At 44.4% G+C, this 139,403-nt stretch overlaps 2 protein-coding genes across 3 annotated transcripts in view; both read left to right on the top strand.

The window, feature by feature from the left end:
• The first annotated feature begins 22,506 nt into the window (after positions 1 to 22,506).
• On the top strand, positions 22,507 to 86,288 carry LOC110506447 (immunoglobulin superfamily DCC subclass member 4-like). 2 transcript variants are annotated; one of them, XM_036963662.1, is made up of 20 exons: positions 22,507 to 22,866; positions 44,605 to 44,925; positions 51,361 to 51,502; positions 56,153 to 56,286; positions 59,087 to 59,224; positions 59,839 to 59,991; positions 64,311 to 64,721; positions 64,943 to 65,107; positions 65,544 to 65,681; positions 65,997 to 66,170; positions 67,775 to 68,011; positions 68,200 to 68,301; positions 70,039 to 70,222; positions 76,598 to 76,725; positions 77,739 to 77,909; positions 78,030 to 78,164; positions 79,158 to 79,260; positions 83,412 to 83,649; positions 83,757 to 83,885; positions 84,543 to 86,288. In XM_036963662.1, the coding sequence occupies exons 1-20, from the start codon at positions 22,791 to 22,793 to the stop codon at positions 85,185 to 85,187; spliced, it is 3,924 nt and encodes a 1,307-aa protein (XP_036819557.1). In that variant the 5' UTR covers positions 22,507 to 22,790; the 3' UTR covers positions 85,188 to 86,288. The 2 variants fall into 2 exon arrangements, with proteins under 2 accessions (XP_036819557.1, XP_036819558.1); XM_036963663.1 differs by lacking the exon at positions 44,605 to 44,925.
• Positions 86,289 to 99,242: 12,954 nt separating this feature from the next.
• The window catches only part of LOC110506445 (immunoglobulin superfamily DCC subclass member 3), a 126,377-nt gene continuing 86,216 nt past the window's right edge, over positions 99,243 to 139,403 (top strand). The window contains exons 1-2 of the mRNA XM_021586057.2: positions 99,243 to 99,562; positions 111,307 to 111,612. Of these exons, the coding sequence (XP_021441732.2) occupies positions 99,499 to 99,562; positions 111,307 to 111,612 (370 nt within the window). The 5' untranslated portion in view covers positions 99,243 to 99,498. The remainder of the gene's footprint in view (positions 99,563 to 111,306; positions 111,613 to 139,403) is intronic.

Here is a 139,403-nt window from a genome sequence, read left to right as displayed (position 1 = left end):
GTTGTAGAGATGGGGTTTTCTTCTGGGGAGGATAGCGAGAGTGAGTCATCTGACGCGTCACAACAATATAGTGAGATAGATGGGGTGGAAGGGAGGTATGGGATCGAGAAGATACGTCAATTTCTGAAGTTGACAAAAGGGAAGAAATATATGCAGGATTACAATGTAACTGATTTTTTCCCTGAACGTGAATTGTTTATTGAATCAGCAAAGTTTCTGATGTCAAAAATTACAGGGGGAGGTTTGAATAGCCCTGAAATTGCTAGACTCAAGAAAGTGGTCACGAGAGTAATAAGTGATGTAAATTCTAAAGAAAATGAAAGAGTTCAGTTGCAGTTTTAACTCTGTAAAGAGATGTGGTGGCTGTATCTTCCTCTGTATTTTTTTTCTTATCCATGAGCAGTTTTAAGATCTCTTCTTTAAACTTAAATGGGGCAAGAGATATTTAAAAAAGAGCCATGGTGTATGAGTTAATGAGGGGAAAGGGAAGTGACATAATTTTTCTGCAAGAAACGCATAGTAATTTGGAAAATTAAGTTATGTGGCAACAGGAGTGGGGGGGGCAGTGGTGTGTAGTCATAAAAACTCAAAAAGTGGGGGTGTGGTTATCTTGTTCTCAAAAGGGTTTTTGCCTTTGTCATACGAGGTTGAAGAGGTAGTTGAGGGGAGGTTATTAAAAGTTAGAGCAAGGTATGAAAATATCAATATGTGTCTGATAAATGTATATGCCCCAGTGGTGACAGTTGAGACGGTATGTTTTTTAGAGACATTATCAAATACCATTGAGAAATGTAACAAAGAAGATTATTTGTTTATTGCTAGGGATTTTAACTGCACAGTTAGCAATTTAGATAGAAATCACCAAGAACCTCATATAGCCTCAAGGACGTTTTTAAAATGCCTTATTGTAACAAATGAACTGTGTGATATTTGGCAGAGTCAACATGAAGGAACAAGGCAGTACACCTGGGCGCATGTGAGAGAGAACATCATCTCTATGGCCAGGTTAGATAGGTTTTATGTTTTTGAGCATCAATCTCAGGTCTGTAAATCAAGTGTGATAACTTCAGTGGGATTTTCTGATCATTGTTTAATAACAGAGGTGGTGTTCATTAACGATGTAAAACCTAAAAGCGCATATTGGCATTTTAATATAACTTTATTGAGTGATGCTCACTTCAGGAACTGTTTCAGTTTTTTTTTGGAGAGGTGGAGGTCTCAAAAGGCCAGTTTTGTATCCCTTCAACAATGGTGGGATATAGGGAAAATCCAGATTCAACAATTTTGTAATCAATACACGAGGAATGTCACCAAGGATATCACCAGATCAATGAAAGCCCTAGAGATTGAAATAGTGGAACTCATGACGTTGGTTGAGACCACAGGAGATCGAGGCCATACTCAGGCCCTCAAGAGGAGAAAAGCTGCATTGGCAGATCTGCTGGGTATCAGAGCACAGGGGGCACTGGTGAGAAGTAAATTTCAGGGCATATCTGAAATGGATGCCTCATCCAAATTTTTCTTTGGTTTAGAGAAAAAGAATGGACAAAGAAAAATGATTCATTGTCTCAAATCAGCTGTTGGACAAGAGCTCACTAGCCCTAGTGAAATTAGAAAGAGGGCAGTAGAGTTCTATGCTGAGCTCTACAAGTGTGAGTACAAAGAGGACAAAACAGTGACACAGCAGTTCTTTGATGGGCTCCCAAAGGTGCCTGCAGAAGCTCAGGTTGAGCTTGAGCAACCATTGTCTTTGCAGGATTTATACACTGCATTAAAAGGCATGGAAAATGGAAGGGCACCAGGCATTGATGGGCTTCCCGTTGACTTTTTTAAGTCTTTTTGGGCTATGTTGAGGGAGGATTGGTTAGAAGTAGCTAATGATAGTTTAACCGGAGGGTTACTACCAATAAGCTGCAGAAGGGCTGTCCTCACCCTACTGCCCAAAAAGGGTGACCCGAGGGAGGTGAAGAACTGGAGGCCGTTGGCTTTATTGTGTACTGATTATAAGATATTGTCAAAGGCTTTGTCCAACAGGCTGAGGGAGGTGATGGGGCAAATCATACATACGGATCAGTCCTACTGTGTTCCTTCCTAACATTTCTCTGATTCGTGATTTTTTGGACGTCTCTAGGGCTATTGGGTTGGATGCTGGTCTAATTTCAATTGATCAGGAAAAGGCATTTGACCGAGTTGAACATCAATATTTATGGCACACGTTTGAGGCGTTTGGGTTCAGCTCTGGTTTTATTGCCATGATAAAGGTGATATATGGTGACATTGAAAGTGTATTGAAAGTTAACGGTGGTTTGAGTGCTCCTTTTAAAGTGTGTAGAGGTATTAGGCAGGGATGTTCTATGTCTGGGATGTTATATGCTATTGCTATAGAGCCACTACTAAATAGCATTAGAAGTCGCATTGCAGGGGTGTGCCTTTCAGAGGATATTCCTCCTATTCGTCTTTCAGCCTATGCTGATGATGTAGTTGTGCTAGTGAAAAATCAAGCGGAGGTGGATAGCTTGAGTCTAATGGTTGATCGTTTTAGGGGAATATCCTCTGCAAAGGTAAATTGGGAAAAGAGTTGTGCTTTACAGATTGGAGAATGGTCTGGAGGGATCATGGCTTTGCCAGGGGGGCTAGAATGGTGTAAGGGAGGTTTTCAGTATCTTGGAGTGTATCTAGGAGATGAGGGGACTATGGAAAAAAATTGGAGTGGGGTGGTTGAAATGGTGGAAGGGAGGATGAGGAGATGGCGTTGGTTACTATCTCGTATGTCATATAGAGGGCGCACTATTATAGTTAACAATGTGATTGCCTCTGCACTGTGGCATCGGTTGTCAGTTTTAGAACCACCATCTGGCCTTCTGGCTAAGATACAGGCAATTATTGTGGATTTCTTTTGGGATAAATATCACTGGGTTCCACAAAGTGTTTTGTATTTGTCAAAAGAGGAGGGGGGACAAGGTATTGTACATCTTGCTAGTAGGGCTGCTGCTTTCCGGTTTCAGTTTATTCAAAGGCTGCTTTATGGACCGGAAAATGTGGTGTGGAGAGGGGTGGCAGGTCTTATATTACAGCGGGTTGGAGGATTAGGTTTAAAGAAGGCTTTATTTCTGGTTGATAGTAGCCAGATTTCTAGGGAGGGAGTACCTCCGTTTTATAGAGGCCTTCTCAGAGTGTGGAGCATAATGAAGGTGTCCAGAAGAACTTCAGCGGAGTCAGTGCATTGGCTGTTGGAGGAACCTCTGGTGTATGGGGCAAGACTGGATTGTACAACTGCAGCTGTTCCACATTTCTCCAAGATTCTGGTGAAGGGGAAAATCATCACCTTAAGACAGTTAATGGCCATGGCTGGGCCCGCCTTAATGGATGGAAGAAGGCTGGCAGAACATTTGGGGATGAGGTCGGAAAGGATTGTCGGACAAATGCTGGGGAGCTGTAGGAAGGCTCTGTCAGCGGAAGAATGGGATATGCTTAGTAGCCACAAGAAGAAGGTGCAAGATGAAGACGTCTCATTTCCAAAACTAGGGATTACACCAAATATCCCAGAGTCAGAAAGAAAGGCGTTATTGCTGGATTTGAGAGGGTTGGAGGAGGTGGGTTTGGATGAGGTGAATGGGAAGGAATTGTATAGGGGGGGTGTCAAGGTGTTGAATAAAGATAAATTGAAAAATAGAAAAGATACTCCATGGAGGGTAAAATTGGGCATTGATGACAAGGTAAAGCCAGCATGGAGAGCACTGTACAAGCCACCGTTACAAAAGGGTACTGGTGATATGCAATGGAGGGTTTTACATGGCATCATTGCAGTTAATGCTTTTGTATCTGTTATTAACTCAGATGTTAGAGATGGATGTCCTTTTTGTAATATAAGAGAAACCATTTTTCACTGTTTTATGGAGTGTGAGAGGATAAAACCGCTATTGGAAATGTTGGAATCTTTGTTTAAAGCTGTAGGGGAGTTTTTCAATAACACTGTTTTTATTTTGGGGTTTCAATATAGTAAACAACAGAAAAGAAAATGTAAAATGTTAAATTTTATTTTGGGACAAGCTAAGATGTCAATTTTTCTGAGTAGGAAACATAAGATAGAAACGGGATATGGGCAGGATGTAAGATGTGTTTTTAAAGGTTTAGTGAAAGCAAGAATAAAAGTAGATTTTGAGTTCTTTTCAGCTGTAAAAGATCTCCTATTTTTTGAGGAGAAGTGGGCCTACGAAGGAGCGCTTTGTTTTGTAGAGGAGGGGAAAATATTTTTTGCTGCTGAAATAAGTTGAATGTATATGTTATGTATTTATTTTTGTTTAGGAATTACATTTGTTATTTCATTTCTGAAAAGGCAGTGTGTCATTATTTATGTTAACACTTGAGTAAAAAATAAAGGTTTTATAAAAACTCAACTCTCTCTCTCCCCCCTCTCCCTCTCTCCCTCTCTCTCTCCCCCCCCCCCCCCTCTCTCTCTCTCTCACACACAGACACACACGCACACACACACAGACACAGACACACACACACACACACACACACACACACACACACACACACACACACACTCACACTCTCTCTCTCTCTCTCTCTCCCCCCTCTCCCTCTCCCTCTCTCTCTCTCCCCCCTCTCTCTCTCTCTCTCTCTCTCACACACACACAGACACACACACACACACACACAGACACAGACACACACACACACACACACACACACACACACACACACACACACACACACACACACACACACACACACACACACACACACACACACTCACACTCTCTCTCTCTCAATCTCTCTCTCTCTCAATCTCTCTCTCTCTCTCACTCTCTCTCTATCACTCTCTCACTCACACACACACACACACACACACACACACTCTCTCTCTCAATCTCTCTCTCACCCTCACACACACACACAGCTTCAGGGAGAGGAAGGCTTGGTCTGCATAGTTTTCTCTACCAGAAGGCCATTTGGCAGCCCACCTCCTCTCCCTCTCTCCCCCTCTCCCTCTCTCTCTCTCACACACACACACACACAGCTTCAGGGAGAGGAAGGCTTGGCCTGCATAGTTTTCTCTACCAGAAGGCCATTTGGCAGCCCACCTCATCTCCCTCTCTCTCAATTCAATTCAATTCAATTCAAGGGCTTTATTGGCATGGGAAACATGTGTTAACATTGCCAAAGCAAGTGAGGTAGATAATATATAAAGTGAATATATAAAGTGAAAAACAATACAAATTAACAGTAAACATTACACATACAGAAGTTTCAAAACAATAAAGACATTACAAATGTAATATTACATATATACAGTGTTTTAACAATGTACAAATGGTTAAAGGACACAAGATAAAATAAATAAGTATAAATATGGCTTGTATTTACAATGGTGTTTGTTCTTCACTGGTTGCCCTTTTCTCGTGGCAACAGGTCACAAATCTTTCTGCTGTGATGGCACACTGTGGAATTTTACCCAGTAGATTTGGGAGTTTTTCAAAATTGGATTTGTTTTTCGAATTCTTTGTGGATCTGTGTAATCTGAGGGACATACAGTGCCTTGCGAAAGTTTTCGGCCCCCTTGAACTTTGCGACCTTTTGCCACATTTCAGGCTTCAAACATAAAGATATAAAACTGTATTTTTTTGTGAAGAACAACAAGTGGGACACAATCATGAAGTGGAAAGACATTTATTGGATATTTCAAACTTTTTTAACAAATCAAAAACTGAAAAATTGGGCGTGCAAAATTATTCAGCCCCTTTACTTTCAGTGCAGCAAACTCTCTCCAGAAGTTCAGTGAGGATCTCTGAATGATCCAATGTTGACCTAAATGACTAATGATGATAAATACAATCCACCTGTGTGTAATCAAGTCTCCGTATAAATGCACCTGCACTGTGATAGTCTCAGAGTTCCGTTAAAAGCACAGAGAGCATCATGAAGAACAAGGAACAAACCAGGCAGGTCCGAGATACTGTTGTGAAGAAGTTTAAAGCCGGATTTGGATACAAAAAGATTTCCCAAGCTTTAAACATCCCAAGGAGCACTGTGCAAGCGATAATATTGAAATGGAAGGAGTATCAGACCACTGCAAATCTACCAAGACCTGGCCGTCCCTCTAAACTTTCAGCTCATACAAGGAGAAGACTGATCAGAGATGCAGCCAAGAGGCCCATGATCACTCTGGATGAACTGCAGAGATCTACAGCTGAGGTGGGAGACTCTGTCCATAGGACAACACTCAGTCGTATATTGCACAAATCTGGCCTTTATGGAAGAGTGGCAAGAAGAAAGCCATTTCTTAAAGATATCCATAAAAAGTGGCGTTTAAAGTTTGCCACAAGCCACCTGGGAGACACACCAAACATGTGGAAGAAGGTGCTCTGGTCAGATGAAACCAAAATTGAACTTTTTGGCAACAATGCAAAACGTTATGTTTGGCGTAAAAGCAACACAGCTGAACACACCATCCCCACTGTCAAACATGGTGGTGGCAGCATCATGGTTTGGGCCTGCTTTTCTTCAGCAGGGACAAGGAAGATGGTTAAAATTGATGGGAAGATGGATGGAGCCAAATACAGGACCATTCTGGAAGAAAACCTGATGGAGTCTGCAAAAGACCTGAGACTGGGACGGAGATTTGTCTTCCAACAAGACAATGATCCAAAACATAAAGCAAAATCTACAATGGAATGGTTCAAAAATAAACATATCCAGGTGTTAGAATGGCCAAGTCAAAGTCCAGACCTGAATCTGTGGAAAGAACTGAAAACTGCTGTTCACAAATGCTCTCCATCCAACCTCACTGAGCTCGAGCTGTTTTGCAAGGAGGAATGGGAAAACATTTCAGTCTCTCGATGTGCAAAACTGATAGAGACATACCCCAAGCGACTTACAGCTGTAATCGCAGCAAAAGGTGGCGCTACAAAGTATTAACTTAAGGGGGCTGAATAATTTTGCACGCCCAATTTTTCAGTTTTTGATTTGTTAAAAAAGTTTGAAATATCCAATAAATGTCGTTCCACTTCATGATTGTGTCCCACTTGTTGTTGATTCTTCACAAAAAAATACAGTTTTATATCTTTATGTTTGAAGCCTGAAATGTGGCAAAAGGTCGCAAAGTTCAAGGGGGCCGAATACTTTCGCAAGGCACTGTATGTCTCTCTAATATGGTCATACATTGGGCAGGAGGTTAGGAAGTGCAGCTCAGTTTCCACCTCATTTTGTGGGCAGTGAGCACATAGCCTGTCTTCTCTTGAGAGCCATGTCTGCCTATGGCGGCCTTTCTCAATAGCAAGGCTATGCTCACTGAGTCTGTACATAGTCAAAGCTTTCCTTAATTTTGGGTCAGTCACAGTGGTCAGGTATTCCGCCGCTGTGTTCTCTCTGTGTAGGGCCAAATAGCATTCTAGTTTGCTCTGTGTTTTTGTTAATTCTTTCCAATCTGTCAAGTAATTATCTTTTTGTTTTCTCATGATTTGGTTGAGTCTAATTGTGCTGTTGTCCTGGGGCTCTATAGGGTGTGTTTGTGTTTGTGAAGAGAGCCCCAGGACCAGCTTGCTTAGGGGACTCTTCTCCAGGTTCATCTCTCTGTAGGTGATGGCTTTGTTATTGAAGGTTTGGGAATCGCTTCCTTTTAGGTGGTTATAGAATTTAACGGCTCTTTTCTGGATTTTGATAATTAGTGGGTATCGGCCTAATTCTGCTCTGCATGCATTATTTGGTGTTCTACGTTGTACACGGAGGATATTTTTGCAGAATTCTGCATGCAGTCTCAATTTGGTGTTTGTCCCATTTTGTGAAGTCTTGGTTGGTGAGCGGATCCCAGACCTCACAACCATAAAGGGCAATGGGCTCTGACTGATTCAAGTATTTTTAGCCAAATCCTAATCGGTATGTTGAAATTTATGTTCCTGTTGATGGCATAGACTGCCCTTCTTGCCTTGTCTCTCAGATCGTTCACAGCTTTGTGGAAGGTACCTGTGGCGCTGATGTTTAGGCCAAGGTATGTATAGTTTTTTGTGTGCTCTAGGGCAACAGTGTCTAGATGGAATTTGTATTTGTGGTCCTGGTGACTGGACCTTTTTTGGAACACCATTATTTTGGTCTTACTGAGATTTACTGTCAGGGCTCAGGTCTGACAGAATCTGTGCATAAGATCTAGGTGCTGCTGTAGGCCCTCCTTGGTTGGTGACAGAAGCACCAGATCATCAGCAAACAGCAGACATTTTACTTTGGATTCTAGCAGGGGGAGGCCGGGTGCTGCAGACTTTTCTAGTGCCCGTGCCAATTCGTTGATATATATGTTGAAGAGGGTGGGGCTTAAGCTGCATCCCTGTCTAACCCCACGACCCTGTGTGAAGAAATGTATGTGTTTTTTGCCAATTTTAACCGCACACTTGTTGTTTGTGTACATGGATTTTATAATGTCGTATGTTTTACCCCCAACACCACTTTCCATCAGTTTGTATAGCAGACCCTCATGCCAAATTGAGTCGAAGGCTTTTTTGAAATCAACAAAGCATGAGAAGACTTTGCCTTTGTTTTGGTTTGTTTGGTTGTCAATTAGGGTGTGCAGGGTGAATACATGGTCTGTTGTACGGTAATTTGGTAAAAAGCCAATTTGACATTTGCTCAGGGCATTGTTTTCATTGAGGACATGTACGAGTCTCCTGTTAATGATAATGCAGAGGATTTTCCCGAGGTTACTGTTGACACATATTCCACAGTAGTTATTGGGGTCAAATTTGTCTCCACTTTTGTGGATTGGGGTGATCAGTCCTTGGTTCCAAATATTGGGGAAGATGCCAGAGCTAAGTATGATGTTAAAGAGTTTTAGTATAGCCAATTGGAATTTGTTGTCTGTATATTTGATCATTTCGTTGAGGATACCATCAACACCACAGGCCTTTTTGGGTTGGAGGGTTTTTATTTTGTCCTGTAACTCATTCAATGTAATTGGAGAATCCAGTGGGTTCTGGTAATCTTTAATAGTTGATTCTAAGATCTGTATTTGATCATGTATATGTTTTTGCTATTTATTCTATGTTATAGAGCCAAAAAGATTGGAGAAGTGGTTTACCCATACATCTCCATTTTGGATAGATAATTATTTGTGTTGTTGTTTGTTTAATGTTTTCCAATTTTCCCAGAAGTGGTTAGAGTCTATGGATTCTTCAATTGCATTGAGCTGATTTCTGACATGCTGTTCCTTCTTTTTCCGTAATGTATTTCTGTATTGTTTTAGTGATTCACCATAGTGAAGGCGTAGACTCAGGTTTTCCGGGTCTCTATGTTTTTGGTTGGACAGGTTTCTCAATTTCTATCTTAGATTTTTGCATTCTTCATCAAACCATTTGTCATTATTGTTAATTTTCTTCCATTTTCTATTTGAGATTTTTAGATTTGATAGGGAAGCTGAGAGGTCAAATATACTGTTAAGATTTTCTACTGCCAAGTTTACACCTTCACTATTACAGTGGAACGTTTTACCCAGGAAATTGTCTAAAAGGGATTGAATTTGTTGTTGCCTAATTGTTTTTTGGTAGGTTTCCAAACTGCATTCCTTCCATCTACAGCATGTCTTAATGTTACTCAGTTCCTTTGGCTTTGATGCCTCATGATTGAGTATTGCTCTGTTTAAGTAGACTGTGATTTTGCTGTGGTCTGATAGGGGTGTCAGTGGGCTGACTGTGAACGCTCTGAGAGACTCTGGGTTGAGGTCAGTGATAAAGTAGTCTACAGTACTACTGCCAAGAGATGAGCTATAGGTGTACCTACCATAGGAGTCCCCTCGAAGCCTACCGTTGACTATGTACATACCCAGCGTGCGACAGAGCTGCAGGAGTTGTGACCCGTTTTTGTTGGTTATGTTGTCATAGTTGTGCCTAGGGGGGCATATGTTGTCACCTCCAGGCAGGTGTTTGTCCCCCTGTGTGCTGAGGGTGTCAGGTTCTTGTCCGGTTCTGGCATTTAGGTCGCCACAGACTAGTACATGTCCCTGGGCCTGGGACATGAATGATTGGTTTCCCCCTCCAGGATGGAGAAGCTGTCTTCATTAAAATATGGGGATTCTAGTGGGGGGGATATACAGTAGGTAGCACACAGGAGGACATTTTTCTCTGTTAGGATAATTTCCTTTTGAATTTCTAGCCAAATGTTGAATGTTCCTGTTTTGATTAATTTAATGGAGTGAGTTAGGTCTGCTCTATACCAAATTAGCATACCCCCTGAGTCCCTTCCCTGTTTCACACCTGGTAGTTTGGTGGATGGGACTACCAGCTCTCTGTAACCTAGAGGGCAACCAGTGGGTCCATCACCTCTATACCAGGTTTCTTGCAGGATGACAATGTCTGTATTACCGATTTCTTTGGTGAAGTCCGGGTTTCTGCTCTTTAGGCCAAAGGCAGATGCCCTCAGGCCTTGGATATTCCAGGATGATATAGTGAAGGCTTTTTATTCCATAGAGTGTCCAATGTTGTTGGTCGTGGTTTGGCCTCAGGCCAGTAAGTGTGAGCAGAGCCTGCTGAGCATCTGGTACATGCCATTGGCTTGGGCGAGTGTGAGAGTGGAGGTTGGGACTGTTTGCCCGCTCACTACCTGGGCGTATGTGTGGCTTCCATGTTGAGGCCCTCTTTGCGGGGGTGGGGTGCATGGGGTGGGCAGGAGTGGCATAGGTCTGATCTGAGGGGGCCTAAATGGGGTGTGGGCATGGTTGACGTGGGGGGGTGTTGATTGGTTGGGGTGGGGGTGTGGATGTGTCTGGGTGTACTGTGGTCTGGATGTAATTCCTCTTGGCGTGGGTCCTCTATGTGTAGGTCCAGGGGGGGGGGGGGGGGGGGGTCCTGCAGGTCTGGGAGGGTGTCTCGCTGGTCTGGGTGGGGTGTCTATTGATCTGTTGCTCCTGTGTGGAGTGTTGGGGATACGTTTGAGAGCGATGTCCTTTAGAGTCCGGGCAAAGGTGGGCACTGCTGCCTTGTAGAGGTGGACCTGGTCATAGAGGCTGTTCAAGTCCAGGGTGGAGTGGTGGGCCAGGAAAACATTTGGTTTTGAGGCACAGTCACGGGAAATACTTGCTTTTACCCGCTGTATTGTGACAGGGTGGAAGTCTTTTCGTGGTAGCAGGGTGGAGATAACCACTTGTGCGTTGGGGAAAGTAGAAGAAGCCTTTTCAATCACTCCCTTCAGTGCTGTGGCCACCCTTTCCTGCTGTGCTCTCAGGTCGTTTGTGCCTGTGTGTATTATTATGTGGCTGGGTGAACCTAGTTGGTCCTCAGATAGAAGGTCGAGGGCACGCTGGGTGTTTGGACACCAGAGTTTGGACACACTGTGTTTGGGAAAAAGTGTTTTTTCTTCTATATATTTCCCATTTGAGTCCATAAGTAGTACAATCTGTGTCTTGTGTTTGTCCTCAGTGGGTGTGAGGGGGTTGTCAGAAGGGCTATCAGGGTGGCTGACAGGGGGGTTGCTCAGAGGGGGTGAGAGCCGCTGGGCTTGTGGTTCTTCATTTGTCTGTTCTGCTGTGATGTCGACTCTATGGTCAGGGTCTGGTGTGGACTGTTCTGCTGTGGTGTCGAAACTTTTGTCAGGTGCTGAGGTGGGCTGTTCTGCTGGCTTCTCTGTGTGGGTGGCCACCTCTCTAATGGGTTGTTTGTTCTCTGTCACACGCCGTCCCCCTCAACCTCTCCTCCGTCCCCCTCACCCTCTCCTCCATCCCCCTCAACCTCTCCTCCACCAGCAGTCTGATCCTCTCCTCTAATGCTCTGTTCTTCTCCTGATTCTGCTCTTTCTCCTGTTGAAGTTGTCTCACCACAGTCCAGAGTGCAGATATGTCTCTGTCCACCTCCAGCTCTCCGGGTCTGGTTAAGGGGGTGTTGTTGTGCTGGACTGTTGTCTGGGTCTGTGCTGACTGAAGTGTAATCACCTGCTGTTCCAGCTCCACCTGTCTTACCTCCAGCTGGGTGAATTGGTCCTTCATTTCAATGAAGGAGTGGTAATCTGTGCTGGAAGGTTGACTCTCCGCTGGGGGTTGCTCGTCTGTGGGGTTACATAATGAAGAGGTCTGGTCTGACCCGCTCGGGGTGGGGGTATCTTTATCAAGGGAGAGCTTCTCCTGCTGGGCTAATTCTTTGATTAGGTGAAAGTCCAGATGAAACTGTTTGGGGTTACCCTGTACCATTACTGTTCCGGACTTATAGATATTTATATTACCTGACTGAGAGTCCTCGTTATCAAGTATTCTGAGTTTCCACCCCTCGTTAACCCCCCCTCTCTTAACAAAGGGGTAGTGTGCTTATATAGCACTGTGCCATGCCAGGGGATGGTTTGTGTGGAAGATAAGGTTGCTGATGTTCCCATTTTTGTAATAGTCAGCAAAAAGTGTTTCTTGATTTTCCATAAGGAGCTTCATTTTGTAATCTTTTCTTGCCTTATCATTCTTTACATGCACAGGGTACTGTATTTTAATTACCTCTGAACAGCGGGAGGGAGCTTCTAAGGCCTCTCCATTTGGTTGGGGTAGACTGTGTGACTCTCCTGCCATTGTTGGGCTAATGGGCTTTGACACCTCTCACTTGACACGTCAGTGCTAGTTGAAGCTGTATCAAGCTTGGCAGAATTATGTTAGAATTCAGTCCTTATAAAGTAATGTTGTTGTCACGTTCTGACCATCGTTCATGTGTGTTTTCCTTGTTTTAGTGTTGGTCAGGACGTGAGCTGGGTGGGCATTCTATGTTGTGTGTCTGGTTTGTATATTTCTATGTTTGGCCTGATGTGGTTCTCAATCAGAGGCAGGTGTTAGTCATTGTCTCTGATTGGGAACCATATTTAGGTAGCCTGTTTTGTGTTGGGTTTTTGTGGGTGATTGTTCCTGTCTCTGTGTTTGCACCAGATAGGACTGTTTAGGTTTTCACACATTTATTGTTTTGTTAGTTATTTCATGTGTAGTTCCTTAATTAAAGAACATGAATAACCACCACGCTGCATTTTGGTCCACCTCTGCTTCACCACAGGAAAACCCTTACAGAATCACCCACCAACCAAGGACCAAACGGCGTGGTAAACAGAGGCAGCAGCAGCAATTTGCTGTACAGGGTAATAAATCCTTGGTAGTTGTGAACGTTCCAGGTGATTCCGTAAATCCGTCCAAAATCAGGTTGTAGGTTTTAAGTTTTGATTTGAAGTAGGGGTTATGTTGTAGAGGGTAGAATCCAGTATGTGTTCCTGACAAAAAAAATCCAAATTTATCTAACTCCTATTCTATCTTTTTTAAAGAAAATGCTGAAAAATGCAGGGGCTCATCTGATCCTGACCTCTCTCTCTCACACACACACACACACACACACACACAGCTTCAGGGAGAGGAAGGCTTGGCCTGCATAGTTTCTCTACCAGAAGGCCATTTGGCAGCCCACCTCTCCCTCTCACACACACACACACACACACACACAGCTTCAGGGAGAGGAAGGCTTGGCCTGCATAGTTTTCTCTACCAGAAGGCCATTTGGCAGCCCATCTCCTCTCTCTCTCTCACACACACACACACAGCTTCAGGGAGAGGAAGGCTTGGCCTGCATAGTTTTCTCTACCAGAAGGCCATTTGGCAGCCCACCTCCTCTCTCTCTCTCTCTCTCTCTCTCTCTCTCTCTCTCTCTCTCTCTCACACACACACAGAGCTTCAGGGAGAGGAAGGCTTGGCCTGCATAGTTTTCTCTACCAGAAGGCCATTTGGCAGCCCACCTCCTCTCTCTCTCTCTCTCTCTCACACACACACACACACACACACACACACACACACACACACACACAGCTTCAGGGAGAGGAAGGCTTGGCCTGCATAGTTTTCTCTACCAGAAGGCCATTTGGCAGCCCACCTCCTCTCCAATAAGATAAGTATTTTGAGGGCAATTGACACAACAACAAAAAAAGCTGATAAAACTCATATTATAAAACTACAATAATTATTTAATCTGCCTGACGTCTCACATTGAGAAGTAATGGCAATAACTCTCAGTGGTGAAATCCTTAAAAATAGCACAGCTGTCATCTGCTTGCCCAAGGAGACACAATGCAGTTATTGTCTAGTCTCCTCTTCTCAAAAGGTAGGCATCTGTCCACTTGTAGTCACTAGAGACAGGGGTGAGACGGGAGATAGTGGCCTGCGAGAGAAAGAGGCACCGCTGGGCATTACAAACCTCCCCCTGAACACCCTGGCCCCTCAGCTCATCACTGCTCATCACTGCCTCTTATTGATCTGCAGTAGACTACTAAATGAACAATATATTTCTCTCCTCTCTGGAATAGTCTGCCTTCATGAAACAGGGTATTTCCCTCGACAATTATCATATTTTCCTGAAGCATTCTTTTCACACTGACATTATCTGTCCAACACCAACTAACGCAGTGGATGAATACGCTTTGGAGCGTTGAGGATAAACAGGCCGTTTTTAGAAAAGCCACATGGTATTTGGAAATGTCACCATAATTAAGATTAGCTACTACACTCCTAGAAACGAAGGTGCTATCTAAACCTAAAAGGTTCTTCAGCTGTCCCCATAGGGGAACCCATTCCACAGAGGGTTCTACATGAAATCAAAAAGGGTTCTACCTGGAACCAAAAAGGGTTCTACCTGGAACCAAAAGGGTTCTCCTATGAGGACAGCCGAACAACCCTTTTGGAGCCCTTTTTTCTAAGAGTGTATAGTTCCAAATGGGTGATGTCGTTTGAATCATTACCCCAATTCTTCCCAGCCAGAGGAAATGTCTGTTTCCAGTTTATAAGATATTTATGTTGGAATGGCTCTGAAGCTTTTTAGATGTAACAGGGGCCAACTAGAGGTCAGCACATCTCTGGGAGAGATCCTTCTTGCCTCCCTGACACCAGAGAATGTACAGACATAAGCTCCATTCTCTTTATGTCTGTGTAGCATGAAATATGTTCATGCTACACAAAATCTCCATCAGAGACTCAAAGATGGAAATGTGAATGTCTTTGAAACATTCTGAACAGGCTTTCAGGAGCTCCCTGATTCTTCTTAAGACTCCTGCAACTCTTACACTTTTCTCTCCCCCTCCTTCCCTCCACCGCCCTCTCCCCATCTCCCCCATCCTTACTCCTTCCTATATGACCCTCTCTCTATACTCCATGAATATTCACCAGCGGCAGGCCCAGTCTCAACAGTGCTTATTAAAACCATCTCTAATCACATGCACCTTCAATAGAAAGCCAAAACACAGATAAGAGTTGGCTGGTGGTGGGGGTTCTCTCTCCCACAGCTAACAAGGCCCCCATTGATGGGGCACTTGAGATGACGACATGTTAGTAGAGCAGGACTGAGCTTTCCTTCCCAGAGCCAGACCGAGCCACACAGCCTTTTACTGAGATTTAAAGTCTACTTTTAAGCTAATTACGTTTTTTTGAAACTGTATGTTCAACAGCCCAGAAAAGAAGATAGAGGACAGAGTTCATGTTTTCTCTCCTCCCTTCTCTCCTCCCTCCCTCTCTTCACCCCTCACCTCTCCCTCTGTAGGCAGATTGGTAGGAGTGGGCAGAAGGCTGGGCTTTTGTGCCTTTGCCCATGAGATCATAACCCAGGATGTGCTCAGAATAATGAAAAGAGGGAGGCATTACATCATGAACACACACACACACTGGTCCCTCATTGAATAGTTGTGTGTGTGTGTGTGTGTGTGTGTGTGTGTGTGTGTGTGTGTGTGTGTGTGTGTGTGTGTGTGTGCGCATGTGTGAGTGTCTCTGTGTGTGAGGTTAGTACATGTTTGCCTTGTTAAACTCTGAATATGAATGTCCTCCTCCCACCCTGTTCCCCCCTCAGTGCTCCAGGGTTGGGCATGCTGCCAGTGCACCCTGGTGGTATTGTACTACTAAAGTAAACCATTTGCCCAGTCACCCTAAGTCTTGGTTTCTATGGAGACCCCTTACCTCTCGCCAAGCATGCACTCGGCACCCCTCCAGCGGAAGGGGGTGGGATAACACCAAGCCGGGCCAATCACACACACTAACCTAATTTACATATGCAAACATGGACCATGAACTTCACCATAGTGCACAGTTTGCTCCCCAAATGATTCTACTCGTGTTAGTTGAATGGCTGTTCTGAGAAGAAAAAGACATAGTAAAAAGCAATTTCACCCAAACCACTTTTGTTGTTTAAATTGCGCACAAATTGCATCATCTGACATGTAAATGAAAAAAGAAGTACATAAGATACTTATTTTGGTCTTTTGTCTTTTCTCGTCCCCTGTAGCATGTTCTTTGTTGACGTAACTCATGGTATGTTTGTCTGATGTAACATCCCCTCATCTTTTCCACCAGGGGGCAGTGTTCTGTCTGTGTCCTCTTCTCTCCTTGGTGTAGAGCAGCCCTGCTGCTGCCTATCAGACAGATAGACCTGACCTTGGGGGGACGAAACTCAGCCACTGTGGAGGCTACTGCAGTCAGCACGACCAAAATGCAAACACCTCGGCACTTCAAGAACACTGTGACCTCTACAGAGCACAAAGGCCAGGGCAGGAACCACAGCCAGAGACAGAGGCCAGGAGAGATATGGGACCGTACAGGTGGCTGGGAGGGGAGGCAAGAGAAGAAAATGGATGCTTATCTCAACTACTTTGCAAGGCCTTTTTGACAACCATTAAAAGTGTACAGCGAGACAGGACAGGGTTTGGGTCTATTTGGTTTTACAATCGCTCTGCCTCAGCCTCTCCTCTGAGCATAGTAATCCTGTCTACTACTGCCATTCATTGTCCAAGATGTAAAGACCCACACACAACCAATTAAGTTTTAAAAGGCCCTAGGAGAAGAAGGAAAAATCTGATTTGTTCACACACAGGAAAAACACAAACGTTGGGTTCATTGCCTAAAGAAAAACTACTTTCCCTGTTCACTGAAGCCTGACAACTTTACTATCCTAATTGGCCTCATTAAGTGGAACCTCAACGTGTGCAAATAATTTGTCTGCAATAAGCTTGCCCTATCTTTATCTCTCTTGGCTCGCTCTCACTGACTTGTTTTCAATGTGAAGAGAAAGGAGTTAAAATAGCAACCCATAGTTCCTGGGGCAGATGTAGAATCTTAATTTGATCACCCTGTTGAAAGAGGACTTTCCAGCAATTTAAAACAGGTTGTGTATTTTAGTTTTAAAAAGGCGTCTGAAGTTTGTATTTTCCACTTTGAAATTTCAGACTGGATTTTCCCTTACAAAAAAATGTATCAACTCCTACAAAATGTCCATTGATTATAATCTACATAATAATTCACATATCCTGTTGTGGCAGGATTATTTTCTTGCTGTAGCCACCTGGCTCAAATTAAGATCCTACATCTGTATTGTGTTGTCCTGTGACAAAAATAACCTGTGATGTGGTAATGAGAGAGACCAGTGTAGAATCACAGCGCCACAGATCTCAAAATGTGTTCCATCTGAACATGGTTTATTACGAGGCTTGTTTCTGTAGTGTTAGCAAATCACAGATGGGGTACTCTTGTTGTTGTTCTGGCAGGTTCTGTCGGTTTGTGGTTTGGGGGGAATAGAGTGAATTAAGATCAGAGCAGAGTTGCTCAGGACCACGTCTCTCCTGCTGTTAACTAGCTCTGTGGCACTAGTAGGACAAATCACGTCTCATCACTTTGTAAAAAAAATATATCACTAGCCACTTTAAACAATGCTACTTAATATAATGTTTACATACCCTACATTATTCATCTCATATGTCTACGTATATACTGTACTCTATATCATCTACTGCATCTTTATGTAATACATGTATCACTAGCCACTTTAAACTATGCCACTTTGTTTACATACTCATCTCATATGTATATACTGTACTCGATACCATCTACTGCATCTTGCCAATGCCGTTCTGTACCATCACTCATTCATATATCTTTATGTACATATTCTTTATCCCTTTACACTTGTGTGTATAAGGTAGTAGTTTTGGAATTGTTAGTTAGATTACTCGTTGGTTATTACTGCATTGTCGGAACTAGAAGCACAAGCATTTCGCTACACTCGCATTAACATCTGCTAACCATGTGTATGTGACAAATCAAATTTGATTTGATTTGATTTTAAATATGCACGTCTGGAGCGCTGCGACTTTGTTTCTATCATGGGCAAGCTAACATTCATGTAGTGTAGGGATGGGCAACTGGCGGCCTGCGCCCCCCCCCCCCCCCCCTTTTGTAGGCCCTGCGGATCAACAATAATTTACAAATAATAATTTAGAAAAATAATGTATGAACTTGCTCGTGGTCTTAACTTACTGGAATAGTCAAATGCATAAGGAGCAATTTCCACAAAAAAATTGTGCATCAGCAGTTTGTCACTTTTTATGTCAGTCACTGACAGTCACCCATGTCAGCTAACATTTTTTAGATTGTTGAATTATTCTAGCCAGCTATCTAAGCTTGTAGTAATCGTGGTTGATTTACCGACCTGGGGCCCCCATTGATCTTGTTAGTCACTCTCACTCAAATATCATATTAAAAACTGCAAACATTTCTCTTCACCATATGGCAAACTGTGTAGAATGGCAGGGATTAGCTGTAAAACGGCGAATAGAATGAAACATGTCATAAAATTGCAAAATCATCTCTTCGCCACATGGCAGACTGTGTAGAATTGCAGCAAACTTGCTTTAAAACTGCAACATTGCAGCCTCTGCTCCTGTCATGTTGCATGTCACATGTCACATGTCACATGTCACACACATAGAAGTTGTCCTCCTCTTTCTCTTTCTCAGTACTGTTTGAGATCACACCTTTAACAAGCAACTTTAAAAGCATTTCTAAAGTCTTCATAAGCACCACATAGCTTATAAAGGGTTTATAAAGGCTTCATTCATTTAGGTTTTGGTTAAAGTAGGAACATATTTCTCTTGGGTTAGTAATCACTTTCAGAATGCAACCTACTACACTTTGCATGTTGGTGGAGAGTTTTAATTGCAGGGGTCATATACTGCACTACCTCTTACGGACAGCTGTTCCTGTATTGAAGTAACCAATGCACTCAGTATTTTATGACGGCTGGTGAAAGGAGAGAAAGCGTTGTCAGACCACAAACACTCAAGTCCCAACCACATCTGGTACTACACTCAAAAGGAACTTTTCTAATCCAAGAGAAAATTATCCAAATAACAACACAATCACAGGATCTGTGTCCGCACATGGTATTGAAATTCATCCCACCTGGCCAAAAACACCAACCTCTCTGAATGTGGCCATAATCCAATCACACGGGACGCATTTCAACACCAGGCATAGACAGAGTGCATTGTACATTGGCGAGGCATTGAACAAGAGATGGGAGTTCTTCTTACCTATTCACCACAATAACAGGATGGACTCAGATCGACCCGTCAGATCCCTGGAAACGAGGGGCTGCAATGCAAAGTGTCTGTGCAGGCACTAATCCCTCAGCCACATTTCTCCAACCCATCTCCTCCTGTAGGCATACTATTCCCCTGGCTGCAGAGCGGAAACGGCACATGGGGCTGCTGGGTATGCCACAGCATGTTATTGTCTCCTCTCTCTCTCAGAGGGCTGGGGTCCAGCTGGCTCCTGCTGTGTGTTTGCATGTGAAAACCAACGGTGGGTCCCTTAACACATGGTGCAGGGCAGGGCAGGGCAGAGCAGGGCAGGGCAGGGCAGGGCAGGCCAGGCCAGGCCAGGCCAGGCCAGGCGGCGACTAGATGGGTAATTGGGATGCAATCAGAGCCCTTCACTAGTGAGCACATGTTCAATCCCTGGTCCTCATCTTTACCCTTTCTCTACCTCCCTCTCTCTTCTCTCCCTCTCTCTCTCTCTCAGCCCTCTAGATAGGGGAGAGGGTGAGGCTGCCTACCCTGAGAGTTGAGATAAAAATTACCTGCCAATTCAACTGATTTAAGGGTACTGGTTAAACCATATAGCAACTAGGGAGCATGTATTATGTTGGCTATCGTAATGATGTGTGATATGAATAGTTATCTGGGAGAAAGCTTGTGTTTCTGTAGGCTGTATGAGTGCCACATGTGCATCTTGAACACATGGCAGGTGCACCCAACCTTGGACACCACAAGTGGCGACCCGTCATTCAGGGCAGGTGGGGCAGCCTAGCTCAGTGCTTTCTGTGGTGGTGGGGCAGCCAGCGGAAAATACGGAGCATAGGGGTTGGTAATGTTCTCTAGTTGTGCCGTGATTGGCTCAGTGTTCTGTCACTCATAGGGACACTAGGTCACTGCTAAATCTAAGGGTAGAGCTTGAAAATTCAAGCTCCTTGGGTGCTGCCATAGAGTTACATTAGAAGTGTCCATCCAAGAAGGCTCACAGATAAATATAATGTCAAATCACGTTACATCTACAGTAGCTTTGATAGGACTGATCATGTCAACATCATCCTTTTAAAATCTTAGCTAGCAGTCATGAATCAAGTCGACAATCTACTGGCAAACCCTTTTAATCTTTGTCAAATGAATATACATTATAGATAAAACGTATAAGTGCTCATCGGCCATTAGACATAAATATAACACAACAAGTTGGCTATTGCAAATTCAACAATGAGTGGTTTAGAAGGAATCAGTGGCTAACTGCAAGCATTGCAATCTATCATTAGCCTGCTATTCAGTGGAGTGGGTGTGTGGTCCCAATTCTGGGTTTAAGGGTCTCTTTTCACATTAAAATGATAAACATTCAACATTGGCCATGCTGTCAATCCAGTATGATTTCTGGAGCGCTCAAAACAACTGTTAACTCTGACTTCAGTGAGGTCAATCAACTGGGAACTCAGAAACAAACGAGCTCCGACTGGGAAAATAAGTTTTGAACCTTGTTTTTTTTTCAGTGCCCAGTTGTCTTGAAAGCACTATAAATCCAGAGAGTGTCAGACAAAATTTTCCCCCAAAGGCCCGCAGCGCCACCTTTCTGTTCAAATGAGCACAGCACAACACAGTGAGTCCAAAAATGTATTGTATGCTGCTGCATAAGTGATGTAATATGCCAGGGAGATATGTATCCCTTAGCTAAGTAAGTATGCATCCCTTAGCTAGGTAATACTAAGTGTATGTTAAGCTGTAACTAGCTGTTACTAGCCCATGTGCCTCACCCTAATAATGTGGTCTATTTTCCCCTCTTAATTTTGCCTACTGTTCTGATTTGGTGGTGCACATGTGTAACTGTATAGCTTTTATCCGTCCCTCACCCCGACCCGGGCTCGAACCATGGACCCTCTGCACACATCAACTACAGTCACCCACGAAGCATCGTTACCCATCGCTTCACAAAAGCTGCGGCCCTTGCATTGCAAGGGGAACAACTACTTCAGGTCTCAGAGTGAGTGACGTCACAGATTGAAACGCTATTAGCGCGCACCACCGCTAATTAGCTAGCCATTTCACATCGGTTACACATGTAGCCTATAACCTGTTTTAGAGAAATGTAATCATTGAATATTGTAAGAGCTTTCATTGTCTGCTTATATGCAGCCTTTATTTATCCTACTGTTCTGACTTGGTGTACTGGGAGAACACTGTAAGAACGGCCCATGTTCTGAATTCTTTCGCTGTACATTTCAAAAGTTCTGAACAAATAGATATATTGACTATGTCAATCCCATTAATGTCTTAACCGAAATTACGGATTGCTTCTTATCCGCATGTCGTCCCCTTATGCCATAGTTTGTACATCTCAATTGTCAGTGGAAACCACATTTGTTTAAGCAAGTCAGCCAAATCAGCTATGTTTTTTAAAGTCAGTAAATGAGGCTGAATGAACTGTTTCACTGCCAGACAAGACTCAGCTGATATCCAGGTGTAGCAGTGGTAAAGGTGTTGGCTCTGCTGTTGGGACAGCTTTATGTAGGACCCTAACAGTTTGTGGGCACCGTTTGTCACTGTTATAGTGCAATTAATGTATTGTTTAGTGCTGTGTTGTGTAGTGGCTTTGCTGGCATGCATTCCCAATTATACATTTTTTGTTTCCCCCACCAAGATGTACATGCTAAAATCACCACTGGACAGCACTTCTGTTTTAAACATCAGTTGACCAAGCTGTGTCTCCTTATGAAACTGCAGAATTCTATTTGTATTATTTATTTTACCTTTATTTAACTAGGAAAGTCAGTGAAGAACAATTTATTATTTACAGTGAAGGCCTACCCTGACCAAACGTGATTTATGCTGGGCCAATAGTGCTCCGCCCTATGGGTCTCCCAATCACGACCGGATGTGATACAGCCTGGATTCGAACCAGGGACTGTAGTGACGCCTCTTGCACTGAGATGCAGTGCATTCGACCGCTGCGCCACTCGGGAGCCCAATACAGCGAGTTTGATTCTAGGTCTTTTCTGGCTATATTGGCACGGCTGCGGCGCACATCAGTCTATTCACGAGCGTAGAGCTCAAAAACGACGAAAGGGGGTGTGTGAAATTATTGGCAGCGTTTCAGGTGGCTCCAATAGACACCTAAAGCGTGACTTGCCCGTGTGTTTGAGGGAGAGTGTGTGTATATGCGCATACGTCCGTGCGTGTGTGCCACACACACTTGCATTCGCTCACAACATGGCGATGAAGCGCCGAGAGACACGACGGCTCTCTCCCAACTAAATGCGACCCTGTTCTGAGTGAAAGCAGGGGACTATGTCAAAGGGATATACATGAACTAATAGCCAACTAATAGCCTACTTCAGAGAGGGGATTATTGCGGATTGTATTAGATATATATATATATATATATATATATTGCTAGCGGTATAGCTGGCTGTAGAGACCCACACGCTGCTTCACCCCTCTGCTGGAAATCAATGCTTTACATGGCGGTGGAGACTATCTGGGTTTTCTATGTACTTTCGTTGGGCTTCTGTGGACCATCCGCTCAAGGTAAGTCGCTTAGCTTAATAGAAATGTTATTGACTTGCGCACGCCTTTCAAGTTAGTAATGTATTCAATTATAGTTATCTTTCAGAACATTTGCAGGTGCGATAACAAGAGATTGGTTAGTGAACACATTTTGCACCTTGCTCGTTGCAGTGTTTGTATCTAACTGTTGAGTCTAGGTATCAGGACTATCAAAGGCTGTAACGTGCTTATTTTTGTTCAATAGCCTATTCGTCTTCCAGCACACGCTGTCTGTCTGGTTTCTCTTTATACCCAATGCTGGACTGCCGGTTACAAAGTTAGTTGCACATCTGCAACTATGTAACCATTATCTGCCCAAAACGTATTTAATGTTACTGCGGAGTCATGCGTTCGTTCTTTGAAGACATGTGTTGTGGAGTTGAGTTTGAGGAATGTGGGTTGCGTTTCAATGAGCGTTAAACATGTGCCCGTGGGTTTTCTGCACAAATATAATTTTTCACAATTAAAATAGCGTTGCCGGTGGGACAAAATCGTTTTTCAGATGTCACTATTTTATAAATCGAACGCAATACCCCATATTACGACAGTTGTTTGCCTCTAGTAAGGTGTATGCCAAAATAACACTGTTATTACAATTATTTATGAGCTGCTCATACCTGACACACGATCTGGATTTTTAAAAATGCCTAAAACAATAACGTTTTTTTATTTTTATTTTTTTAATCTATTGTCACAATTGTATTTATGTTGTGCTCTTGTCTCAAAACAAATGCAGGCTTATTATGTTTGGGTGGTGTTTGAATCGTCATATCAAACATGTGCTTTGTGTTTTTGGGGGCTTGGGAGAGGATGCACTTGGTCGCTGCCTTTCAGGCATTGCGGTGGCCTTCAGATAGAGAAGGGAAGCTGTGATTTGAGAGCCAGGGAGCCACCGATAGGCGGCGAGGGAGCGAGGCAGGCGCTGAGCGAGAGAGACCAGCCACAGCATTAACATGACAAAGAAAAGTGCAGGAGCACGGGAGGAGAAACATGAAATAGGCCGATGGGATTTTGTTCTGCATTAGCCTATTTGACGTAGGTCACTTTAGAGGAAAGGCAAACATATTGGATCATTGCTTTGAAAAACCTGGAGGAATAGTGGTATCAGGGCTGACAATGCTTTCCTGTTAATCAAGATGCATGGAGGAGCATCCCTGTTCTACCTGACTATGTACAAGTGAGACTTCAAGTATGGCTTGCAAACCTATAGGATCGGAAAATTAGTTGTTGATCATGTCATTTGGACTAATGCATTTTCAATGCTTGAGAGCACAAACTGTGTACCTTGATAATGCATTTTCTACCCATTCTATCCATCATGTTGTCTCAATGTGGTTTAAGATGGAGATACAAACTACAGTACATTATCTTGAGGGGTTGCTTGTGTGTGTGTTTGGAGCAGGCAACAGTGGCATGTGCTCATCACAAGGCCCACAGTAGTGTGTTTGAGCATCTCCCTCAGCCCTCATACACCCTGGGGTGTGTTCCCACAGTGGAGCACTGTAGAGCCTTCGCTGGACTGGTGGGAGCTTTCGTGTGAGTGTGGCATGTTTGGAGAGAGAAAGAGGAATGTTATGGGTGGTGGGTTGGTTGGGAGGGTATTGTGGGAACTGGAGCTGGCGAATGGAGGTTACTGGGTGGGAGTAGGGGGTGATAGTGGGGCAGGGATGAATTGACGGGTGCATGGGACTTCGCTACATCAGATCCACAAACAAAGAGCTTTTTTTTTTCCATTCAAAAGATCAAATGAAAATATGTCAACTCTGCTGAACTCATCAGGAACAAATGAATGCTGTGGGTGAGTGTGTGTGTAGACAAGCTCTCTCTCTCTCTCTCTCTTTCACTCTCACTCTCACTCTCACCCAGTACTCCTGCTAGGAGTGTCACATGCACACCGACCAAATTATTGGGGTTTTACTGAACCCTCATCACTACTTCACTCAAAAGAGGCCTCCTCTCTATGGTTCCCAGCATTGTCTCCCATTCTCCTTTTATTCTCTAATCCTGACTCGCTCTAGTCATCCTATCTCACCCATGGTCAATGATTTAATGCTCAGTGTTAATCAGCCCACTGACCCCTGCTTCAATTTGACTCCTCCTCACTCTTCCTGCCTCTGTCTGAAACTCAACTGACCTCTGCCCCTCCGAGTCCTTCGTCATTGACTCTGTTCAATGCCTCCCTCCCCTTCATTCCCCCTTCTTTATGTAATCACATATATTAACTGGTTGTGATTGGTGAAAGAAGTAGGTTGGTAGGTAACCTTAGTTACCCACAGGGCCTATATACACCTAATCCATCTCTATTACATGCCACTAGTCTGCAGCACCCCACCTCAGCCCCTGTCTGCAGCTACCACAGCACCCTACCTCAGCCCCTGTCTGCAGCTACCTCAGCACCCTACCTCAGCCCCTGTCTGCAGCTACCACAGCACCCTACCTCAGCCCCTGTCTGCAGCCACCCCAGCACCCTACCTCAGCCCCTGTCTGCAGCCACCTCAGCACCCTACCCCAACCCTTGCCTACAGCACCCTACCTCAGCCCCTGTCTGCAGCTACCTCAGCACCCTACCTCAGCCCCTGTCTGCAGCCACCTCAGCACCCTACCTCAGCCCCTGTCTGCAGCCACCTCAGCACCCTACCCCAACCCTTGCCTACAGCACCCTACCTCAGCCCCTGTCTGCAGCCACCTCAGCACCCTACCTCAGCCCCTGTCTGCAGCTACCTCAGCACTCTACCTCAGTCTCTGTGTGCAGCTACCTCAGCACCCTACCTCAGTCTCTGTCTGCAGCACCGTACCTCAGCCCCTGTCTGCAGCTACCTCAGCACCCTACCTCAGCCCCTGTCTGCAGCTACCCCAGCACCCTACCTCAGCCCCTGTCTGCAGCTACCACAGCACCCTACCTCAGCCCCTGTCTGCAGCTACCTCAGCACCCTACCTCAGCCCCTGTCTGCAGCTACCTCAGCACCCTACCTCAGCCCCTGTCTGCAGCCACCTCAGCACCCTACCCCAACCCTTGCCTACAGCACCCTACCTCAGCCCCTGTCTGCAGCCACCTCAGCACCCTACCTCAGCCCCTGTCTGCAGCTACCTCAGCCCCCTGCCTCAGCCCCTGTCTGCAGCACCCCACCTCAGCCCCTATCTGCAGCTACCTCAGCACCCTACCTCAGCCGCTGTCTGCAGCTACCTCAGCACCCTACCTCAGCCCCTGTCTGCAGCTACCTCAGCACTCTACCTCAGTCTCTGTCTGCAGCTACCTCAGCACCCTACCTCAGTCTCTGTCTGCAGCACTGTACCTCAGCCCCTGTCTGCAGCTACCTCAGCACCCTACCTCAGCCCCTGTCTGCAGCTACCCCAGCACCCTACCTCAGCCCCTGTCTGCAGCTACCTCAGCACCCTACCTCAGCCCCTGTCTGCAGCTACCTCAGCACCCTACCTCAGCCCCTGTCTGCAGCTACCTCAGCACCCTACCTCAGCCCCTGTCTGCAGCTACCTCAGCACCCTACCTCAACCCTTGCCTACAGCACCCTACCTCAGCCCCTGTCTGCAGCCACCTCAGCACCCTACCTCAGCCCCTGTCTACAGCACCGTACCTCAGCCCCTGTCTGCAGCTACCTCAGCACCCTACCTCAACCCTTGCCTACAGCACCCTACCTCAGCCCCTGTCTGCAGCCACCTCAGCACCCTACCTCAACCCTTGTCTACAGCACCGTACCTCAGCCCCTGTCTGCAGCTACCTCAGCACCCTACCACAACCCTTGTCTACAGCACCGTACCTCAGCCCCTGTCTGCAGCTACCTCAGCACCGTACCTCAGCCCCTGTCTGCAGCTACCTCAGCACCCTACCTCAGCCCCTGTCTGCAGCTACCTCAGCACCCTACCTCAGTCTCTGTGCTCTTGGCTAAAGTTATTTGAACTTTGTCTGTCAAAAATCCGCTTGTAATAAAAGCTGTCTTATTTTATTTATTGTACCCATATCTCAATCCCTTGGTCCTTGAGGTGTGATTGCTGTGTTTCTGACAGCCCAATGGGGTGGAAATGGCATGTTTATAAGCATGATGAGTGTAGTGTGTGTCTGACTGTGCCTACTAGGGCTGAGAGTTATCCAGAATTTCAGTCCTGTCAAACCGTACATTTTTTTACCGCACAAAACCATTTACGTATCAGCGATCTTGATCCAGAAGAGAATTGAATGTCTCTGCTGTAACCAAGAAGTTTGATCTTGACATCTAGACACTTAGCTAGCAGGTCAGCAAGCCAAATGCACAGCTGGAGCCCTGAGCCAGATCTGATTTATTTGACACAACTTAGATGTCTTGTTATAAGCAGTGGCATAGGACGCCCCCGCAATGGCAGTGAAAATCATACCGTTGGTATTTCGAAATACCCCGGTATATGGTATAAGCAGTATATCGCCCAAGCCTAGTGCTCTCTCTATTTGTATGTGAGTGCATCTTGATCCCCCTGGAGATACACAGCTAAATTAGGGTGCATATTATTTAAAGAGGCCCCAGGCTGAATTTGAGCTGCATATCTTTGTCCGGTGAAGATGTTGGTTTGTATGGCTGTCCGCGTGTGTCTGTTCATGTTTGGTAGTGTCAGAGGAGGACCAATCCTAGTCCCAGGGGCGGCAGGGTAGCCTAGTAGTTAGAGCATTGGACTAGTAACCGGAAGGTTGCAAGTTCAAATCCCCGAGCTGACGAGGTACAAATCTGTCGTTCTGCCCCTGAACAGGCAGTTAACCCACTGTTCCTAGGCCGTCATTGAAAATAAGAATTTGTTCTTAACTGACTTGCCTAGTTAAATAAAGGTCAAAAAAATAAATAAAGGACTGTTCAGAGGGAAGTAGCTTGAATGAGACAGGGAGACTTTCACTTTTACTGTATGTCTACTGGGCTCTTTATTGTGGTGGCCTTGAGGTTCAGGGTTTCTGTGGTTGCCTGTATGTGATTCAGAGAGCTTCCCTTTAACCAGAATACTGTCAAACCTCAGACGAGTAGTCAGGAAGCAGAGGTCGTCATGTTAGTAGAACCCGTCTTTGTTGTGGATTACAATGCCAGTCAAAACGTTATTCACCCAATTTTACGTTAAAGTTCAGTGATTTATTTCACTCAATACATTTCAGTATCTGGAAATATTTGACTGGTTACACTTCATGCTATTGTGTGTGTGTGTGTGTGTAGTAACACTGTAATTGCCCCCTAGTAACAATATTGTATGTAATGGAGCGGAATGTTTTTGTTGTTGTTATTACCAGTGCACCAATTCAACTTTTCTGTGGTAGACTTTTGATCTGCACCGAAACGCTTTACGTGTAACGTACGTCATGATGTTGAGATCCGTCCACCTGTGAATGTAAGACGTCCATCCTCCTGCACTGTTGGAGATGTCTGGTCTCTAAAGCCTCTTTCCCTGCTCTGATGGCTGCCAGCTGGGATAAGAGCAGAGCTCATTCTGCTCAATTAGACGGCACCTAAATCTCTGTAGGCTGACGTCTAGGATTCCTCTAAGTTTCTCAAAACAACCTTTACACTTCAGCCAACTCCGCACTAAAAAAAGGCTTATTGGTTTTTAAGTGATGCTACTTATTTGACTTATCTCTGCAATCGGTTTTGGGATGATTATTTAGTGAACACAATCATCCCAACATCACAACACACAGGCCTACTCCTTTTACATAGTCACGGACGACTGCTACACTGCATGACCCTCAAGTCCATTTCCCAGTACTGGCTGTGGGGAGTTCCCACTGGCTGTGGGGAGTTTTGATGTTCTCTAGAAATACATATCAGTGCCAAAGGGACTTCAGAGAGAGCGTTGTGAGTATTGATGCCCGCCCTCCCCCCACCCCCCCGGCTATAAACAGCCCAGGATCAATAGTGCTGGATCAATATGCTGTGTGATGTGTTTGTCACAGGCTCAGGGATGGGTCCAGTCAGGTGATCCCCAGAGTATTCCACTACAGCTAGGGCGCTGAATGTTAAAACACTCAGGTGCTGCTGCTGTGTGGCCACTGCCTACTGTCGGCTAGTTTTAACAGGACGATACTGCTATCTTGAAGAAAAGTAGTTGATTTGATGGATTCATTTTTGTATTGTATAATGCCACACGTTAGCTTCATCAATATATTTATTTTAGATTGTTCTTATTTATTATGTCTGGCTCATTATGGTTTGTGAGCTGTGAAATCTAAGGGATAATAATTTAGCCGTTAAAAGACGTGTCTGTGTGGCAAACGAGTCACAAGCTACAGGCTATATGTTTTTGTTCTGTTGTGTGTGTGCTTTAGGCAGTGATGGTGATTTGTGTGTGTGAGAGCAGGGTCTCTTCCTCACGGCGCTGGTTGGGTAAACAGTCATGCGATCACATTCCATCCATTCCGCACTGCTGTCCACTCAGTCACATGACCAAGGAGGAGTAGCATGGGGCTTGTAGTGGGGAGGGGGACTGAGGAGGGGAGAGAACCCTGATTGAGTAGGCATGGTGCAGAGTAGGTCCCAGTCCCAAATAAATCCCTTGCCCCTACCTCTAAATACTTTTTGCATATCTGAAAAGATAAGAAGGGTATAAACAATATGTTATAGATCTACTTATAACTGCTCTAATTACGTTGGTAACCAGTTTATAATAGCAATAATGCACCTCTGCGGTTTGTGGTATATGGTCAATATACCATGGCTAAGGGCTGTATCCAGGCACTCCGCGTTGCGTCGTGCTTAAGAACAGCCCTTAGCCGTGGTAAATTGTCCATATTCCACAAACCCCAGAGGTGCATTATTGCTTAATTAACCCTCTTTTATGCTAGGTGGGTTTTTCACCATATTGCTTAATCCAATCAATGACTGTATATATGAATGGACAAAGCCCTTGATCATGTGACACCATTCATATGTGAAGACTCAATAATAGCGCATTGAAGCCCAATGAAGTCGCTTAAGATGTGGTCTCATGGAGACATAATATGCACAGTTTTAGCTGCTCCAGGAAGAGACGTTGCAGGCTAGCTCAGTGCTGCCCCTTCTTATTGAGTAACTCAAGTTGAAGGCCGACCGGGGTACGGTATGCTGCCGTTAGCAACTAAATTGTTCTTATAGCTTCTTTTGGGTGCGATTTGGTGTGATTTGGTGTATTAGAAGCAATTATTGGTAACGTAATTGTTGAGTATTTTTATTTTATTTACATGAAGACAGCCATTTTTCCATTCACTGTAATGAGGGATCCTGTTTTCTGCTAACAATGCCTGCAGTACCGTGTTTGGCCTCGAACTTCCGTGGCTTCAATAAGAGGGGGCAGTCGTTCTATGCTGCATCCAATTTAAGAGACTGGAAGGGTTCAGTAGGAGCAGGAGCTAGGGGTTTATATTGGGCTCGGCGTAAGAGGTTGTACAGAGTACACACACACACAAAACTCTGTAGCATGTGACACAAATCCAACCAGATGACCTGGCCGCCAGAGTGAAGGAAAAGCAGCCAACAAGTGCTCAGCATATGTGGGAGCTCCTTCAAGACTGTTGGAAAAGCATTCCAGGTGAAGCTGGTTGAGAGAATGCCACGAGTGTGCAAAGCTGTCATCAATGCAAAGGGAGGCTACTTTGAAGAATGTCAAATATAAAATATATTTTGTATAATGTATAATTGTGGTCAAATATATTGTCCACCTTGCACCATTCACTATTTATTCTATAATTAATTGAAATTGAGAACTTTTGGTGTTTACAAGTATTTGTTTGATTTACAACCGCACAGAATCCCCCCAAAATTATATATTTCACTTAAAAGTCAAAAAATGACCTGGACTAAGTTGGTCAAAAATTCAAAATAATTTGGTTGGAGGCAAGTGAGTTGTTCATTGTGTAGTTTATCTCACCTGTGGTAAGTTGCAGGGTAGAAATAGCAATTTAACCCGAGAAAACAGAACATTCTTACAAGTATATGACCAATATATCATCTTAATTCATAACACACCACCACTCGGTTTCTATCAGTGCTGTTGATCACTGCCTCGTGATACTATCAAGTGTCTCCCTCCGAAACCACTTGGTTGAATTGATCAAATCAAATCTCAGACACAATAATAAAACGTCAAAGGGGGAGTTCTGGTTTTTTAATAGTCTGTGTCCCTCTCTCTCCAACCCTGCAGCTACAATATATGACCTTGTGGTTGCCCTGGAAGGGCTTTCCCATCCTGCAGCCTCCCGTCCGTCCCATGTTAGTTTTGTTGCTGGCGTTGTTGACCCATTGATGTAGCCGTGGCCGCACCGAGGCCCCTAGCCCCATGCTGCTCTGAGGCCCTTTGTAAAGCCTATAGGAGCACAGGGCTGTGATTGAAGCAGCCCAGGATTTGCATGGATGAGTACTGTACATAGAGTGAGCACACCAGCAGTCCTGAAGCACCGGAGGGGAACAAATGCTAGCTCAGGCCATGTTTCTCTTCTCTGTTGTTTCTCTCTGTCTGTCTCTGTCTCTGTTTCTGTCTCTGTCTCTGTCGCTGTATCTGTCTATCTGTCTGCCTCCTATTGTTAATGTTGCAGACTGTCCTTTTGAGTATAAATGTAAACATGAGAGGGAAAGAGTCTAGCTCCCTGGGCCTCTGCTATCTCTCCAGAACCGCATTATGATTGGTCACTTTACTGTACGCCTGGCCTATATGATAAACAGTATAAATGTGATAAAGAGTATAAATCCAGTTTGTGCCAACTTGAGAGCGGTGTGAAAAGTCATGTGGGTGACTGTGAGAATCGTGCTGTAGCTGAACCGCTGGAACGGCCAGCACCTGACACTGCAGCTGCTGCTGGGGTGGCGTGCCTTTCCCCACTCAGTGTGTGACTCAAACTCTACGTAGCCTGTCCTGGATGGAATTACAGCATGTGGATATTACTCTTGAGTCCAACTGAAAATCACCACCAAGGCAATGTACTGTTTAGTGTTTCCCAACTTCTCCATTGTTGTCGTTTGGTCTAGACCAAGACAAGGTACATAGACGGAGCAGAACGAATATGACCCCCACTGCGTGAAATTTAAGGCAATATGCAGTATATTCCATGTCGTATCCCAGAAATGGACTTGCCATAGGGCAGTTTTGGCAAATGCCAGACTGGCTGGTCCATCTTCAGTCCAGTGGGCCTTTCTAGATGCGTAGAATGATCATTATTTGGTTAATAATGCGAGCCTAGAGGAAAAAGGGGGACTTAAACAAGAGCCAGAGAGAGATATTAATGTGTGTGCTTTACCTCTTCGCCCTACTCTAGAGAGTGGCGACAGTGATTCCGTTTTTCTCCGGGAAGGATCTGATAACATTATACCCCACTTCAGCAGGCTGTCGGTGTCGCAGATAAAGCTATCAGGTTAAATGTGTAGACAATTGTGAGATATGTTTGGTTGTATAAAATTGTCGGCATGTCAATGTTATTGTACGTGGAGCTCCCTAGTGCGTGGTGAAACTGGAGAGTCCCTCCCTGTCCACCTTGGTTTATGGCTGCCTGGGACTTTCCTCCTTGTTGCTGCAATGTTTGAAAACTGATTTTAATGACCATTAATCCTATGCATACCTGTTATGATAAATGTCTTTATTGTACAGTTATTCATTTATATACAATATTGGGAATTTGTGTAATAATTATGAGATTTGAATATTAGCAGGTACCTTTTCCAAAGCCACACAGTTGATATAGATGTTTTCAACTACTGTAGTTACGCCACTTGGACCACAAATTGTTTTAAAAAACATGATTTGATATTCCTGTGAGTGGGTGGGTAGGCAGGCGTAAACCCTTTGTCTTCATGCACATAAAGTATTTTAATTTTAATTACATTTTATGCTGACACACACACACACACACACACACACAGGGGCAAACGCATGTTCCAACGTCCTGCTGATCGTCAGACTATTTGCACAGTGCTATCAATCAGCCCATCTGTCTCTGTCCACCCATTCTGTGGGGCTGGCGCAGTGCACATAATGTTCCCTGCTCCTGTGGGTACATACACATGTTCACACTAGAGGTCGACTGATTCATCGGAATGGCCGATTTAATTAGGGCCAATTTAAAGTTTTCATAACAATCGGAAATCGGTATTTTTGGACACTGACTTGGCCAATTTAAAAAATATATATTATTATTATAAAAACATTTTCTTACACCTTTATTTAAAACTTCTTATGGCTGCAGGGGCAGTATTGAGTAGCTTGGATGAAAGGTGCCCAGAATAAACGGCCTGCTCCTCAGTCCCAGTTGCTAATATATGCATATCATTAGTAGTATTGGATAGAAAACACTCTGAAGTTTCAAAAACTGTTTGAATGATGCCTGTGAGTATAACAGAACTCATATGGCAGGCAAAAACCTGAAGAAATCCAAACAGGAAGTGGAAAATCTGAGGTTGGTCGATTTTCAACCCTGCCCCTATTGAATACACAGTAGGGCTTCCACTAGATGTGAACTGTCTTTAGAAACTTGAATGAGGCTTCTACTGTGTTTTGGAGCTGGATGGGAGCTCTTTGAGTCAGTGGTCTGGCAGAGAGCCAGGTCCTGGTCACCCGCATTTCACATGATAGCGACCTGCGTTCCATGGCTTCTCTACAGACATAGGAATTCTCCGGTTGGAACTTTATTGAAGATTCATGATAACAACATCCTAAAGATTGATTCTATACTTAGTTTGACAAGATTCTTCGACCTGTAATATAACTTTTTGAAGTTTTCGTCCCGACTTTCGGCTGGACCTGCATGAGCGTTTGGACTTGTTAAACCGGGTGAAAAGCAGGGCCCACTTAAATGTCGCCTACAAAACAAGGACACGACCGTGAAGCTTACTTTGGCTATAGTGCCACTAACAAAGAAAACTACCCCCAAATACCAAAGGAAAAAGGCTGCCTAAGTATTATTCCCAATCAGAGACAACGATAGACAGTTGTCCCTGATTGAGAACCATACCTGGCCAAAACATAGAAATAAAGAACATAGAGTTTCCCACCCGAGTCACACCCTGACCAACCAAACAGAGAATAAAAAGATCTCTATGGTCAGGGCGTGACAGACTGGTTGTGTTTGACACACATAAAAGGTTATACATTTTAAAAGTTAAATTACAAATATGTAGGCTATATTAAGGTGTTAAATTATAGGTGTTTGAGGAATAGCCGCCCGGATTGGAGAGGAGGAAGAGTGCATGTTAAACTTGTCGGGAGCATGTGGTCACACAACTGTATGACGATTTGGGTGAATGATGATGCGCAACAAACACAGCCTCTCAGTATCAGAAGTAAAAACACAGCAAGACGGACCTGCTACTGTGCCTTTCTAGACCTTATAAAGTGCCGAGTAGACCCACAACTAATCCAAATGGAATGAAACGTTCAAATCACAGGGCTTTTGCGCCATTATTCAAATTACATTTTTTACTGAAGCCTAGATTTGAATTTTGTACTCGCTTGAAAACAATAGTGCAATTATTCAATACATTGTGGTGTTGTAGGCTAGTCTAGGATAATTGTGTTGTCCCAAAACAAGAACGCAGCTTTTTGAGCTGCGTGTCTCATGTCTGCTGTTCTTTCATGCTCATTGATGCACCTGGCCTCTCCGCTGCCTATCAACTATTCCTATTTCTGCTTGTTTATTCACATTGAAAATGTATGCAGCTTTGAATGCCTGGGATGATTGCTAGTTAGCCTATTGCAGATCTGGACAAACGATCCACCTACCACTATTGTCACTATGAATGATGGATAGAGGGCAGGATAGACAGACTGGTAGACTATACTGACCTTTGGTATCGTACAAAATAGCATGTGGATAAGCATAGTGCATAAGTGAAGTACCAATGCACCTTGATATAGGGGAGGAGCAAGCAGATGAGAGAATGTGGCTAGGATGGAATTGATATGCAGTATATAGTAAAACCTGCAAAAGACCAATGTTAACCAGGGAAAGAAACACACTACCCTCCTACCCTGTGCCCAATAAAAAAAAAGTCACAACCCTCCCAAAGCAAAAAAAAAACATTTTGGGGGGTAAATATTTGTGGAATTTTTTTAAATGAGTATTTGTGCATAGAGTTGTATAGTTTGTGAAGGAGCTCCATGCCATGTTGTCCATTCACCATGGCTCAGTATGAATGCCCAGCAGGGGTCTTCTGGAGTGGACCCCAGGCCCCTTAGCCCCGACTCTACTGCACATGCTCAGATGGATACCTCATAGCCCCCCTACTCACCATCCGTACTGGACAGGCAAAACATCTCTGAGTGATGATAACTGTGTGTGTGTGTGTGTCTCAGTGCAGTAATATGTTGCGGTTGTGGTTTGTCTCTCTTCACAGGGTGGTTGGTGTGATTAATGTAGCCAGAGGTGGTAGTGTGGGTCATTGTGTGTATGTGGGGTAATGGCTTCCACACAGAATGATCCAGTAAAACCTCTGGCAGTGAGCAGGGAAATGGCAGCAAATGGTTTAATGACTTAATAAGACATAATTAGTGTAAATGGAGGAGAAGAGAGCGGAGCAGTGGAGGTGAGTTGGGGTGACTGAGTGCCTTGGCTACAGCAGCCAGACATACAGCAGGCAGCCCTCTTTTATTAGCTGATGAAAAGTAGGCCAACTCCTCTGTGTTTATTCATCCCAGGATCACCTCTGGATAACAGCACACTGCTGCTTTCAGGTGCTATCTCTTTCTCTCTCTCACACACACACACACAACAAAAAACATATCCCACAAATAGGGACAATGGAGCTTTGTGTGTGTTGTGTTTGTGTGGCAGATGTATGCCAATCGCCAGTAGTGGAGGCTTTGAGAGCATTACACTGCTCTGAGACCGGGGTGGAGTGTCAGCCCCCATTTAATCAAGGAAACAATTCCATCTCCCATTAAGTTAATTAATCCAAGGCCTCGCTCAAAACAGAACCAGAGGGAAACCCACCCGGAACACTACTGGGTGTGTGGGTGTGTGTGTGGGGGGTGTACAATGCTACGAGACAGTTCTATACGGTACATTGATCATGGCTTTTCAGCTGGACAACAGGAGATCCACTGGCGTCAACTATACAAAACAATAGATACAAAACCTGAAATATCACTTCTTTTTTTTTGTTGTCATTAACCTGTTCATTCACTTGTTTGTTGTTTTTTGTTTTTTTTAAACTCTGTTTATTAAGTTTTACACACACACACACGCAGACCAGCTGGCTGGTGTGTTTACGGACATATTCAATCAATCCCTATCCCAGTCTGTTGTTCCCACATGCTTCAAGAGGGCCACAATTGTTCCTGTTCCCAAGAAAGCTAAGGTAACTGAGCTAAACGACTACCGCCCCGTAGCACTCACTTCTGTCATCATGAAGTGCTTTGAGAGACTAGTCAAGGACCATATCACCTCCACCCTACCTGACACCCTAGACCCACTCCAATTTGCTTACCGCCCAAATAGGTCCACAGACGATGCAATCTCAACCACACTGCACACTGCCCTAACCCATCTGGACAAGAGGAATACCTAGGTGAGAATGCTGTTCGACTACAGCTCGGCATTTAACACCATAGTGCCCTCCAAGCTCGTCATCAAGCTCGAGCCCCTGGGTCTCGACCCCGCCCTGTGCAACTGGGTACTGGACTTCCTGACGGGCCGCCCCCAGGTGGTGAGGGTAGGCAACAACATCTCCACCCCGCTGATCCTCAACACTGGGGCCCCACAAGGGTGCGTTCTGAATACGTATACGTATACGTATATACTGTACTCTATATCATCTACTGCATCTATGTAATACATGTATCCCTAGCCACTTTAAACTATGCCACTTTGTTTACATACTCATCTCATATGTATATACTGTACTCAATACCATCTACTGTATCTTGCCTATGCCGCTCTGTACCATCAATCATTCATATATCTCTATGTACATATTCTTTATCCCCTTACACTTGTAAGGTAGTAGTTTTGGAATTGTTAGTTAGATTACTTGTTGGTTATTACTGCATTGTCGGAACTAGAAGCACAAGCATTTCGCTACACTCGCATTAACATTTGCTAACCATGTGTATGTGACAAATACAATTTGATTTGACAACACTAAACAATATAAATAATGTACTCAACTAGACAAAAAAATACAAATAAAAATACAACTAAAAAAATAGCTTTAAAGATACCATACTTTAGACAAGTTAAACACACCAGGCAGAAGGCTACAGAGGTTAAAGGGCAATCTATAGTACAGGGACAGAGCAAACACCTCACCATTGTTCCTGTAAACAGTCAAGGGATAAGGGTGGAGAAATGCAACCACTCACAGAGAGTCATGGCCACAGACCGACCATCCACTGGACAAAAAATAAAGTTTACAATGCTTTAAAATAAAAAAAAAATAGAACGATTATTGATGTAGGCGTGAACAAAATGTAAAAATAACTGGGAAAAACAAGCTCACACTTCAGTCTCTGCCCGGGCAAGATGAACAAGGCATCCGCGGGTCACAATCAATAAGCACATGGACCTTAATGCCCCCCCAGCAAAAACACAGAGAGAAGCTCCTCCAACCCTTAAGTCACAGGGGGGTCAAATACAGACTTATTTTAGTTTTAGTTGGAATGCCATCAGAGGATGGACTGTTTAAAGTAAGACCGGAATGGAGCCCAAGCCTCATCAAACAGTTTGGGGTTCCCACGTGAATTGAATTGAATTTTTTCTAGTTTCAGAAAGCACAACACATCTCTCACCCAATATTTACAAGATGGGGGAGCTGCCATCTTCCAGTTCTGTAGTATTAGCCGTCTAGCTAAAAGAGTTGTATAAGCAACAGTGTCCGACTGGATTCTTGATAGGGGGGTACCCATGGGCAGTACTCCAAAAAGGGCTGTAAGGGGAGACGGATCTATAACAGTGTCATATATATATCAGAGAAACATTTAAATATTAATTCCCAGAAACCTGACAGTTTATGACAGCCCCAAAACATATGCAACAGTGTGGCTGGTTCCACTTTACATCTGACACAGGTAGGATCAAAATCAGAGAATATTCTTCCAAGTTTGGCCCCCGACCAGTGGATACGGTGAACCACCTTGAATAGAATGAGGCTGTGTCTAGTGCTAATAGAGGACGAGTGCACCCTGTGCAGCACAGATTCCCAGGCGTCTTCCCCAAGTTCCTCCCCCAAATCCTTTTCCCATCAAGTCTTTAAAGGCACCAAAGAAGGGTTCTGTAAGTCATGAATGATTGCATATACATCTGAAATTGCGCCCCTAGGAAGCTTGTTCAACTCCAAGATGCTCTCTATAGCTGTATTCGCAGGCCTATGGGGAAATCCAGGTGTGTTAGCTCTGACAAAGTTTCTAGTCTGGATATAGCGGAAAAAGTGGTATTGGGGGAGATTTAACTTTTCCTGCAGCTGAGAAAAAGAGGCAAATGTATCATCAAAGAATAATTGGGCTAGCGAGGAGAGGCCTAGTGAGTGCCAAAAGCCCCATCATTCAAAGATGGAGGAAATAAAATGTTCTGATTGATTGGGCCTGATAGAGAAAAGCCTCGGAGGCTAAAGGCTAAACGGAACTGATTCCAAATTTTAAGAGACTGCTTTACAATTGGGTTGACACACCTTTTGCCTAGGGACACTTGGAGAGACGAGCACAACACAGAGGAAAGTGCTGCAGGGTTACACGATTCAGATTCCATCTGGACCCAGAGTGGTCTAGGGCCAGTAGGATCAGTCTGCAGCCAGTACAGAAGGGCTCTGAAATTTGCAGCCCAGTAGTATGTCTGAAAATTTCGGTAGAGCTAAACCCCCCAATGACCTAGGCTTCTGTAAATGTTTTCTACCAATCCATGGTACCTTGCCGTCCCAAATAAAATGCATGAATGTTTGATCCAGTGAAATAAAAATAAAAAATTGGAATAAAAATGGGTAAACATTGAAATAAATATAAAAATTTGGGCAACACATTCATTTTAATGACATTAATCCTTCCGATAAGAGAAAGGGGTAGCGAATTCCAAAAAGTAAACGATTGTTTCAAACTGTCTGCTAGAGCAACAAAGTTTTCCTGAAACAAATTTGAATATTTCCTTGTCACTTTTACTCCCAAGTAAGTGAATTGATCCCGGACAATCCTAAACTGAGAACTTGTAAAAGAGCACTTTAAAGCAGCCTTGTTTACCGGAAAAAGCTCACTCTTGCCTAGATTCAGCTTGCACCCTGAGATTGATCCAAACTTTTTAAGAACAGATAGGGCACGTCGCAATGAGGTATCAGGGTTGGAGATAAACAAAAGGCGGTCGTCAGCATATAGCGAGACTTTCTGCTCCCAGCCCGCCCTGATTATACCTTGAATGGCATCATTAGAGCGTAGTGCAATGGCGAGAGGCTCGATTGCCAAAGCAAACAACAAGGGGGAGAGTGGACAACCCTGTCTGGATCCGCGGTGCAAGGGAAAATAGTCAGAGGACAAGTTATTAGTCCGTACCGAAGCCATGGGGGGAAAATAAAGAATCTTTATCCACGCAATGAATTTGGGGCCAAAGCCAAATCCCGAAAGGGCAGCTGTTAGGTAATCCCACTCAACGCGGTCAAACGCTTTTTCGGCATCAAGTGAGACCCCCACCTCCGGGTCCTCCGACGCTGGGGAGTACAGTATATTCATAAGGCGCCTAATATTGAAAAATAAATGCCTTTCTCACAAAGCCAGTCTGGTCAGAGTGAATTACTTGGTGCAGCAAGCCTTCCATACGGATGGCTAAAAGCAAAGCTAGGATTTTGTAATCACAGTTTAAAAGCGAGATTGGGCGATAGGATCCACATTCCAGGGGGTCTTTGTTTTTCTTTAATAGTAATGAAATTGAAGCCTGATAAAGACTAGGCGGTAGCTTTGAAGTGTTAAGGCACTCTGCAAATAGTCGAGACAAGAATGGGCAAAGCAGACCAGAAAACGTCCTGTAAAATTAGGTTAGAAAACCATCCGGACCCGGTGATTTGCCACTTTTCATTGCGGACACTGCTGTTGCAATCTCCTCAAGCGTAAATTCTTCTTCTAGACAGTCATGGGAGTCTGTATCAATTGAAGGCATATTCAAGCCATTATATTCAAGCCAAAGAAGGAGTCAATCAGCAAAGGGTCTTGAGGGGATTCAGAGGTGTATAGCGCAGAGTAAAATTGTTTGAATTGATTATTGATCTCTTTATGTATAACTGTGGTGGCACCAGACGGGGTCCTTATTTGTGGGATTAAACGTGAGGCCTCAGATTTACGGATCTGATGCGCAAGGAGTTTACTGGCCTTGTCGCCTTGTTCATAGACTTTGTATCGAGCTCGCAAGAGTAACTGTTCAGCTTGCCTGGTAGAAAGCATCAAATTCAGATTGGAGTAGTTGGCGCTCTTTATGCAGATCAGAGGAAGGATCCATAGCATACTTCTCATCCAATGTGGCTATGGACTCGCTCAGGTCCCGAAGTCGCTGAGAGCGAACTCTGTTTTGGTTGGCTGTATAAGAAATAATTTGGCCACGTAGGTATGCTTTGAGAGACTCCCATATATGGTACAGCAGGACACACCTGGTGTTGAATTAGTTTCTAGGAATAAGGTGATTTCAGAAGAAATTAAATTGACAAACTCCTTATCTGAGAGTAAAATGGGGTTGAGACGCCATTGATAACACATAGGAGGTCGCTGTGGAAACTCTAGTTCAAGCACTAATGGTGAATGGTCAGAGATAACAATACTCTCGTAAGTACCCCGCTCGAACGATAGGCATACGTTTTTTGTCCAAAAATAAGTAAATCAATCCGGGTATATGTTTGATGAACATGAGAATAAAAGGAATATACTGTCTATCTGTAGGATGTAGGAAACGCCAGGCCTCAAACATAGCATATTTCTGAAGAAAGGATTGAATAAGTAGGGCACATTTAGATGGGCCTGTATTTGTTTGCGAGTACTTGTCAAGAACTGGGGACATTTTACAGTTGAAATCCCCCCCTAAAATCAACAAATGAGAATCTAAATTGGGAATAGCAGACATAAAGGAAGAAATGAAACTTGTGTCATCCAAATTGGGAGCATAAACACTAGCCAAAACAAGAGGGGTAGAAAACAGTTCACCGTTTACTATGACGTATCGTCCCTTAGGATCAGCAATAATCTCAGAAGCTACAAAGGGAGTAGCTTTATCAACCAGAATAGCAGCACTTCTTGATTTACTATGAAAGTTCGAGTGGAACACTTGACCAACCCAGTCCTTACGCATCCTAAAATGCTCACCAGTCCTCAAGTGAGTCTCTTGTAGAAATACAATATTTGCATTCAAACCCTTTAAGTGTGTCAACACCCTCTTACGCTTCACCGGGTTACTTCACTGGTGTTCCTTGAAATGTACTTGATCGCATTATTTCGTCCCCTCTGGGCATTCCCGTTATTCAACCCTGTCATTAGAGCATAGAATGGAAAAGCAATGAGCGCCCAAAACCCCCAAAATCACTTGTCTCAGAGTAATAATGTACGGTGGTAGATGTTTGGAAAAAGTACAGAAAAGAAACTAAAAAGACAGAATGACAACATTAGAACTGAACAATTCAACCTGCCCCCCCATCCCAGACAATACCTCCCAAACGAGGTACAAGCCTAAATAGAACATGTTCTCTTCGCACAGTATGTCTGTGAGAGTGCGGTCTTAAACCTAAACCCACAGTCCCGCTCTTTAAAGTCGCGTTTTGGTAGTGGATAAGCAGCAAAAATAAAGATTTTTATGTATTCCCCCCCCCCCAAAAAAAGGCGAATCCCTTGTGCAAACGGAATGACAAAAGCACCACTTGTAGATGTATATAATTATATTCCCAGTCTTATAACAGGCATTGAGAGAGAAAATAAATAAAATGTATAAAGGCTCTCAGCCAAAAATTGAATTTGAAGTAAGGAAATCGTAGTAAGACAATCAAAAATGATAGTAATTATAATAGTAGTCTAGTTGACGCTGAGACAGCTTACAACCAATACCAAAAAACGATGTGTGCGCAACGTTGAACGTTTGCTGGGCATAAATGACGCTCAAAACTTTTAAAATTGAAGTGAGACCCCAAAAACCGTGTAGCCTCGGGAGACATTTACTGTTTACTGGGTCAATGCAAACAGATGCAGTAAACAAGTAACCAAAAATATTTTGAGACACTGCGTAAACAAACTGAATAGGTGAGCGAGACAGCCTAGAAACACAGGAGTTAAGTAAAACCTTAATACAATTAAATTAAAATGACAATGCTTGTAAGGCAAGCACACTAGATGGTCAAAACATTGGATCATATCAAATAAGCCTGAATGGTTTTGTCCACTATAGAAGACTAGCCTGTTATATCTAAACATAATTGTACCACAGGTGGGTTACTTACTATCCAAAGTTCGCAAGCAACAGTTGCTGAACTGTGAACATGTTCAAGACTTCTTGATGTGACGTTGAATGTGAGCCATAGCCTCACCCGGAGATTCAAATGTGTAGTCTTTACCCTCATGAGATAGCCATAAATGGGCCGGGAATCGCAGTCCATACTTCACACTTGGATGGTCCCGAAGTACTCGTTTGGCCTGTCCGAAAGCTGCGCGCTGCCTGGAAACAGTGGGGGAGTAGTCCTGGTAGATGGAGAAGCTCTGTCCTTGAAAGCTCAGAGTGGTATTGCGGGCTCGTCAGAGGATCTCCATCTTCTCATGAAAAAAGTGCACTCGAAGAATTATGTCACGGGGCCTCTCCCCATCCCGGGGCTTTGGGCGCAGCGACCGGTGGGCTCGATCAATCAGGGGCTTTTCATCTAAGGCAAGAACATCCTTCAGCAGCCCTGAAACGAAATCTGTGGCGCGATGCATTTCCGCTGACTCTGGGACCTATACAAGTCTCAGATTATTGCCGCGAGAGAATCCCTCTAAACTCACACAGCTCTCCTTCACCTTTTTCAAATCCGCAGCTAGGCGTTTAACTTCAGCCTCCAGGGATGTAGTTAAGTCGGAGACATTAGTAGCGGAGGTCTCCAGTGCTGCAATCGTTGTAGTGTGTGAAGCAGTTGTTGTCTTGAGTGATGTGATTGCTGGCACAGTCTCGTTCCGCAGGATGGTTAAATCTGCTTTTAAAGTATCAGAAACCTCCTGTATTCTGGCCTCAATCGTAGCAACCACCTGTGTTTTCATTTCAACTATCTCAGAGCGTAGTAGTTTGATGGTCTCGAATGTTCATTTCAGCGCCGCCAGGCCAAGCCGCACCCCCGGGTAAAGTGTGCGTCCCCGGGCCCTCCGACTCAGGAGAGGGCGGTGATGAGAGCGGGTCTTGTAGGCCGGGTTTTCTCAAAGTCATGCTCTTGGCCTTATGTTTGGTCGACATGCTGACATTCGGAAGCAAAGTAGTCTTGGTTTTTATGGAAAGGGATCACCAAATTAATATTTGAAAATAAATACGGTTCTGCTGCAAAATTCACAAACTTTAAGAATACCACGGGAGCAAACGGAAAACACGTCAGTCGCACATGGCGTCCCTCCTATCCCCCCCGAAATATCACATTTTACATAAGTATTCAGACTTTTTACTCTGTACTTTGTTGAAACGCATTTGGCAGTGATTACAGCCTCGAGTCTTCTTAGGAATGACGCTACAAGCTTGGCACACCTGTTTTCGGGGAGTTTTTTCCATTCTTCTCTGCAGACCCTCTCAAGCTCTGTCAGGTTGGATGGGGAGTGGTGCAGAGATATTCGATCAGGTTCAAGTCCAGGCTCTGGCTGGGCCACTCAAGGACATTGAGATTTGTCCTGAAGCTACTCCTGTGTTGTCTTGGCTGTGTGCTTAAGGTCGTTGGTTTCATCAGACCAGAGAATCTTGTTTCTCATGGTCTGATAGTCCTTTAAGTACCTTTTGGCAAATTCCAAGCGGGCCATTATGTGCCTTTTTTTTTACTGATGAGTGGCTTCCGTCTGGCCACTATACCATAAAGGCCTGATTGGTGGAGTGCTGCAGAGATGGTTGTCTTTCTGGAAGGTTCTCCCATCTCCACAGAGGATCTCTGGAGCTCTGTCAGAGTGACTCCAATCATGTTGTAGAAACATCTCAAGGATGATCAATGGAAACAGGATGCACCGGAGCTCAATTTTAAGTCTCGTAGCAAATGGTTATTTAAATGAAGTATTTCTGTTTTTTATTTTTTATAAATTGGCAAACATTTCTAAAGAACTGTTTTCGCTTTGTCATTATGGGGTATTGTGTGTAGATTCATTTAAAAAAAATGTAATACATTTTAAAATAAGGTTGTAATGTAACAAAATGTGGGAAAAGGGAAGGGGTCTGAATACTTTTCGAATGCACTGTACAAATCCTCATCTGTTGCTTGCAATATGCTGTGTTTTCGATCTGGGAATAGTCTGACTTCAAAATGTATGATTGTTGGTTGTTGTTTGCCCAACACTTTTCTGGACATATTACAACTCCGTAAACCTGACAGTACACAGGTTGATGATCAGGAGGTGAAGTTCACCTATGCCGCTGTAAACGGGGATATGCATACAGCCAAAGATGAACACTGGAATGTACAAAGTACAGGGAAGAACCTTAGAGCGTTCTAAAGAGAAGCAGTTGTGTTGCGTGTTTTGTAGCATTCCTTATCTCCCTCCTCCATCTCTCACGCGGACCTGTCTCCCCATGCACACTAATCTCAGACCACTTATGTCAGGATTTGGAGTCTAACTCTCTCTCTTCCCCCTTCTCTCCCGCTCTAGAGAAGCCTGTGACGGTGGAGCTGAGCTGTGGGGCGGGGCCTGTCCTCGTGGTGCTGGAACCGGGACAGCCTCTGCTGCTGGACTGTCACCTGGGGGCCACGCCCCTGGACACGCCCCTCAACGTCACCTGGCTGCAGAATGGGCTCCCTGTATTGGAGGGGGAGGGGGACTCCCTCAGGACCCTGGCCAATGGCTCACTGCTGGTGCTGCCCACCTCTGTGGATGGCCGGACGCCTCAAGGGGTGGAGGGGGGCTACAGCTGTGTGAGCGCCGGCCCTTTTGGAGCTCTGACCAGCCGCACCATCACCGTTCACCTGGCCAGTGAGTACTACTATTTCTCAGACAGGGCGAGGCTGTGCCCGCTCAACTCCACCAGGGTCAGACTCGCATGGAATGGCATGATGGTCTGGTGTCCCAACATAGGAGCACAGCCACATTCCTCAGGGGGATTTCCGTGCTTGGTTCTCCTCTGTCTCAGACAAGGGTTTGATTGTGTGGCTGGTCAGCCACACCGGTGGTGTCCTGGGAACAGGTATCAAATCAAAGGACATTTTATTGGTCACATACACATGGTTAGCAGATGTGATTGGTCACATACACATGGTTAGCAGATGTGATTGGTCACATACACATGGTTAGCAGATGTGATTGGTCACATACACGTGGTTAGCAGATGTGATTGGTCACATACACGTGGTTAGCAGATGTGATTGGTCACATACACGTGGTTAGCAGATGTGATTGGTCACATACACGTGGTTAGCAGATGTGATTGGTCACATACACGTGGTTAGCAGATGTGATTGGTCACATACACGTGGTTAGCAGATGTGATTGGTCACATACACGTGGTTAGCAGATGTGATTGGTCACATACACGTGGTTAGCAGATGTGATTGGTCACATACACGTGGTTAGCAGATGTGATTGGTCACATACACGTGGTTAGCAGATGTGATTGGTCACATACACGTGGTTAGCAGATGTGATTGGTCACATACACGTGGTTAGCAGATGTTAATACGAGTGTAGTGAAATGCTTGTGCTTCTAGTTCGGACAGTGCAGTAATATCTAACAAATTCACAACTACTACCATATACACACAAATGTAAAGGGATGAATGAGAATATATACATATAAATATATAGATGAGCGATGGCCGTGCGCCATAGGCAAGATGCAGTAGATGGTATAGAGTACAGTATATACAGTGGGGCAAAAAAGTATTTAGTCAGCCACCAATTGTGCAAGTTCTCCCTCTTAAAAAGATGAGAGAGGCCTGTAATTTTCATCATAGGTACACTTCAACTATGACAGACAAAATGAGGGAGAAAAAAAATCACATTGTAGGATTTTTAATGAATTTATTTGCAAAATATGGTGGAAAATAAGTATTTGGTCAATAACAAAAGTTTCTCAATACTTTGTTATGAGAACTTGCACAATTGGTGGCTAACTAAATACCTTTTTGCCCCACTGTGTGTAATCATTATTAAAGTGAGTAGTGATCCATTTATTTAAGTGGCCAATGATTTCAAGTCTGCATGTAGGCAGCAGACTCTCTGTTAGTGCTGGCTATTATACAGTCTGATGACCTTGAGATAGAAGCTGTTTTTCAGTCTCTCGGGCCGAGCTTTGATGCAGCTGTACTGACCTCGCCTTCTGGATGGTAACAGTTGTGAACAGGCAGTGGCTCTGGTGTCCTTGAGGATCTTTTTGGCCTTCCTGTGACATCGGGTGCTGTAGGTGTCCTGGAGGGCAGGTAGTTTGCCCCCGGGGGTCATGCGTTGTGCAGATCGCACCTCCCTCTGGAGATCCCTGCGGTTGTGGGCGATGCAGTTGCCGTACATGGCGGTGATGCAGCTTGACAGGATGCTCTCAATTGTGCATCTGTAAAAGTTTGTGAGTGTTTTAGGTGACAAGTCAAATTTCTTCAGCCTCCTGAGGTTGAAAAGGTGCTGTTGCGCCTTCTTCACCACACTGTCTGTGTGTGTGTGCACCATTTCAGTTTGTCTGTAATGTGTACAGCGAGGAACTTTAAACGTTCCAACTTCTCCACTGCTGTCCCGTCGAAGTGGATATGAGGGTGCTCCTTCTGCTGTTTCCTGAAGTCGACGATCATCTCCTTTGTGGTTGTTTTACTGAAACCACGCTCCGAGTGCCCTCACCCCTGCCCAGTCATGTGAAATCCATAGATCATTTTTTTCAATTGACTGATTTCATATTTTTTTTACATGAACTGTAAGTCTTAAAAATTCTTGCATGTTGCATTTCTATTTTGGTTCAGTATATTACTCTAGCGTGGGCTATGCTGCAGTAAATGTAGGCCTACCTGTCACAAGAAAAAAAGTGACCGTGATGAGATGATAGGTCTACATGCATTGTGAAGTGTGCTCCATACTGAGATGGACTGTCTGTCCCTGAGCATTGATGATTCATCATGCAGAGAGCAGCGAGAAGGCCGTAGAGAAGGTAGATTTAGACACTCCACTACTGTCCTGTCAATGTGGATGGGGGGATGCTCCATCTGCTGTTTCCTAAGTCCACGATCATCTCCTTTGTTCAGTTCCGTTGAGTGAGAGGTTATTTTCCTGACACCACACTTTAAGGGCCCTCACCTCCTCCTTGTAGACCATCTCGTCGTTGTTGGTAATCAAGCCTACCACTGTGGTGTTGTCTGCAAACTTGATGATTGAGTTGGAAGAGTGCATGGCTACGCAGTCATGGGTGAACAGGGAGTACAGGAGAGGACTGAGAATGCACCCTTGTGGGGCCCCATGTGTTGAGGATCAGAAGTGTTGAGATGTTGTTTCCTACCCTCACCACCTGGGGGCGGCCCGTCAAAGTCCAGGATGTGATTGAGACCCAGGGTCTCGAGTTTATTGACAAGTTTGGAGGGTGCTATGGTGTTAAATGCTGAGCTGTAGTCAATGAACAGCATTCTTACGTAGGTATTCCTCTTGTCCAGATGGGATAGGGCAGTGTGATGGCGATTGTGTTGTCTGTGGACCTATTGGGGCGGTAAGCAAATTGGAGTGGGTCTAAGGTATCAGTTATGGTGGAGGTGATATGATCCTTGACTAGTCTCTCAAAGCACTTCATGATGACAGAAGTGAGTGCCCAAGGGGCGATAGTCATTTAGCTCAATTACCAGTAGGCCGCTCCGTCTGCCTCTCCTGCGGCGACCGTGTTGTTTTGGGTCGGCCTCTGGGATAAGATCCCATGTCCAGGGTGGAGGTCTGAACAAAGGATCCGCTTCGGGAAAGTCATATTCCTGGTCGTAATGTTGATAAATTGATGTCGCTTTTATATCCAATAGTTCCTCCCGGCTGTATCTAATAACACTTGAGATTTTCTTGGCTAACAATGTAAGTAATAATACATTAAAAAAACAAATTACTGCATAGTTTCCTAAGGACCTGAAGTGAGGTGACCATCTCTGTCGACGCCATTCTACCTGTCCACACCGGTGGTATCTTGGGAACAGGTATGCTCCACACCGGTGGTATCTTGGGAACAGGTATGCTCCACACCGGTGGTATCTTGGGAACAGGTATGCTCCACACTGGTGGTGTCCTGGGAACAGGCAGGCTCCACACCGGTGGTATCTTGGGAACAGGTATGCTCCACACCGGTGGTGTCCTGGGAACAGGCAGGCTCCACACCGGTGGTGTCCTGGGAACAGGCAGGCTCCACACCGGTGGTGTCCTGGGAACAGGCAGGCTCCACACCGGTGGTGTCCTGGGAACAAGTAGGCTCCACACCGGTGGTGTCCTGGGAACAGGTAGGCTCCACACTGGTGGTGTCCTGGGAACAGGCAGGCTCCACGCTGGTGGTGTCCTGGGAACAGGTATGCTCCACACCGGTGGTGTCCTGGGAACAGGCAGGCTCCACACCGGTGGTGTCCTGGGAACAAGTAGGCTCCACACTGGTGGTGTCCTGGGAACAGGCAGGCTCCACACCGGTGGTATCTTGGGAACAGGTAGGCTCCACACTGGTGGTGTCCTGGGAACAAGTAGGCTCCACACCGGTGGTGTCCTGAGAACAAGTAGGCTCCACACTGGTGGTGTCCTGGGAACAAGTAGGCTCCACACCGGTGGTGTCCTGGGAACAGGCAGGCTCCACACCGGTGGTATCTTGGGAACAGGTAGGCTCCACACTGGTGGTGTCCTGGGAACAGGTAGGCTCCACACTGGTGGTGTCCTGGGAACAGGTAGGCTCCACACTGGTGGTGTCCTGGGAACAGGTAGGCTCCACACTGGTGGTGTCCTGGGAACAGGTAGGCTCCACACTGGTGGTGTCCTGGGAACAGGTAGGCTCCACACCGGTGTCCTGGGAACAGGTAGGCTCCACACCGGTGGTGTCCTGGGAACAGGCAGGCTCCACACCGGTGGTGTCCTGGGAACAGGTAGGCTCCACACCGGTGGTGTCCTGGGAACAGGTAGGCTCCACACCGGTGGTGTCCTGGGAACAGGCAGGGTCCACGCCGGTGGTGTCCTGGGAACAGGCAGGCTCCACGCTGGTGGTGTCCTGGGAACAGGCAGGCTCCACGCTGGTGGTGTCCTGGGAACAGGCAGGCTCCACGCTGGTGGTGTCCTGGGAACAGGCAGGCTCCACGCCGGTGGTGTCCTGGGAACAGGTAGGGTCCACACTGGTGGTGTCCTGGGAACAGGCAGGCTCCACGCCGGTGGTGTCCTGGGAACAGGCAGGCTCCACATTGGGCTGAGGACAGAGAGGGGGAAATGGGGAGAGCAAGAGAGGGATGAAGTGGGTCAGAGAGGGAGGGAAGGAAAAAGAGAGAGAAGGTAGCAAGAGATCCGGCTTATCCCCCCACCCTCTCCACTCACTCTCCCGTAGAGCTGCTTTCATTATCCTCTGTAAAAGTGGCAGTCTTTATTCAGTCATTAGCTTTGTGTAGAATGGGACTGTATCCTCTCCTTTTGTCAGCTGTCACATGCCTATTTATGAGGATGCCGTGTTTGGGGGGGGAACAAGGGGACAATGAGGGAGGGAGGTGAAGAACGAGAGGGATGGAGGGAAGAAGGTGACTGAGGACTTTAAGATGGATGGCGGGAGGGAGGTGGCTGAGGAGTTAGGATTGGTGAAAAGAGAAGGAAGTAGTAGGGGAGGATACGTTGGGGTTGAAGGGAAGGTGGGAGATTTGGGTGGGAGGTGACTGAGGAGTTTGAGATGGTGAAGTCAGAGGCTGTTCTGAGAGAGACTAATAAGTGTGTCCTTCAGAAGGTGTCTGTGGAGGGAGCTGGTAAATGTCATGTGCTGTAGACTGCTACTGCTGTGAGATGGATGGGCTGCTGGAGACAGGCAAGGCCAGGGGCCTGCATGCAATGGGCCTCAACGAGCACACTGACATTGAGCAGAGAGAGGCCCATGTCTGTCTGTCTTTCTGTCTCATGACTTTACCACCACCAATTAGGAGGCAGAACAAGATCACATGAGAGAAATGAGTGACAGTCCTTTGTCTTTAATACTCTAAACATGTTTTATGTGCATGGCTGTTCTGAATGCTCCCTTCATGTGACTTTGTCCAAAAAGCGAGCGAGTCAGTTAAAGAGAGGGAGGGGGGAGAAAGAGGTAAATCGCGGTAGTGGAGGAGGAGGGGAGGAGAGGAGTTGGTGGACATGCCGACAGACGGGAAGCCATGTGTTGTGGTCGGAGAGTACAAGGGGAGGGGAAGAAAGTTGCAATCTGATCACTGAGGGGGCAGAGACAGAAAGAGGGAGAGAGAGGAGGACAGGAGAGAGAAAGACAGGGGGGCATAGAGAGAACAGGAACAGACAGAGAAGGGAGAGACTAAAGATAAACGTGCTATGGATTGAACTCATATAGAGCACAAGACATGCTAACAGATTTAGTAGATACAGTAATCTATTTCATCTGGTCCATTCACTCAGTAAGTTAATCATTAGCTCAGTTGGCCACAACAGTTACAAGTGCTAGCTTACTTTACAGTATTGGATGACCTGTTATCTATCTAGCTGCTCCGTGGAGCTCTGCTCTGTGTGCTCATTGAGAAACTTTGCTCCATTTGGGCTTTGTGTGTGTGTGTGTGTGTGTGTGTGGTGTGTGTGTGTGGGGGGGCATGACAGGTGCTGAGTTTATTTGTGCTGTTAGTCAGCTAATAATATGTGGCTTTCTGAAGAACTTTGCCATGTGAGAATCTTCTCAGAAGTAGTTGTGATAGATTTATGTTTGGTCGCTAGGTAGGATTAGCCCTTACATGTGTTATGAAGCATGGCTAATGCGTCACATTTTTAAATCAGTTAAATGTTTATTATTAAGTGCATGTCTGGGCCTTTTACAGTCCAATGGAGAAATTAGGAACAACTTCAGGATGTAAGGATGTGACTTTTTCCTCAAGTGCTTTATGTATGGCTTTATGTCTAGTCTGTCACAGCGGTTTGGTGAGAATACCATTTGAAGGTCATCTTGGGTATGTATGTTCAGTTCTTTAGGACTGCAGGCTGGACAGAACAGCTTGCAACCCTGAAGCTGATTGGTGAGGTAGTCCGAGCTCTTGTGTTCCCCCATAATGCCCCAACTCAGTCTGGCCTGAGGTCAGGGGCCCTCTCAGCCATTTAAGACTCAGCTCCAGGACTCACTGCCTCCCCCTGCTGTTAACTACAGTTATTACGTGTGGGCTACGGACTAGCTGACTGCATCTCTCTCCCTGTCTCATTCTCTCTCTCTTTCTCCCTGTCTCTTGCTGTCTGTCTCTCTTTCTCCCTCACTCCCAGCGCTGTCTCGTTTCCATCAGGACCCAGAGGCCCAGGTGGTGCCCGTGGGGGGTGCTTCCCGCTTTGAGTGCCAGATAGACGGAGTGCCCACGCCAAGGATAACCTGGGAGAAGGACCAGGAACCCATCCCCAGCCAGCTTAGGTGAGACACACATACACACACACACGGTGATGCACTCCAGTAGAGCCTGGCAGTAAGTGATTGTCTGTTCTACTTGGTCCCAATGCTGTCCCCTGAGAGAGCTCCAGCCAGACAGTGGAGACTGGATCGGTTCTAAGGTCCATGCTGCCACTGATCATGTGAGGGCTGTGCTCCCTTCTCCACCATTCTACTTCATTGCATAATGGCAGTCAGGGAATATCCTGAGAATTTGGTAGGAAGTTAAATAAAATGAGTACATTTTGGTCTTTTTCAGTAGTGCAGAGTTCAGAGATAAGGGATGGACACAGATCTGTTGGTTTCCTCTCTGTCAGCCAGAGGCTGAAGGTCAGGGCCACAAAGTGCAGCCTGGTCACTTTCTCTCTTCTGTTTGTTCTACTCCCAAATACCCTCCTGCATCTCCCTTTCACATGGCTACAGGCTGATGCCAGTCCAGGGCCTGGGAACTGATGTGCTTTGAATCAAATTGGGTGGAAAGATGACCATAATCTACTGCACATGACTCTGTTCCTTCCCTCCTCGTCCCTGGCTTCTCCTCCCTTCTCCTCCCTGGCCTTTCCTCCTTCCTCCTCCCTGGCCTTTCCTCCTTCCTCCTCCCTGGCCTTTCATCCTTCCTCCTCCCTGGCCTTTCCTCCTTCCTTCTCCCTGGCCTTTCCTCGCTCCTCCTCCCTGGCCTTTCCTCCCTCCTCCTCCCTGGCCTTTCCTCTCTCCTCCTCCCTGGCCTTTCCTCCCTCCTCCTCCCTGGCCTTTCCTCCCTCCTCCTCCCTGGCCTTTCCTCTCTCCTCCTCCCTGGCCTTTCCTCCCTCCTCCTCCCTGGCCTTTCCTCTCTCCTCCTCCCTGGCCTTTCCTCGCTCCTCCTCCCTGGCCTTTCCTCTCTCCTCCTCCCTGGCCTTTCCTCTCCTCCTCCCTGGCCTTTCCTCCCTCCTCCTCCCTGGCCTTTCCTCCCTCCTCCTCCCTGGCCTTTCCTCTCTCCTCCTCCCTGGCCTTTCCTCCCTCCTCCTCCCTGGCCTTTCCTCCCTCATTTGAGAGATTTGGCCCTTTTTTAAAATTGAAGTTGCACTTTTTTTCCCACCTGCTCTGTCCTTATCAATCATAGAAAGGCCGGCAGCTGTTTGTTATTGATTTAGATGCATATCGCACACACACACTTATACAGTATACAGTGAATTACTGTTCATGGCTTGCCTCGGAGTGATCATGCGCTGAGTTGACGGCCTGTATATGTTTGCCCTTCAAAGGCCATGGCTCACATATGGCTGGTCACATTACTACTTATTTAGATGTGTGTCTCATGTTGAATGGCCAGGAAAGTGCAGCTTTTCTTCATTGGTTAAACTGACTAATGTTATTATAACGTCCGAGGACCCTTGCTGCTGACCACTCTTGACCACACAGAGTGGAGAAGGGCATCAGAGGAGGGGGGGTGCAGGACCAGTGTGCTAACAACACACAGAGTGGAGAAGGGCATCAGAGGAGGGGGGGTGCAGGACCAGTGTGCTAACAACACACAGAGTGGAGAAGGGCATCAGAGGAGGGGGGGTGCAGGACCAGTGTGCTAACACACAGAGTGGAGAAGGGCATCACAGGAGGGGGGGTGCAGGACCAGTGTGCTAACACACAGAGTGGAGAAGGGCATCAGAGGAGGAGGGGGGAGGGGGGGGGGGCAGGACCAGTGTGCTAACAACACACAGAGTGGAGAAGGGCATCAGAGGAGGAGGGGGGAGGGGGGGGGGGCAGGACCAGTGTGCTAACAACACCCTGTGCATTGACATCCGGGGCTGAACAGCGGAGAATCATGTAGCGTTACTGATAGAAACCCCCGATTTAAAGCCTCCCTGTCTGCCTGAAAACTCAAATGCACACTCTCACAGCTGAGCAGCACGCACGCCCTCTCACTAGTCACCAGAAACGGTCTCACTCTCACAGCTGAGCAGCACGCACGCCCTCTCACTAGTCACCAGAAACGGTCTCACTCTCACAGCTGAGCAGCACGCACGCCCTCTCACTAGTCATCAGAAACGGTCCCACTCTCACAGCTGAGCAGCACGCACGCCCTCTCACTAGTCATCAGAAACGGTCCCACTCTCACAGCTGAGCAGCACGCACGCCCTCTCACTAGTCACCAGAAACGGTCTCACTCTCACAGCTGAGCAGCACGCACGCCCTCTCACTAGTCACCAGAAACGGTCTCACTCTCACAGCTGAGCAGCACGCACGCCCTCTCACTAGTCACCAGAAACGGTCCCACTCTCACAGCTGAGCAGCACGCACGCCCTCTCACTAGTCACCAGAAACGGTCCCACTCTCACAGCTGAGCAGCACGCACTCCCTCTCACTAGTCACCAGAAACGGTCCCACTCTCACAGCTGAGCAGCACGCACGCCCTCTCACTAGTCATCAGAAACGGTCCCACTCTCACAGCTGAGCAGCACGCACTCCCTCTCACTAGTCACCAGAAACGGTCCCACTCTCACAGCTGAGCAGCACGCACGCCCTCTCACTAGTCACCAGAAACGGTCTCACTCTCACAGCTGAGCAGCACGCACTCCCTCTCACTAGTCACCAGAAACGGTCCCACTCTCACAGCTGAGCAGCACGCACTCCCTCTCACTAGTCACCAGAAACGGTCCCACTCTCACAGCTGAGCAGCACGCACGCCCTCTCACTAGTCACCAGAAATGGTCCCACTCTCACAGCTGAGCAGCACGCACGCCCTCTCACTAGTCACCAGAAACGGTCCCACTCTCACAGCTGAGCAGCACGCACGCCCTCTCACTAGTCATCAGAAACTGTTCCACTCTCACAGCTGAGCAGCACGCACGCCCTCTCACTAGTCACCAGAAACGGTCCCACTCTCACAGCTGAGCAGCACGCACGCCCTCTCACTAGTCACCAGAAACGGTCCCACTCTCACAGCTGAGCAGCACGCACGCCCTCTCACTAGTCACCAGAAACGGTCCCACTCTCACAGCTGAGCAGCACGCACGCCCTCTCACTAGTCACCAGAAACGGTCCCACTCTCACAGCTGAGCAGCACGCACGCCCTCTCACTAGTCACCAGAAACGGTCCCACTCTCACAGCTGAGCAGCACGCACGCCCTCTCACTAGTCACCAGAAATGGTCCCACTCTCACAGCTGAGCAGCACGCACGCCCTCTCACTAGTCACCAGAAACGGTCACACTCTCACAGCTGAGCAGCACGCACGCCCTCTCACTAGTCACCAGAAACGGTCTCACTCTCACAGCTGAGCAGCACGCACGCCCTCTCACTAGTCATCAGAAACGGTCCCACTCTCACAGCTGAGCAGCGCGCACGCCCTCTCACTAGTCATCAGAAACGGTCCCACTCGCACAGCTGAGCAGCGCGCACACCCTCTCACTAGTCATCAGAAACTGTTCCACTCTCACAGCTGAGCAGCGCGCACGCCCTCTCACTAGTCATCAGAAACGGTCCCACTCTCACAGCTGAGCAGCGCGCACGCCCTCTCACTAGTCATCAGAAACGGTCCCACTCTCACAGCTGAGCAGCGCGCACGCCCTCTCACTAGTCACCAGAAAGGTCCCACTCTCACAGCTGAGCAGCGCGCACGCCCTCTCACTAGTCACCAGAAACGGTCCCACTCTCATGCTCATTTACCCAAGCACTTAACGCTATTGACGTTTCTGCCTCAGCTCTGCTGTTGGCTATACATTTGTGCCTGCCTGACATTATTAGAGGCATCTGGCTCAAAAACGGTCTATCCCTGTGTGACCCATAGGCCAATGCTGAATCAAATGCTGAACCAAGCTGTACAGTGCTGTGATGTTGTGGTACAAATGGGCAGCAGTAGAGATGAGACCCAGACCAGAGACCAGTGTTGTGTGCAGTCTCTCTGTTGCACAGATGAGCTCTCTGTCTGTCTGTCAGGGCATTACTAGTCCATCATCATAGAGTTAAAAGGCTGTGGAATAGGAGTTGAATAGTGGGAAGTCCAGGCCTCAGGCTTGGAGGAACCATCCAGACGGGAGTGGGTGGGTGTGTGTGGAACCTGACCTGTCTTCCATGGCAGCAGAGGGGGAAGGAGGGAGGGAGGGAGGGAGAGAGGAAGAGGAGCTGGTGGGTGAAAGAGAGATAAATATTGACAAGAGTCGGCACAACCAGCAGCCATGGCTGCTTGTAAATGCTGTTTTGCAATCTCTCTGACCTAGATTGAGAGCTCTTTGTTCTCTTATATCTATCAGTAAAGATTTCAGAATATTTCTATCCAGTCTCTTCTTTTTCCTCCCGTTTCCGTCTTCTCTGTCATTAGGTAGGCAGTAGTGTCATTTCTCTCTTCTTCCTTTCTTTTGTCTACTTTTCTTTTAGATTCTACATTTTTGGACGGTGTTATTCTAAATAGCTGTTAGATATAAGGAGAGTGTCGGCTAATGGCTGTCACTGGAGACCTAGTCCTGTATGGTGGTAATGAGCGTGTGCACAGTTGGAGATTACCAGTGAGGAGTTATTATATCTCACTAAGCACACGTTCTCTCTCGCTCTTTTCTCTCCCCCACCCACACACTCTTTCTCTCTCCTTCTGACCCTTCCTCTCTTCCTTTCCATCCTCTCTCTCTCTCTCTCTCTCTCTTGCTCTCCATCCCTCTGTCTCCAGGTTCATCTCTCTCCCTAACGGTGTGCTCCAGATCTTGGGGGCGGTTAAGGAGGATGGGGGTGCGTACCGCTGTGTGGCCTCCAATTCGGCCCGGAAACGCTTCAGCCAAGATGCCATCCTCACTGTCACTACGGGTATATTATGCTCTCTGTCTCTCTCTCTCTCTCTCTGATGACGTCTGTAGGCAAGTGATCCCTTTGGATGTGCTTGACCCCCTCTGTCTGGGTGTGTTCTTTACATGGACTATTTAGTGGTTGGCTTCCTGCCTATATGTATTTGCTGGAACTCTGCTGGAATGAGAGAGGTAAAGAGACAGAGGCGGCTCCAGACCTATGGTCTCGTGTCTGATATCAGCAGGCTGTAAGCAGCATCTCCACACCCACGTCTCTTCCCGTCTGACAAAAGGTGCACTACTGATGGAGATAAATCCTGGCCTTTAATTGGCTCCGTCAGACTTCGGTGTCTGTGGAAGGTCTACGTCTAGATCTGCTTCTATGTGAGCGTTAGCACACACACACACACACACAGAGAGAGAGGCAAAGACACACAGACCGTCTAGCATCAGAAACATGTCTGAGTTTTAATAACTATTGGCCCTATTGAGCTTGTTGCCTGTACACAAGACTGAACTGTGTAGTAATGCCTGCACCCTGTGGAACAGCTAAGGAAACAGAGATGAATCACCTCTCTGCAGCATGTACACACACACACACACACACACACACACACACACACACACACAGAGGCAAGCACGCACACTCACAAATAGACACTCTCACGTAGAGACACCCATACACAGGCAGACACGCCCAAAACTCTTGAGATTCACAGACAATGCACAGAAGCGAATGGCAGACTGATGGTGAGGACACTAGCTTCACTCATTCAACTGTGCATTATGTTGATGCTACTTGACACGCATATACCTTCTCTCTCTCCCACACACACACACACACGGATGTGTACACAAACACCACAACGCGCACACACACAGTCACATATTTCACACACACGCACACAGTAATGCACGCGCACACACACACACACACCACTCTCACAGACAGCCTGAGCAGGTGACGAGATTACAGCATTTTACAGCTTTTTCCCACTTCTCAATATCCAACAGACTGTGTGAACTAATGCTAACTTACAGTAGCAGGTATTTGGTCTGACACAAAGCCCTGCTGCCTTAGAAACCTGGAGGTCATGGAAGAAAGGCGTTACATAAAACGCAAATCTAATGCCATCACATCGCTAGCCTTCACTGTGGAGAGGTTTATGATTTAGAATGCCTGAACACAAATGCATTCTCCCTGACAGAATGATGCTGAGCACGTTGCCTCCACTTATTCAATTGTACATTGTCTATACCTTTTACATACCGAACAAAAATATCAACGCAACATGCAACAATTTCAAAGATTTTACTGAGTTACAGTTTAAATAAGGAAAACAGTCAATTGAAAGATATTAATTTGGCTCTAATCTATAGATTTTAAAATGACTGGGCAGGGGTGCAGCCACCCACTGGGAAGCCAGGCCCAGCCAGCAGAATGAGTTTGTCCCCACAAAATGTCTTTATTACAGACAGAAATACTCCTCAGCACGAAGTCTGTGGTTGTGAGGCTGCTTGGACACACTGGCAAATTCTCTAAAATGACGTTGGAGGCGGCTTATGGTAGAGAATGAACATTAAATTATCTGGCAACAGCTCTGGTGGACATTCTTGTAGTCAGCAATTGCACACTCCCTCAAAACTTGAAAAAGTCTGGCATTGAGTTGTGTGACAAAACTGCACATTTTAAAGCAGCCTTTTATTGTCTACAGCACAAGGTGCACCTCTGTAATGATCATGCTGTTTATCTTGGCGAAGGAGAAATGTTCACTAACAGGAATGTAAACAAATGTATGCACAAAATTTGAGAGAAATAAGCTATTTGTGCGTATGGAAAATGTCAGGGATTTTCAGATCATGAAACATGGCACAAACACTTTACATGTTGCATTTATATTTTTGTCCAGTGCACTTTCTCTCTCTCATGCACGCATACACACGCGCGCACACACACTCTGAGCAGAGAAGTTACACAAAACCATATCGAGGCACATCCTGGGAGAACTCGACTGGCCCATTTTTAAAGCCCTCATGCATAAGCAAGTAGTGCTGTATGAATGCTCAATGATTAATTAATAATGTGCTTACAGTATCCCAGGAACCCTGCTGGAGCTCATTATCATAATGTAGGCTCTGAGCAGAGAGACAGGCAGAGCAGGCCCCGGCACAGGCAGTGTGATGGGCCTCCCTTCCTACCATAATTACCCCTAGAGCCACTCACACAGAGCCACTAAAAATAAGGGCCTCATCTGCTCTGCTAATGCACACTTCTATTCCTCCAAGAAAACGATAGTTATTTATTTAGTCATATAATTTGGCAGAATTACACCACCAGGCTCTAAGTAAAGGCCCTCACTGCCTCTTCTCCATTATCCCCTCTCCCTCAGATGCCCTCAATCTCTCTCTCTCTCTCTCTCTCTTTCTCTTTCTCGCTCTTCCTCCCTCCATCTTCCCCTCGTTTACTCTCTATCAGTCCGTCTCTACAATAAGTGACTCCAAAGAGGTTTAGCATACATAATATAGAGCCTTCTGCTCCTCTCTTAAGCCCATTGGGGCAGCTAGCTAGCCTGGTTGTGCTGCATTCATTCTGTTTTAACCAGGCTAGTAGCTGGCTCTGTCTCCTCCACTCCTCTTCCTGACAGTGCTGCTAGCTGTCCTAAACAGTGTGGCCAACGATTGTTCAGTGAGAATCTCTATTGGCTCCTTGATTTGTTGCTATAAGTCGCTAGATGACGTTTGGCATATATGAGACATTGATGGTTAGAGTTGGTTGTGTGTGTTGATTCGTGTGTGTGTCTGTATTGTGTCTACGTGCACAGGTCCTGGCCCTGCCCAAAATGAGGTAGTGATCGTGGCACCTCCTCAGAATGCCACGGTGGTGCAGGGGCGTCCAGCGGTGATGGAGTGCATGGCCCAGGGGGGGCAGCCCAAACCCCTGGTGTCCTGGAGCAGACAGGGTAAGACTCTCTCAATCCCTCCCATCGGTCCATCTACAGGGGCTCCCGAGTGACGCAGCGGTCTAAGGCACTGCATCTCAGTGTAGGAGGCATCACTACAGACCCTAGTTCGATTCCAGGCTGTATCACATCCGGCCTTGATTGGGAGTCCCATAGGGCGGTGCACAATTGGCCCAGTGTCGTCTGGGTTTGGCCGGGGTAGGCCACCATTTTAAGTAATAATTTGTTCTTAATTGACTTGCCTAGTAAAATAAGAAATACAATAAAAATAGGCTCACCACCAATGTCACAACGAGAGGCTGGTCCATACTTTGGTACTAGGCACCGTGTTATTCCTGTAATATCTTCATTGTGTTTCATATTTCTACCTTTGCTGACAAAACAACTCTAGTCATCACAGAGGTCTCACAATGCCACCTAGTGGCTGGATATGCTCATTATACTTTTCTGTGATTGGTATTCAACCGCTAAACTGAGCTGGCATGAAATGCCAAGTGTTGTGTGTGTGTGCAGCTACAGTTTTTAATTGCGTTAGTTTGGTCTTTTCTGATATTTTTTTCTCTGAAATCGCTTGTCTCTTCTCTGTTCCTTTCTGCTCTTTCTCCTGGACACAGACGGGAAGCCCATCGCCACCGACGTGGTTGTCCTGGAAACTAACCTGGTGATCCCCAACACACGGCGTTACCATGCGGGGGTCTACGTCTGCCGTGCCAACAAACCCAAGACCCGCGAGTTTGTCATAGCTGCAGCTGAACTGCACGTGCCAGGTAAGAAAAATAATATGTGAGTGTGAGAATGTGGTATAGTTTGCATGTTTGGCTTCGGTCTTAGAGATCTGGTTTGCATGTTTGGCTTCGGTCTTAGAGATCTGGTTTGCATGTTTGGCTTTGGTCTTAGAGATCTGGTTTGCATGTTTGGCTTCGGTCTTAGAGATCTGGTTTGCATGTTTGGCTTCGGTCTTAGAGATCTGGTTTGCATGTTTGGTTTCGGTCTTAGAGATCTGGTTTACATGTTTGACTTCGGTCTTAGCGCTCTGGTTTGCATGTTTGACTTCGGTCTTAGCGCTCTGGTTTGCATGTTTGGCTTTGGTCTTAGAGCTCTGGTTTACATGTTTGGCTTCGGTCTTAGAGCTCTGGTTTACATGTTTGGCTTCGGTCTTAGAGCTCTGGTTTGCATGTTTGGCTTCGGTCTTAGAGCTCTGGTTTGCATGTTTGGCTTCGGTCTTAGAGCTCTGGTTTGCATGTTTGGCTTCGGTCTTAGAGCTCTGGTTCGCATGTTTGGCTTCGGTCTTAGAGCTCTGGTTTACATGTTTGGCTTCGGTCTTAGAGCTCTGGTTTACATGTTTGGTTTCGGTCTTAGCGCTCTGGTTTGCATGTTTGGTTTCGGTCGTTCAGCTCTGGTTTGCATGTTTGGCTTCGGTCTTAGAGCTCTGGTTTGCATGTTTGGCTTCGGTCTTAGAGCTCTGGTTTGCATGTTTGGCTTCGGTCTTAGAGCTCTGGTTTGCATGTTTGGCTTCGGTCTTAGAGCTCTGGTTTGCATGTTTGGCTTCGGTCGTACAGCTCTGGTTTGCATGTTTGGTTTCGGTCTTAGAGCTCTGGTTTACATGTTTGGTTTCGGTCATAGAGCTCTGGTTTACATGTTTGGCTTCGGTCGTACAGCTCTGGTTTACATGTTTGGCTTCGGTCGTACAGCTCTGGTTTACATGTTTGGCTTCGGTCTTAGCGCTCTGGTTTGCATGTTTGGCTTCGGTCGTACAGCTCTGGTTTACATGTTTGGCTTCGGTCTTAGCGCTCTGGTTTACATGTTTGGCTTCGGTCTTAGCGCTCTGGTTTACATGTTTGGCTTCGGTCTTAGAGCTCTGGTTCGCATGTTTGGCTTCGGTCGTACAGCTCTGGTTTACATGTTTGGCTTCGGTCTTAGAGCTCTGGTTTACATGTTTGGCTTCGGTCTTAGAGCTCTGGTTTACATGTTTGGCTTCGGTCTTAGAGCTCTGGTTCGCATGTTTGGCTTCGGTCGTACAGCTCTGGTTTACATGTTTGGCTTCGGTCTTAGAGCTCTGGTTTACATGTTTGGCTTCGGTCTTAGCGCTCTGGTTTACATGTTTGGCTTCGGTCGTACAGCTCTGGTTTACATGTTTGGCTTCGGTCTTAGAGCTCTGGTTTACATGTTTGGCTTCGGTCTTAGAGCTCTGGTTTACATGTTTGGCTTCGGTCTTAGAGCTCTGGTTTACATGTTTGGCTTCGGTCTTAGAGCTCTGGTTTACATGTTTGGCTTCGGTCTTAGAGCTCTGGTTTACATGTTTGGCTTCGGTCTTACAGCTCTGGTTTGCATGTTTGGCTTCGGTCGTATAGCTCTGGTTTGCATGTTTGGCTTCGGTCGTACAGCTCTGGTTTGCATGTTTGGCTTCGGTCGTACAGCTCTGGTTTACATGTTTGGCTTCGGTCGTACAGCTCTGGTTTACATGTTTGGCTTCGGTCTTAGCGCTCTGGTTTGCATGTTTGGCTTCGGTCGTACAGCTCTGGTTTACATGTTTGGCTTCGGTCTTAGCGCTCTGGTTTACATGTTTGGCTTCGGTCTTAGCGCTCTGGTTTACATGTTTGGCTTCGGTCGTACAGCTCTGGTTTACATGTTTGGCTTCGGTCTTAGAGCTCTGGTTTACATGTTTGGCTTCGGTCTTAGAGCTCTGGTTTACATGTTTGGCTTCGGTCTTAGAGCTCTGGTTCGCATGTTTGGCTTCGGTCGTACAGCTCTGGTTTACATGTTTGGCTTCGGTCTTAGAGCTCTGGTTTACATGTTTGGCTTCGGTCTTAGCGCTCTGGTTTACATGTTTGGCTTCGGTCGTACAGCTCTGGTTTACATGTTTGGCTTCGGTCTTAGAGCTCTGGTTTACATGTTTGGCTTCGGTCTTAGAGCTCTGGTTTACATGTTTGGCTTCGGTCTTAGAGCTCTGGTTTACATGTTTGGCTTCGGTCTTAGAGCTCTGGTTTACATGTTTGGCTTCGGTCTTAGAGCTCTGGTTTGCATGTTTGGCTTCGGTCTTAGAGCTCTGGTTTGCATGTTTGGCTTCGGTCTTAGAGCTCTGGTTTGCATGTTTGGCTTCGGTCTTAGAGCTCTGGTTCGCATGTTTGGCTTCGGTCTTAGAGCTCTGGTTTACATGTTTGGCTTCGGTCTTAGAGCTCTGGTTTACATGTTTGGTTTCGGTCTTAGCGCTCTGGTTTGCATGTTTGGTTTCGGTCGTTCAGCTCTGGTTTGCATGTTTGGCTTCGGTCTTAGAGCTCTGGTTTGCATGTTTGGCTTCGGTCTTAGAGCTCTGGTTTGCATGTTTGGCTTCGGTCTTAGAGCTCTGGTTTGCATGTTTGGCTTCGGTCTTAGAGCTCTGGTTTGCATGTTTGGCTTCGGTCGTACAGCTCTGGTTTGCATGTTTGGTTTCGGTCTTAGAGCTCTGGTTTACATGTTTGGTTTCGGTCATAGAGCTCTGGTTTACATGTTTGGCTTCGGTCGTACAGCTCTGGTTTACATGTTTGGCTTCGGTCGTACAGCTCTGGTTTACATGTTTGGCTTCGGTCTTAGCGCTCTGGTTTGCATGTTTGGCTTCGGTCGTACAGCTCTGGTTTACATGTTTGGCTTCGGTCTTAGCGCTCTGGTTTACATGTTTGGCTTCGGTCTTAGCGCTCTGGTTTACATGTTTGGCTTCGGTCTTAGAGCTCTGGTTCGCATGTTTGGCTTCGGTCGTACAGCTCTGGTTTACATGTTTGGCTTCGGTCTTAGAGCTCTGGTTTACATGTTTGGCTTCGGTCTTAGAGCTCTGGTTTACATGTTTGGCTTCGGTCTTAGAGCTCTGGTTCGCATGTTTGGCTTCGGTCGTACAGCTCTGGTTTACATGTTTGGCTTCGGTCTTAGAGCTCTGGTTTACATGTTTGGCTTCGGTCTTAGCGCTCTGGTTTACATGTTTGGCTTCGGTCGTACAGCTCTGGTTTACATGTTTGGCTTCGGTCTTAGAGCTCTGGTTTACATGTTTGGCTTCGGTCTTAGAGCTCTGGTTTACATGTTTGGCTTCGGTCTTAGAGCTCTGGTTTACATGTTTGGCTTCGGTCTTAGAGCTCTGGTTTACATGTTTGGCTTCGGTCTTAGAGCTCTGGTTTACATGTTTGGCTTCGGTCTTACAGCTCTGGTTTGCATGTTTGGCTTCGGTCGTATAGCTCTGGTTTGCATGTTTGGCTTCGGTCGTACAGCTCTGGTTTGCATGTTTGGCTTCGGTCGTACAGCTCTGGTTTACATGTTTGGCTTCGGTCGTACAGCTCTGGTTTACATGTTTGGCTTCGGTCTTAGCGCTCTGGTTTGCATGTTTGGCTTCGGTCGTACAGCTCTGGTTTACATGTTTGGCTTCGGTCTTAGCGCTCTGGTTTACATGTTTGGCTTCGGTCTTAGCGCTCTGGTTTACATGTTTGGCTTCGGTCTTAGAGCTCTGGTTCGCATGTTTGGCTTCGGTCGTACAGCTCTGGTTTACATGTTTGGCTTCGGTCTTAGAGCTCTGGTTTACATGTTTGGCTTCGGTCTTAGAGCTCTGGTTTACATGTTTGGCTTCGGTCTTAGAGCTCTGGTTCGCATGTTTGGCTTCGGTCGTACAGCTCTGGTTTACATGTTTGGCTTCGGTCTTAGAGCTCTGGTTTACATGTTTGGCTTCGGTCTTAGCGCTCTGGTTTACATGTTTGGCTTCGGTCGTACAGCTCTGGTTTACATGTTTGGCTTCGGTCTTAGAGCTCTGGTTTACATGTTTGGCTTCGGTCTTAGAGCTCTGGTTTACATGTTTGGCTTCGGTCTTAGAGCTCTGGTTTACATGTTTGGCTTCAGTCTTAGAGCTCTGGTTTACATGTTTGGCTTCGGTCTTACAGCTCTGGTTTGCATGTTTGGCTTCGGTCGTACAGCTCTGGTTTGCATGTTTGGCTTCGGTCGTACAGCTCTGGTTTACATGTTTGGCTTCGGTCTTAGAGCTCTGGTCCTTTTCAGTAAATTGTAATATATGCTGCTGTGAAGGATTACATTTTTTTTTCCTAAGAAGGATGTTTCTCTATGTGCATTCTCCCAGCCCCACCAGTAATCCTCCAGCCCCCAGAGACGGTGTCTCTCTCTCGGGGAAACACAGCCAGGTTTGTGTGTAACAGCTCTGGGGAGCCTCCCCCGGCGCTGCACTGGCTGAAGAATGGCAAGCCGGTCAAGTCTAACGGACGGGTGAAGACCCAGAGCCCTGGGGTGCTGCTCATCAACCAGCTGGGCCTGGACGACACAGGGTACTACCAGTGCATCGCTGACAACGCTCTGGGGACGGCCTGCGCCACAGCCAAGCTGTCTGTCATTGTGAGAGAGGGTCTACCCAGCCCACCACACCAGCTCTCTGCCACGCCCCAATCAAGCACCACCGCCCTCCTCACCTGGGAACGGCCTGAATACAACAGTGACCAGATTATAGGCTTCTCTGTGCACTACCAGCCCACTTCAGGTGTGTGTGTGTGTGTGTGTGTGTGTGTGTGTGTGATGGACAAACCTACAGGCTTGTACGTATGATATCTATCCACAAGGACGCTAGCTAGTTTCAAGTGTATAGGCATTAACATACATAGGTGCCTGGTTCCTTGGTAGCATGGTAGATAATGACACTGTCAGGTCAGGCTGAGTGTGTCCTGTGCTCCTGGTAAAACACAGAACTTGTGTGGTCCACAGGCTCTGATCACATGGAATACCAGTTTGCTGTGAACAACGACACCACAGAGTACCATGTGAAGGAGCTACTGCCACACACAGCCTATACCTTCTACGTGGTGGCCTACTCCCCCATGGGAGCCAGCCGCCCGTCACGGCCCGTCACCGTGGAGATGCTGGAGGACGGTGAGTAGGCGTGAAGACCACAGACCTCACTTCTCAAAGGAAAATAACAGTGACACGGTTAGATCTAATCCATACAACAAATATGAGTCATTGTACACTTGAGAATAAATAGACCGCACGGCACAGTCAACTGTAATACGACCTATATTATGCACCAATGACGCACAAAAGTAGATATTGTTGCCCGTCAACTAACTATGTGATTCTACTTGGTTGCTAAGAGCTAATGTAATTAATAAAGTAGTTTAGTAAACTGCAGAATAGAATGGTTGATGTATGGATACTAAGAGTGTCCTGTACCTGATCTGACATGCTGTACTCCCCTGTGCCCCTCCAGAGAATATGATCGGCTACTTAAGTCACCAGTCACTAGATCAAGGGTTAGCTGTAATGACACGTTAATACCAAGAATGTCCTGCCATGCTCCACCCCACAGTACCCAGTGCCCCTCCACAGCTGTCCCTGCTCAGCACCTCCCCTACAGACATCAGAGTGATGTGGCTGCCCCTGTCCTCCCAGCACAGCAGAGGAGCTGTCACCCGCTACCGCATCGACTACTCCACACTGGAACAGGGTGAGCCCAGCGCCATCTACTGTCACGGAGGCCACAGTACTACACTGCTGTCCTGTGTTATTGCAACACTGTCTGGTATTAGAAAGTGGTGGTACATGTGTTCATGTTTCAGGAAGAACAATTGTGGATTTTAAACATTAAGTATTGAAGGGTGACTTAGGGTATAAGCCCAAAGCATAAAGTGTTCTGTTCTATCCATGGTATACAATGAGTCATCAGGTCTTACATAATAGGATAATGGATTGTGGTGATAGTGTGCCATGAGTGGCCTTTCAAGAAGATGGGTTGCATCTAATGTGTGTGTGTTTACTGCAGTGAACAACGTGTTTTCTGTGGAGGTGGGGGGGAATGAGACTCAGCTTACCTTGCGGGAGCTGCAGCCTAACCAGGCCTATCGGCTGCGGGTGGCGGCGGGAACGGGAGCAGGCTTTGGTGTGCCGTCAGAGTGGAACCAGCACCACACCCCAGCCCACTTTAACCACAGCATGGGTGAGACCTCTCTGTCTGTCTGTCTGTGTGTGTGTGTGTGTGTGTGTGTGTGTGTGTGTGTGTGTGTGTGTGTGTGTGTGTCTCACTCTCTCTCACACACACACACCCTTCAACTTCAGCATCAATATCCACCACAATAAGTGACCTGACCCGGTATGGTCCTTAACCTTTATTTATCCAGGTAATCTCATTGAGAACATTTCTTTTTCAAGATAGACCTGGGTCCAATCAAGACAGCAGCAGGGGGAACAAAGTTTCAGAAAATTCAAATCCAAAAATCACATTTTATACACGTGTTTAGCAGATGTTATTGCGGGTGTGGCGAAATGCTTGTCAGGCATGCAGTAATAACAAGCACACCATAAACAAATGATAGATGTAGTCAAACTGATATCCATATATATTATTATTATTATCCTTGTACATAAGAGCAGCCTCCACCTTCCCATTCTCATGCTAGAACTATCACGTTTCAGGAGAAGACTCAGGTGCAGACAGTGTCGAAGTAACAAACGTTTATTACTAGAACAGGGGTCAGATAAAACGACAGGTCAAGGGGTAGGCAGAGGTCAGTAATCCAGATCAGAGTCCATAAAGTACAGAACTGCAGGCAGTCATGGGGTCAGGGCAGGCAGAGGTCAGTAATCCAGAGTGGTGTGACAAGGTACAGAACGGCAGGCAGTCATGGGGTCAGGGCAGGCAGAGGTCAGTAATCCAGAGTGGTGTGACAAGGTACAGAACGGCAGGCAGGCTCAGGGCAGGCAGAATGGTCAAGAACCAGGAAAACTGGGAAAGAGGAACTAGAAAAAGATGAGCAATGGGAAAAACGCGGGTAGGCTTGATGAACAAAGCAAACTGGCAACAGACAAACAGAACACGGGTTTAAATACACTTGGAATAATGTGGAAAATGGGCGACACCTGGAGGGGGGTGGAGATGAGCACAAAGACGGGTGAAACAGATCAAGTATACTAGCACTGAAAATAACACTGCGGCCTTCCATTCAAGCTGACTGTTCATGGCTGGGCAGTGTCATGTTGTTGAATACACCTTCACCTACACATTTGCATCAGCCATACAATTGCTCTCCATTCAGGGGCAAGGCAACATTGCTGACTGTGCCTCTTACAATGTATGTGTCTGAGGTTCTTGGTAAAGGCAGAAGATCAATTTCGAAGAAATGAACAGACATCTATTCAATCCTTTTCTATACAGTGACTAAGCTCTCACGAATGCCTTTCATTCACATGAGAAGAAAATCTGTTAATACACACAAGAAGATCATCTTACTGAATTGTCAGTTCATGTGAATAATGGCTGGAATAGAAGAAATGGAATGGTATTTGAACACACACAAACCAGTTGATACCATTCCATTAATTATCATAAGCTATTACTATAATCCCATCCTCCCCAATTAAGGCGGCACCTGTTCTAGATACAGGTCTATAGAATTATATGATTTAATGTTATAGTCATTAGGAGATTGTCAAATTGAGTTGGTACAATAAATCAATGTCTGGATCTTGTTTTGTTGAATCATGTTATAAGCTCCAGTAACGTTGTTTCACGCTGGCTCCTTGTTTGCTTTTCGTCTTTCCCAGTGATCTTTGCTCCCACAGAGCTGAAGGTTAGGGCCAAAATGAACTCTCTCCATGTCACATGGCAGCCCCCGCCCAATCACACGCAGATCTCCGGCTACAAGCTCTTTTGCAGGGAGGTGGTTGGTGAGGAGCTGACCAATGGGGAGGCTCATCCTGAGAGGGAGAGGGTGAGGAGGATGGAGGCCCACACCATCAAGCTCCGCAAGAGGGTCAAACATCATGAGGTCTCTAGTCTGGGTGAGTCTGGGATGTTCACATGCCAGTGTTGTTCAAATCCCTTCCTACTGGTCCAGGTGATAATATTTGTTTGGAAAAATGTGACTCTTAATAACATGTTTGGACTTGTGGTCATTATGCCAGGCTTTCTTGTGGTTATGTAAAATTTGGTGTGTTTACGTTTCTATATATTTCTCTGTGTGTGTCAGTCCCTGACAGACTATATGAAGTGAAGGTGTGGGCCTTCAATAAGCAGACGGATGGCTATGCTGCAGGATGGAAGGGCAGGACGGAGAAGGCACATGGCAAAGGTGTGTCTATTCATTCATCGGTGTGTGTGTGTGTGTGTGAGTTTGTGTGTCAGTCTATTCTGTCTGTCAGTGTTAACCTCTCTGATCTCCCAAACCCGGATCCGGTATCGTGACTACAGCCTCAAGCTCATTACCATAACGCAACGTTAACTATTCATGAAAATCGCAAATGAAATGAAATAAATATGCTAGCTCTCAAGCTTAGCCTTTTGTTAACCTTTCTGATCTCCCCATCCCGGATCCGGGATCGTGAATACAGACTCAAGCTCATTACCATAACGCAACGTTAACTATTCATGAAAATCGCAAATGAAATGAAATAAATATGCTAGCTCTCAAGATTAGCCTTTTGTTAACAACACTGTCATCTCAGATTTTCAAAATATGCTTCTCAACCATTGCAAAACAAGCATTTGTGTAACAGTATTGATGGCTAACGTAGCATTTAGCATTAGCATTCAGCTGGCAACATTTACACAAAAAAACAGAAAAGCATTCAAATAAAATAATTTACCTTTGAAGAACTTCAGATGTTTTCAATGAGGAGACTCTCAGATAGCAAATGTTCAGTTTTTCCTGAAAGATTATTTGTTTAGGACAAATCGCTCCGTTTTCTGCGTCACGTTTAGCTATGAAAAAACCCCTGTATCCAGGATTGTGTAAATCTATCAGCAAGCTCATTAGCATAACACAACGTTAACTATTTATGAAAATCGCAAATGAAATGAAATAAATATCTCTCAAGCTTAGCCTTTTGTAAACAACACTGTCATCTCAGATTTTCAAAATATGCTTCTCAACCATAGGAAAACAATCATTTGTGTAAAAGTAGCTAGCTAGCGTTAGCATTTCGCGTTAGCATTTAGCGTTAGCATTAGCGTTAGCATCCAGCACGCAACATTAACAAAAACATAAAAGCCTTCAAATAAAATCATTTACCTTTGAAGAACTTCTGATGTTTTCAATGAGGATACTCTCAGTTAGATAGCAGATGCTCAGTTTTTCCAAAAAGATTCCTTGTGTATTAGAAATAGCTCCGTTTTATACATCACATTTGGCTACCAAAAAAAATCCGAAAATTCAGTCCTCAAAACGCGAACTTTTTTCCAAATTAACTCCATAATATCGACTGAAAACATGGCAAACGTTGTTTAGAATCAATCATCAAGGTGTTTTTCACATATCTCTTCATTGATACATCGTTCTTGGACACATGGTTTCTCCCCTATATCAAATGGATAGGTACGAGCAGCTGGCAATTGCGCACCGAATTCCACGCAGGACACCAGGCGGACACTTGGAAAATGTAGTCTCTTATGGTCAATCTTCCAATGATATGCCTACAAATACGTCACAATGCTGCTAAGACCTTGGGCGAACGACAGAAAGTGTAGGCTCATTCCTTGCGCAATCACAGCCATATAAGGAGACAATGGAAAACAGAGCTTCAGAAATTCTGCTAATTCCTGGTTGATGCATCATCTTGGTTTCGCCTGTAGAATGAGTTCTGGGGCACTTACAGACAAAATCTTTGCAGATTCTGAAACTTCAGAGTGTTTTCTTTCCAAAACTGTCAAGAATATGCATAGTCGAGCATCTTTTCGTGACAAAATATTGCGCTTAAAACGGGAACGTTTTTTATCCAAAAATGAAATAGCGCCCCTAGAGATCTAACAGGTTAAAGAAAGTCTGTACAATACCAATATTTGTGTATAAACTGGCAGTGTGTTTTTGCAGCGCCGCCTAAGGGGAACCCCCCTCCCCTGCCCCCCAGCAGCATCAAGGCTACAGCCAACAGCTCCACATCCATCTGGCTGCGCTGGGAGAAACCTCGCTTCAGCAACGTCCGCATCATCAACTACATCGTACGCTGCAGCCCGGCGGGCATCAGAAACGCATCGCTTGTGTCCTACTACACCAGGTCAGTGGTTCCAAACACAAACACAACACATCTCCTGGTCTCTTACTACACCAGCTCAGTCAGGGACCATTCCAAACACAAGACATCTCCTGGTCTCTTACTACACCAGGTCAGTCAGGGACCACCACCACCCCAAACACAACACATCTCCTGGTCTCTTACTACACCAGGTCAGTCAGGGACCACCACCACCCCAAACACAACACATCTCCTGGTCTCCATACTACTCCTTCTCTGTTCCGCGGGTGATGTGGAGGTAAACCCAGGCCCTGCATGTCCCCAGGCACCCTCATTTGTTGACTTCTGTGATCGAAAAAGCCTTGGTTTCATGCACGTCAACATCAGAAGCCTCCTCCCTAAGTTTGTTTTACTCACTGCTCTAGCACACTCTGCTAACCCTGATGTCCTTGCTGTGTCTGAATCCTGGCTCAGGAAGGCCACCAAAAATTCAGAGATTTCCATACCCAACTATAACATCTTCCGTCAAGATAGAACTGCCAAAGGGGGAGGAGTTGCAGTCTACTGCAGAGATAGCCTGCAAAGTAATGTCATACTTTCCAGGTCCATACCCAAACAGTTCGAACTACTAATTTTGAAAATTACTCTCTCCAGAAATAAGTCTCTCACTGTTGCCGCCTGCTACCGACCTCCCTCAGCTCCCAGCTGTGCCCTGGACACCATTTGTGAATTGATCGCCCCCCATCTAGCTTCAGAGTTTGTTCTGTTAGGTGACCTAAACTGGGATATGCTTAACACCCCGGCAGTCCTACAATCTAAGCTAGATGCCCTCAATCTCACACAAATCATCAAGGAACCCACCAGGTACAACCCTAACTCTGTAAACAAGGGCACCCTCATAGACGTCATCCTGACCAACTGGCCCTCCAAATACACCTCCGCTGTCTTCAACCAGGATCTCAGCGATCACTGCCTCATTGCCTGTATCCGCTACGGAGCCGCAGTCAAACGACCACCCCTCATCACTGTCAAACACTCCCTAAAACACTTCTGTGAGCAGGCCTTTCTAATCGACCTGGCCCGGGTATCCTGGAAGGACATTGACCTCATCCCGTCAGTTGAGGATGCCTGGTCATTCTTTAAAAGTAACTTCCTCACCATTTTAGATAAGCATGCTCCGTTCAAAAAATGCAGAACTAAGAACAGATACAGCCCTTGGTTCACCCCAGACATGACTGCCCTCGACCAGCACAAAAACATCCTGTGGCGGACTGCAATAGCATCGAATAGTCCCCGTGATATGCAACTGTTCAGGGAAGTCCGGAACCAATACACGCAGTCAGTCAGGAAAGCTAAGGCCAGCTTCTTCAGGCAGAAGTTTGCATCCTGTAGCTCCAACTCCAAAAAGTTCTGGGACACTGTGAAGTCAATGAAGAACAAGAGCACCTCCTCCCAGCTGCCCACTGCACTGAGGCTAGGTAACACGGTCACCACCGATAAATCCATGATTATCGAAAACTTCAATAAGCATTTCTCAACGGCTGGCCATGCCTTCCGCCTGGCTACTTCAACCTCGGCCAACAGCCCCGCCCCCCCCCGCTGCTCCTCGCCCAAGCCTCTCCAGGTTCTCCTTTTCCCAAATCCAGATAGCAGATGTTCTGAAAGAGCTGCAAAACCTGGACCCGTACAAATCAGCTGGGCTTGACAATCTGGACCCTCTATTTCTGAAACTATCCGCCACCATTGTCGCAACCCCTATTACCAGCCTGTTCAACCTCTCTTTCATATCGTCTGAGATCCCCAAGGATTGGAAAGCTGCCGCAGTCATCCCCCTCTTCAAAGGGGGAGACACCCTGGACCCAAACTGTTACAGACCTATATCCATCCTGCCCTGCCTATCTAAGGTCTTCGAAAGCCAAGTCAACAAACAGGTCACTGACCATCTCGAATCCCACTGTACCTTCTCCGCTGTGCAATCTGGTTTCCGAGCCGGTCACGGGTGCACCTCAGCCACACTCAAGGTACTAAACGATATCATAACCGCCATCGATAAAAGACAGTACTGTGCAGCCGTCTTCATCGACCTTGCCAAGGCTTTCGACTCTGTCAATCACCATATTCTTATCGGCAGACTCAGTAGCCTCGGTTTTTCGGATGACTGCCTTGCCTGGTTCACCAATTACTTTGCAGACAGAGTTCAGTGTGTCAAATCGGAGGGCATGCTGTCCGGTCCTCTGGCAGTCTCTATGGGGGTGCCACAGGGTTCAATTCTCGGGCCGACTCTTTTCTCTGTATACATCAATGATGTTGCTCTTGCTGCGGGCGATTCCCTGATCCACCTCTACGCAGACGACACCATTCTATATACTTTCGGCCCGTCATTGGACACTGTGCTATCTAACCTCCAAACAAGCTTCAATGCCATACAACACTCCTTCCGTGGCCTCCGACTGCTCTTAAACGCTAGTAAAACCAAATGCATGCTTTTCAACCGATTGCTGCCTGCACCCGCATGCCCGCCCAGCATCACCACCCTGGATGGTTCCGACCTAGAATATGTGGACATCTATAAGTACCTAGGTGTCTGGCTAGACTGCAAACTCTCCTTCCAGACTCATATCAAACATCTCCAATCGAAAATCAAATCAAGAGTCGGCTTTCTATTCCGCAACAAAGCCTCCTTCACTCACGCCGCCAAGCTTACCCTAGTAAAACTGACTATCCTACCGATCCTCGACTTCGGCGATGTCATCTACAAAATGGCTTCCAACACTCTACTCAGCAAACTGGATGCAGTCTATCACAGTGCCATCCGTTTTGTCACTAAAGCACCTTATACCACCCACCACTGCGACTTGTATGCTCTAGTCGGCTGGCCCTCGCTACATATTCGTCGCCAGACCCACTGGCTCCAGGTCATCTACAAGTCCATGCTAGGTAAAGCTCCGCCTTATCTCAGCTCACTGGTCACGATGGCAACACCCATCCGTAGCACGCGCTCCAGCAGGTGTATCTCACTGATCATCCCTAAAGCCAACACCTCATTTGGCCGCCTTTCGTTCCAGTACTCTGCTGCCTGTGACTGGAACGAATTGCAAAAATCGCTGAAGTTGGAGACTTTTATCTCCCTCACCAACTTCAAACATCAGCTATCTGAGCAGCTAACCGATCGCTGCAGCTGTACATAGTCTATTGGTATATAGCCCACCCATTTTCACCTACCTCATCCCCATACTGTTTTTATTTATTTACTTTTCTGCTCTTTTGCACACCAATATCTCTACCTGTACATGACCATCTGATAATTTATCACTCCAGTGTTAATCTGCAAAATTGTAATTATTCGCCTACCTCATGCCTTTTGCACACATTGTATATAGACTCCCCCTTTGTTTTCTACTGTGTTATTGACTTGTTAATTGTTTACTCCATGTGTAACTCTGTGTTGTCTGCTCATACTGCTATGCTTTATCTTGGCCAGGTCGCAGTTGCAAATGAGAACGTGTTCTCAACTAGCCTACCTGGTTAAATAAAGGTGAAATAAAAATAAATAAAAAAAATACACCAGGTCAGTCAGGGACCATCCCAAACACAACACATCTCCTGGTCTCTTACTACACCAGGTCAGTCAGGGACCACCACCACCCCAACACAACACATCTCCTGGTCTCTTACTACACCAGGTCAGTCAGGGACCATTCCAAACACAACACATCTCCTGGTCTCTTACTACACCAGGTCAGTCAGGGACCACCACCACCCCAAACACAACACATCTCCTGGTCTCCTACTACACCAGGTCAGTCAGGGACCACCACCATTCCAAACACAACACATCTCCTGGTCTCCTACTACACCAGGTCAGTCAGGGACCACCACCACCCCAACACAACACATCTCCTGGTCTCTTACTACACCAGGTCAGTCAGGGACCATTCCAAACACAACACATCTCCTGGTCTCTTACTACACCAGGTCAGTCAGGGACCACCACCACCCCAAACACAACACATCTCCTGGTCTCTTACTACACCAGGTCAGTCAGGGACCACCCCCAACACAACACATCTCCTGGTCTCTTACTACACCTGGTCAGTCAGGGACCACCCCAAACACAACACATCTCCTGGTCTCTTACTACACCAGGTCAGTCAGGGACCACCACCACCCCAACACAACACATCTCCTGGTCTCTTACTACACCAGGTCAGTCAGGGACCATTCCAAACACAACACATCTCCTGGTTTCTTACTACACCAGGTCAGTCAGGGACCATCCCAAACACAACACATCTCCTGGTCTCTTACTACACCAGGTCAGTCAGGGACCACCACCACCCCCAACACAACACATCTCCTGGTCTCTTACTACACCAGGTCAGTCAGGGACCACCACCACCCCCAACACAACACATCTCCTGGTCTCTTACTACACCAGGTCAGTCAGGGACCACCACCACCCCTAACACAACACATCTCCTGGTCTCTTACTACACCAGGTCAGTCAGGGACCACCACCACCCCCAACACAACACATCTCCTGGTCTCTTACTACACCAGGTCAGTCAGGGACCACCACCACCCCCAACACAACACATCTCCTGGTCTCCTACTACACCAGGTCAGTCAGGGACCACCACCACCCCAACACACCACATCTCCTGGTCTCTTACTATACCAGGTCAGTCAGGGACGATCCCAAACACAACACATCTCCTGGTCTCTTACTACACCAGGTCAGTCAGGGACCACCACCACCCCCAACACAACACATCTCCTGGTCTCTTACTACACCAGGTCAGTCAGGGACCACCACCACCCCCAACACAACACATCTCCTGGTCTCTTACTACACCAGGTCAGTCAGGGACCATTCCAAACACAACACATCTCCTGGTCTCTTACTACACCAGGTCAGTCAGGGACCATCCCAAACACAACACATCTCCTGGTCTCTTACTACACCAGGTCAGTCAGGGACCATCCCAAACACAACACATCTCCTGGTCTCTTACTACACCAGGTCAGTCAGGGACCACCACCCCAAACACAACACATCTCCTGGTCTCCTACTACACCAGGTCAGTCAGGGACCACCACCCCCAACACAACACATCTCCTGGTCTCTTACTACACCAGGTCAGTCAGGGACCACCACCACCCCCAACACAACACATCTCCTGGTCTCCTACTATACCAGGTCAGTCAGGGACCACCACCACCCCAACACACCACATCTCCTGGTCTCCTACTATACCAGGTCAGTCAGGGACCACCACCACCCCAACACACCACATCTCCTGGTCTCTTACTATACCAGGTCAGTCAGGGACCATCCCAAACACAACACATCTCCTGGTCTCTTACTACACCAGGTCAGTCAGGGACCACCACCACCCCCAACACAACACATCTCCTGGTCTCTTACTACACCAGGTCAGTCAGGGACCACCACCACCCCAACACACCACATCTCCTGGTCTCTTACTACACCAGGTCAGTCAGGGACCACCACCACCCCAACACACCACATCTCCTGGTCTCTTACTATACCAGGTCAGTCAGGGACCATCCCAAACACAACACATCTCCTGGTCTCTTACTACACCAGGTCAGTCAGTGTCCACCACCCCCAACACAACACATCTCCTGGTCTCTTACTACACCAGGTCAGTCAGGGACCACCACCACCCCCAACACAACACATCTCCTGGTCTCCTACTACACCAGGTCAGTCAGGGACCATCCCAAACACAACACATCTCCTGGTCTCTTACTACACCAGCTCAGTCAGGGACCATCCCAAACACAACACATCTCCTGGTCTCCTACTACACCAGGTCAGTCAGGGACCACCACCCCCAACACAACACATCTCCTGGTCTCTTACTACACCAGGTCAGTCAGGGACCACCACCACCCCCAACACAACACATCTCCTGGTCTCCTACTACACCAGGTCAGTCAGGGACCATCCCAAACACAACTCATCTCCTGGTCTCTTACTACACCAGGTCAGTCAGGGACCATCCCAAACACACCACATCTCCTGGTCTCTTACTACACCAGGTCAGTCAGGGACCACCATCCCAAACACAACACATCTCCTGGTCTCTTACTACACCAGGTCAGTCAGGGACCACCACCCCAAACAAAACACATCTCATGGTCTCCTACTACACCAGGTCAGTCAGGGACCACCACCCCAAACACAACACATCTCATGGTCTCCTACTATACCAGGTATCCAGCTCATTTTAGAGGAAAATGGAAGTTCCAAATTCCATTATCTGTAATATTTCTTCCAGAATGGCTAAATCGATATTCAGGTTATGAATGGAAGGAAGGACGTGCAAGTTTTCCCATTTGTGATTCATTCTTTCATTATTTTTTTCTCTCCCAAACTGTGTTTTGCAGCTCTGCTCAGGAGATCCTCTTGGGGGCGCTAAAACCCTACACCCGCTATGAGCTGGCTGTGCAGTCCAATGGAGGAGACGTGGTTGGTCCCTTCAGCGCCACCGTGGAGGAGTCCACTCTCACTGACAGTAAGTCTCGCCTGTTCTCATCAGTGTAGTGGACAAATCTGTGCATCCAGTGTAACATAAAGGTGGATGCTTGCGTTCAGTATGCTCTGTCGCTCACTTTCACTTCCTCTGTGTGGGTGTTTTTGTTTCTGACAGAGGTGTGTAGTTCGTTGGTGTATGTGTGTTTTTTTGTTTTACTATCCTTGTGGGCACCAGAAGTCCTCACAAGTATAGTAAAACAAGGAAAATACGGACCAGGTGGGTTGATTTTGACGGCCCCCACAGCGAAAAATGCTATTTTAGGCTTAGGGGTTGGGTTTAGGGTTACAATTAGGTTAGGGGTTAGGAGTTAAGGTTAGGTTAGTTTTAGGGTTAGAGGTTTGGGGTTATGGTTAGGGTTACGGTTAGGTCAAGGGTTAAGGCTAGGGTTAGATTTAGGGTTAGAGAAAATGGGATTTTGGATGGGAATCAATTATTTGGTCCCCACAAGGATAGCAATACAAAACTGTCTATGTGTGAGACTGAGCAAGTGTGATTGAGGCAGGTTAACAGAGAAGGGATTCATCTTTAGGGGCGTAGGGAGATAATTGGCAGGGCCCGTCAATCAGTTCAGCCATGTGGTGTCAGGGAGGAGCCAGGGACGAGTGCTGTTCTAGGTTCAAGTCCTCTCTGTCTTGTTCATTATGATCTAAAATGTCAAACTGATCCTAGATCAGCATTGAGACGCTTTGTGAATAATGGCCAGGAGGGGCCAGTCAGCACGGGATTCATTACCAGGGCAACGAAGTAGGGGTCTTTGGTTTGACACAGCCGGGGTAGCTGCCTGCCGGATCCCATACTACCACCCTCTGTCACCTGAGACCCAGTCCCTGCCCTCAGCCCCCACTTTATGACCAGGTGGCAAGGGCACCTTGTCCCAGAGGGGTGTCACACCTGTCCCAGCCAGCCACACAAAGCCTGTGTGGCCAGCCCGCTGTTGTGCTTTATTTCTGTGGTGTGATTACTGACTCCCCCCCCACCCCCTGTGTCCCCAGTACCCTCCACCCCCCCAGCGGAGCTGCAGCTCAGTGCCTTGGACTCCTCCTCTGTGTTGGTGAACTGGCGCCCGCCTGTGGAGCCCAATGGCATCATCATCAGCTACAGGATCCTATACACCATCAACCTCAGCCAGCCTGAGCACCTGTGGAACAACCTCTCCCAAGATGGTGGGTGGTTGAAGCTGCGGCTGTTGCGAGGAACTGTGTGGGTTCTATAAGTGGATGCAAATGAGACTGTTAATGACTCACACACTTACCTCCCTCTCCCTCTCTCTCCCTCCCTCTTAGGGACCATCATGAGTGCTGAGGTAGCAGGGCTGTCTAGTGGGACACAATACTTCTTTAAGATGAGGGCATCCACTGAGGTGGGGGTGGGGCCTTACTCCCCAGTGAAGGATGTGCACACTCCTCCCAGGAAATATGGTGAGTGGGTCTACTGTCTACTGTGATGGTGTGTGTGTCATTACTTACATAAGTATTTCCTAACACACACACACACACACACACACACACACACTCACACAGAGTCCTTTAAAGTGGTTAATCCATCCCTGCCAGTGGGGCAGAGAAGCCTGCAGGAGGCTGTCACTTTGGGGAGCCTGTGTCATATCTCTCCTCACTCTCTGGCCTTCTGAGGTGAATATTAAAGGGGTGGCCTCAGCACACGCTGCACCCAGAGAGCTCTGTGACTCAAATTCATATCTGATTTTGAGAAGCAGAAGAGCTGTGGATGACACCTTGCCTATAACCACGGTGAAGGGGCCTGTGACAGAGCGGCTCATTCTATGGCGGCTTGGCAGGGAAAAAGAAAGAAGGATATGTGCACACTGTTGAATACTACTGCAGTTTCATTGGGCTTCTCAAGGAGACCTCCATCAGTCATTATCTATTTGTAGCCCAATTACACTTTGTCCATCAGAGAATAATGAGCACAACAGCTAAACTCGAGCATCTAGAAGCAAGCCAGGCGAGAGCAGAAGAAAAAGGTCACAACATTGGCGCTAGGGGAGTCCATCCTCCTCTGGGAGACCATCTAAGATGACCGAGTAGCAGGTTTATTCTGGTCCTGCTGAGTAGTAAATGCAATGTGATTGTGGGCGGGCGAGAGCGGAGCGAGCACCATCTGTCCTCTCTCCACTCTGCTGCCAGATAGACAGCAATTGCCCAAGCTCAATTAATATCTCCCTCCCTGGAAGTGTGAATTGGTTCCTTCATGGCCCGCTGAAATTGATTGAGCGGTGGAATCCGGCTGTCATCATACTACATATACACTATATTATCATTCATCCTCCCACTTACCTTCTGTTCTCTAACTGCGTCCTGTGCTGACAGGTTCAGATACTCATCCAGTATCTCGTCTGTTTTCTCTCCCCGTTTCCTGCATGCCTTTCCTGGGCTGTTCTCTGTTCTCTATAGAGCTGGACATCCATGCAGTGACAGGCATCATAGTTGGTGTGTGTCTGGGGCTGCTCAGCATGCTCCTTTGTATGTGTGTCAGCTTCCGCAACGGCAAGGCCAGGTAAGAAGAGGCCACCTGAAAGCAAATGACTGTCTATTTTAGTATGTCTACTTTAGTATGTACGTCTAGGATTTGAGGATCATTAAGCTTTCACTGGCATTGTAAGATTTAAGGGTGTGTGTGTGTGTGTGTGTGTGTGAAGCTGCAGCAGCAGAGAGACAGACAGGCAGATGTTGGGGAGTGTGTCCTGAAAGACAGAGCACCACAGATGGCTGCTGCTCTTGGTCTATTATGAAGCTGTGCGGTTAATGAGCAGGAAAGAATATGAAACAAAAGTCATGTTTGCCTGCATTGGGTTTGGCAGGGAGAGCAGTAAACTGATTTAAATAGAAGTGGAGGTTTTGGAGATGTTTTATATAGCTACAGAATTAGGATGACTTTTGTGTGAGACCCAGGGGGGGTCCATGTCTTCATGCTGCACATTTGACATTTCAGATGTGAATAATTTTGAATAATTTTGCATTAATATGGAACAACTATTATTACTGTCTGTTTTGGTATTTAGCTCATTTGAATTCCAGTGTGTACTATATATAGTGAATCCAGCTAGCCATCACAATTTGAGGTGGAGTGACAATATTTTGTTCATCCTACTGTTATAGTTGTAATGACTGTCTATGACAATGCATTCCTCATATTTGTTTTTAAAAGGATACTTTGCCAACATCCCAATGAGGCCTTCCTTTATCTACTTCCCCAGAGGCAGATGAACTCATGGATACCATGTCCATGTCTCTTTGTCCAGTATGAAGGAAGTTAGAGGTCATTTCACTTTAGCACAATGACTAGAAGTCTATGGTATCTGCTAGCATGTTAGTATATACAACGCCGATACCAATTATTGGAGGACCAAAAAAAGCCAATGCCGATTTAATCGGCCGATTTAAAAAAATAAAAATAATAAAAATAAGTGTTTATTTGAAATAATGACAATTACAACAATACTGAATGAACACTTATTTTAACTTAATATAATACATCAATAAAAATCAATTTAGCCTCAAATAAATAATGAAACATGTTCAATTTGGTTTAAATAATGCAAAAACAAAGTGTTGGAGAAGTAAATGTGCAATATGTGCCATGTAAAAAAGCTAACGTTTGAGTTCCTTGCTCAGAACATGAGAACATATGAAAGTTGGTGGTTCCTTTTAACATGAGACTTCAATATTCCAAGGTAAGAGGTTTTAGGTTGTAGTTATTATAGTATTTATAGGACTATTTCTCTCTATACCATTTGTATTTCATATACCTTTGACTATTGGATGTTCTTATAGGCGCTTTAGTATTGCCAGTGTAATAGTATAGCTTCCGTCCCTCTCCTCGCCCCTACCTGGGCTCGAACCAGGAACACATCGACAACAGCCACACTCGAAGCAGCGTTACCCATTGCTCCACAAAATCCGCGGCCCAAATGAGTGACGTTTGAAACACTATTAGCGCGCACCCCGCTAACTAGCTAGCCATTTCACATCGGTTACACCAGCCTAATCTCGGGAGTTAATAGGCTTGAAGTCATAAACAGCGCTGTGCTTGCGAAGAGCTGCTGGCAAAACACACGAAAGTGCTGTTTGAATGAATGCTTACGAGCCTGCTGCTGCTTACCACCACTCACTCAGACTGCTCTATCAAATCATAGACTTAATTATAACATAATAACGCACAGAAATATGGTCGAATCCGGAAACTATCATCTCGTAAACAAGACGTTTAGTCTTTCAGTGAAATACGGAACCATTCTGTATTTTATCTAACGGGTGGCATCCCTAAGTCTAAATATTCTTGTTACATTGTACAACCTTCAATGTTATGTCATATTTACGTAATATTCTGGCAAATTAGTTCGCAATGAGCCAGGCGGCCCAAACTGTTGCATAACAACTACTCTGGTGCAATGAACAGAAGAGAAGTGACACAATTTAACCTGGTTAATATTGCCAGCTAACCTGGATTTCTTTTAGCTAAATATGCAGGTTTAAAAATATATACTTCTGTGTATTGATTTTAAGAAAGGCATTGGTGTTTATGGTTAGGTACAGTCGTCCAACGATTGTGCTTTTTTCGCAAAATGCACTTTTGTTAAATCATCCCCCAGCGTTGCATCGATTATATGCAACGCAGGACACGCTAGATAAACTAGTAATATCATCAACCATCTGTAGTTAACTAGTGATTATGATTGATTGTTTTTAATAAGATAAGTTTAATGCTAGCTAGCAACTTACCTTGGCTTCTACTGCATTTGCATAACAGGCAGGCTCCTCGTGGAGTGCAATGAGAGGCAGGTGGTTAGAGTGTTAGACTAGTAACCGTAAGGTTGCAAGATTGAATCCCAGAGCTGACAAAGTAAAAATCTGTCGTTCTGCCCCTGAACAAGGCAGTTAACCCACCGTTCCTAGGCCATAATTGAAAATAAGAATTTGTTCTTAACTGACTTGCCTAGTTAAATAAAGGTAAAATAAAAAAAATGTATTCTCTTTGTCCACTGTTTCCCCAGTAAAGCATCAATATTGCAATGCAGCTCTGCTCTAGTGCAGTTCATGTCTCTTATTTGATCCCGCTGCAGGCAGACAGGTCCCCCACGTCCGCTTTCGCTGTTTGATTGCATTGCTTTGTTTGCTATCCCATTCCTGTCAATCAACGTGGAGACCAGATAAACACAGACCATCACAGGCCGTCATTGAAAATAAGAATGTGTTCTTAAAACTAGTTAGGCGGGACGCAAATGTCTCAACTGGCCAATTGCCAGGGAAAATGCAGAGCGCCAGATTCAAATAAAGTACTATAAAATTCTAACTTTCATTAAATCACACATGTAAGATACTCAATTAAAGCTACACTCGTTGTGAATCCAGCCAACATGTCAGATTTTTAAAATGCTTTTCGGCGAAAGCATAAGAAGCTATTATCTGCACCATCTGCACCAGCAGTAAGCAAAGGAGTTAGCATATTTCAACCCTGCAGGCGCTACACAAAACGCTGAAATAAAATATAAAACATCCTTTACCTTTGACGAGCTTCTTTTGTTGGCACTCCAATATGTCCCATAAACATCACAATTGGTCATTTTGTTCGATTAATTCCATCCATATACATTAAAAATGTCCATTTTATAAAGCGCATTTGATCCAGAAAAAAACAGCTTACAAAAAACGCAACGTCACTACAAAATTTTTCAAAAGTTGCCTATAAACTTTGCCAAAATATTTACTACTTTTGTAATACAACTTTAGGTATTTTTAAACTTTAATAATCAATCAAATTGTAGACGGAGCAATCTGTGTTCAATACAGGAATGAAAACAAACCAGCGCTGCTTTTCAAGTCTTGCGCAACTCACAAAAGTGTTACCCAGTTCCGAGTTGGCCTACTTCTTCATTGCACAAAGGAATAACCTCAACCAAATTTCAAAGACTGGTGACATCCAGTGGAAGCGGTAGGAACTGAAAACAGGTTCCTATGAAGTATCCCTTGGCAATGACAACCCAGGGAACAGAGAGGGGAAACATTTTTTATTCTGAACAGTTAGTCCTCTGGGTTTTGCCTGCTACGTAAGTTCTGTTATACTCAGACATGATTCAAACAGTTTTAGAAACCTCAGTGTTTTCTATCCACATATATGAGTAATATGCATATCTTATATTCTTGGCATGAGTAGCAGGAAGTTTAAATTAGGCACGCTATTTATCCAACAGTGAAAATTCTGCCCCCTAGCCCCAATTATTAACTGACTTGCCTAGTTAAATAAAGGTGTAAAAAAAATCGGCAAAATCTGCATCCGAAAATACAGATTTCCAATTGTTATGAAAACTTGAAATCGTCCCTAATTAATCGGCCATTCCGATTAATCAGTCGACCTCTAATACCTATAGACTTCCAGGCATTGCACTAATGCTAGTTAGCATTGGCTCGCGAAACTACCTCCAACTTCCTTTGTACTGGACGCAGAGACATACAAATGGTATCCACGAGTTCATCTGACTCTGGGGAAGTCAATAAAGGGCTTCATTGGAAAAATCCAGACGTTTTCCTATAAAAACCACAATTGTTAATGATCATCCTTGTTTTTATACTGTGCTCTGAGGTTAAACCATGTGCAGTGACATAACTCTAATCCTTAACCTGTGTCACTCCTCTGTGCTGTGTAACCAGAGAGGTGTCTGAAGGGCTGGACTCCACTGCTCTGCCCCCACAGTACCATCATGGGTGTCGGTCTGTGCCCACCATGGTGCCAGAATGCAGTGATTGCCATGAGCTAGAGACCCTGATGCCCCTGGGCAGCCTGGACCATGAACATGACTGCGCCCAGCCCCTCACAGAGCCCACTGAGGAGCACAGCCTCATGGGTAATGTAGGAATAGGGGACGATGCCCTAGGAGCTGAGCTCATGGTGAGTAGTCAGGACACTAGATACCACACTAGAAACAACTACAAATATAGTACTTTTCAAGATTACTTGTTGAGTCGTGTTTTTCTTCTGACCTTGTCATTCTCCAGGCTGCTTGGAATGGGTCAGTTAGTCGTAACTGGGCCAACCGGATCTCCAAATACAGGGATACCATCACAGAGGACTCTCCAACGCTCAACAATGGAACTTTGGACATGGACACCACAGAGAATGGCAAGGTGTGTGTGTGCGTGTGTGTGTGTGTGTACAAGAATAAGAGGTAGATGGGGTAGAAAGTGGTTTGTGTGTGCAAGCATGCGTCTAGAAGAGCAGTAAGAGCTGGTTTAGAGGTAGAGTGGTGTGTGTGAGAGCTGAACAGGAAGTAATGAAACAGTGAACGAGGTGTCAGGATGACGTATAGCTAATTAGAATGTGACACTGGCTGAAAGCTGAATGAGCCGCTTGATCGTGCATCTGATAAATGAATTACTCTGCCACTGTTAAGGCACTCTCATACCCTTCAAAAGTGTAGGAGGGGAAAGCTGTAATTAATCTATAATGAATCCCTCGTTTATTTTGCAGTCACACCTCATACCACCACTGCTCTATTTTACTGGTGACATTTCAGTCGCATTCTCAGTAATTTCATTTAGAGAATGGTAAGCAGTTCAGAAAGCTGGATAGCATAGCAAGAAATAATGACTGTGTTTATAATTGTATTATGGCTGCCTTTCAGTTATGATTGACACCACTGGTGTAAGTTCATTTACAGTTCTATGTTAATACAGAACAACAGGAGTACAAACACACTGCCTTGTAGGACTCCACTGTTACATGGGCTGACTGTATGAAATTAAATCATTAAATATCTGCTAACTGTGTGTGGTGTGTTTCAGGGCAACCCCGAGGACCAACTGGACTCCTCCCTGTGCAGTAGTAACCAGGTGGAGGCAGAGGTCATAGTTCACTCTGAGCTGAACGACCTGGAGAAGGAGCAGCAGGAGGCGCAGAGTGACACGGAAGAGCACTCTCAGGCCACCAGGGGGCCTTCACTGTCCGAGGCAGCTTACTCCCCAGTCAGACAGCCTGCCCAGGCCCCTTTACACCCAAAGGGGACACAACATCCAGGGGAGCCAGTGAGACAGCCTGCCCAGGCACCACATCTTCTAGAGGAGCCAGTCAGTCAGGCTGCCCAGGCACCACAACTTCTATCACCAGGGGAGGAGTCCCTACAGACACAACCCCTACCCAAGGTCCCATCCGGCCCTGTCCTGGAGCCAGTGTCCAATCATAATGGGCAGCCAGAGGGCATTGTTGGGGGCATGGTGGGCGTGGCAGCGCAGCTGACTGTAGATGTGGGGCGGCACCCGGAAATGGGGCTCACCAACGGCTTCCACTCCACCAAGCCCCTGCGGCCAGGGCAGGAGACCCTGGGGAATGGGGACTCCAGACACTGCCCCCCTCCCCCGGCCCCCTCTCCTTTCGTCAGCGCCGGCCTTGTCCACTCTAACTCAGCAGTGCACAGCTACCTGTGCCCTTAGCAAGAGGAACAAACCCCCACACAAAGACCAACTGGACTTCTTTCTTTTTCTCATCCACGATGAATCAAATGTTTTGTTTTTTAAAGCACCTCAGTATCTGATTTTCTTCTTCCTGGCTCAGTACTTTGAATCCATTGTTTTATATGTGTATATATACAGTATATATTTTTTAGTGCTAGTATGTATGGGTATTCATTTTGTTGCATAGCAGCAGTATGTTAGTCTGGCCTTAATCTGTACTTTGCTACAGGCTCCTATTACAGACGTACGATGACGGAATCATAGTGTAGAAAGCAGGATATTCCTTTTTTCATAAGCCTTGACCTGTTGGACTCTTAGAATGAGCGTGGGCGTGTGGTACTTCAAGACCTACCTTTGGTCAGCTGATGGTGGTGGAGAGGCTCTTGATTCAGCACCATGGATGAAGATAGAGCAGAACCGTGACCATGTGGCCCTTTCACTCTCACTCTGGCTCCTTTCAAATGACTGAGCTGTTCCTATTGGCTGTTCCACTGTATGGATGCTGCCTGCCCCAGCACCAGGAAAGAAGCCTTATATTTAGACACAGACCTGTCTCTCTCTCTCTCTCCAACCTCCTGCTGTCTCAGGATCCACACACACATTCCCTGAATGGAGCTTGGGGGTCTCAGGTGCCTAATATTTTAGGAGCATTTTTAACCTCTGTTTATTTATATAGATGATTATATTCAATAAAAATAGGACAAATATGTTGAAAAGGGAAAATAAATTAGACAATTGAAGATCATTTTGAAGGAACCGCATATAGTACATGTAGTTGATATAGGTAGCATTATTTTGGGGGGGAGGACTAGATGAGATGTGCAGGTGTATGACAAAATAACACATCTTATAGCAGCGGTCTCCTGGTTTTGCTCCCAGTCAACAGCACTACCTCATTTCTTTACAGGACGGTTTGTTGGTGATTTTAATTGTGTCATGCAGATAGGTGCATCTTTTAGAATCTGTTTTTTAACTGTTTAATTCATAGCCTTCACTACTTTCAGGAATCATTTCCTGTCCCCTTCTTTCTGTATACATCGATGCGTATTCCCTACAGGAAATGACACGTATGGTACATAACGGCCTGTCTCAGATCTCTGTTTATTGCCCTTTTCCCCCTTTATCAGTCGTTCCATTAGATTTGAGTTTCCAACTGTCGTCACATCTACTTTGGACCGGAAAAGATAAACATTTTTAATTGACCAATTACCGCAAATCACTTTTCAACTTAGGTAAATAATGCAGCATTTTAGTTACCAGGCCTAATATATGGTAGCTTGTTACTAGACCTACTACATATGAACAAGGCTCCGTCAGGAGGCCTCATCCTTTGTGATGCCATCTCACTCATCCTTTCTCAGCTGTGTCTAAGCTCCTCCCTCTGCAGGTGAGGGGGATGGAAATATCATAGAGAAATAGACCTAGAAACCACTTCTATTTTCAGCCATATTTCCCGTCTTTCTTTGTACTTTTGACTCTCGCCAGCCTGAGGTCTTTCACAATATCACATGTAAAGTCTACACCCCTTTGAACTTTTTTCAAATTTTTTTGTGTTACAAAGTGGAATTAAAATGGATTTAATTGACATTTTTATATACTCTGTCATTTTAAAGTGGAAGAAAAATTCTATTTTTTTTAAAGATTCATGAAAAAAACGAACTTTAATATAACTTGTTAGGTAAGTATTCACCCTCCTGAGTCAATACATGTTAGAATCACCTCAGTCTTCTTGGGTAAGTCTCATAAAAGCTTTGCACATATGGATTGCACAATATTTTCCCATTATTCTTTAAACAGTTCTTCAAGCTCTGTCAAGGTGTTGGGGATAATGGCGAGACAGCAATGTTCAAGTCTTGCCCAACAAATTCACACAGATTTAAGTCAAAACTGTAACTTGGTTCTCAGGAACATGCACTGTCTTCTTGGTAAGCAACACCAGTGTAGATTTGGCTTTGTGTTTTAGGTTATTGTCCTGCTGAAAGGTGAATTCCTCTCCAGGTGTCTGGTGTAAAGCAGACTGAAGCAGGGTTTCCTCTAAGATTTTTCCAGTGCTTAGCCCCGTCTTTTCTTTTCATCCTGAAAACTCCCCCGTCTTTGCCGATGTCAAACATACCCATACCATGATGCAGCCACCACCATGCTGGAAAATAAGAAGGCAGTAACTCAGTGATGTGTTGTGTTGGATTTGCCCAAAACATAATGCTTTGCATTTAGGCCAAAATGTGCATTCATTTGCTGTTTTTTTGTTGTTGTTGCAATATTACTTTAGTGCCTTGTTGCATACATACCTGCCTTGCGAAAGTATTCGGCCCCCTTGAACTTTGCGACCTTTTGCCACATTTCAGGCTTCAAACATAAAGATATAAAACTGTCTTTTTTTGTGAAGAATCAACAACAAGTGGGACACAATCATGAAGTGGAACGACATTTATTGGATATTTCAAACTTTTTTAACAAATCAAAAACTGAAAAATTGGGCGTGCAAAATTATTCAGCCCTTTTACTTTCAGTGCAGCAAACTCTCTCCAGAAGTTCAGTGAGGATCTCTGAATGATCCAATGTTGACCTAAATGACTAATGATGATAAATACAATCCACCTGTGTGTAATCAAGTCTCCGTATAAATGCACCTGCACTGTGATAGTCTCAGAGGTCCGTCAAAAGCGCAGAGAGCATCATGAAGAACAAGGAACACACCAGGCAGGTCCGAGATACTGTTGTCAAGAAGTTTAAAGCCGGATTTGGATACAAAAAAGATTTCCCAAGCTTTAAACATCCCAAGGAGCACTGTGCAAGCGATAATATTGAAATGGAAGGAGTATCAGACCACTGCAAATCTACCAAGACCTGGCCGTCCCTCTAAACTTTCAGCTCATACAAGGAGAAGACTGATCAGAGATGCAGCCAAGAAGCCCATGATCACTCTGGATGAACTGCAGAGATCTACAGCTGAGGTGGGAGACTCTGTCCATAGGACAACAATCAGTCGTATATTGCACAAATCTGGCCTTTATGGAAGATTGGCAAGAAGAAAGCCATTTCTTAAAGATATCCATAAAAAGTGTTGTTTAAAGTTTGCCACAAGCCACCTGGGAGACACACCAAACATGTGGAAGAAGGTGCTCTGGTCAGATGAAACCAAAATTGAACTTTTTGGCAACAATGCAAAACGTTATGTTTGGCGTAAAAGCAACACAGCTCATCACCCTGAACACACCATCCCCACTGTCAAACATGGTGGTGGCAGCATCATGGTTTGGGCCTGCTTTTCTTCAGCAGGGACAGGGAAGATGGTTAAAATTGATGGGAAGATGGATGGAGCCAAATACAGGACCATTCTGGAAGAAAACCTGATGGAGTCTGCAAAAGACCTGAGACTGGGACGGAGATTTGTCTTCCAACAAGACAATGATCCAAAACATAAAGCAAAATCTACAATGGAATGGTTCAAAAATAAACATATCCAGGTGTTAGAATGGCCAAGTCAAAGTCCAGACCTGAATCCAATCGAGAATCTGTGGAAAGAACTGAAAACTGCTGTTCACAAATGCTCTCCATCCAACCTCACTGAGCTCGAGCTGTTTTGCAAGGAGGAATGGGAAAAAATGTCAGTCTCTCGATGTGCAAAACTGATAGAGACATACCCGAAGCGACTTACAGCTGTAATCGCAGCAAAAGGTGGCGCTACAAAGTATCAACTTAAGGGGGCTGAATAATTTTGCACTCCCAATTTTTCAGTTTTTGATTTGTTAAAAAAGTTTGAAATATCCAATAAATGTCGTTCCACTTCATGATTGTGTCCCACTTGTTGTTGATTCTTCACAAAAAAATAGTTTTATATCTTTATGTTTGAAGCCTGAAATGTGGCAAAAGGTCGCAAAGTTCAAGGGGGCCGAATACTTTCGCAAGGCACTGTATGCATGTTTTGGAATATTTGTAATCTGTATCTGTATCTGTATTCTCTTTTAACTGTCATTTAGGTCATTATTGTCGAGTCACTACAATCTTGTTGATGCATCCTCTGTTTTCTCCCATTACAGCCATTGAATTCTGTAACTGTTTTAAAATCACCATGATGACATCCCGAAGCAGTTTCCATCCTGTCCTGCAGCTCAGTTCAGAAGGACGACTGCATTTTTGATGTCTCTGGGTGGTTTAATACATCACCCACAGCGTTTATTATTAACTTGACGATGCTTAAAGAGATATTCAATCTCTGGTTTGTTATTGTTACCCATCTACCAATCACTGCCCTTCTTTGAGTCTTTCCAAAAGCATACCTGGTCTTGTAGTTGAATCTGTGCTTAAAATTCAATAGTTGACTGAGGGACCTTAGAGATGTTGTATGTATGATGGACAGAGGAAGGGTTAGTCGTTCAAAAATCAGTTCAACCGCTATTATTTCACACAGAGTCCATGTAACTTATGTGATTTCTTCAGCCAAATGGTACTTCTGAACTACTTTAGGCTTGCCTAAACAAAGGGGTGAATAGTTGTGCAAGAGCTATATTTCAGTCATTTCAGTTTTTATTAATTTGTAAACATGTGTAGAATGTTCTTTAAACTTCCACCTTATGGAGTATTTTGTGTAGATCAGTGACAAAAAATATACAATTAAATTGACTTCAATCCCACTTTGTAACGCAACAAAATATGAAAAAAAGTAAGAGGTGGTGTAGACTTTACATTGGCGGTGTAAATGTTGTGTTACCCTCATGTTTTCATTTCTTTCTTTATAGCATTTTTAAACAAGCATCTTTATTTTATTTAGCATAATGCATGCTTACATTTCTTATACATACTTTGTGTACCCTAACAAAATATTTATTCAAAATTGTCTCCACACAAGGACAAGAATATCTCGTCATACTTTGTGAGGCTTTTTGTCTAAATTAGAGTATGCCCATATCAAAGACTATACAGGTATAATGGGCCTGTTGTAAACGTGGCCTAAGACATTGAGTCTTATGGTCTGTCAGATGAATGAGGACTCAGTTAGTCCAGATAGGTGCTAGAACTCAGAGGCATATAGAAGAGTCTCATAACTAAAGCATTCCAGTTTTAAACTTTGAACAGACCTCACTCAGGATCAGGCATGCTCAAACTTTATCGAAGCAAAATAATGCCCATTTTGTGTTGTCGTCTTACAACCCATACATTCTCAGTCTCACATGCTACATGTTCCTGTTCTGCCTTTTTTTCTCTCAAGACAAATCCTTCTGGTCTAAGAGATCAGCACTTTGCTCCTCTACAGCATGATCATCAGGAAAATGTTCTCAGTCCGTCTATAATCTATACAATTAGTCCAGTCATTATCGATACAAAAGTCCTTTCGGATATGGATCGTTGTGCTCTGACTAACTCACTCAGGTTTATTTAGTCAGATTTGAATGAAAGGTGTCCACCCAATGCATGATTTAATAGGACTGTATACAGTATAACTACCAATATCTATTTTAGACTGAGTGAAGCTGTGAGAAGGTGACCGTTTACAGTTCATTTGAATCTCACAGGCGTACAGTATGTATTGTATCTTTGTAACATTACAGAAGTTGTTACATGTTCTTTACTCACATTTCTACTGAAGCGTCTGTTTTTAACATACATTGTTACATTGTAGTGTCAATGTCAGCTCTGTTTCAAACTCTTACTCGAGGGGCACCTATTGCAGCGGCTTTGTGTGGTCTGTTGAAAACAAAGCCAGCGTTGAAGACATAAAACCGCCTCCGGCATGAAGAATGTGTGCTCTCACTGAAGAGGTCCAGTTGGTTCTTTTTACTGTTTCCTTCTAACCACATATCTTGCAGTACATAGTGTTCCTTACTGTAAGCGTAATTGCCCAGAGTAAGCAGATGCGATGCTCAACGTAGTAATATCTTGCTCTAATCTGATCAAATATGCACATTAGTTCAATAACGGGATCCTCTCTTTTATCGAAATTTTATCACAAGAATACCTCATTTTTGTTGGTTACTTTTTAATTTAATGAAGATCATTATGAATAATGGAAATTATGTTTATAAGAATCCTTATGTGGGAGCCAAGCTGGCAGAAGATGACGTAATACTGCTTGTCTTGTCTTATCTCAGCTGGAAATAGCACTTGTTGCAGTGGATTTATTTTCCACTCCAAGAATAAGCCCTTGAGTGGTGAGTGGATGCAGGGCAGGGGTTGGGGGGTGTGAGGAGAGGCATGAAGGCAGGGAGCTAAGGGGAGGAGGGTGAAGTTAGGGAAAGTAGTGAAGGGAAACCCGTGTGATATCAGTGCCAAGAAGAGTGGAGTTGTGGAGCGGTGATTGACTGTTGGAAGAGGAACGTCTACCTGCAGGTCTTACCTCTCAGTGCAGACATTTCTGTAGAATACTGGTCTTTACTGTTCTCTACTCAGGTGGCCTGTCTTTGCATAAAACTGTAGAGGACTTGCCAGCATGTACAGTATACCCGACTCTGAAGCACGTCATTAGTTGTCAAACAAAGCTTCACCACTTGTAATCCTGAAAAACACTAAACAAATGCTGATACACAGATTCGGATAGAAGTTTCTGCTAAATGGCATATTTTATTTAGCTTTTAGTTTTTGTATTAAAAAAAATGAATCAATGTATTCTGGCTCTGTGTCCTCTGGTGCTTTGTGGTGAGCTACCTTGTCCAGTGATGTCACATTTGGGCATTCTTCTTCTACTTCTTAACCAGCTGAACTGTGCTTTATCCAGAATGTCCAATCATAGAGACCCTGGTCTCGTTCCACCAGCAGAACTCAGTCTTTTATTACAGTACATTATTTTCATTGTGTCGTATGTATGCAACCTCTTTCACTTCAAACTCACTCGCGATATCAACTCTGGTTGTTGGAGCACTTCTTGTGAATGAGCACTTCTATTATCTTCATATGTGTATGTGTGCAGTGTCTTGAAAAAGCGCTTGCATTGTGAAAGTAGGATTAACATGTTGGCGGCGGTATCGCTGCGTGAGAGAGGCAGTAGAGGGTGTCTATGAGTGAGCCGGTTCTACATTACATACATCCGGGCAGTGCTCTGATGCTCACCTCTCCCTCACAGCCATCCTCGCTGATTAACACACCTGTCCATCACTACACATGGCCCCTTCCCTGTTGGCATCGGCTTTGCACAGTAATATGTCGTCCCCTTTTTATGCATTCCAGCATTGTTTTATTAATTCATTCTTATGGGAGTTGGGGCCATGGCAACTTCAGACGGTCAGTGTCAAGAAGTGCAATTTAACTTGGTCTTAAAAAATTGGAGGATGTTTGGCGCCAAGGTCGACTCAAGTGTTAGCGATAAATCCCTGATGAAACCTTTTAGTTTAAGAGATGGCTGTAACGTATACTCTGAGTGTACAAAACATTAGGATCAACTTCCTAATATTGAGTTGCACCCCTTTCGGCTGGATGCCCTTTGGCTGGTGGACCATTCTTGATACACAGAGGAAACTGTTGAGCGTGGAAAAACCCAGCAGCATTGCAGTTTTTGACACACTCAAACCAGTGCGCCTCACACTTACTACCATAGCCCTTTCAAAGGCACTTAAGTATTTTTGTCTTGCACATTCACCCTCTGAATGGCACACATACACAATCCATGTCTCAATTGTCTCAAGGCTTAAAATTCATTCTTTAACATGTCTCCTCCCCTTCAGCAACACTGATTGAAGTGGATTTAACAAGTGACATCAATAAGGGATCATAGCTTTCACCTGGATTCACCTGGTCAGTCTAACTCATGTTCCAAAAGTTTTGTATACTCTGTGTACATATGGCTGGCCAAAGTTGTGGACATGGATGAGAAGTAATCTTGTTTTTTTAGAAGTTTATCCACACTGTGCTACCATCAGTGAACTTGTCAAACGCACAGCAACTCAAGATGTCTGAGCAAACTACTGTTGTGTAAATAAAACATCTTAATAAAGAGATGAGGATAACTGAACAAAGATGTCTGACTGTTTGTAACCCTTCTTTGACCTCCTGATAATCTTTATTCTTGATGTTTCACTAATATTACAGTCACCCATGAACAACCATGTATGGATACTTATGGACATGGAGAGCAGTGCCTGTTCTTGGTTCTCTGTTCTCTGTGTAACCGGTGTCAGTGCCCAGCTAGCACATAAGATCAGGTGTGGCGCGGCCAACACACCTGAACACACTTAACAAGATGGAGGATAGAGACAGTTTTGTTGACGTGAGAACGGAATGTAAAGGTTTTTAAAAAACATCAGAAGAAACTTTCAACTTCACTGTTTTCTTTTGGTTTTTATGGAAAGTTCTCAATGTTCTGAGAACATGACTTTAAATACAGCCATGAGGAAACTTGCAGAAAACTTTGTACTGAAATTCCCACAGAAGAATGTTGTTTCTTTAAGGTTCTCTGAACATTCTGAGGACATTACTTTAAATAGAACCATGAGGAAACCTGTAGGAAATGTTATGTTGATGTACTGAAATTCCCACAGAAGAAAATTGTTGAACTATTTGAGAACATTCACAATGTCAAACCAGTTGGAAAACGTTCATAGAACATCATCAAAAATAAATGTAACCACGTTTGAACTTTTAGGGAAACGTTCTGTTAAAGTAATGAAATACCAAGAAAACAACTTTTTTGTCAAGTTCCTCAAATGTGCTGAGAATGTTCCAAAACCAATCAACTATCCTGCACCTTTCACAAAATGTTGTGGGAAGGTTGTATGCAAAATAACCATAGGACAACCACTCTCTCACCACGCTCTAAAAAACATATGTTTCTCAGAACGTTAAGGAGTGCATGTTTCCTTTGAAATGGGGTCTGTTTGAATAGACTAAATCGAACAGCTTTGTATGAGTTAATAAAAAACATGGCATGCTAACTCCATCCTGGTGGTGCAGTAGATTCATTCCATGGATAGAAAACAGAAGATCATGGGTTAGAATCTCACTGATGCTGTGCCACAATAAAGAAGAAATGTGTTTGCATGATTAAACAAATGAATTTCCATGTGTCCTACCTGTGCTTGGAGTTGAAAACAGTTAACCTAAGCTAGTAGTGATATAAAAAAGTCTTATTGAAACAGGAAGTTATTCATAAACCTCAAAATAACCTTAAATGCCCACATTTAGAGAATGTTCCCAGAACATTATTTCATTACCTTCAAATAACCTTTCATGTATGTTCTCAGAACATTAAAGCAAGTGGTTTTACTGGTCAGGAAACGTATGGCTTCATTCCCAGAACCAATGGGAAACCAAAAATTAACATTCCCACAACTCTCAATTCGTTACACCTAGGTGGAACACAGGCCATACACTAAAATAGCAGAGACATTATGCACACACTGTAATTATATATCAATTAAAGAATAAAAAGTAGCCCAGCTCATCTTTGAAGCACTTACTAGGAGGTATGTGTGGTTTTGTGATTACTATAGTTCACCTTGGAGAAAAACAGAGGCTTTATCTTTGAACATGTGTCACATGTATCCTCTCCTCCAGATGACAGTCAGGTAATATTGCAGACTTACTGTAAGTGTATAACTTGGTTCTATTAGGCTACCGCGGGGGGAATAAGATGTAAATTACAACCTCCAAGATTGCAATCACGCCATAAGAGGTGGGCCTATTAAGAAAATCAAACCTGTCCATTACTAAGGATAACTAATGACAATTTAGTTTGCGTAATAGGATTGCCTTATGCATAGTGACATAATGGAGTAGTATAACAACTTTGGTATGCCTACATAAAAGCCTTTTGTTGTGTTTAGGGTATATGGGGATACAATATTATCATGAAATGAATGAAAGTGGACAGAGCTACCCTAAAGAGTAAACAGTCCATGAATAGGCATATTTATATTTTTAATGCCAAATTGTGATTGAGCCTTCCTGGACCATTGGCTAGGCCTACCGTATGCTATAAAGGTGTTCATGCAATATAGCAGTACACCACAGTTACTTTACAAGCTGCTTTACCTATAGGCATATAATCTAGGCCTACTTGCAACATATTCTGACATGTCACCTTCTAAGATTGCCTACAATTACAGTAATTGTAGTCTAGATATCAGTATTTTTAGCTAACATTCCACTCCTGTCATTTGCCATTTGCCTTTCAGGAAACTCATCGTTTAATATGCAGCCAGATATACGATGCAGTTGCTGATTGGTAGTTGGAAACATAGAGATCCTATTCAATTCTTCGAATTCTTAATTATATGGTTGGAAGCAGCATTAATATATTCCATGACAACGTAATGGAACATGGGGTGCGTGCAAACTTGGAACAATATATAATTTTAAGAACAACAACACAATGTGTGGAGGCAGTGTTAATGCAAGATCATGTTGTCTAAAATGGCTAGAGATTGATGGATGCGCGCTGTGTTAAGAAGCAGTGCGGCTTGGTTGGGTTGTGTATCGGAGGTCGGATGACTTTCAACCTTCGTCTCTCCCGAGCCCGTACGGGAGTTGTAGCGATGAGACAAGATAGTAGCTACTAAACACAATTGGACACCACGAAACTGGGGAGAAAAAAGGGGTAAAATTCAACAACAAAAAATGTTGTTTTTTAAATGGCTAGAGAGGCCTTAGTAATGAGAAAGAAATAATGATATTTGGAAAAAATATTTGCTTCAGTTGCATCCCGTTAATGAGAGGGAAGAAACACAACTCACCAGTCTTCATTCCTCGCACATGCAGATCATCATGACTTGCTTACATTTTTACAATTTTGTTATGCTCATTTCAGTTACCTATTATTTGTCCCTATCTTAAGGAAACTTTCTGAATGGATTTAGAATTAGTCAATACATTGACCTCATCCCGTCAGTTGAGGATGCCTGGTCTTTCTTTAAAAGTAACTTCCTCACCATTTTAGATAAGCATGCTCCGTTCAAAAAATGCAGAACTAAGAACAGATATAGCCCCTGGTTCACTCCAGACCTGACTGCCCTCGACCAGCACAAAAACATCCTGTGGCGGACTGCGCTAACATCGAATAGTCCCCGCGATATGCAACTGTTCAGGGAAGTCAGGAACCAATACACACAGTCAGTCAGGAAAGCTAAAGCCAACTTCTTCAGGCAGAAGTTTGCATCCTGTAGCTCCAACTCCAAAAAGTTCTGGGACACTGTGAAGTCCATGGAGAACAAGAGCACCTCCTCCCAGCTGCCCACTGCACTGAGACTAGGTAACATGGTCACCACCGATAAATCCATGATTATCGAAAACTTCAACAAGCATTTCTCAACGGCTGGCCATGCCTTCCGCCTGGCTACCTCGGACAACAGCTCCCCCCCCCCCGCAGCTACTCGCCCAAGCCTCTCCAGGTTCTCCTTTACCCAAATCCAGATAGCAGATGTCCTGAAAGAGCTGCAAAACCTGGACCCGTACAAATCAGCTGGGCTGGACAATCTGGACCCTCTATTCCTGAAACTATCCGCCGCCATTGTCGCAACCCCTATTACCAGCCTGTTCAACCTCTCTTTCATATCGTCTGAGATCCCCAAGGATTGGAAAGCTGCCGCAGTCATCCCCCTCTTCAAAGGGGGCGACACCCTGGACCCAAACTGTTACAGACCTATATCCATCCTGCCCTGCCTATCTAAGGTCTTCGAAAGCCAAGTCAACAAACAGGTCACTGACCATCTTGAATCCCACCGTACCTTCTCCGCTGTGCAATCTGGTTTCCGAGCCGGTCACGGGTGTACCTCAGCCACGCTCAAGGTACTAAACGATATCATAACCGCCATCGATAAAAGACAGTACTGTGCAGCCGTCTTCATAGACCTTGCCAAGGCTTTCGACTCTGTCAATCACCGTATTCTTATCGGCAGACTCAGTAGCCTCGGTTTTTCGGATGACTGCCTTGCCTGGTTCACCAATTACTTTGCAGACAGAGTTCAGTGTGTCAAATCGGAGGGCATGCTGTCCGGTCCTCTGGCAGTCTCTATGGGGGTGCCACAGGGTTCAATTCTCGGGCCGACTCTTTTCTCTGTATATATCAATGATGTTTCTCATGCTGCGGGCGATTCCCTGATCCACCTCTACGCAGACGACACCATTCTATATACTTCCGGCCCGTCCTTGGACACTGTGCTATCTAACCTCCAAACGAGCTTCAATGCCATACAGCACTCCTTCCGTGGCCTCCAACTGCTCTTAAACGCTAGTAAAACCAAATGCATGCTTTTCAACCGTTCGCTGCCTGCACCCGCACGCCTGACCAGCATCACCACCCTGGATGGTTCCGACCTTGAATATGTGGACATCTATAAGTACCTAGGTGTCTGGCTAGACTCTAAACTCTCCTTCCAGACCCATATCAAACATCTCCAATCGAAAATCAAATCAAGAGTCGGCTTTCTATTCCGCAACAAAGCCTCCTTCACTCACTCCGCCAAACTTACCCTAGTAAAACTGACTATCCTACCGATCCTCGACTTCGGCGACGTCATCTACAAAATTGCTTCCAACACTCTACTCAGCAAACTGGATGCAGTTTATCACAGTGCCATCCGTTTTGTCACTAAAGCACCTTATACCACCCACCACTGCGACTTGTATGCTCTAGTCGGCTGGCCCTCGCTACATATTCGTCGCCAGACCCACTGGCTCCAGGTCATCTACAAGTCCATGCTAGGTAAAGCTCCGCCTTATCTCAGTTCACTGGTTACGATGGCAACACCCATCCGTAGCACGCGCTCCAGCAGGTGTATCTCACTGATCATCCCTAAAGCCAACACCTCATTTGGCCGCCTTTCGTTCCAGTTCTCTGCTGCCTGTGACTGGAACGAATTGCAAAAATCGCTGAAGTTGGAGACTTTTATCTCCCTCACCAACTTCAAACATCTGCTATCTGAGCAGCTAACCGATCGCTGCAGCTGTACATAGTCTATTGGTAAATAGCCCACCCATTTTCACCTACCTCATCCCCATACTGTTTTTATTTATTTATTTTTATTTTTCTGCTCTTTTGCACACCAATATCTCTACCTGTACATAACCATCTGATCATTTATCACTCCAGTGTTAATCTGCATAATTGTAATTATTTGCCTACCTCATGCCTTTTGCACACAATGTATATATAGACTCCCCTTTTTTTCTACTGTGTTATTGACTTGTTAATTGTTTACTCCATGTGTAACTCTGTGTTGTCTGTTCACACTGCTATGCCTTATCTTGGCCAGGTCGCAGTTGCAAATGAGAACTTGTTCTCAACTAGCCTACCTGGTTAAATAAAGGTGAAATAAAATAAAAAAATAAAAAAATACACACACACTGTACTTTGGCAAATGACAGGAGTAGCAAGGAGGGGAATATGTAGCCTATAACAGCAGAACAGAGGAGGCAACAACGCTGTAACAGCGCTTCTATTGGGGAATTCCACGTAATGATGCTGTGCTGATAAATTGCAACACTGTTCCTCACCGTTAGATGTCACTCCTCTCCTCTTGGTCGACCGTGTAACAGCTTTTTTCCCCCAATGTGGTACAAAAGTGGTCCACAATAATTGATGCACAATAAATCACTGGAAATGTCGAGCAGCATAAGGGGTGATTTGTGAGCGCACTTTGACATTATTGTTTTCAATTCACATTTTAACACCTTTTATGTTTCAGTTATTTGTCCTTGACTAACATGATGTATTATTATATTTCATAATACTAGTAATATAACTCAACAGATAACAGCATTGTTCGAATATTATTCATTACATGAAGTATTATTATTTGTATTATAGTAGCATTATATGCCAAAACAACAGATTAGAAAACATGAAATTAATGTTAGGCTACAACTCGCAAATGTTTATACATTTGGCTTAGCCTATAACGATGGGAATCAATTATTTGGATACAGTAGTGAGTAGTCTAATGGTAAAAATTATGGTATCTTTTTTTTCAATATAAATCCACTTGCAAACTGAACATAGCTTAATAGTATATATGCCTTGAGAGTGCAGCGTTCTGGTCGCTTTTGTTCCCAGAGTAGAGACTCCTAAAAAAATTATTTAGCGAATGCAGTAGAGGGAGGAGGGGAGACAGATGGAAGAGAAGTGTAGTTCGTGGGAAAAGCTACAACGTGGATATGTGTGTGAGGCAGCGACACTGGGATATAGAGGAGAGAGCACGAGATGCTGACAGATTCCTGATAGATGTGCAAAATGGCGCAAGCAAGTTCTACCCCTGCGAGCCACCAATTGTTGTAGTTCATGAACATGAAGAGCTAGCTGTATGTCTGTTTTCTTCCGATCGCCTCACGTTGTTTTTAGTATCGTAATATATTTCAAAGTGATTAAATGGCTACCAGAAGGCTCTGCCTTGTTCCATGTATTTTTGGATTGCTCCTCAACGCTTTAGCCGGTAAGTGTTTATTGATATCCTTTCTAGGCTACTACTACCTCTGCAGGATAACACCTTTTTGGAACGGAACCGCCTTTTGCCCCTATCAGAAGCTGGTGCTGCAGACCAAAGATAGTGCATAATATCTAGCCCTATATTTCTATACCGTCTCCGCTGCAGACATGGTTGGACGAAACTATAGGAGCATCTCGGCAGGACGTGAACTTGACCGTATTCTTCTCTTGCGTTTATTCCTTGAACGTTCATCTTCATTTGGGGAATTGAGTTCCATGCAGCATGTGTATTATGTGAGTGTGTTTTGTGAATGTGTGCTAATGGAATTTAGAACCCGATATTTCTGTATCAATGATCTCACTCTTGAGCCGGTGGTGATGTGTAGCTGGCACGAACTTGTTTGACACTCTTTGAAAATATTCTCACATTAGCCTATATAACAACATGGTTGTTGCTTAAAAAATGAATCTTGAATCCATGCGCCCTATGGTTTTATTGTACTGTTGCCACGTGCAGCAGCCTACGTCCTAGAAAACACATAGGTTAACCCACATAGGGTCTGATGCATAATTGTGTAAAAACCTCAGAGCCGGAAAATGAAATAGGCAGATTATGATGATGATGATAGGCTCCTACCATTGTAGCCTACGACTTGAACCAAGAAAAAGTGGTAGGCTAATTATTATCATAATTATGATGATATTGATAATAATAATAATAGCCTAATAATAGGCCTAACAATAATAATAACAACAACAATAGGTTATTATATGATTGGGATTGTATGATGTTTAAGTAGGCTATCCTATTAATCTAATGTGTTAAAAATAAGAATGATAATTGTTTATACCCATTATGGTCCATGTGGTTCTTAGGTGTGTGCGTGTGCATGTGCGTGCGTGTGTGTCCTGTTGTGTTGGTTTGTGCCAAATACACTCTCTGTGCTAAAGAGTGCTTGAAAAACTAATATCTCCTTCCTTTCTTTCTTGGCTGTGGTCACTATAAATCCTTACCATTGATACACACAAACCAGCCTTTCATGCATTGATGGAATGTTATAACTTTTTAAATTCCATTTTATTGCCATTCCCAATATGTTCTGCCATCCCTCTGCCTCCTTTTCCCCGCCGCTTATGAAAAGTACATTTAAATATTGTGTAGGTAGGTATTTGTGTTATTAATCTAAAATGTAATTAATCTACAACCCAATATTAAACATTTGACATAATAGCAGTGCTGTTTGGACAGTTCATACTTGCACTTGTCTGCATAGAGCATATTAGCCTTTTTTTTTTTTTATCCGAGCACTGAACACTGCTGCGCTTATCATCTGTCATAGGGGGAGATATCTTTAATTGAGTGAGTCTTTGTGTAGTCAATTTATTGCTGTGAGAATGAATAAAAAAGACAGCAGTTATTGCCCGCTGAGGAGAATATTTGTACAGATGAACTTCTTTTTAAAATGTTCTTGGCTCCTTTGTTCAGTATGATTGACAGTTTTTAGTCCCTCAATGCGAGGCCCCATTTCCCAGCATGTAACCCGGATAGAGGGATGCTTTTATGATGAGCATCATGCCATAGAGACCCACAGGAACACACCACCCATGTAATCACATTTCCAGTAAAGGCTGGAGCAGTAGTATGGAGGGTGAGAAAAGAGGAGTTAAGGAGTAAGGAAGGAGGAGTGAAGGAGGAGTGAAGGAGTAAGGAAGGAGGGGTGAAGGAGTAAGGAAGGAGGAGTGAAGGAGTAAGGAAGGAGGACTGAAGGAGAAAGGAAGAAGTAAGGAAGGAGGAGGGAAGGAGTAAGGAAGGAGTAAGGAAGGAGGAGTGAATGAGTAAAGAAGGAGGAGTGAAGGAAGGAAGAGTGAAGGAGTAAAGAACGAGGAGTGAAGGAGTAAAGAAGGAGGAGTGAAGGAGTAAGGCGGAGGAGTGAAGGAGTAAAGAAGGAGGAGTGAAGGAGGAGTGAAGGAGTAAGGAAGGAGGAGTGAAGGAGTAAGGAAGGAGGAGTGAAGGAATAAAGAAGGAGGAGTGAAGGAGGAGTGAAGGAATAAAGAAGGAGGAGTGAAGGAGTAAGGAAGGAGGAGTGAAGGAGTGAGGAAGGAGGAGTGAAGGAGTAAATGAAGGAGGAGTGAGGGATGAATGAAGGGGTAAGGAAGGAGGAGTGAAGGAGTAAAGAAGGAGGAGTGAAGGAGTAAGGAGTGAAGGAGTAAGGAAGGAGGACTGAAGGAGAAAGGAAGAAGTAAGGAAGGAGGAGGGAAGGAGTAAGGAAGGAGGAGTGAATGAGTAAAGAAGGAGGAGTGAAGGAAGGAGGAGTGAAGGAGTAAAGAAGGAGGAGTGAAGGAGTAAAGAAGGAGGAGTGAAGGAGTAAGGCGGAGGAGTGAAGGAGTAAAGAAGGAGGAGTGAAGGAGTAAGGAAGGAGGAGTGAAGGAGTAAGGAAGGAGGAGTGAAGGAATAAAGAAGGAGGAGTGAAGGAGGAGTGAAGGAATAAAGAAGGAGGAGTGAAGGAGTAAGGAAGGAGGAGTGAAGGAGTGAGGAAGGAGGAGTGAAGGAGTAAATGAAGGAGGAGTGAGGGATGAATGAAGGGGTAAGGAAGGAGGAGTGAAGGAGTAAAGAAGGAGGAGTGAAGGAGTAAGGAAGGAGGAGTGAAGGAGTAAGGAAGGAGGAGTGAAGGAGTAAAGAAGGAGTGAAGGAGTAAGGAAGGAGGAGTGAAGGAGTAAGGAAGGAGGAGTGAAGGAGTAAAGAAGGAGGAGTGAAGGAGTAAAGAAGGAGGAGTGAGGAAGTAAGGAAGGAGGAGTGAGGAAGTAAGGAAGGAGGAGTGAAGGAGTAGTGAAGGAGTAAGTAAGGGGGAGTGAAGAAGTAAGGAAGGAGGAGTGAAGGTGTAAAGAAGGAGGAGTGAAGGAGTAAGGAAGGAGGAGTGAAGGAGTAAAGAAGGAGGAGTGAAGGAGGAGTGAAGGAGTAAGGAAGGAGGAGTGAAGGAGTAAGGAAGGAGGAGTGAAGGAATAAAGAAGGAGGAGTGAAGGAGTAAGGAAGGAGGAGTGAAGGAATAAAGAAGGAGGAGTGAAGGAGGAGTGAAGGAGTAAGGAAGGAGGAGTGAAGGAGTGAGGAAGGAGGAGTGAAGGAGTAAGGAAGGAGTAAATGAAGGAGGAGTGAGGGATGAATGAAGGGGTAAGGAAGGAGGAGTGAAGGGGTAAAGAAGGAGGAGTGAAGGAGTCAGGAAGGAGGGGTGAAGGAGTAAGGAAGGAGGAGTGAAGGAGTAAGGAAGGAGGAGTGAAGGAGTAAGGAAGGAGGAGTGAAGGAGTAAGGAAGGAGGAGTGAAGGAGTAAAAAAGGAGGAGTGAAGGAGGAGTGAAGGAGTAAGGAAGGAGGAGTGAAGGAGTAAGTAAGGAGGAGTGAAGGAGTAAAGAAGGAGGAGTGAAGGAGTAAGGAAGGAGGAGTGAAGGAGTAAAGAAGGAGGAGGGATGGAGTACGGAAGGAGGAGTGAAGGAGTAAGGAAGGAGTAAAGGAGGAGTGAAGGAGTAAAGAAGGAGGAGTGAAGGAGTAAGGAAGGAGGAGTGAAGGAGTAAAGAAGGAGGAGTGAAGGAGTAAGGAAGGAGTAAGGAGTAAGGAAGGAGGAGTGAAGGAGTAAAGAAGGAGGAGTGAAGGAGTAAAGAAGGAGGAGTGAAGGAGTAAAGAAGGAGGAGTGAAGGAGTAAAGAAGGAGGAGTGAAGGAGTAAAGAAGGAGGAGTGAAGGAGTAAGGAAGGAGGAGTGAAGGAGTAAAAAAGGAGGAGTGAAGGAGTAAAGAAGGAGGAGTGAAGGAGTAAGGAAGGAGGAGTGAAGGAGTAAAGAAGGGGGAGTGAAGGAGTAAGGAAGGAGGAGTGAAGGAGTAAGGAAGGAGGAGTGAAGGAGTAAAGAAGGAGGAGTGAAGGAGTAAGGAAGGAGTAAGGAGTAAGGAAGGAGGAGTGAAGGAGTAAAGAAGGAGGAGTGAAGGAGTAAAGAAGGAGGAGTGAAGGAGTAAAGAAGGAGGAGTGAAGGAGTAAGGAAGGAGGAGTGAAGGAGTAAAGAAGGGGGAGTGAAGGAGTAAGGAAGGAGGAGTGAAGGAGTAAGGAAGGAGGAGTGAAGGAGTAAAGAAGGAGGAGTGAAGGAGTAAGGAAGGAGTAAGGAGTAAGGAAGGAGGAGTGAAGGAGTAAAGAAGGAGGAGTGAAGGAGTAAAGAAGGAGGAGTGAAGGAGTAAGGAAGGAGTAAAGAAGGAGGAGTGAGGAAGTAAGGAAGGAGGAGTGAAGGAGGAGTGAAGGAGTAAACACATGTTTAATTTGGGGCCTTTGAGTTGTTTGTGTGTGGCTATTGAGTGTTATAGGGGAGTTGTTGTAATGTATTCTAGCCGACACATCTGAGAGAAATCAAATAGCTTCAATTGATTTGTTTCACTAATCCTGCAAAGATTGAATCCCTTTTTGTGCCGTTTAAAGTTTCAGTCAATATGAGGAAGACCACATTAAACCACTTAGGTAAGAAGGTGTATGGTTAGAAGCTGTAGTGAAGCTTGAATAGAACAGTCTGTATTTTCTTTTCATTCTGCAAGGTATGACCAGAGGGGTGTGCACTGTTAGATGTTTGTTCAAAATAAAGACAAATAGCAACAACAGCAACAAAAAAATCATATTGGCTGAGCAACAGCAATGTCTCCCAATTAGCATAAATCGTTTATTGTTTTTTTGGATTTGCATCGTGAAACAAATGATTTTGTTAGTCACATTCACTATAAGGATGCTATTGTTGTTTACTTGTGTTATTCTTGTGAGACCCTGTAATATAATTATAGCCTGCACACACAACTGTTATTCTTCTGTGTTCGTGTGGTGAAAGATACTGATGAGTAGTCTATACAGAGACCTCAGGTGCACCTATCCCATAGGGAATGACCATGTGTTGACAATGTTATGGACACATATCACCGCCGGACTAGAGGGAACTTGACATAGGAATATTGTTGATTGAAGCAGGTGGGAGTTAATGCATTGGCCAGGGTGAGTCATCATCACAATCGCAAACACAGTTGTCATTTGTATAAAATGTACATTTTCTTCGAGCTTATATTGGGACCATTGTTAGTAGATATTCCTTTTCAATATCATCTTCCTGGTGTTGTGATTAAGTCTGTGGGTCAGCGTGTTGCTTTGATCTTTGAAAGGTGAAGGGCACCCTGTTGCAGCTGTGTGTGTGTGTGTGTGCGTGTGTCTGTGTGTTTATAGTATGAGGACCAAAAGGAAGGTTCATAATGATTCATAATTGACATGGGTAGATGCTTGTGGATAGGTGTACAATTATATAGTCTTTACTTACAGGGTCTACCCAAGAATTAAAGATAATGTTTTGATCTCCCACGGCAAAGTGCTGTAAAAATAGCAGAGGTGTGGAGGTGTGTGACTTTTACCTCCACGATTTGCTGGTGTCAGCGATAGTTTTTTAAACTTTAGACAGGAAAATGACTGTTGTGGATGTTACACCCTCCGTTATGGATGTTACAGAGTCTGATTGGCTGCTGTCAGAGATAGTTTTTTTAAACTTTAGACAGGAAAATGACTGTTGTGGATGTTACAGAGTCTGATTGGCTGCTGTCAGAGATAGTTTTTTTAAACTTTAGACAGGAAAATGACTGTTGTGGATGTTACAGAGTCTGATTGGCTGCTGTCAGAGATAGTTTTTTAAAACTTTAGACAGGAAAATGACTGTTGTGGATGTTACAGAGTCTGATTGGCTGCTGTCAGAGATAGCCATTTCGAAGGAAAGACTTGGCTGAACACAAAAACCAAAATGTTATTGTAATTTCTGTTATTACGTTAGAGAGGAAAAAACACCATTATGGATGTTACAGAGAATGAAACTAAAATGAGTCTAATTTCTTGATCGAAATCTAGCATGACACATTTTTTGTCAACAGAAGCCATTCTACCTCAGAACTACATAATTACAGGTAGCCTTGATAGTATACTCCATAGTCTAATTAATGCCAGGCAGGCACTACACCGAATACAATATTTTTTAAATCTATATATACGTATATCAAAATGTCCATTACGAGTTATATATAGACAGAAATATGAGATTATTTTTATTACACATTTTCTGAAATATTGTATTAAAATATGTAAATGAAGCTATATACAGGTAACTGCCAAAATAAAGGAAACACCAACATAAAGTGTCTTAATAGGCTGTTTGGCCACCACGAGCCAGAACAGATTCAATTCACCTTGGTATAGATTTTACTAGTGTTTGGAACTCTATTGGAGGGATGTGACACTATTCTTCATGGCCCTAAGCATGTTGGGATGTTAATATCTTAATTAACTCAGGAACCACACCTGTGTGGAAACACCAGCTTTCTTTCTTCTAATATACCTTGTATCCCTCATTTACTCAAGTGTTTCCATTATTTTGGCAGTTACCTGTACATGTGCCTATTCTGCCAACCGGTGGTGTAAAATACTTAAGTAAAAATACTTTAAAGTACTACTGAAGTATTTTTGGGGGGTATCTGTACTTTACTTTACTATTTAGATTTTTGACAACTTGTACTTTTATTTCACTACATTCCTAAAGAAAATCATGTACTTTTTACTCCCTACATCCCCCCCCCCCTGTACCTGCCTCCTGTAGACCCTGTGATCTGTGAACTGTACATGATGCAGACAACATCTTGTGGTCACTTCTTATAGTTTGCTCTAAAATATAGAGAATGACTAGATTCTGAAAAACCCTTTTAAACCCTTATTTTAGACATATTGATTGGAACAATATATTTTTCAAACATGTCACATTTCCAGAGTGGGCTCTGGTACTTTTGAAGATAATTCATATTAGAATATTAGAATTTCACATTATAGGTCATTAACCAATCACAGCCCTTCTTTAGGATTGTACATTCAGCAAATCACCAGCAGAGAGTTCCTTTTGAATCCATATCCCCATTCACTGTGTTGGTGGTGCTCATAACTTAACAATTAGCATAGAGCCCACTCTGGGAATCTGATGTATTGTTCCAAACAATGTCTTAAAATGAACAACAGCAAAAAGGGCACTTTTGAGATATTAATAATTTTAATGTTGAATAAATTCATGTTTTTATTTCAGAATCTAGACATACTCCATATTTTAGAGGACGCTGTAGGAGTACAAAATTACACCAAGATGTTGCCTGTATCATGTACGAGTTGGCAATGGATGGTAGTCTACAGGGTTGAGTAGACTTGGCATTGAAACTAGATGGGTAGATCCAGATACAATATTGCTATTTAAACGTTTAACACGTTTACACTCACAAGTCTTTGTTTTTTTGTGCATCTGTAATTGAGACCTGCCTCTTGATTGCATTGTAATGCTCTGATCCAGATCTGTGACTGTATGGGTCTGATTAGACAACAACAGCAGTGGCTGCTGAAATTGAAGTGCCTCATGTGACACGGGACAAATTACCCAGGAGTGCTTTTTACTGAGGAGGAAATTATGGGAGCATTAAGTATGCATTGTTCTGCAGTGTTCAGGATGCTCACTGTCTGTGATTGATTAAACCAAGCTTTTTATGTGTTTTTGCTCCGCAACAGAATGTGCTGTGATGCAGCTTTGACCGCTTGATCACTAACCATGTTGATAAGAGCTTGGTTATTATTTAGCCAAATGCAGCAGTTTGTTTGTGAGGCTGTGGATGCCTCCCTCCCTCCAGTTCTTCGTACAGTAGCACGGTGGGTTTTATTGAATGCCAGTAGTAAGCCCGAGCGCGAGCCACACTTAGCCAGCAGTTGTCTCTCTCAGCCTGGCAGGCTTCTGGTCTCCCACGGTGGTAATCCCAAATCCCAGGGTCCCCTTTCCCTTGTTAAAGGGAGCATTAAGAGGAGGGGTCTGCCTGACTGTGTGTGCCTCTTTCTCTCTCTCTTTGACAGTGTGGCTCTGCTCTGACCTCTGGCATCTACAGCTGTGCTGGCCACTCTTCTCCTATTCCACACAGCATAGCACGGCACCCGGCAGCACAGCACACAACACACGCATGGCCAGCCAGCCAGCCAGCCATCCCTCCCCTCCTCATCCATAACCCTGACCCCTCTATATCTTAGCTCGCTGCTCAGTGCTTCTGTTGTGCTCATGTGCTGGCAATGCTGTTCTTACCTGTCTGTTATTACACCTCTCCTCTTCTCCTTTTTTTCATACATGTTGATTACAAAGACCGTGTTGGAAGCAGTCATGAATGTTCCATGTGGACATTAATGTTTAATGTCTTGGAGGCAGTCATCAGTGCTTTGTGAGAGTCCACAGACCTCTGAGTCTATCTGATGACATTGATGAGCCAATCAGTCAAAGCTATCATTTGAAAACCTGCAGGACTCTCTCTCCATGCTTTATTCATTTAAAAACCAACTCATTCATTGAATTCATCAGCTTCCTGTTCAGCTTAAAAGGACACACTGCAATGCAGTCATGAATGGCTCATCTCTGTGAAATACCTTAATAAAGCCATGTTTTGCTGCTCTTGAAATCCCTGACATGATAATAACACAGATTCAGTTTGTTGATGTTACTACGGGCGACGAAATACTACTTGCATTGAGACTTTATCTGGGTTTCTGATGCTGGATAACATCTATTAATGCCCTGTGACAGTTTTGAAAGCTTGGCATGAACATCCCTTCTATATCCAGGGGTCAGAAACAGAGCCCCTCTGTCTCCTAAGAATATGTATAGTGTGACACTTTTGTATCCTCTTTATTTGTGTCCAGAAGCGTTTTAGTGTCTAATGGGTGTTTTAGCTTCCAACATTGTTTTGCCCATAACAGGAAGCGTGACTGATTGCCTCTGTACCCGCGTCCTCTTCGTTTGCTGTTCATGTACTGGTAGCTGTGCTGACTGCGCTGGCTTCCTGTGTGTGTGGAACGCTTAGGCTTTGTTGGGGCAGCGGAGCAGAGCGCTCTGTGCGGGCAGCATGGCCAGCAAGGGGTTAAATATTTCACCACCCCTTTGTTTTTCAGCGGCAGTAGCGCTTATGTCTCTTTGGTCTCGTAGCAGCTTTACTTACCTCGCAGAGAGAGGGAGGGAGTGAAACGGGTTAGAAAGGAGAGCATGTCAATGCATTCCTTGTCTGCACTTAAAGGGGAGTATTCCTGGGATGGGATTTGAGGGATGACGTCGGAGGTCCTCTCTGCTGACCCCTGTGCTACCCCTCCCGCCCAGATTCCTGGGTCCGAGGCAGGGACTGTTAGTGCTTAGTTCTTCAGCAGCTGAAACCTGATACTGAGAGCACGGAGGTGCAGAAGACTCCACTAAGCTTGACTTTCATGGCACTTTTAATGGGCCTCAGGATCTCGTCACAGTATTTTTGTGCATTCAAATTGCCATCGATAGGGCACACTGTTCACAACGTTGTTATCAGCAAACCGCACACCCACACAACGCCATTTGGTTGGACATACTGCCAAATTCTCTAAAACAACGTTGGAGGCGGCTTATGGTAGAGAAATTAACATTAAATTCTCCAACAGCACTGGTGGCACCAGCACTGGTGGACATTTCTGCATGCCAACTGCACACCCCATCAAAACTGTGGCATTGTGTTGTGTGACAAAACTGCACATTTTAGAGTGGCCTTTTATTGTCCCCAGCACAAGATGCCCCTGTGTAATGATCATGCTGATCATGCTGTTTAATCAGAGAAACTGAGAAATGCTAACTAACAGGGATGTAAACACATTTGTGCACAACATTTGAGAGAAATAAGCATTTTGTACATATGGAAAATGTATTTTATTTCAGCTCAGGAACCATGTCATGGGACCAACACTTTTCACGTTGCATTTATATTTTTGTTCAGTGTAGATGGACACTAGATGGAGAGTCCTCAATCAGCTCTCTCTCTCTCATATGTCACCAGGTCAGGGGAAGAGGAAAGAATCCAGTTATGTTACTGTAAGACAAAGATGAAATGAGTGCAGCAGATAAAATGATGAAAACACAACACCAGTGACCTTGGCCATAATCTTTAGCCTCTTTTTCTATCTGCCCTCAAAAGGCATTGCTCGTGTCTCTGAAAAGCAGACATTTCGAAACCCTCTCTCTGTTGCATTCCACTATTGATCTGAGCAAACCTGTATTCAAGCCATTCAAAATGCAGTCGTTTGAGTTGCTGACCTAAATGAATGTTTATTACTGTCACTCTGTGCCAGCGGCCTTCAGGGCCTTAACAGCCTACAAACACCTTCTGAATTCCATTTTATCCATGGCAGAAGAAGCAGATTTCAAAGTAACAATCACATCATCACTGACACTTTGCTCTTGGTGTTGATGATTGGCCCTGCAGGTGATAACAGAGTAAGGAAACATCAATGTGGCCCAGCAATAGGGCTGGGAATTACCAGGGACCTCACAATATGATGTTGTCACAATACTTATGTTCCGATACAATATGTATTGCAATTCTCACGATTCTCATGATATCTATTGTGATTTTATTGCGATTTGATGTTCCAAACATATTGCTCACTATATGTCTGCTGCAGGGGGACAAGAGAGAGCCATGAGAAAACAAGTTTGGATCAGTCATGGAAATAAAAGTGCTGAAAACAAATTTAAAAAGATGATGGAGAACAAGCTATGAAGGAAAAACACTGGAGTTTTTGTGCAGGTGAAGCCATTTAGCGGAATAATAATATTGCGATATTGTCAAACGATACGATATATCAACAATATATCCTGATATGCAGTGGTGTAAAGTACTTAAGTCAAAATACTTGAAAGTACTACTTAAGTGGTTTCTTGGGGGCTATCTGTACTTTACTATTTATTTTTTGGAAAACCTTCACACAACATTCCTAAAGAAAATAATGTACTTTTTATTCCATACATTTTCTCTGACACCCAAAAGTACTTGTTACATTTTGAATGCTTAGCAGGACAGGAAAATTCACACACTTTTCAAGAGAATATCCCTGGTCATCCCTACTACCTCTGATCTGGCAGACTCACTAAACACAAATGCTTTGTTTGTAAAATGATGTCTGAGTGTTGGAGTGTTCCCCTGACTATCCGTAAATACATTTAAAAAATAAAATTGTGCCGTTTTACGTGTTATCATTTTACTTTTACTTTTGATACTTAAGTATAAACCAAAGTACTTTTTGCCTTTTTACTTGAGTAGTATTTCACTTCTACTTAAGTCATTTTCTTTTAAAGTATCTTTACTTTTACACAAGTATGACAGTTGAGTAGTTTTTCTGTATCGATGTTTTTCCTCCATCACTAGCCAGCGGTGTGTTCTGTTTGTTGCGAGAGCAGAACGAGACAGTATTGAGTGCATCATGTCTCAAAGGCAATAGGTAGGCGGATTGTCAACAGCACATCAAGGTGGTTTATTATGGGACTGGAAGCTGGCAGACAGTGGCATGCACAGTAATCACTGTGTACAGTTATTGTGCTTTTTTATTCTATAGCACACATCACTATCTGCAACCACAACTCCATGGTTGCTCTGTGTTTAGAAAGGATGGACCAGTCTGTTGTTTCTACATTCACCTGTCTATTCACCTGTCTATTCTCTTGTGCTTGTAGGTGTGGATCGTTCATTGTCACTGTGCTGAAAAACATGTTCTTGCTAGTGAGTGTGAATGAAGGAATTCTCTCGAGACCAAACTCTAACCTAGCTTGCTAAGGCTGTTTGCTCATGAGCGCTGTGTGTATTTTCTGTGTAGCTGTGTAGGTGTAACGTATGTATTTCTCTGCTATTTGTGTAGGTGTGACATCGGGAGCAGAGCTCTCCTTCACGCTGGAGCCCAGTGACATCATCGCGGTGCAGGAACAGCCCCTCATGCTGCACTGTCAGGTGGACGGCATCCCACCAATCACCACGCAGTGGAGGCGGAACGGAGTCTTCCTGGTGGTTGACCAATACTACACCATGTTCCACAACGGCACTCTGCTGATTGGACGCTTCCAGAGGACCAAGTCTGACGGCTCAACTGATGAAGGGGATTATGAGTGCGTGGGCCAGAACTCCTTTGGTCTGGTGGTGAGCCGCAGGGCCAGGGTGCAGGCCGCCAGTAAGTTTTTATTTCACCTTTATTTAACCAGGTAGGCTAGCTGAGAACAAGTTCTCATTTACAACTGTGACCTGACCAAGATAAAGCATAGCAGTGTGAACAGACAACAACAGAGTTACACATGGAGTAAACAATAAACAGTAAGTCAATAACACAGTAGAAAAAAAATAAAGAGTCTATATACATTGTGTGCAAAAGGCATGAGGAGGTAGGCGAATAATTACAATTTAGCAGATTAACACGAGTGATAAATGATCAGATGGTCATGTGCAGGTAGAGATACTGGTGTGCAAAAGAGCAGAAAAGTAAATAAATAAAAACAGTATGGGGATGAGGTAGGTAAATTGGGTGGGCTATTTACCGATGGACTATGTACAGCTGCAGCGATTGGTTAGCTGCTCAGATAGCAGATGTTTAAAGTTGGTGAGGGAGATAAAAGTCTCCAACTTCAGTGATTTTTGCCATTTGTTCCAGTCACAGGCAACAGAGAACTGTAAAGAGGTGGCCAAATGAGGTGTTGGCTTTAGGGATGATCAGTGAGATACACCTGCTGGAGCGCGTGCTACCTGTGGGTGTTGCCATCGTGACCAGTGAACTGAGATAAGGCGGAGCTTTACCTAGCATGGCCTTGTAGATGACCTGGAGCCAGTAGGTCTGGCGACTAATATGTAGCGAGGGCCAGCCGACTAGAGCATACAGGTCGCAGTGGTGGGTGGTATAAGGTGCTTCACTAACAGTACGGATGGCAATGTGATAAACTGCATCCAGTTTGCTGAGTAGAGTATTGGAAGCTATTTTGTAGATGACATCGCCGAAGTCGAGGATCGGTAGGATAGTCAGTTTTACTAGGTGTTCCTTTAATAACCTTGCTACGGGGTTATTACTGCCATGGTAGTACCATGTTATTACACTGTTATTGAAAAGCATAATTAGCCATTTCCAACATTGGTAATAGGAGAGGTATTTGTTGATTGCTAGGAAGTTTGACTCAATTAATACAATGAATATGAATACAATAACTAAATAATATGTAGGTTTAAGTTTAAATCTGCAGAACTTTTTGGCATCACTATTGTTGGAAGGTGGTGAAATCTGACATTGGGTTCGTCAACCCATGTCTACAGAATGTCTCTCATGTAGCCGACCGCTGCTGGATACGTGGCTATACAGTCAGAGTAACCAACAGGCTACTGTATTTACCAAGCTTTAATATTGGAGCCACATTATGTTTGGATGAGCCAAATATGAGCGACTTAGGGAGCCAGGGAGATGGATTTGATGGTTTGCCTTATTTACACAGATACATTAGCATTTTGGATTTTGCCCTCCCTTAGTGTTGTCCCTAGTAAAATGTCATAATCTGTACTCTTCTCTGTAATTTACTATTAGCAAGCCTTTATACGTGACGTTCACACTGCGTTCTTGTGCCTGCTGTAATCTCAAAGTGTTTCTGATCGCCCTGTTGCTGGTTGCTGGTACCAAGATTAATTTTCTAGGCTCCGCTCTAGCAACAAAGGTATTTTTTTGGATTGACTTGAGTTCCACGTCAAATGCTAAGCATTGCAACCATGGCCATAAGCAAAGAGGAAAACGCTCATCCAGAGGCGGCGCACTTTAATGCACGGAAACTCAAATCAGCATGTTAAATGTGCAACCAGAGAAAAAAAAAACTCTAGACCACCTTACCCCACACACAGAGATGCATACAATGCTCTCCCTCGCCCTCCATTTGGCAAATCTGACCATAATTCTATCCTAATTCCTGCTTACAAGCAAACTGCTTGTATTTATTCCAGTAGAGGCTGCTGAGGGGAGGACTGGCTCATAATAATGGCTGGTATGGAGTCAATGGAGTGGTCTCAACTAGAGGTCGACCGATTATGATTTTTCAACGCCGATACCGATTATGGGAGGACCAAAAAAAGCCGATACCGATTAATCGGCCGATTTTTTTCCAATTTCCTATTTATTTATTTGTAATATTGACAATTACAACAATTACTGAATGAACACTTTTATTTTAACTTAATATAATACATCAATAAAATCAATTTAGCCTCAAATATATAATGAAACATGTTAAATTTGGTTTAAATAATACAAAAAAAAGTGTTGGAGAAGAAAGTAAAAGTGCAATATGTGCCATGTAAAAAAGCTAACGTTTAAGTTCCTTGCTCAGAACATGAGAACATATGAAAGCTGGTGGTACCTTTTAACATGAGTCTTCAATATTCTCAGGTAAGAAGTTTTAGGTTGTAGTTATTATAGGAATATTTCTCTCTATACTGTTTGTATTTCATATACCTTTGACTATTGGATGTTCTTATAGGCACTTTAGTATTGCCAGTGTAACAGTATAGCTTCTGTCCCTCTCCTCGCCCCTATCTGGGCTCGAACCAGGAACACATCAACAACAGCCACCCTCGAAGCATCGTTACCCATCGCTCCACCAAAGCCGTGTCCCTTGCAGAGCAAGGGAAACAACTACTTCAAGGTCTCAGAGCGAGTTACGTCACCGATTGAAACACTATTAGCGCACACCCCGCTAACCAGCTAGCCATTTCACATCGGTTACACCAGCCTAATCTCGGAGTTGATAGGCTTGAAATCATAAATAGCTCAATGCTTGAAGCACAGGGAAGAGCTGCTGGCAAACGCACGAAAGTGCTGTTTGAATGAATGCTTACGAGCCTGCTGCTGCCCACCACCGCTCAGTCAGACTGCTCTATCGAATATCAAATCCTAGACTTAATTATAACATAATAACACACAGAAATACGAGCCTTGGGTCGTTAATATGGTAATTTCCAGAAACTATAATTTCGAAAACAAAACATTTATTCTTTCAGTGAAATACGGAACCATTCCGTATTTTATCTAACAGGTGGCATCCATAAATCTAAATATTCCTGTTACATTGCACAACCTTCAATGTTATGTCATAATTACGTAAAATTCTGGCAAATTAGTTCGCAACGAGCCAGGCTGCCCAAACTGTTGCATATACCCTGACTCTGCGTGCAATGAACGCAAGAGAAGTGACACAATTTCCCTAGTTTAATATTGCCTGCTAACCTGGATTTCTTTTAACTAAATATGCAGGTTTAAAAAAGTATACCTCTGTGTATTGATTTTAAGAAAGGGGTTGATGTTTATGGTTAGGTACATTCGTGCAACGATTGTGCTTTTTTCGCAAATGCGCTTTTGTTAAGTCATCCCCCGTTTGGCGAAGTTGGTCTTCACACAGTTTGCAACGAGCCAGACGGCCCAAACTGCTGCATATAGCCTGACTCTGTTGCACAGAACGCAAGAGAAGTGACACAATTTCCCTAGTTAAAATAAATTTATGTTAGCAGGCAATATTAACTAAATTTGCAGGTTTAAAAATATATACTTGTGTATTGATTTTAAGAAAGGCGTTAATGTTTATGGTTAGGTACACATTGGTGCAACGACAGTGCTTTTTCGCGCTTGTTAAATCACCCGTTTGATGAAGTAGGCTGTGATTCAATGATAAATTAACAGGCACCGCATCGATTATATGCAACACAGGACAAGCTAGATAAACTAGTAATATCATCAACCATGTGTAGTTAACCTGTGATTATGTTAAGATTGATTGTTTTTTATAAGATATGTTTAATGCTAGCTAGCACCTTACCTTGGCTCCTTGCTGCACTCGCATAACAGGTAGTCAGCCTGCCCGGTCTCCTCGTGGAGTGCAATGTAATCGGCCATGATCGGTGTCCAAAAATGCAGATTACCAATTGTTATGAAAACTTGAAATCGGAACCTAATTAGTCGGCTATTCCGATTAGTCGGTCGACCTCTAGTCTCAACCACATGGAAACCATGTTTTTGATGTGTTTGATACCATTCCGCTGACTCTATTCCAGCCATTATTATGAGCCGTCCTCCCCTCAGCAGCCTCCACTGGAGTTAGTCTCAAAGTGAATGTGTTATGTTATGTGGCGCTTGTTATTTTCAGAAGGTCTTGCCTCCTTGCTTCATGAGGCTTTGGGTCGTTTTAACTGAACAGTGAAGTGACCATAGAGCAGAGGGTCGGTGGTGTCTTAAGCAAGGCAGCCACAGTAATTGATGTGGTCTCCAAGCTTGTGCAGCAGCCTTTGTCCTTTAACGGCTAATGGAGGACCCTTTGTGTTGAACTCTGTACCTTCATATGTTTGTTAATGATGATGTGGTGTGCTCCAGCACTCCATTGCTGTGCAGTGCTGGAGAACAATAGACAAACCCATGTGTTTCTGTGGAAGAAAAAAAACGGCATATGTCGCTGCCTTACATTGGAGAACAATGGGTCAGTTGAATGTGCAGTATTCTTTTAAAAACCCTTTGTGCTTACACACACACACACACACACACACACACACACACACACACACACTTGCCTACAATATAGTAACTCAAATGCACAGGCATCCTCTCCTTGCAGAGGTCGTGGGGAGCAATCAAAGCAGCACCTTTGTGATACTGTACAGTTAAGCGTTTCTGAAAGCTCTTCTGTGCTGCATCGAGTTACACACTGACAGACAAAGGCTGGCAGAGGGCTTAGATTCCTGCCCTGTGTGTAACACAGGCCAGGAAGGAGACAGCTCACTGCTGTGCTGTTGTGTCCATGCAGCCTCGCCGCTCAATGGGACCGAGGTGGCTAAGTGGTCACGGGGAGGGCCTGCATCTCGCAGGCCACGGGAAAAAGTCATCCCTGCGCTGTGGCGCCGCCAGACACAAGAAACCTTTTAAAACCTCCTTAGGGAGGCTTTCTCTCAAAAGTCAGCCCATAGTTACCGTTTCAGCACCTCCCTGCTTTTACATGAGAGAAAATCCTGGAATTGACTATTCCATGACTTCTTATTTATGATTTAGTGGTCTGAGGGTGGAGTGGATATACAACCGGGGGGGTGAAATGAAAATCGGTCCCCCGATTTGACTGACAGCTCAGCACCCGAGGAGTATTATTTTTTATTTGACCTTTATTTAACCGGGCAAGTCAGTTAAGAACTAATTCTTATTTACAATGACAGCCTACCCCTGGTCAAACCTGGGCCAATTAGAATATTCACTGCTGAGGGGGATGGCTAATATTAGGTCTTGTCTTGTCAGCTGTAGAGCTCAGCTGTAGAGCTGGTATTACGAACAACATTTCATATACAGTGATACAATGCATGTGTCACACAATGAATCTACTCATGTAGACACCTGGCCAGCACAGATCTCTGATTACAGGATGTACTAGGATGTAATGTTATGTGCAGACAACTTCAAGTTGAAGCTCATTGCTTCGGGTGGTAAGGCTTTTTCCACCACTGGCTGCTCCTGAAAGATAATAGTGTGTTCTCTTCTCTTCTGGGCTTCCTTCTCTTTTGTTCTTCAGGGTCACTTAAATGGTTGACCCCTGCCCTGTGACTCATATTGATCAGTTTAAGGATTACTGATTGTCTGGAGGTCACATTCTGACATTATGGCCTTTGACCCCTAAGGAGGGGGTGTTGAGAAAGGGCCCCATTCTAATGAAGCATGTGATATTTATCTGCTGGGAATGTTGAACCGTGGAGTCCTGACATGCCTACCATATGATAGTAACCGTGTGTGTGTGCGTGCCGATGCTGGACTCAGGGAATTGATGTCTTTGTTGAGTGACAAAGAGAAGCTAAGGGCAGGGCCTTCTCCTTAATGAATATTTACTTGGTTACCTGAGCCTGCAGGACACCAGGCTTCAGGACAGGAGGAAGCAATCATAGTGAAAAAGAACAGCTGGGCAATTCCACGGTAACGGAATTCCATGGTAACGCTTTGACAAAGTTTAACAAACCATACAACTCTATGCACAAGGACTATTTTTTAACAATTTCCACTGGAAAAATGTACACAAAAACTAATTTAGTGGAAGAACAGTGTAGATGCAAGCTTTGGTAACATAATTACTGTAAAATCTCCCTCAGGTTTTTATGCGACCACGTTTTCTTAAAACTCTGTTAAATATCTGCTCTGAATGAAGATTAAAAGATGTCTGCAGAAAGAATGAGAAGTCAGCCTGACAGGACACATTGAGTTAAAAATATATATTTTGGTTATTGAACTACAGTAAGTAAAGTGGATTTACACCCGGTACCGGAATTATGGTAACGGAATTATAGTAACGGAATTATAGTAACGGAATTATAGTAACGGAATTATGGTAACGGAATTATAGTAACGGAATTATAGTAACGGAATTATAGTAACGGAATTATAGTAACGGAATTATGGTAACGGAATTACATCATGGATCCCTGATCTGTACTACACAGAAATGCATTATTATGGATATCAATGTCATTCTCTTCATGTTTTCACAAGTTTGGAGCACAGTAGAGTAAAGTACAGTACAATAGCAGAGTAGAGTAGGATAGAGTGGAGTTCAGTTGAGTACAGTAGAGATCAGTATAGTAGTTCAGTACAGTAAAGTATAGTATAGTTCAGTAGAGTAAAGTAGAGTGTAGTAGAGTTCAGTAAAGTATAGTATAGTTCTGTACAGTAGAGTACAGTACAATATACTCTACTCTACCGTACTATACTTTTCTTCACTGTACTGTATTGTACTGTACTACTGTATTGTATTGGACTGTACTCTACTGTGCTCTACTCACTGTACTGTACTATCCAAACTTGTGAAATATACGTCTATGATAGGTTAAGATTTGGTCCAGTGCCGTCCATCTGTGGACGTTAACATCAAGGCCATGGGTGAACTGACCGCGTTTCAACTACGTTTCAACTACGTTTCAACATCCATGGACGTCCAGTGTTGGTCAGTGCTCAGTGGGGGAGGATGCTGGTTACAGGAAATGGAAAGAGAGGCGCTCACGGGTAGGTGTCAGTAAGAGCTTGCAGAGGTGACATTAACTGGAGAGTGAGAGAGAGAGAGGCAGAAAGAGAGAGAGGTAGGAGTTGTCCAGACTCAGACTGTTTTAACACTCTTGGTTTGACCACCAGACAACAGAAACACAAAGAAAACAGTTATGAGCTGAACATAACAGTATGCCAGTGGAAGGGAGGACAGTAGCATGTGACCCAACTGTGGTTTGTGACTATTAGGATTTCCCATTGTAGCCAATTCATTTGCAGTAATTCCATAACTGATTTGATAATGGAATAACGAGTTTTAATCACTCAATAATTCATTAATAAAATTGATATCAGTAAAAACACTAACTAATTGATAGGTCTACCTTTACTTGTTACTTCTGTAAGATTTCATTATCCTCTCTCATTAGGTAGAGACATTTGAAAATATCTTAAAGCGTGAAGATATGTGGGTTTTTGGTAAAGGAATTACAAGGCACAAGGCAATATTTCTTAAACTTACAGAAGGAAAATAATTTCTCCAAAACTAAATATAAGTGTTGATATTAGTTTGCAGGGGTCTTTACATCATCATTATTGGGTTTTGATGTATTTCTGATACCTTTTAAGACTTTTTCTGGTGGGTGTTTTCTAAGACCCCTTTTCCCTCTGTTTATCCACAAATAAAATGCATGACTTATGCCAAACTTTTTAAGATGGAAAATTGTTGGAAAATGTATCTATGCCTTTATTCCCCACAAATATAGACTCTTAGCTGTCATTTGACACCCAATTTGATATGCTCCTAAAAGCTTCACATGTTGGTGCTAATGGGTCCTTTTCAATGGAAATGCCCAGCTAGAGAACGGACAAATTGGCTCCGCAGGAATTCACAGCCCCAACGTCCCATGTTGCCCATCAAAGCGTGGTCATGTCTATTGTTGTTTGGGGAAATGGTGGTTAAAGCATGATCCTCTCATGTCTTTTGCCTCGTGTCAGTAAAGGTCTCTGTGTGCTCCTGGGTGCACTGTCACAGACATGAAATGCTTCTGGGCTTACAAACCAGAATCAATGTCCCTTTGATAGCAGCACGTACAGATGCCCTGCTAGATATGGAGTTTGATCTATGAATCATTACACATCATGAGGGGCTTGAACAATCCACACTGGGTATTGTTATCACATGAAGCAAAAAAAAATCAATTTCCTTCTTCAAAAGCAGTGGGTCTAGTTCTTTTTTTTATTTTTATATATCATCCAGTAGGAGCCTTTGTTTGTTTGTATTTTATTATTTAGTAAAAGACTGTGATGGACTGGAGGGATTCCCTGCTAGATGGAGCCAATGATGTATATAATCCCTGGATTGCTGATGCTATGTATTGGCCATTGAGGGGCCTTGAAGCCACCGGTCGGCCATATTGGTACTCCCCAGTAGAGCGGTCCTCAACAGGAATGAATTCAATTCTACAGTATTTCAATTAATGTTTCAAGGACAAAATTACATGTATTTAAGTATTTATGTTGTTGTAGTAAGGACAGTAACATTACATCTCTCAAAATTATACTTACTTAAGGAAAATGTTTGTGTTTAGCTCACATAATATAATTTAAAAGTATGCATTAAGATGTTCGTAATAGAATAAACTTGGCAAAAACAAATGTAGACATTAATGAATGAATTTCGATAGCTTCCAAAATATTATTTACAACGGTGGGGCAGTGCCAAGATGGATGCGCGGTATCTTCAGTCATCTAGTGTATATATAAATTATTGGATGAAGCGCAGTAGGCATCAACCCTGTCTCACTCACTGGAGGAGACATAAGAAGAGATGTGGCAAAAGTGAAACAGCTGTGCTCTTATTTCCTCCCAGGGAGGAGGGAGAGGTGAAGGAGGGGAGTTGTCTCTCACACCTTCCTCCCTTTCAGAGTTTGAACTACACATTGATAATCTCAGTGTACACCATCATGGCCTCTCTGTCTGTCCACATATATCCAGCCAGTAGAGAGCAGGGAAGAAGTGTTGATGGGAAGTGAAAAAATGCTACGATGATGTTATGTTATCAGCCTCTGAATGTTTCCATTTCTGTTAGATGCCTCTACCGCTCTCAACTGTTCCTGTATTGCGCTTTTGGGGGGTTGTCTAAATACTTGGTGCAGAGGATTGTGTTACAGGAAGTGTGAAAGTGAAGTAGCTATAAGGAAGGGAGGAACACAGAGGCAGACAGGAGTGCTGGGTTATGTTCTGTCAGTGCAGCAGGCCTCTCCTAGGGAAGACACTAATAGCCAACCTCCAGCAGGGGCAGTTTAGCATATGAGAGAGGCTTGAACCATTTCAGATCTCTTTTATCCTTTTAGGGCCCACCAGTAGAGAAATACATTTGAGACGGGAAGAAAGCGGAGACCTTTTTTCTCTCCTTTAAAGAGAGGTTCGTTACTCAAGACTTCTAAAGATCAAAGGTTATTTTTTTGTCTCGTGTATTTGTCTGTGTTGGGGCTCAATTTGTACTTTAGGATAATTTGTGCTGCATTACAGCCTCGCTCCCTGCACCACGGCTCTGTGGCAGTCCCAGTGACAGGCAGGCAGTGCTGCCATGCAAATGGTGGCGCGATTAGTGAAGCCTCTTTATAGTCCCCCTCAGATAAAGTGTCCCGCCCGGCCCTCAACCCCATCCACCATAAATTGTTCTTCTTATTTACTTGTCTGCCATGTGTGTGAGCTCTCTGCTGGGAGCTGGTGCAGCATGGGCTCCCCGTCGGCCCGCTCAATTGGCCAGCCGTCCAGGAAACACTTATTTTTGTAAATGTTATCTCTTTGATGGCTTTGCCTCTCTCCCTCTCCTTCTCCATCTCTCCCTCCTGTTTCTCTTGGAGTTCCTCATTAGCTTAGGCTCAGGAAGCTTTTCATCATTTCAATTAATTACAGTGCTCAGTATAGTAGACCGGTCGGACCAGCGGTTTACTGAATGGTCCTCCTTTTATACCCCGCACGCCTGTCACCAGGCAACTGATCATAAAAGCCCTCGCTTACAAAATAGGATCAATCGAAATGACAGGCTTTTGTCCCCCTTTTTATGCATTAATTGGAAAGAGTTTAAGCTTTGTTAAGTTATAATTTATTTTAATTCTGGGGCCCATTCAGGCTCTGAGTCTGTAATTGACCTGGGTAACCCTGGGGGATCAAGAGAAGCACGGTGGGGTGTTGGGTGGAGAAAAGGAGAGGCCAAACATGAAGAGTGAAGGTAAAAATAGACAATAGGTACAACTCCATTCTGACTACCATTTGTGTGTGTTTTCTATACATACAGTATCCCAGACAGTTACACTGTAGAACCTCCCCTGCTTCAGTATTTTAGCACTACTTTTTAACTCTGTGATTGCCATGGGTCATTTCCCTCCCAGCCTTACGCTGGGATGTTGAATGAGAGTTTATAAAATAGATTGCAGGGACAAAAGAGGAGCAGAATGGAAGAGAAAGAGAGGCTACCTGTAACAGCGCTGCAGGGCTGTCATCTGGGTGAACGTAACTATCAGTTCCTCTTAAATCATATCAAAGGTTTTGTATTGAAGTCAATGTACCCAAGCGAGTGCTATTGAGGCTACTGTAAATCTTCATGGCAAAACAGTGTGTTTTAATCAGTTATTTGGTTACTTGAATACATTTAGTATAGTTTTATCTAAAAAAAAAGATGATGTTTCACTATTAAAATGTTGCTGAAATTCACTGAGTAGGATGGTCCTCCCCTTCCTCATCTGAGGAGCCTCCACTGGCATTGAGAAGATAATTGTAGTAGTCAATATCCAAGATATCCGTAAATTCCTCAAGATCCAAAAGGATGCCACCACTTTGCCTTGGAGCAATCAAATCAAATCACATTTTATTGTTCACGTGAGCTGAATACAACAGGTGTAGTAGACCTTACAGTAAAATGCATACTTACAAGCCCTTAATCAACAATGCAGTTTTAAGAAAATACCTCAAAGAAATTATAATTAAGTAACAAATAATTAAAGAGCAGCAGTAAACTAACAAAATCGAGGCTATGTACAGGGAGTACCGGTAAAGAGTCAGTGTGAAGAGGGCACCGATAGTAGAGGTAATTGAGGTAATATGTACATGTAGGTAGAGTTATTAAAGTGACTGTGCATAGATAATAACAGAGAGTAGTAGCAAATCAAATCAAATTTTATTTGTCACATACACATGGTTAGCAGATGTTAATGCGAGTGTAGCGAAATGCTTGTGCTTCTAGTTCCGACAATGCAGCATAAAAGGGTGGGGGGGCAATGCAAATATTCTGGGTAGCCATTTGATTAGATGTTCAGGAGTCTTATGACTTGGGGGGTAGAAGCTGTTTAGAAGCCTCTTGGACCTAGACTTGGCGCTCCGGTATTGCTTGCCGTGCGGTAGCAGAGAGAACCGTCTATGACTAGGGTGGCTGGAGTCTTTGACAATTTCTAGGGCCTTCCTCTGACACCGCTTGGTATAGAAGTCCTGGAGGGCAGGAAGCTTGGCCCCAGTGATGAACGGGACCATATGCACTACCCTCTGTAGTGCCTTGTGGTCGGCGGCCGAGCAGTTGCATACCAGGCAGTGATGCAACCCATCAGGATGCTCTCAATGGTGCAGCTGTAGAACCTTTTGAGGATCTGAGGACCTATGCCAAGTCTTTTCAGTCCCCTGAGGGGGAATAGGTTTTGTTGTGCCCTCTTCACAACTGTCTTGGTGTGCTTGGACCATGTTAGTTTGTTGGTGATGTAGACACCAAGGAACTGGAAGCTCTCAACCTGTTCCATTACAGCCCTGTCGATGTGAATGGGGGCGTGCTCTGTCCTCCTTTTCCTGTAGTCCACAATCATCTCCTTTGTCTTGATCACGTTGGGGGAGGGGTTGTTGTCCTGGCACCACACGACCAGGTCTCTGACCTCCTCTCTATAGGCTGTCGCGTCGTTGTCGGTGATCAGGCCTACCACTGTTGTGTCATCGGCCAATTGAATGATGGTGTTGGAGTCGTGCCTGGCCATGCAGTCATGAGTGAACAGGGAGTACAGGAGGGGACTGAGCACGCACCCCTGAGGGGCCCCTGTGTTGAGGATCAGCGTAGTGGACGTGTTGTTGCCTACCCTTACCACCTGGGGGAGACCTGTCAGGAAGTCCAGGATCCAGTTGCAGAGGGAGGTGTTTAGTCCCATGGTCCTTAGCTTAGTGATAAGCTTTGAGGGCACTGTGGTGTTAAACACTGAGCTGTAGTCAATGAATAGCATTCTCACATAGGTGTTCCTTTTGTCCAGGTGGGAAAGGTCAGTGTTGAGTGCAATAGAGATCATCATCTGTGGATCTATTGGGGCGGTATGCAAATTGAAGTGGGTCTAGGGTTTCTGGGATAATGGTGTTGATGTGAGCCATGACCCACCTTTGAAAGCACTTCTTGGCTACAGACATTAGTAGTAGTCATTTAGGCAGATTACCTTAGTGTTCTTGGGCACAGGGACTATGGTGGTCTACTTGAAACATGTTGGTATTACAGTCTCAGACAGGGAGAGGTTGAAAATGTCAGTGAAGACACTCAGAGTACATGTCCTGTCTGGCCCTGCAGTCTTGTGAATGTTGACCTGTTTAAAGGTCTTACTCTCATCGGCTGCGGAGAATGTGATCACACAGTCGCCCGGAACACCTGATGCTCTCATGCATGTTTCAGTGTTACTTGCCTCGAAGCGAGCATAGAAATAATTTAGCTCATCTGGTAGGCTTGTGTCACTGGGCAGCTCTCGGCTGTGCTTCCCTTTGTAGTCTGTAATGGTTTGTAAGCCCTGCCACATTCGACAAGCATCTGAGCCGGTGTAGTACGATTTGATCTTAGTCCTGTATTGACTCTTTGCCTGTTTGATGGTTCGTCGGAGGGCATAGTGGGATTTCTGATAAGCCTCTGGGTTAGAGTCCTGCTCCTTGTAAGCGGCAGCTCTACCCTTTAGCTCAGTGCGGATGTTGCCTGTAATCCATGGCTTCTGGTAGGGGTATACACAGTCACTGTGGGGACAATGTCATCAATGCACTTATTGATAAAGCCAGTGTACTCCTCAATGCCATTGGAAGAATCCCGGAACATATTCCAGTCTGTGCTAGCAAAACACTCCTGTAGCTTAGCTTAGCACAGGAGGAGGGGTGCAATGTAAAGAATACTGGCATGTTAGCCAGCCACAGAGGTAAACTATAACACTATACTTACTCAGTCAGACACCCAGAAAGCCCTCTGTGGAGAGTGGTGAGTGTGTTGACACATTGTAATAGCTTTAAAAGGTTTTTCCAGGTATTGGGCTGTGGTGTGTGTTTCCAGGTATTGGATGATTATTATTATGTGTGTATGTGGGGGGAGATGTGGTTGGAGGATACAGTATATATCCTCATGTTTTTGTCTGTGTTGGGGCTCATGCTCAATTTTTACTTTGGGGTCATTTTTCTGTTGCTTTTACAAGCCCAGTGACAGGCAGGCAGTGTTGTCCTGCAAAGGGGGGTGTGATTAGTGAAGCTTCACCCACTGGGCACAGACGTCAGTTCAACATCGAGTTTTGATTTACATTTGTCAAACGTGAATTCAATGTGAAATCAACCAAACAATTCACCGTGCCATCAGCAGGGACCTGGGACTTTGTTAGGATCAGAATAAATTTGCAAGGAGCAAAGCCCAGGTAAAAAGAAAATGTAAAGACAACCAGCCTCAGTCTTCTGTAAACCTAACCCTGGGAGAGAGTTTTCCTTTTCAGAGAGACAATTACACAAATGTTTATACCAAACGCACCAGAATGGCTTTCCAACAGGTGTTGAGTGTTGAGTAGTCCAGTCTCAGTCCGGACTTAATTTTGCTTGAAAATCTGAGACAAGGTTTGAATATTGCTGTCCATCAATTATTCCCAGCTAAAATGTACTGAGTATGAGCAATGTTTACAAAAAACAGTAGACCTATGTTGCCCTAAGAGTTGTGCAAAGGTTGAATATTACCCATAATGATTCACAGCTGTAATGACTGCCAAAGGTGCCAACTATTAAATCTGGGCTGTGAAGACATGAAATCAAGACATCTTAGTTTTTGTATTTTTTATAGATTTTTACAGCTTTCTTTAACCTTCATTGTGTAGATCTGTGGGGGAATAAACTAATTGAATCTCTTTCTATATGTGAAGGATATTGCCATGAACGTCCGCCACAGAGGTAAACAATAACACTATGGAGAGTGGTGAGTGTGTTGACACATTGTAACAGTTTTAAAATGTTTTTTTCCCAGGTATTGGGCGATGGTGTGTGTGTGTGTGTTCCCAGGCGTTGGTTGATTATTATTGTGTGTATGTGTGGGAGTAGTTGGAGGAGATGCTATTCCGTAACCCTCCCATTCATCCTAGCCTCCTGACTGGGTGGACGCTGAAGCGCCAGCCTTCCATCTCCCTCGGGTTTCCTTTGTCTCTGGGTGAAACCCCGCCCCTCACCCCCCTTCCTCCCTCCACCAGCCCGGCCCTTTGAAACTGCCCTTCTGCTGCACTTCCCACTGACACTCAGCTCAATGACTGGGCTGCACAGGTCAGGAGACTGTCTCAATAGAACCACAATACACTGGGCCTCCTGCTGGGAAATTGGCTTGAGAGAGAGAGAGAGAGAGAGAGAGAGAGAGAGAGAGAGAGAGAGAGAGAGAGAGAATTGAGACTCTGCATGCAGAATTCTGCAAAACTATCCTCCATGTAAGATGTAGAACACCAAATAATGCATGCAGAGCAGAATTAGGCCGATACCCACTAATTATCCAAATCCAGAAAAGAGCCATTCAATTCTACAACCACCTAAAAGGAAGTGATTCCCAAACCTTCCATAACAAAGCCATCACCTACAGAGAGAGGAACCTGGAGAAGAGTCCCCTAAGCAAGCTGGTCCTGGGGCTCTGTTCACAAACACAAACAGACCCCACAGAGCCCCAAGACAGCAACACAATTAGACCCAAACAAATCACGAGAAAACAAAAAGACATTGGAAAGAATTAACAAAAAAACAGAGCAAACTAGAATGCTATTTGGCCCTAAACAGAGAGTACACAGTGGCAGAATACCTGACCATTGTGACTGACCCAAACTTAAGGAAAGCTTTGACTATGTACAGACTCAGTGAGCATAACCTTGCTATTGAGAAAGGCCGCCGTAGGCAGACATGACTCTCAAGAGAAGACAGGCTATGTGCACACTGCCCACAAAATGAGGTGGAAACTGAGCTGCACTTCCTAACCTCTTGTCCAATGTATGACCATATCAGAGACACATATTTCCCTCAGATTACACAGATCCAAAAGAATTCGAAAACAAACCCAATTTTGATTAACTCCCATATCTACTGGGTGAAATTCCACAGTGTGCCATCACAGCAGCAAGATTTGTGACCTGCTGCCACAAGAAAAGGGCAACCAGTGAAGAACAAACATCATTGTAAATACAACCCATATTTATGCTTATTTATTTTCCCTTGTGTACCCTTAACCGTTTGTACATCGTTACAACACTGAATATGACATTTGTAATGTCTTTATTGTTTTGAAACTTCTGTATGTGTAATGTTTAATGTTAATTTCTATTGTTTATTTCACTTTTGTATATTATCTACCTCACTTGCTTTGGCAATGTTAACACATGTTTCCCATGCCAATAAAGCCCCTTTAATTTAATTCAGAGAGAGAGAGAGATTGTAGACCACACCAGTGGGTTTTTTTCTTTCACAATGTGGGTAGATATAAGGCAACAGATGCTTTGTAGACAGACACATAATGAGAGTAATTCTCCTAATGGAGCTAACAACAACAGGTCTCAGGTCTCAGAGAGTGATCTGTGATGGAGGCAGCAGGGTAAAGGCACCTGCATACTAGGCTCGTTTTGCTCCAAGCAGAACTAGGAAGCGAATCGAATGCCTGTGCCTCGCATACACCCTTAAAATACCTTTGCGGGAAAAATGGGGAAAGAACGGCAATAATACTGTTTGCAACAACATAGCCAGTATACATTTTCTCAAAATAGTCCAAAATGTATCTAAGATAAATCAAGAAATCGGTCAGAAATGTTGAAGTTGTTGCCAAGGAGGTCTTAGTTAGATATTTACTTCAGTATTTCACAAGTGAAAGAACTTGAATGAAAACTAGTCATCTCTCATTAAATGACTTAATTGAAGAATCCCGTCCATAGTTCCCACTTCTATTAGGAGTGGTACTATTGACCAATCACAGACGAAGGGGCGTGGTCTTCGTCTACCGAACTTCGACTTGCCTAAAGATAAAATGTGTGTGCTCAAACAGACGGAAAAAACCCTGCCGAACACCAAAACAAACAAAAACGCCACAAAATGTCGGCAAAATATATGCTCTGTTTCGACTGAGACGCGCCTGCGACAGGCTTTACCCCTGTCATTCTTCTTGTCTCTGGTGACTGCTAATTCTCACTGGGGACTGCGCTCATCCTTCCTTCACTCACTAAAATAAATAAATCTAATTTCTTTACATACACACACAACATACACACACACCAGTATTCTGTTACCACTCAGGACAGCGTGCCCCCGCCCCCTTCCCAGCCTCCTCTCCACTCCTCTCCCCAGCCACAATGAGAGAGGTGCTGCTGAGAGCTCCTGCCACTGCCTCTGCAATTCACCTCGGTGAGAAAATGCAACATGACATGCCCCTTTTTCCTCTTTTTCAAAGGCCTACGTCCCTGCTTGGAAAACAGACATATATAGCATTTTAAGGACCAATGTGGTTAGCACTGTGCAGATTACTGTGTCTATTTTACCCTGCTGTGCATGGTCATATCTCTCTCTGCTCTTGGGAGATTGAGGTATAATATGATTTCTCTGACTGTAATGCTGAGCTGGGCTGAAGGGCTCAGAGCTCTGGATGCCCGCAGAGTCTTCACAGGTGTCTATCTAATCTACCTCCCAGGTGGAGAACTCAGATCTGAGTTAAATTGATGCCAATGTGTTGAAGATAAGTTGGATCATTTCATTATTTAGCTTTATGAATTCATGTATACCGAGCCCATTTTCGTTATTTGGCCCTATACATACATGTCAGGGGATAACCAACTTTAAGAAATCCTTATGATATATCTTCAAGTGCATTTAGCCAAGGGACATATTACTGTGGAAAATTATTCTGAACATGTCTTGGCAAACAACAGACTTCTGGGAAGGGAAAACAGTCATGGGTTGTTTGCGTAGAAATCATGAGTGATCACATAAGATGTATTTGAAGGCAGTCAATGAGGCGTAATAGATTGAAATAGAACAGCACAGGTCAAACACAGGCACTGTGATTCATCTGCCAATACTCTCAATGCCTGTTTTAATCTAAAGCAGGACATTCCGGATATGGAAGAGCACTCTCCTCTTCTCTCTCCTCGTGGCTTTCTTGGAAATAGTATTTACCTTGTCTCCATTGTGTGTGCCTTGGCTCCATTATGCATTTGTATCTGGAGGCCAAACAAACAGCCATGTGAAATGATCCCTAGGAAAAACACTTGAAGCAATTGTACTTACAAACGCCTCTGCTTGCCCAAGTCCCCCAGCGGGATCAAGAAATTAGAATTTTCTATTATTTCTTTAAGATGACACATCGCAGATCTGGGAGCTTCTTTTTTCCTATTGGTATTATCCTTTTACCTGTTTATTTCACACCCTGCATGGTGCTGATGTGATACGTGTCCGGAAGAAGATAGTGTTTGAATTAACTCTACCTCAGCTGTCAAGCCACAGGAGACATACAATGGAGGCTCTGCATCTCCATTTCACTCGAAGAGGTGCCTTAAGTAAAGTGCCCTAGGGTAGGCCATGTGCTAGCCTGCAGTACCTCCAACCCATCCATCCCTCCGCTCACTCAGGCTCCGTTCCCTAGTCTGTAGCTGCCAGCCTTGGCTCTCAGCTCCCTCAGCTGCCTCTCCCAGCCCTGGAAGGATCCTTGGAACGTTCCCTGGAAGGCCTCTCATTCCATAGAGAGGAATCCTATGGTATGCAACCTTGAGCGGAGCTGCAGAACAACACAATGACCATTAGAGTCTGTTTAGTACTGTATTGTCTGAATGGCAGGAGCTACTGTACAACTGAGCCTGGGCTATGCTGACACAGGTCATGGGATTTCCAGGTGTGCAGAGCAGGGCTATAACAGTCATACTGTATGGGGAGGGGGGGGTGTAAACACTATGAAAGCAGCATTGCTCAGTTAGTGTGGCTGTGGCTTGATGTTATCCTGCTCTCTAAATATCTGCTTGTGTAAACAATGCCTCACAGTAAGCTGAAGGAACTTAAAAGAGGATATCATATATGCATAAAGACCCAAACGCATTGATTGCAGTGCATTGGCTGAACAGCATACTGCCTGGGAGATTGAACTGCTCAAACAGAAGTGCCCTGATTCCTCGCCTCGCTGCTTCATGTTCAACAAGATTGAGATCCCCCTTCATATGTTTTTCGAGGAGTGATATTATCACAAGTGTAATCTTTCTCTCTGTCGCTCTTCCACTCCCTCTCCCCCTCCCTTCTCTGCTAACAAGTTCCATACCAGAGGTGGGAAGAGGAATGTGACTGATTGACTTGAGATGGGATCAGAAAGAAAAGCCGCTGTCACTCAAGCTTCAGTCTCAGTCTCAAGGCTGGTAGAAAGGTCTCTAATGGTTTGGAAGTAAATATTTTAGATGTCAAATTCTTCCAATTCCACTATCGGCTATCCTTTGTGCAGCTCGAAGTACTCTGGTGGAGATTATTCCTTCCAGATTGCCCTAAATATTTCTCCCAATTACCCATTTCAACATGATTTCAGAAAATGTGTTGTTGTAAATGTGCTCATTTGAAGAAAATAGAGCCAGTGTCAAAATATATGTATTTTCAGTTGACTCTGCCAATCGTTGATGAAAGGCTCTAACCTTGACCATGACCATCAGAGCGTCTGCATGCAGCTGGGTTTTGGTTCAAATTAAAAATGCAGGTCCATTGTGGTCGTGGGAGGCACATGACGGGGTGGTATCCTTTTAATGAATTCTGTCTTGGTCCGGATGTCTCTGGACCACCCTAGCCTTTCTCAAACAAACAAAAGAAAAGGGGGTTGAGAATTCCTTCTCCCTGGTTTTAAGGCCCATAGGGGGAATTCCTCAGTAATAGAGGTCGGAGGTGAGAGGGAAAAGGGCAGAGGTGGGGTCAGAGGTGAGACAAGAGGGCTGTAGTCTGGCCCAGTCTTTTTTTTTACCAGATTTCCACTGTGTTTTGATTCTGAGGGCCAGTCTGATAGTCTGAAATGTTGACATCTGGTTATTTGGGAATTTGATCTGTGCGTGTGAGCACTGCATGCGGGCAGGCACGTGACGTGTGTGTCTGTGCACACGTGTGTGTATGTTTCTGTGCATGTCGGCCTGCCTGCCTGCTGGCTTGCCCTCCTAAGTGTCTGTTTTGTGTTGACAGTAAAAAACATTTCCCATAGTGTGTGATGGTCCAGATACACCGATCACTACCAGTGTTACTGTCCAATGTCTACTCTTGTGTGTGTTCTGTGATGTAATGTCTCACTAGGGGCCCTGCCAACTCTCTGTGGCAGTTATTTCAAAAGGCCCCTCCCGACTGCCCCATCACCACGCTTGACTACACTTGCCTTTACGGACAAAAAAAGGCAGTTAAAAAGCTTTACAGGGCCAGCACCATCCACCAATAAAAACTCCCTCTTCCTGTCCTCCCCTTTGGCGGACATTTTGTACAAACTGTGAGATTGGTAAAGACATATAAAGGAGTGAAAGGAAGAGGACGTGGAGTGTCAGGAGGGGAGGAGGAGGTGATAGAGGATGTGTCTGGTCAGACACCGTCTGTCTGTCTGTCTATCTGGTGCTGTTCCTGTTTTCAACTCTGTCTGTCTGTCTCTCTGGCCCCACTGCCCCACAGGCCGTTCTCTCTTCCCCGCATGAGCCCACAGTCAGCCACATTGTCTATACCAAGACCAGGAAGTGGCAGATGGGCTCTCCTCTACTCACCTCTTCACATGAACCAGAGGGACAAAGCCCAGTCTTAGACCAGAGTGATGGACAGGCAGGCGACAGCGCTAATCTGACACAGAGAGGATAGGACAGGACACAGTCAACCAAGTGCCTCACTCCCCTTCTCTGGGCCTCAGCCGCAGACCCCTTTATGTTGGCTACCTCCGAGAGAGAGAGAGAGAGAGAGAGAGAGAGAGAGAGAGAGTGAGAGTTGCAGCAGCCATTGTTGGGGTGAATTGAAGTATGTGGAGTGGCTGGGAACAGGGTGAGATGCTGTTCAGAACAAATCCAGGCCCTCTGGTTGGCTCCTCTTTGTGAGGATGACCATAGCGCTATTCTTTCCTGACTGACTGACTGACGGAAGGACTGACTTGCTGACTGAGGCCCCCTTTTGTCATTCTTCACTACTGTGCTCTGCTCTGTCCTGGGTAGATGGGTGCTTTTCTCTCCCCTCCCACTCTGTGCCCCATCCCCCACTCTGTCTCTGCATATGCTCAGAAATGGGAAGGTCAGAGGTCAGGGGGAGAGGGGGAGGGTTCAGCTGGAAAACGGTGACCTCTGTGTGTGCACTGGGGCAGAATACCCCTCCTCCCCCGTAACGCTCCTCCTCCTCTCTCACTCTCTTCCCATTTCCCAGTCGGTGGGGGGCAACCCCCTCTCCCATGGCCCCAGGGATGCTGCAGTGACCTTGGCTTTGGCAGTGAATGAAGTGGTCCTAACCTGCCACAGTCCCTGACCCCTTTCCCCAAACACCAACACCACGGCCTCCGTTTGGAATTGTGAAAGGCCAGAGCCAAACCAACAGTCTCTCACACACCGAGAAAAACATTGATTTGTCACGCTGTCACCAGAGATCTGTTCCAATGGTTTAATGTTCCTCCAAGCTGGCTGAACGGTTAGTCAGTGGGAATACATCGCTTTTCATGTACAAAGGCAGTTGGTCGGCCATCTTCGCTGCTGTCGTTTTCATACTTGTTGGCTGAACGACAACATCAGAGCCAGCTTAGAACTTTTTAGCAGTTGTGTTTGATCAGGGCAGGACTTCATATTGTATCCATATCTATCTGGTTATATGTTGATTACTTCCTCTGTCTTTATGAAGGCGAGTCTGAAATGAAACGTAAGATCTTTGATTGCTCAGTACTGTCGCTAGCTGTGTTCTGTGAGATGAGAATGTTTAGAGTGGAAAGTCTCTCTTAAGCTGACTAGAAGGTAGGAGTGGATGGGGAGAGAGAGCGGGTCTGGGATTTCCCTTTCCCTCCTTGGGTCCTCTGGCACACTGGGACAATGCAGCTGAATTGGACAGGGTTAAAAACTAGACTGTTGTGTGTGGATCAGGCCACTTGGGTCTGCAATGGTATTCCACAAGAACCAATTAGCTGAAATTTCTGGGTTGGAATGCGAGTGGAGGGAGGGATTTTGGGTCAAAGGGCACTAGCACCTGCTTTCATATTCTCCATTATACTGTACATGTATGTACTGTACATATACTGTATTCTCCACATAGCTTATCCTAATATACCTACTACTGTACATACCATTTTCCTTCCAAAATATATACTGTCTATACACACCACGTATTTATATATACTGTCAAGTACTGTAGGTAACGTGACAGTAATATAACATTCTGTAGGTAACGTGACAGTAATATAACATACTGTAGGCAACGTGACAGTAATATAACATACTGTAGGTAACGTGACAGTAATATAACGTAACATACTGTAGGTAACGTGACAGTAATATAACGTAACGTACTGTAGGTAACATGACAGTAATATAACGTAACGTAGGTAACATGACAGTAATATAACGTACTGTAGGTAACGTGACAGTAATATAACGTACTGTAGGTAACGTGACAGTAATATAACGTACTGTAGGTAACATGACAGTAATATAACGTAACGTACTGTAGGTAACGTGACAGTAATATAACGTACTGTAGGTAACGTGACAGTAATATAACGTACTGTAGGTAACATGACAGTAATATAACATACTGTAGGTAACGTGACAGTAATATAACGTAACGTACTGTAGGTAACGTGACAGTAATATAACATACTGTAGGTAACGTGACAGTAATATACCATACTGTAGGTAACATGACAGTAATATAACGTAACGTACTGTAGGTAACGTGACAGTATTATAACGTAACGTACTGTAGGTAACGTGACAGTAATATAACGTAACGTACTGTAGGTAACGTGACAGTAATATAACGTACTGTAGGTAACGTGACAGTAATATAACATACTGTAGGTAACGTGACAGTAATATACCATACTGTAGGTAATGTGACAGTAATATAACATACTGTAGGTAACGTGACAGTAATATAACATACTGTAGGTAACATGACAGTAATATACCATACTGTAGGTAACATGACAGTAATATAACGTACTGTAGGTAACGTGACAGTAATATAACATACTGTAGGTAACGTGACAGTAATATAACATACTGTAGGTAACATGACAGTAATATAACGTAACGTACTGTAGGTAACGTAAAGTAATATAACGTACTGTAGGTAACGTGACAGTAATATAACATACTGTAGGTAACATGACAGTAATATAACATACTGTAGGTAACGTGACAGTAATATACCATACTGTAGGTAACATGACAGTAATATAACGTACTGTAGGTAACATGACAGTAATATAACGTAACGTACTGTAGGTAACGTGACAGTAATATAACGTACTGTAGGTGACGTGACAGTAATATAACGTACTGTAGGTAACGTGACAGTAATATAACGTACTGTAGGTAACATGACAGTAATATAACGTAACGTACTGTAGGTAACATGACAGTAATATAACATACTGTAGGTAACGTGACAGTAATATAACGTAACGTACTGTAGGTAACATGACAGTAATATAACATACTGTAGGTAACATGACAGTAATATAACGTAACGTACTGTAGGTAACGTGACAGTAATATAACGTACTGTAGGTAACATGACAGTAATATAACGTACTGTAGGTAACGTGACAGTAATATAACGTAACGTACTGTAGGTAACGTGACAGTAATTTAACATACTGTAGGTAACGTGACAGTAATATAACATACTGTAGGTAACGTGACAGTAATATAACGTACTGTAGGTAACGTGACAGTAATATAACGTAACGTACTGTAGGTAACGTGACAGTAATATAACGTACTGTAGGTAACGTGACAGTAATATAACGTAACGTACTGTAGGTAACGTGACAGTAATATAACGTAACGTACTGTAGGTAACGTGACAGTAATATAACGTACTGTAGGTAACGTGACAGTAATATAACATACTGTAGGTAACGTGACAGTAATATAACGTACTGTAGGTAACGTGACAGTAATATAACGTAACGTACTGTAGGTAACGTGACAGTAATATAACGTACTGTAGGTAACGTGACAGTAATATAACGTAACGTACTGTAGGTAACGTGACAGTAATATAACATACTGTAGGTAACGTGACAGTAATATAACATACTGTAGGTAACGTGACAGTAATATAACGTACTGTAGGTAACGTGACAGTAATATAACGTAACGTACTGTAGGTAACGTGACAGTAATATAACGTACTGTAGGTAACGTGACAGTAATATAACGTAACGTACTGTAGGTAACGTGACAGTAATATAACGTAACGTACTGTAGGTAACGTGACAGTAATATAACGTACTGTAGGTAACGTGACAGTAATATAACATACTGTAGGTAACGTGACAGTAATATAACGTACTGTAGGTAACATGACAGTAATATAACGTACTGTAGGTAACGTGACAGTAATATAACGTAACGTACTGTAGGTAACGTGACAGTAATATAACATACTGTAGGTAACGTGACAGTAATATAACGTAACGTACTGTAGGTAACGTGACAGTAATATAACGTAACGTAGGTAACGTGACAGTAATATAACGTACTGTAGGTAACGTGACAGTAATATAACGTACTGTAGGTAACGTGACAGTAATATAACGTACTGTATGTAACGTGACAGTAATATAACGTAACGTACTGTAGGTAACGTGACAGTAATATAACGTACTGTAGGTAACATGACAGTAATATAACGTAACGTACTGTAGGTAACGTGACAGTAATATAACGTACTGTAGGTAACATGACAGTAATATAACGTAACGTACTGTAGGTAACGTGACAGTAATATAACGTACTGTAGGTAACATGACAGTAATATAACGTAACGTACTGTAGGTAACGTGACAGTAATATAACGTACTGTAGGTAACATGACAGTAATATAACGTAACGTACTGTAGGTAACGTGACAGTAATATAACGTACTGTAGGTAACATGACAGTAATATAACGTAACATACTGTAGGTAACGTGACAGTAATATAACGTACTGTAGGTAACGTGACAGTAATATAACATACTGTAGGTAACGTGACAGTAATATAACGTAACGTACTGTAGGTAACGTGACAGTAATATAACGTACTGTAGGTAACATGACAGTAATATAACGTAACGTACTGTAGGTAACGTGACAGTAATATAACGTAACGTACTGTAGGTAACGTGACAGTAATATAACATAATGTACTGTAGGTAACGTGACAGTAGTAAAACATACTGTAGGTAACATGGCAGTAATATAACGTAACCTACTGTAGGTAACGTGACAGTAATATAACGTACTGTAGGTAACGTGACAGTAATATAACATAACGTACTGTAGGTAACGTGACAGTAATATAACATACTGTAGGTAACGTGACAGTAATATACCATACTGTAGGTAACGTGACATTAATATAACATACTGTAGGTAACGTGACAGTAATATAACATACTGTAGGTAACGTGACAGTAACATAACATACTGTAGGTAACGTGACAGTAATATACCATACTGTAGGTAACGTGACAGTAAGATAACGTACTGTAGGTAACGTGACAGTAATATAACGTAACGTACTGTAGGTAACATCACAGTAATATAACATACTGTAGGTAACATGACAGTAATATAGCGTAACGTACTGTAGGTAACGTGACAGTAATATAACATACTGTAGGTAACGTGACAGTAGTATAACATAACGTACTGTAGGTAACGTGACAGTAATATAACGTAACGTACTGTAGGTAACGTGACAGTAACATAACATACTGTAGGTAACGTGACAGTAGTATAACATAACGTACTGTAAGTAACGTGACAGAAATATAACGTAACGTACTGTAGGTAACATCACAGTAATATAACATACTGTAGGTAACATGACAGTAATATAGCGTAACGTACTGTAGGTAACGTGACAGTAATATAACGTAACGTACTGTAGGTAACGTGACAGTATTATAACGTAACGTACTGTAGGTAACGTGACAGTAATATAACATACTGTAGGTAACGTGACAGTAATATAACATACTGTAGGTAACGTGACAGTAATATAACGTAACGTACTGTAGGTAACGTGACAGTAACATAACATACTGTAGGTAACGTGACAGTAATATAACATACTGTAGGTAACGTGACAGTAATATAACATACTGTAGGTAACGTGACAGTAATATAACGTAACGTACTGTAGGTAACGTGACAGTAATATAACATACTGTAGGTAACGTGACAGTAATATAACATAACGTACTGTAGGTAACGTGACAGTAATATAACATACTGTAGGTAACGTGACAGTAATATACCATACTGTAGGTAACGTGACAGTAAGATAACGTACTGTAGGTAACGTGACAGTAATATAACGTAACGTACTGTAGGTAACGTGACAGTAACATAACATACTGTAGGTAACGTGACAGTAGTATAACATAACGTACTGTAAGTAACGTGACAGTAATATAACGTAACGTACTGTAGGTAACATGATAGTAATATAACATACTGTAGGTAACATGACAGTAATCTAGCGTAACGTACTGTAGGTAACGTGACAGTAATATAACGTAACGTAGGTAACATGACAGTAATATAACGTAACGTACTGTAGGTAACATGACAGTAATATAACGTACTGTAGGTAACATGACAGTAATATAACGTACTGTAGGTAACATGACAGTAATATACCATACTGTAGGTAACGTGACAGTAATATAACGTACTGTAGGTAACATGACAGTAATATAACGTACTGTAGGTAACATGACAGTAATATACCGTACTGTAGGTAACGTGACAGTAATATAACGTACTGTAGGTAACATGATAGTAATATAACATACTGTAGGTAACATGACAGTAATATAACGTAACGTACTGTAGGTAACGTGACAGTATTATAACGTAACGTACTGTAGGTAACCTGACAGTAATATAACATACTGTAGGTAACGTGACAGTAATATAACGTAACGTACTGTAGGTAACGTGACAGTAATATAACATACTGTAGGTAACATGACAGTAATATAGCGTAACGTACTGTAGGTAACGTGACAGTAATATAACGTAACGTACTGTAGGTAACGTGACAGTATTATAACGTAACGTACTGTAGGTAACGTGACAGTAATATAACGTAACGTACTGTAGGTAACGTGACAGTAATATAACATACTGTAGGTAACGTGACAGTAGTATAACATAACGTACTGTAGGTAACGTGACAGTAATATAACGTAACGTACTGTAGTTAACATGACAGTAATATAACGTGCTGTAGGTAACGTGACAGTAATATAACGTACTGTAGGTAACGTGACAGTAACATAACATACTGTAGGTAACGTGACAGTAGTATAACATAACGTGCTGTAGGTAACGTGACAGTAATATACCATACTGTAGGTAACGTGACAGTAACATAACATACTGTAGGTAACGTGACAGTAGTATAACATAACGTACTGTAGGTAACGTGACAGTAATATAACGTAACGTACTGTAGTTAACATGACAGTAATATAACGTGCTGTAGGTAACGTGACAGTAATATAACGTACTGTAGGTTACGTGACAGTAATATAACGTTCTGTAGGTAACGTGACAGTAATATAACGTACTGTAGGTAACATGACAGTAATATAACGTGCTGTAGGTAACGTGACAGTAATATAACGTACTGTAGGTTACGTGACAGTAATATAACGTTCTGTAGGTAACGTGACAGTAATATAACGTACTGTAGGTAACGTGACAGTAATATAACGTACTGTAGGTGACGTGACAGTAATATAACGTACTGTAGGTAACGTGACAGTAATATAACGTAACGTACTGTAGGTAACGTGACAGTAATATAACGTAACGTACTGTAGGTAACGTGACAGTAATATAACGTACTGTAGGTAACGTGACAGTAATATAACGTAACGTACTGTAGGTAACGTAAAGTAATATAACGTAGCGTAGGTAACATGACAGTAACGTGACAGAGAGACCCAACTACCCGTAGCTGAATGCTCATGCTTTTGCGGCTAGAAAACAACATGCCTGCCGCTCTGTGGCCTTAGATTACACACTTACACTAACCTTCACATAGATTTACCCCTCTATAGTACACTCACAGTTCAAGTCAAGCACATGAACACAGCAGCCTCTCTATGTCTCTCTTTCTGTCTCTCTCCAGCTCTCTCTCTCTGTCTTTCTCTCTCTCAATTTAATTCTCTCTCTCTCTTTCTCTCGCTTTCTCTCTCTCTCTCTGTATTTCTGTCTCTCTCTCTCTTTCTCTCTCTCTCTCTCTCTCTCTCTCTCTTTCCTCACACACATTAGCAGTTCACTCCAACAGTTAATGTACATTCCCTCTACTGTAGATGATAGATGTCATAATGACCTTTTTTTGAATGTACTTAATATGCACTTGGTATGTATGTCAAATATAGGTTAACAGGGACCTGGGGATTCTATGTCACATTCTGTGCCTCTTGTGGTTTCCTTAT

The sequence above is a fragment of the Oncorhynchus mykiss genome, chromosome 26, assembly GCF_013265735.2.
Source record: "Oncorhynchus mykiss isolate Arlee chromosome 26, USDA_OmykA_1.1, whole genome shotgun sequence".
Lineage (NCBI taxonomy): Eukaryota > Metazoa > Chordata > Actinopteri > Salmoniformes > Salmonidae > Oncorhynchus > Oncorhynchus mykiss.
Note: the sequence above shows the minus strand (reverse complement) of the source record. Positions and strands in the feature narration are given on the sequence as shown.

Excerpts from the sequence above, each read along its gene's own strand:
- LOC110506447 (XM_036963662.1), top strand. The coding sequence starts at position 22,791 with ATGCTTTACATGGCGGTGGAGACTATCTGGGTTTTCTATGTACTTTCG. Across the intron at positions 79,261-83,411 it reads TTCCGCAACGGCAAGGCCAG|AGAGGTGTCTGAAGGGCTGG; the intron begins GTAAGAAGAGGC and ends CTGTGTAACCAG. Across the intron at positions 83,886-84,542 it reads ACACCACAGAGAATGGCAAG|GGCAACCCCGAGGACCAACT; the intron begins GTGTGTGTGTGC and ends GGTGTGTTTCAG.